This window comes from Urocampus carinirostris, chromosome 10 (assembly GCF_059441175.1).
Source record: "Urocampus carinirostris isolate Australia breed hairy pipefish chromosome 10, RoL_Ucar_1.0, whole genome shotgun sequence".
Classification (NCBI taxonomy): domain Eukaryota; kingdom Metazoa; phylum Chordata; class Actinopteri; order Syngnathiformes; family Syngnathidae; genus Urocampus; species Urocampus carinirostris.
The window spans coordinates 1,101,403-1,245,581 of NC_142358.1; the positions used below are offsets into that span (position 1 = coordinate 1,101,403).

At 41.4% G+C, this 144,179-nt stretch overlaps 2 protein-coding genes and 1 long non-coding RNA gene across 5 annotated transcripts in view; all 3 read right to left on the reverse strand.

Annotated features, from left to right (window-relative positions):
* Positions 1–55,409: 55,409 nt before the first annotated feature.
* Positions 55,410–104,068, reverse strand: akap1b (A-kinase anchoring protein 1b). Of its 3 annotated transcripts, XM_088346263.1 has the most exons (12): positions 103,852–104,068; positions 93,131–94,566; positions 88,447–88,571; positions 82,215–82,338; positions 74,737–74,864; positions 67,362–67,539; positions 65,696–65,846; positions 58,582–58,649; positions 57,690–57,769; positions 57,546–57,611; positions 55,597–55,697; positions 55,410–55,482 (listed from the first exon to the last, which is right to left on the reverse strand). In XM_088346263.1, the coding sequence occupies exons 2-11, from the start codon at positions 94,539–94,541 to the stop codon at positions 55,635–55,637; spliced, it is 2,394 nt and encodes a 797-aa protein (XP_088202389.1). In that variant the 5' UTR covers positions 94,542–94,566; positions 103,852–104,068; the 3' UTR covers positions 55,410–55,482; positions 55,597–55,634. The 3 variants fall into 3 exon arrangements, with proteins under 3 accessions (XP_088202389.1, XP_088202388.1, XP_088202390.1); XM_088346262.1 differs by having other exon boundaries at positions 55,410–55,697; XM_088346264.1 differs by having other exon boundaries at positions 55,410–55,697; positions 57,690–57,763; positions 103,852–104,067.
* A 29,577-nt stretch (positions 104,069–133,645) lies between these two features.
* Positions 133,646–135,094, reverse strand: LOC148357440 (uncharacterized). Its single transcript, XR_015851539.1, has 2 exons — positions 134,854–135,094; positions 133,646–134,111 (listed from the first exon to the last, which is right to left on the reverse strand). It is a non-coding gene; the product is annotated as an uncharacterized LOC148357440 (long non-coding RNA).
* A 1,588-nt stretch (positions 135,095–136,682) lies between these two features.
* Positions 136,683–144,179, reverse strand: part of LOC148357441 (uncharacterized) — a 9,747-nt gene continuing 2,250 nt past the window's right edge. The window contains exons 3-12 of the mRNA XM_088345521.1: positions 144,140–144,170; positions 144,021–144,050; positions 141,538–141,721; positions 141,355–141,467; positions 140,284–140,455; positions 140,095–140,207; positions 138,581–138,752; positions 138,374–138,486; positions 136,933–137,104; positions 136,683–136,840 (exon numbers count right to left, since the gene is read on the reverse strand). Coding sequence (XP_088201647.1) covers positions 136,726–136,840; positions 136,933–137,104; positions 138,374–138,486; positions 138,581–138,752; positions 140,095–140,207; positions 140,284–140,455; positions 141,355–141,467; positions 141,538–141,721; positions 144,021–144,050; positions 144,140–144,170 — 1,215 coding nt within the window. The 3' untranslated portion in view covers positions 136,683–136,725. The remainder of the gene's footprint in view (positions 136,841–136,932; positions 137,105–138,373; positions 138,487–138,580; positions 138,753–140,094; positions 140,208–140,283; positions 140,456–141,354; positions 141,468–141,537; positions 141,722–144,020; positions 144,051–144,139; positions 144,171–144,179) is intronic.

The following is a 144,179-nucleotide window of genomic DNA, read 5'->3' on the forward strand; positions in this document are numbered from 1 at the left end:
AGAACGCTAACGGTGGCGTGTCCCCGCGCAGTTTTTTGCTCTTGTCAAGTCTTATCAGATCAAGTCACCGTTTAAAATACCGACTATCATATAGTTCAGGGGTGTCAAACTCATTTTAGCTGGCCACATACTAGGAGAAAAAAAATCTCACAGGGGCCAGAAAGAAAGAAAAAATGAGAGAGAAAAAGAGAGAGAACAGGAGAGTGAGAGAGAGGCCGAGAAATAGAAAAAAGGGACGGAAAGAGAAGGGTGAGAAAGAAGTAAAAAAAGAGAGAGAATGAAAGAAAGATCATAGGGAGTTAAAGAGAGTGAAAATAAGATAAGAAAAGAAAGAGATTGAGAAGAAACAGAGAGGGTGAATGGGAAAAAGAAGTTACGAAAGAAAAAGAAGAGAGAGAGAGAAATACTACTACAAATGCTTTGTGAGTGGTGCCTGGATGGGATGGCATCAGTAGGGCATGTGTAAAACTGCAGCTCATTTTTTTTTCTTCCGCTTCTCTAAGTGGTTTCTCGCGGGCCGGATTAAAACCCTTGGCGGGCCTGATCCGGCCCACGGGCCGCCTGTTTGATACCTGTGATATAGTTAAATAGAAATTACGAACATAGTATTTACCAAAGGCGTTACCAGGGAAGGCAGGCAGTGGTGGACAGTGCCCAGTGCCACACATGGACATGCTCTGTCCACTTATAGAAAACTGGATGTAGAGATGAGAGTAGTCTGAAAAAATGAAAAACGACAAACTTAAGACCAAAAAAGAGGAGAAAAAAAGAGAAAAAAGTAAAACAATCAAGCAAGAAAAAAAAGTATTTAGCTTGGGAAACAAAATAATAAAAGCAAAAGAAAGAAATAAAAAAGCAAGAAAAAAATAAGAAAAAGCGGAGAACGCAATAATTCCAAAAGCTAGGAAAAAGGATTCAAGAGAAGAAAAAATTAAAACAAATTAAAAAAGGAGAAAAAAAGAAGAAGAAAATTAGTAAGAGTAAGAGCTACAATAAGATCAGGGGGTGGTGTACTTGTAACCTGTGCAATCCTTTGAGACATTTTGTGATTAGTGCGTAACAAATAATTGACTTGACGAAAAAAAAAAACGGAGAAAAAACGAAGACGAAAACAATCAGAGAAAATAAGAAAATATCAAAAAAACAAGAAAATATATTTTAAAAGCTAAGGAAAAAAGAATGAAAAATAAAAGGGAAATCGAGAACAAATAAAAAAAAACAGGAAAAAAGTGGTTTTGGCGGGCCACTGTGTTCAGTATATTACTACTAAGAATGTCTCATCTCATCTCATTAGCTACACCGCTTATCCTCAGTAGGGTCGCGGGAGTGCTGGAGCCCATCCCAGCAATCATCGGGCAGTGGGGAGGGGACACCCTGAATTGGTTGCCAGCCAATCGCAGGGCACACAGGGACAGACAATTCACTCGCTCATTCACACCTAGGGACAATTTGGACCGGCCATTTCACCTGAAATGCATGTTTTTGGAATGTGGGAGGAAACCGGAGTGCCGGGAGGAAATCCACGCAAGCACGGGGAGAACATACAATCTCCGCACAGGAAGTCTGGAGCTGGATTTGAACCCATGTAGGAAGTTCCCAAGACATGAACTGCGCCGCCGTGCTGCCTACAAAGAATGTAATATTCACAAAATAAATTAATACATTTTTAGAAAATCTATGATTCCAATAAATTATAATAACATTCATTTTTTTTACTCTCCTGTGAACTTTTAACTCATTTCAACTTGTTTTTACTAATCGACTTTAAACTTAAATCCCTGCATGACCCCTGCATGACACAACAAAATGTCTATTAACAATATTGACTTTTCAACAACAGATAAACTACAAAATTGTGAAAAAAACAGTGAAAACAGTGTCTGTGCAAAAAAAAAAAAAACATTTGGGGGTGACAATGGTTGTGCCCCCTTTGTGCATTTGATATCGAGGCCCTCCTGAGCCTCATTTCTGGCAACGGCTCTGGTATTTATTAATGCACCGAAAGAAAAGGCGAATGAGAGCTGATTCACAAAAAATGTGGGCACACTGACTCGCATCGTTCGCTAACAAAACAGCTCAATAAGCCGACTGAGAAGTGACGGATGGAACCCCGCTTCCCAACAATCAACAGCTGGTTTCCTCCGAGACGCCTTTTTTCTCTTCTGATTGGGCAATATGCAAATTTGGGTTATTCTATATTGTTGACTTTCAATTTTTTTTTTTGCATAAAAGGGTTAAAAAAGTTTCAGTTTTTTATGTATTTATAGATATTTTAATTTTACTTCCTGTGTTTTTCTGTGTTAATGTGTTTGTATAAGAATGTAAAGTTTATTCTTTTGTCTTGTTTCATCTCTTTTTTCTTTTGTTATTGCATTTTTTCTCCGTTGTCTTTTTTTCTTTATCCTCCCCCTTTTTAAAGTAATTCTGTGCATAATCTTTCATACTAGTTGGTAATGTAGGGATTAAAGTAATAAAAACAACCAAAAGAGCCGTTTGGGTCCCGAAAGAGACGACTCTTTTTGATGAACTGAGCTGAAAAAGCTGGTCGTCTAAAAATAGCCTGAATTCCCATCTCTTGAAGTAATCTTTAAGTCAGGGGTGTCAAATTCATTTTAACTCGGGGGCCACACGATAGAACAAACGTTCTGTCGGGGGCCGGACTATTAGATTAAAGAGAAAGAAAAAGAGATAAAGAAATAAGAGAAAGAGGGAGGGAGAGAGTGTGAGAAACAAAAGATAAAAAGTGGTGAGAGAGGGGGAAAAGAAAGGGAGAGGAAGAAAGAAATCCAAAGAGAAATAGAAAGACAGAAGGAGAGAAAAGAGAAAAGAAAGCGCAAAGGGTATGAAGAGAGAAAGAGAAAAAAAGGAAGTTAGAGCAAAAGAGGTTAAAAGACACAGAGAGAGAAAGAGACAAAGAGCAACAAAGGAAGAGAAAAAGAGACACAGAGAGTGAAAGAAACAGAGAGAGTGGGAGAAAATGGGTGGAAAAGAGAGAGAGAGAGAAATAAATACAAATACAGTGTCTTTGTGAGAGGCACCTGGCTTTGGCAACATCAAGTTGACATATTTCAACCTGCAGCTTGTTTTTCTCTTGCGCTTCTCTGAGTGTTGTCAATCCCTCAGCAAGCCTGATCCGGCCCGCGGGCCGCTTGTTTGAAAGCAGTGCTTTAAGTGAACTCTGGTCAACAACATCGCTACAGTGTTTCTTATTTGCTGAGAAAATTAAAAATTTCTCGACACAAATACCCTGGTAACTAGTTACGTTTACTCTAGAGTACTGTAATTCAGTTACTAACACAGAATTTGTAATAAGCAGTGAGTAACTATAACTAATGGTAAATGGTCTGCATTTATATAGTTGTCAGAACAAGAACAGAAACAGAACCCAATCGCGTGACATTCTCACACAAGCCTTTTATTTTACGGGAAATGGGGAGTCATGCACGTTAGGCAGCCGGTCAGGCGTGGAAAGACAGGACGCCAGAGACCAACGAGACCGATTCCAATTGCCGGAGTTGATAATCAGACAGATTGGGTCGATACCGGACAGGAAAGGACAGACAGGATAGATAACGAATCAGGATATTAAATAAAAATAACAGGGGAAACTAGACGAGAACGAAAACTGGAGAAAATAATGAACAGGACAAAAAAAGACGGAAACAAAACTGAAAACCAAAATTAAACAGGACAAAATAAACTGGAACAATACCAAACAGCAAAATCCAACAGGAAAACAGGACCGAGTCAGAACCCACGTCTTGCGGGGCAGAGGTTCGTTGACGGCTGACAAAGGAAGCAAGAGAGCGCCGAGCTTAATATTCACCTAAGGCCAATTTCTTAACGAGCCGCGGCTGTCGCCACGTGGGCCAATTGGGTACCATCGCAACCCTGACACACACAGGTGGGGCCAATTGGGCGCCATGGCAACCATGACAATAGTTACAAATAACGTGCCCAACACTGCTCATTTGACAAACGATTTTCATGGAAGTAATTTTTTTGTCAACGTCAACTACTGTTATTACAAAAAATTAATTAAAAAAATAGAAAAGGCTTTTTTTGGTTGTGTTTTCAATGAAAAACAAAGAATTTATTGTAACAAAAATTTTTGAACAAAGACACAAGTTCGTAACAACTGCATTAAAATATTAACACTTTATATCAGGGGTGGCGAACAAGTTTGACACAAAGAGCCAAAACTTTTAACTGTAAGAGTCTAGTTCCATTTTAGATAGATAGCTAGATAGATAGATAGATGGATACTTTATTCATCCCCGCAGTGAAATTCACATTTCCAGCAGCATCCCTGAGCTGAGAACAATACAATAATAAAGCAAAGAGAATACAATATTCAAATACCCAATGTGACGTGCAAATGCCCACCGTAGCGTGTTATATAGAATATCTAAATAGTGTTACACAGAATACATATTGCAATAAAAAGAAATAAAACAAAATTTGGTAATATGCAATGTAGGGGTCACATGACTCTCTGATGTAATAATAGTTTTGAATGAAAACATTTAAGGAAGAAGAGTAACTACCACTGTTTAATCAACTTTTTCTTAAATAAATTTATTATGATTTATGAGCATTACACATCCCCCTTTTATGCTTATTTATAGGACGAACCAAAATTTTTTTGTAATTTTCATCACGGTTCATGCATCTCTTAACCGCCTGTGTCATCAGGGCACCAGTGAGGACGCAACTCTGGACAGCCTCTTCCACTGTTGGAGGTGCCTGGCCTGTTCTTGGCTCGTGGCCAGGGTTGTGTAGGGTTACTTTAATTGGATTACTTTCAATTACTTTTGGAATACTCTAATACCAAATATGCTAATAAAAGACAAAAGAAACTAAATATGAATAAAATTACTTAATTTTGTGCAGGCTTGGGGAGTAACGGAATACAAACGGCAAAATGATGTTGGCAAGCTGTTTGGATTTATTTTCATTTTGTTTCTGTCGCATTTTATGTTAGTTTTGCCGGTGATCAAAGAGATGAAAACCAGGAGAGAAAGTTTACCACGTGTTCTGAGTCATAATTTTATTCATATTTAGTTTATTTTGTCTTTAATTAGCGTAGTTGGTATTGGAGTAATCCAAAAGTAATTGAAAGTAATCAAGTTAAAGTAACCCTACCCAACCCTGCTCGTGGCATAGTTGGCACCAATCCATTCCTTAAAGTTGTTCGGCCCAGATCTTTCTTTTTCGGTCTTCCTCTCCTCCTGCCCCTTTGGACTGTGCCCTTGAGAATGATATTGGCCAGTAGCGATGATCTTGTGACGTGAGCATACCACTGAAGTTTCCGTCTGCGCACAGTTGACAACAGTTCTTCGTAGCGTCCAGTGTGCCCTCTGATGGTGTTGCGCACCGTTTCATTTGTAAGATGGGCGCAGTCGCTGATGCCTACAAGTTTTCTGTAGCGTCACATCTCCATATAGTTGAAGGTCGGATGGGAGGCAGACAGAATCGGGTAAGCAGAGTTCTAAACGAACAGGATATCGGGAGAAACACACAGAGTTAAAAGAATGTACGCTCTGAAACTTCTCTCTGGGCGCAGGGCGCTTAAGAGAGGTGTGCCAGCCAATCAGAAGGCGCCCACCCAGGCACCACCTGATTGCTCCAGGTGATCTGAGTTAGTAATCATGATAGATATAAACTCTTTGCTGGCGGAATTATTTAGATAAAAACACTTATTGAGTTTTGACCTCCTTCGCGAATGAAGCGAGCACGGCCCAGTCGCCATCTTGCCCGGGCCGTACTGACTACATCCGTTCAGTAGGCGTGGTTTATTGAGAGGTCACACTTAAACAGGAAATTAAGTCACAGATGAGTGTCATATTACATTAGACTGAAAACGTAGAAATAGACTGATCTTTGAAACGTGACTGTGTGTGTGTGTGTGTGATGATTACTTAGACTGATCTTTGAAACGTGACTGTGTGTGTGTGTGTGATGATTACTTAGACTGATCTTTGAAACGTGACTATGTGTGTGTTTGTGATGATTACTTGTATATCAGGAATATAAAAACAGGCTAATTTCATAGCACGGGAGACTGAAAAATACACAACTAAAAATAGCTAACTTTAAAAAATCACAATGCACGTTTTTTTAATCAATTTTTTTTATGTTTCTTCTCGTTATTATGAATGAAATGTCACAGACCAGAAACGGACTCAGGACTCAATAGCGCTCGTTTTCTCAGTTTATATTTAAAAAGAGAGGGAGGGTAAGGCTTGCTTAATTGATCCGCGGGCTGATGGACAACAGGAGCGAGCGAGGCGGGAGTGACACTTCCGTGTCGGACGAGGAGGAATGGAGACAGGCGGAATGGCAAGTCATTGGCCGGGACTGGAGATTAAAGGCAATATCAAGTTCGTAATCAAGGTCGGTAACACAAATCAGGCAGAAAAAAGGCTTTAGCGAAAACGGGGTCGGACTAGAAGGTTAACGGAGCAGAAGGCAACAGTAGGCAACAATCTGACGGGATTCTCTTGAAAGCCGGGGGTTTAAAATGGGAGTGACCACTGTCGGAGTTTATAAAGATATAAACTCGTTGCTGGCGAAATTATTCAGGTCGAGGCATTTATACAGTTTTAATCTACTTCGCGAATGCAGAGAGCGCGACCCGGTCGCCATCTGCCTGGCTGCCCGGGCCGAACTGACAACATCCGGCCAGTAGGCGTGGTTTATTGAAAAGTCGCACATGTGCAGTGAATGGATGGAAATACAATACAAAAACATAGAAAAACCGTGAATAAAACCGTAGATCTTTGAAATGTGACTGTGTGTGTATGATTACTTGTGTATTAAAAATAGAAAAACAGGTTAAACAAGTTAATTTCATAGCATGGGGGTCTGAAAAATACACAACTAAAAATAGCTACATTTCCCCTCTGTTGTGAATTTCAAAGAATATCAATACAAACAATAACAGCGGTTTCAAATTAAAACATCATAAAGAAAAGAAAACATAAAATTGATCATTTCATGGATAAGCGAAAACTTTCAAAAAGGAAAAAAAATCTCTCCTCCCAGGAATGTCTTTTTCTGGGAAAACAAGGGATAAAACAAAACCCAAAAAAACAAAAAATTGGACAACTGAAATGAACAAAAAACCGCTCATTTCTCAGTATAGTTCATTCTTCTCAAAAATGAAAACAAATCTCTAGTTCAGCAATCATTAACTATAAGGGTCATTGATAGAGACCGCGAGAATTAAAACAAGCAAAATTAAACAAAATGAAAAGAACCCCAAAATCCTTTTCGAAACTGTAGCATCGTGAATTAGGCAACAGATTATCTCAGATAGTTCTATCCATTCAGCCCATGCCTTTCTGGCCTTCTTAAATAAGAAGATTCAATACGTACAGGAAAAAAATTCTAAAGACATTGATTATTTATCAAATTTGCAATAACATCAAATGCCCGCAATAAGTAGCGTCAGATTAGAGTACGATTGCCTGGTGTCAAGTTACCAAAAATGCTATGCATAAACAAACATTCAAAACCATTTTTCATTAAGAACAATATTGAATTTTAAATTCTAGCAAATATGACAACCGGCATCACTAAAATGTGTGGATGTCTTGCTATAGAAATCAAAACAAAATCAAAAGTATTATTAAATATCGCCTGTTACCAAGATTGAGCCTTCATTGAGTTCATGAGAGACCTAATGTCGAAACGCATCAGAAAATTTTCGAGTGATAAAATGTATTTTCTTTTAAATGTAAATACCTTTTCATAATACGTTCCTTACATGATCTGATTAATGTGAAAAGACTGTCAAGAGGACAGGACAAAGCTCCAGGTTTTCCCTGTAAGACCTTTTTTCCTTCTGTTATCTCAACTGTCAAAGTTGTTGACGTAGCATTTGAACCTAGTATTTGTTGAACAGAGAATAAACAAAAAATGTCAATCAAAGAATCAATCAATTAATCAGTGCTATTTTTGATTAGACCAGTAAGTAAGATGTTTATCGTGCATCCCCCTGGTGTAAATATATGAGCTATATTTATTATATGTATTCCCATGGTAGTATTTTCATAGTAGTTCCATAGTAATATTTCCGTAATATATCTGTAATAATATTTTAAAATATTTATGTCATAAAAATTTTATTATCGTAATACTTTGCCATTGGATTTCTTCTTCCTTTGTGGTTAACTGCAAATGAATGGCTGGATTAAACCCGAGAGAATTAACTCGGACCCAAGTGTGGAACAAATTCTTTGATTATTTTGCTTACCACTGTGCTCAGCATCTTTCCTCTATAATAACAGTTGTATATGTATTCTGTGGTATTTCTTTCTTCTTATTCTAAAGCAAAACAATATATTATGTCCACGTTTGTTAGCATTTAATTAGATATTCATCTTTGCAATAATTTTCTTTTATTTTTGGAGCTTTTCTATGAAAGTAATGTTATAAATGGTAAAATGGTCTGTGTTTATACAGTGCTTTTCAAGTCAATGAAGACCTCCAAAAGCACTATATAATGTGTTGTGTTTCATACCAACCCATTCATTTTAAATCAGCTAGATTTAAAATGAAATTATCTGCATTTATATAGCTTTTCAAATCAAAACTTCACCAAAACTCTTTATAGTGTGCTTCACATTTCCCAATAGCAGCCGTGCAACCATGTAAGGCGCTAACCCGCTTATTGGAGGTATTAGGGGTTCAGTGTCTTACCCAATTTTCAATAATTTTTTTTAATTCAATTAACTTTTTCCTTTACATTTCACTTTCTTTCTTGTATGCTCTTTGTCACTCTTTTCCTTAATTTTTACCTTCCTTTCCTTATGCACCCTCTAACACAGGCTCTTTAGTGTCACGAGGCGTGGTGGCGTGGAAGGTGACCGGACCAGAACGGAGGCAGGAGGCATGAAGGGGGAACTCAAATGCGTTGACGATCCATAAGTTTTATTTAATAAAATAAAAGTCGCCCAATACTCCGGGGCAAAACAGAACAATACAGAGTTCCTCCGGCACGAACTCAACAGGACAAGGCATAACAGACTAAGACAGGACAAGCATAACAGACCGGGATTGTGTATAATGGGTAATGAACCAGCAACCGCAGAACCCACAATGCAGCCTTAAATAGCAGACACACAATTAGTGGAACTGCTTCAGCTGTTGCCCAGAGGGCGGGGCAGACTGGTCACCAAGGCGACCGTGACAGAGCCCCCCTCTTAAGGGACAGCTCCCGAGGTCCCAAAAAGAAAAAATTACAACCTCACGCCCCGGAAGGTTGATGCTCGCGATTGGGGCAACCCCGCTCCCTCCTCCGAACACGCAGGAACGGGGAGAGGCAGGCGCCATCTGCGTCGGGCGGATCGGAATCGGCGCTCAACAGGGAGGGGGTCTGGTGGGCAAACTGGACAGGGGATAACAGTCAGGCAGAACCGACGAGAACAGGACAGGCAAAATCAGGGCAGAATCAGAACAGGTAAACAGGACAGGCAAAATCAGAACAGGTAAACAAGACAGGCAAAATCAGAACAGGTAAACAGGACAGGCCTCTACAGAAGAGTCGCACTCAGGACAGGCCTCTACAGAAGAGTCGCACTCAGGTCAGGCCGATGCAGAAGAGTCGCACTCAGGTCAGGCCGATGCAGAAGAGTCGCACTCAGGGGGTTCAGGTTCAGCAGAGTCAGACTCTGGGGGTTCAGGTTCAGAAGAGTCAGACTCAGGGGGTCCGGGTTCAGAAGAGTCAGACTCAGGGGGTCCGGGTTCAGAAGAGTCAGACTCAGGGGGTTCGGGTTCAGAAGAGTCAGACTCAGGGGGTTCGGGTTCAGAAGAGTCAGACTCAGGGGGTTCGGGTTCAGAAGAGTCAGACTCAGGGGGTTCGGGTTCAGAAGAGTCAGACTCAGGGGGTTCGGGTTCAGAAGAGTCAGACTCAGGGGGTTCGGGTTCAGAGTGGCGATTCAGACAGGACAGGCGGAATCAGAACAGGCAAGACATGAGAGGGTCAAAATCAAAACAGACAAGACATGAGAGAGTCAAAATCAGAACAGACAAGACATAAGAGAGTCAAAATCAGAACAGACAAGACATGAGAGAGTCAAAATCAGAACCGGCAAAACAGGAGGAGCGGAGTCGGACTGGCAGGCAGCAGAGTCGGAGTCGGCCCGACGGGCAGCGGAGTCGGAGTCGACCCGACGGGCAGCAGAGTCGGAGTCGGGCTGGCACGCAGGGGAGACGGAATAGCAGGCAATCGGCACGGGAGTCGGGCAGGCAGGCATGAGAGTCGAACAGGCAGGCGTCAATTCTTCCCGGGACCCCATTCGAGGCACAGCAAGGGCCACGACGGGCGGGGCCGTGGTTCGAACGGGCAGGGAAGGCCAACTCAGTAGGCGCCTGCCAAACTGCGCTCTCCAGCTCTCCCCAAGTCGCGCTGGGATCGTTCGCTGAGTTCTATTTGTTGGCTGGTTCATTCTGTCACGAGGCGTGGTGGCGTGGAAGGTGACCGGACCAGAACGGAGGCAGGAGGCATGAAGGGGGAACTCAAATGCGTTGACGATCCATAAGTTTTATTTAATAAAATAAAAGTCGCCCAATACTCCGGGGCAAAACAGAACAATACAGAGTTCCTCCGGCACGAACTCAACAGGACAAGGCATAACAGACTAAGACAGGACAAGCATAACAGACCGGGATTGTGTATAATGGGTAATGAACCAGCAACCGCAGAACCCACAATGCAGCCTTAAATAGCAGACACACAATTAGTGGAACTGCTTCAGCTGTTGCCCAGAGGGCGGGGCAGACTGGTCACCAAGGCGACCGTGACATTTAGCTTACCAGTATAATGCGAAAATGACGTATAATCATCTCACTAAATTTTTATTTTTCCTTCAAATCAATTAAATCTACTATTTTAGATTCACCTGTTGACATATCTTGATCTGCAACAAGTTATCTCACTTATTTGTATTCCAATCGATACATTTTAATTTCATAATTTTTTTAGAAGAAAGTATTTATTAACGATCTTTCTATGTTTTTGTATAAAATGCCTTCATCTCAAATTATAAAATCTATTCCAATTCACTCAATTGGATTTTTCCTCGTCCATCCAGTCTTTAATTTTCCAATTTTAAACTGAAAACAGGAATATTTTATCTTTTTCGGTATTATTTTATCTTTTTCTGTATTATTCTGTATTATTCTAATTCAACACATCTAAAATCACTCACTCAAACTATCCCTAAACTTGTCACTCCTTAATCTATGGATTTTCAATTAAAAAAAAACAAAAAAATGTGGACAGAAAAATAATTTGTGGAACCACATGTGGCCCGCGGTTCCCATGTTGCGCACCGTTCACGTTTAACATTAATTTCTCAAAAAGTCAGTTTTTTCGACTCCTTACACAGTGTCCTATCAATTCCTCTAAACACCTCACTTTTTAAGACAGATCTGCTATTTTAAAAATGATTTCCATCATTTTATAAGCACTTTGGGATGTTTTTTTTTCTCTAAACAAAGGACAAACATAAAACAATGGAAGTAAAAGTTTGATAGGAAAGTTTTGACAACACAATTTACAAGACAGCATTAAGACACACAGGGCCCTGACAAACTAATTTCTAATTAAATTTGTTTAATTTAGAATGCGCACCTTTTCCATGTCTGAAGCCACGTTTTTTTTTATTTGATCGATTTTTTTACACAATTTCCACAGAGGGCGCCGCCATCCACGGACTTTAACTGTTTCGTTCTTCCCCTGATCCGGTGGGCAACCATACAATCGTGTTCTCCCCTCGGAGTGCTCCCTGGGCCACCTCTTCCTGGTACCCGTGCAGGACCAAACCGGTCATCTTAGCAAGTCTGGGATAAAGGACCGCCTTAACTGTTCGGGAATGTGTATTTTTTGGTGGGGTGAGCGGACTCTTTTGCTAAAATCCGTTCAATACTGTCTCAGTCTGATGCGGAAACTATAATTCATGCATTTGTTACCTCCCGTCTCGATTACTGTAATGCACTACTCTCCGGTCTCCCGAAGTCCAGAATCAAGTCTCTTCAGCTAGTACAAAATGCCGCAGCGAGGCTTTTAACTAGGACAAAAAAGTACGATCACATAACACCGATTTTGGCTAACTTGCATTGGCTCCCAGTTAGCCAAAGATGTGACTTCAAGGTTCTCTTAGTATTGTACAAGATCATACATGGACTTGCTCCCTCTTATCTTTCAGATCTGATCTGCCCCTATGTCCCGGTCCGAAGCCTACGATCTGAGAGTGCCGGTCTTCTGGTGATCCCGAGAGCAAAGAAGTGTTCTGCTGGTTCGAGAGCGTTCTCCATCCGGGCACCGGTGCTGTGGAATGCTCTTCCCCCTGAGATCCGATCGGCAACCTCAGTAGAAATGTTTAAATCTAAACTTAAAACTCACTTCTACTCCATTGCATATGAATAACCTACTCTTCTTGTCGGTTGAAAATAGTCTGTGTAATATAGTGTAATAATCTGTGAAGCCCTTTGAGACTCTTCGTGATTTAGGGCTATACAAATAAAAATGACTTGACTTGACTCTTAATTTTCCCGACCCATAACATTTGATCCCATTTTCAACTACTAACATTGTTTAAATATTAAAATATGCTCGAAATTCAATTGGTATTTTCTTGGATGAACGGGTAATATACTATTTTTTAGGGCTCAAATAGCCCTCCTGGCGCCTTTTGTCTCGCTCACGCCAACGTTGTTTAATTTTAAATGGCTTTTCTTCATATTATTAATATTATCCTAATTATATATTAATAAATGCACTTTACCTGAAAACATATGCCAACGTGGTTCGAATAGAAGTTTTCTGGCTGATCTGATGAAGACCATGGAGTGGCTGCTGCTGCACCACCTGAGGCTACAGGTCCGTCACGCCATCGACCCACTGCAATTTGCTTACCAGGAGAAGGTGGGAGTGGAGGATGCTATAGCATACATGTTACACCGATCCCTCTCCCACCTGGATAGGGCGAAGGGGGCTGTGAGGATTACATTTTTGGACTTCTCCAGTGCCTTCAATACCATACAACCTCTGCTACTGAGTAGGAAACTGACAGAGATGGGAGTTAGCTCACACCTTGTAGAATAGATTACTGACTACCTGACAGGCAGACCCCAGTATGTGAAACAGGGGGGCTGTACATCGGACACTGTGGTTAGCAGAACAGGATCTCCGCAGGGGACTGTGCTCTCTCCGTTCCTATTCACTCTATATACATCGGACTTTAAGTACAACTCTGAGTCCTGCTATGTGCAAAGGTTTGCCGACGACACTGCGATTGTGGGATGTATCAGAAATGGGCAGGAGGAGGAGTACAGGAAATTGATTCAGGACTTTGTCCGGTGGAGCGACGCAAACCACCTGCACCTAAACACCACCAAGACCAGAGAGATGTTGGTGGACTTCAGGAGAACCAGAACTCACCTGGTGCCTGTAACCATCAAAGGAGAATGTGTAGAATTTGTCCAGACCTACAAATACCTGGGTGTGCAGCTGGACAACAAACTGGACTGGACTGCCAACACAGAGGCTCTATGTAGGAAAGGGCAAAGCCGACTTTACTTCCTCAGAAGGCTGGCCTCCTTCAAAATCTGCAAAAAACTCCTGAAAATATTCTATGAGACAGTAGTGGCAAGCGCCCTCTTCTATGCGGCAGCGTGTTGGGGAGGCAGCGTCAAGAAGAAGGATGCCTCTCGTCTCAATAAACTGGCTAGGAAAGCGAGCTCCGTTGTGGGCAAAGAGCTAGACAGCCTAACAACAGTAGCTGAGAGACGGGCACTGAAAAAGCTGCGGTCAATCATGGACAATCCATCGCATCCACTACACAGCATTATCTCCAGACAGAAGAGCAGTTTCAGCGACAGACTGCTGTCACTGTCTTGCACTACGGACAGACTGAAGAGATCTTTTCTTCCTCATGCCATGAGACTCTTTAACTCTACCCGGCAGAGTAAAAGCCCACAGTAAACCACACCACCTACATTGCATATTACCGAATTTTAATAACCCGCCGTGCATTTGCATAAGTCGAGCCCCCCAAAGCTATCATTTTCATTATTTTCATTGCTATCTTAGCTGCAGGAGATCTGTGTTTCATACAAAAAAGGTCAAAAGTCTATCTATCTATCTATCTATCTATCTATCTCAACAAAATCTTTCGTTGTTAGCCAGATGTTGCTATGGCCGCCATTTTCCTGGCCACAAAAAGAAACATCTATGCGGGTCATCGGCACCAAAATGTCAGAGTTTATAAAGATATAAACTCGTTGCTGGTGAAATTATTCAGGTCGAGGCATTTATACAGTTTTAATCTACTTCGTGAATGCAGAGAGCACGGCCCGGTCGCCATCTTGCCTGGCTGCCCTGGCCGAACTGACAACATCCGGTCAGTAGGCGTGGTTTTTTGAAAAGTCGCACATGCGCAGTGAATGGATGGAAATACAACACAAAAACATAGAAAAACTGTGAATAAAACCGTAGATCTTTGAAATGTGACTCTGTGTGTGTGAATGATTACTTGTGTATTAAAAATAGAAAAACAGGTTAAACAAGTTAATTTCATAGCATGGGAGTCTGAGAAATGCACAACTAAAAATAGCTAACTTTACACCACCAATCAGCTTGTCCGGGCTGTTGGTGCCAATCAAGCCGCTGCAGGTGTTCTAAATTGGCAATCATGACAGAACCCCTTATAAAGGGATGGCTCCAGAAGTCCACAAAATATATATATATATATATATATATATATATATATATATATATATATATATATATATATATATATATATATATATATTCCACCAGCAGAGAAAGAGAGAAAAAATAATAATCCAACAGGCAAAAGGAAAAAGAGGTAATCCAACAGGCAGAAGGAAAAAGTAATCCAACAAACAGAAACCCAAAATTCAAAACCCCTCGAGCGGACCGAAGCCCCATCGTCAGCATCAAGAGGCGAGGCAGAAGCAGGGCCAGGCAGAGACGGAGCCGACGAGTGGGCGCCCCTAGGTCGACCTCGGCGAGCAGCAGGCTGGTCAGGATGCTGGTGATAGAACTCCGTGATGAGAGAGCGGTCCAGAACATGTCGATGGGGACCCATGACCGCTTCTCCGGACCGTACCCTTCCCAGTCCACCAGGTACTGGAGGCCTCCTACCCTTCGACGAGAGCGGAGTAGGCGTCGCACCGTGTAGATAAGATCACCATCCAGAATGCGCGGGGCTGGAGAAGGAGGTGCTTCAGGCACCAGCGGACTCTGGCAGACAGGCTTCATCCGGGACACGTGAAAGGTTGGCTGGACCCTCATGGTACTAGGTAGGCGAAGTCTGACCGAAGAAGGGCTGATGACCTTGTCCACTGGAAAGGGACCCAGGAATCGCGGAGCTACCTTCTTCGATTCCACCCTAAGCGGAAGGTCCTTGGACGACAGCCACACTTGTTGGCCCACCTGGTACACCAGAGCAGGAGTCCTCCTATGGTTGGCCCCGTTAGCGTAGGTGTCGACCGCCCGCAGAAGAGTAGCGCGTGCCCGGGCCCAGGTGCGGCGACAGCATTAGCAAACGCCGAAGGGCAGGAGACCTCACCCTCCTGGCTGGGGAACAGGGGTGGCTGGTAGTCATAGACACACTGGAAGGGGGACATGCCAGTGGATGAGCTGATCAGTGAGTTGTGGGCGTACTCCACTTACACCAGCAGCTGTCGCACCCAAGAGAGAGGTTCCCGGGAGACCATACAGCGAAGCACCGTTTCCAATTCTTGATTTAGTCGTTCAGACTGACCATTGGACTGCGGGTGAAAATTAGAGAAGAGGCTGACCGAGGCCCCCAGAAGCCGGCAGAACTCCCTCCAGAAGCTAATTGGGGACCTCGGTCGGAAAGGATGTCTTTGAGTATGTCATGGAGCCGGAAGACGTGCAACTGGACCGCCTGCGCTGTTTCCTTGGCGGAAGGGAGCTTGGGGAGCGCCACAAAGTGAACCATCTTGCTGAAGCAACCCACGATCGTCAGAACGGTCGTCATCCCTTCAGAGGAATGCAGTCCAGTTACAAAGTCCAAAGAGATGTGGGACCAGGGGTGAACCGGTAAGGGCTGTAGTTCCAAGCACAGCCCCAACGTACTCCTGAACGTCTCCTGCCAAGGAGGGCCACCAGAAGCGTCGGGACAGGAAGTTGCTTGTGTGGGCCGCTCCCGGGCGGCAGGAAATGCGGGAGTCGTGCCCCCATTGGAGGACCTCGGAACGTAATCCCTCCGGGACAAAAAGATGACCCTCCGGACAGGTACTGGGTCCCACTTGATCCTGAAGCGCCTCTCTGACGCTGTCCCCGATGTCCCAGGTGATTGTGGCCACCACCTGGGAAGCAGGAAGGATGGCCGCCAGACCCTGGAATTGGTCCTCCTCTGTCTGAAACTGGCGAGAGAGGGCTTAATATTAATATTAAGACAGCGGTAGGAGAGGGTGAAGTTAAACCTGGTGAAGAACAGCGACCAGCGGGACTGTCTTGGGTTCAGGCGTTTTGCAGAGCGGATATATTCCAGATTCTCATGGTTGGTCAACACCAGGAACGGAACTGACACAACCTCCAGCCAGTGACGCCATTCCTCTAATTCCAGCTTGATGGCAAGTAGTTTACGATCCCCACATCGTAATTGCGCTCAGCGGGGGATAGACGCCGCGAGAAGAAGGCGCAGGGGTGCATCTTGTGAATTTCGGCCGACCTCTGGGAAAGGACCGCCCCAACTCCTACGTCTGAGGCATCCACATCAACCACCAGCTGACGTTCCGGGTCGGGCACTTGCAGAATAGGAGCTGTCGAGAAGCGGGCCTTGAGAGTGGTAAAGGCATTGTCGGCCGCGGGAGACCATCGGAATGCCCCTTTAGGACTGGGGAACAGGCCAGGAGGTAACCGCCGACACCTTCGCGGGGTCCGTCTGCAGCTTCCCCTCCGCCACGATATACCTGAGAAAGGCCACGGTTTGGGCATGAAATTCGCATTTCTCCGCCTTCACGATGAGGGAGTTCTCCAGTAGACGGCAAAGGACGAGTTGGACGTGCTGTGTGTGGTCCTCCAGGGATTTGGAGAAAATTGATATATCAGCCAGGTGAACAAACACGAATCGGTTGAGTACATCACGCAGCACGTCATTAATGAGGGAAGACAGCGGGGGCGTGGGTTAGTCCGAAGGGCATGACTAGATATTCATAGTGCCCGTGGTTGTATTGAAAGCCGTCTTCCACTCATCCCCTTGCCGGATACGGACCAAGTGATAGGCGTTTCGGATATCCAGCTTTGTGAAGACCGTGGCCCCTTGTAGAAGTTCGAAGGCGGAGGAGAGCAACAGTAAGGGGTACCGATTCTTCCCCCGTATCTCATTGAGTCCCTGGTTGTCGACGCATGGCCGTAAGGAACCGTTCTTCTTCCCCACGAAGAAGAACCTGGCGCATGCCGGCGAGGATGACGGACGTATAATGCCGGACGCCAGCGCATCGCAAAAGTACTCCTCCATGGATTATCTCTCGGGTGCTGAGCGGGAGTAGAGTAGTAGTAGTAGAGCAGGAAGTCAACAGCACAATCGTAAGGGCGATGTGGAGGTAATGAGGTAGCTTTGGCTTTGCTAAATACCTCTCGTAGGTGGTGGTAGCAGGCAGGAAACTTGGACAGCTCCGGAGGAGGCTAAATAGCTAAGGGCCGGTCAGGATGAGATGCAGCGTGCAGGCAGGCTCAGTGGCATTCGACGCCCCATTCCATCACGGCTCCAGAACGCCAATCGAAGTGGGTGTTGTGCCGTACCAGCCAAGGATGACCCAAAATGAGCGGTTGACCAGGTGATGGGAGCAGGTGGAAACGAATCCGCTCTTGATGGTTGCCAGATAATTTCAGTTCCACCGGTTCGGTAACCTGAGTGACAGTACCCAACAGACTACCGTCTAACTCTCGGGCAGTGATCAAGAACGAGAGAGGAACCAATGGTATTCGTAGTTTTCGAACGAGGGTAATGTCAGGAATGTTCGCCTCAGCGCCTTAGTCGACCAACGCGGATAGAGTCTGGGGTAAACCGGAAATCAGGAGACGAGCCTTGAGGACGGTTCTCGGGGTTCTGGAGGTCGGGATAATGGCTTAGCTCAATCGGATCCCTCCGATATCCGACGAGCTCCTCCTTTTAACGGACACGATGAGATCCGGTGTCCCTTGCCGCCACAATACAAGCAAAGCCCCTCGGAAATCCGTCGCCGACGTTCCTCCGCTGATAACGACGCGCGATCCACCTCCATGGCTTCGTGGGGACTTGGACTCATAGGTTGCGTCACCTGGAAACCACCGGGCTCTTTGGGCGAGTTGGTAGTGAGTCGTCCCAGCCGACCCCGCTCCTGTCGTCGTGCCTGGACTCGCCGGTCGATCCGAGCCGTCAGAGCGATAGCTTTGTCGAAGGTAGTTGGCGGAGCGTGGGACACCAACTCGTCCTTTGAATAATTTGCCAAACTATGGAGGTAAGCGTCGACTAGCGCCTCGGCGTTCCAGTGACTCTGGCTGGCCAGGGTTCGGAAATCAATGGAGTAGTCAGCGATTGAGTGTTTACCCTGGCGGATGTTCAGGAGGGACCGGGAGGTATCGGCCACTGAAGATCCTGTGTCAAACACCTTCACGATGTCCTGGGCCGAGATCGAACGAAGAACATGCCACTGAACCACGCTTGAACTCGGCGGTTCCCCAGAGTCGAGCTCTTCCGGTCAGGTGATTGATTGTGAAAGCCACTTTTGCTAGTGAGCGAGACGGTGCGCGCGGAAGGCAAAAGGCCTGGAAATCCTATAAGTAGATATTATCCATTCACCCAAGAAAGTATGAATAAAATAATTTGTGGTACTTTAATTTTTAAACTATGCTAGTAGTTTAAAACGGGAACGGGTGTCCGGGTCGGGTAAGTTAAACGTTTGTAAGTTTGTAATAACTTACACGAAGAGAGTCTCACAGACCCAAAAATACACATTCCTGAACAGTTAAGTGCCGCGGGATGGAGTAGATTCCCTAATTAAAATAAGTTCTACCAAGGGCGACGGAGCTCTCTTAAAAATAACCTAACCATAACCTATATGGGTTTCCCCCCCCAAAAAATTTCCGGTCCCAAATTTTTTTTGTTTTTTTGTCTGTTTTCAATTGGAAAAACGATAAATTAAGGAGTGAGTAGTTTAGGAAAAATATGTGTGATTTTAGATGTGTCAAATCAAGATAATGCTAGAATAATACCCAAAAAGATAAAATAATACCAAAAAAGATAAAATATCCCAGTTTTCAGTTCAAGATTTGAAAATTAAGGACCGTAAAGACGAGGAAAAATCCAATTGAGTGAATTGGAATAAATTAATTTGAGCATTTTTAAACATAAATTTTTGAAAAATCATTAAAAAATACTTCAGTCTAAAAATGATGGAATGAAAAATTTATCGATGGGAATACAAATAGGTAAGATAACTTGTTGCAGATCAAGATACGTCATTTACACATTGAATAGTAGATTTAATTGGTTTGAAGGAAAAATTAAATTTAAGTGGTAAATTAACTCGTGTGAGAGGACGCGTAAGAAAAGGAAGGAGAAATGTAAAGGGGAAAAGTTAATTAAATAAAAGATAATTTGTTGAAAATTGGGTAAGTATGAAACACAACACATTATGTAGTGTTTTTGGAGGTCCTCATGGTCTTGAAAAGCACTGTATAAATGGAGACCATTTATAATAGAATAGAATATACCTTCATTGTCATAGTTACAAAATGAGTTAGCATATTGTGACAACGAAATTGGGCATGACACTCCAGTTTCAAGTGAGGTAAAGGAACAGAGAAGATAAGGTTATAGTTATAATTTATACAATATTTACACAAGAAATATCGACAAGTAGGATGTTACATACAGTTTGGTATCGTAAGGTTTGTGCAATATGCATTTGATGCAAAAATAGTCATCATAGTGCAAAAAATTGGCAACATTGTGCAAGAAACATATAACAGTATTTTTATGTATAAGCTACAAAAATAAAAGAAAACAAAATTGTTACATGGATGAATATCTAATTGAAGGCAGATAAATATGGACATAACATATTGTTTTGCTTTAGAATAAGAAGAAAGACATACAACACAATACATACAAATTATATTATAGAAAAAGATGCTGAGTACAGTAGTAAACAAATTAATCAAACAAATTTTCCACAATTGGGTCAGAGTTAAACCTGTCGGGTTAATCCAGCCATTCATTTGCAGTTAACCACAAAGGGAAAATAAATGCAATGGCAAAGTATAACAATAAAAAATTCTTTTACAAAAATACTATAGAAATACTATACAAACACTACACTATTTCACTGTCACAATAAGAAATTTTATAGACTACAGAAATATTACTATGGAACTATCATGAAAATACTACAATGGGAATAATGTAAAATTGGATTTTACAGTAAAATTGCTGCACTAACGCTGCTTTATAAGTTTTAGAGATCTGATTTATGTCTCATTTGGACTCCAAACAACCCCCCATGGCCCACCAAGGAGGAAACAGGAGATGGAACGATAAAGGTAGCATTAATAACGATGATGAAGATATTACATGGGATGAACAATGGTAAGTAAAATAACAATGTTGATGATATTAAAGGAGTATCCCAACGCTAAGGGCGTTATAGGTGAGAGACCAGAAAATGTTTTCTGTTTATATACGGCCAGTATGAACCATAAACATGATAGATAGGTATATATCTCATCTCAACAGCTGCACCGTTTGTCCTCAGTGGGATAGCGGGTATGCTGGAGCCCATCCCAGCAATCATCGTGTGGTGGGCAGGGGACACCCTGAACTAGTTGCCTTCCAATCGCAGGGCACACAGGGACAGACAATTCACTCGCTCATTCACACTTAGGTACAATTTGGACCAGCCAATCCACCTGAAATGCATGTCTTTGGAATGTGGGAGTAAACCAGAGTGGCCGAATGAAGCCCACGCAAGCACGGGGAGAACATGCAGGCTCCGCACAGGAAGCCTGGTGGCTGGATTTGAACCCACACAGGAGGTTCCCAGGACCTTAGAACTGCGCCGCTGTTCTGCACATATATATATGATAATGTGATAGATGTAAAATAATAGATCAATAGAGATATTGTAGTGTACATAGTTCATTTTGCCCCTCAGGGCTGGGGTGAACTCGCATGCTAGGGCATGTATGGGTCAGGCAAAGATCTATGAGCCCCCAAGATTTAGTTTTATCGAGGTTGAGGTTGTGAATCGGTGACAAATATATAGTAGAGATCTGTGTATTCATTCGGTTTTGATCATCAAATTATTAATTCATTTTCTGCATCTAATTGTTGATGGTAATGGGGAATGGCCACAGGCCTGTCTTTTTGCATTTTCTCCTTCTATGCTTCCTTCTTTCCTCAACTTCTTTGTACAACATAATTTGTAATATCAATCATCAAAGCAAATGAGCAGTTTTAAAGCCGGCTCTCTTTAATGAATTGAGCCATAAAAGCCGTTTCTCTAATAATAAAAAAAAGACTGACTTAACCTTCGCTCGACAACAATTACCACCAACAATGACGTAATCTCAAAGCGACGAAATCTCGTTAGCCAAGATCGGCGTAGAGAAAAGTAAAAACTCAAACCGCGAAACCAAAACAACGATGAAAAGTTTGTAGTCCAGCAAATCTTTGTTAAAGAGTAATTGGATGATAATGACAATTTTGTGGCAAAAAAGTTGCGTCCCCAGCAAAAATTATGTGTCTAGGACACAGGTACGTGGGCAAATGAAAACACTAAGTGTATAATACAAGATAATTATATAGAATAGTTTATAAAGAAAGAATATGTAAATAACAATACTAATCATTTCTCGTTGAATATGTGAATAGTAAATGGGTAAAAACTTTTAAGAGGTGTAGTTTTGTTCCTAATAAAGCAAGGACGAGTAAAGCAAAGAAGATGACTGGAAACCGTCCATAATTTTAGTATCCATTTCCTCGTTCGTTCGTAAATGGACAAATTCAAAAGAGGCGTAATATGTAAATATATTATTTCCTTAGTTTTTCTTATATTCAATAACAGATTACCGTATTTTTCGCACTATAAGGCACACCTTAAAGTCTTTATTTTTTTCAAAAGCTGACCATGCGCCTTATAATACAGTGCGCCTTATATATGGATGAATATTAAGTCGCAAAGTCTTGCAACTAAAGCAAGCAGCCGCCGACTAGATTTTCCCCCAAGGGCGAAGTTGTCTGCGGTGTATGCTGGGATTTATATACCGGCGTTTCATTTCCTAACCAATGTGTCAATCATCATTTGAGTCAGTCACTATTGGCTAAAGTGTTTTGGAGGTAAAGGGGGTGGATCCTTTTTATCATTTACAGGCTCGCATAGGCTAAAGGGGCGAAACAAAGCCCGCAATTGGCTGAAAAAGATGAATGTGAATCACACGTTCAGTTGCACTACGGCATAGAGAAAACAATTTTTACTATTCTGTATTTGTAAATATTTTACCCTACTGGATTTACTACACTCACTGTTGTAAGAAGACCATTTTCCCCCGAGGGTGAAGTAGTCCGCGGTGTATGCTGGGATTTATATACCGGCGTTTCATTTCCTAACCAATGTGTCAATCATCATTTGAATCAGTCACTATTGGCTAAAGTTATTCGGAGGTAAAGGAGGCGGATCCTTTTTATCATTTAAAGGCTTGCATAGGCTAAAGGGGCGAAACAAAGCCTGCAATTGGCCGAAAAAGATGAATGTGAATCACACGCTCGGTTGCACTACGGCATAGAGAAAACAATTTTTACCATTCTGTATTTGTAGATATTTCACCCTCCTGGATTTACTACACTCACGGTTGTAAGAAAACCATGGTTATGTATCATTAATGAACGTGAAGGCTGCAAGAGAATTTAGGTGAGCTATGCGGCTTTATATTTTCCCGGTACCTTGTTTTGGAACAATTTTGGTGTTTCTGTGATGAGTTTATTTTTAAACTAAATTCAATTCAAAGTGTTTATTGTCATATGCACAGTAAAGAACTCCGTTTCCCTGCACAATAAAATTCTTAAAATAAAATGGAAATTAAGAAATGTTTGTTTGGTGACATCGTACGGACACTGCATCCGCACGTGTCTACGACACGTATTTGCTTCTTTGCAAGCTTTCGGAATGTTAAGGAGGTAATAAGTTTGACTGAACTATCTGACCGTTTTGTTGACGTTCCCATTGTAGCGCCTTATAATCCGGTGCGCCTTATGTACGGAAAATAAAGGACCAAAAACTATTTTTGGGGGGTGCGCCCTATAACCCGGTGCGCCCTATAGTGCGGAAAATACGGTACTCTCAATAAAATAATGCACACAAGAGAGCAGGTGATCTGAATCGTTTCAAATAATCAAAATTTTGAAATAAGTTTGAAAATAACGACATATTAACACAGAAAAGAAAAATTGAGACTAGAAATCATTAATAATGTAGCTGAAGCTGTTTCAGTCACTGAATGAAATGTGTTTTCTTTTTTAAAGAGGGAAAGAAAAAAAATAGTATTAATAGTCGGGCCAGATCATATTAATTTGTATAGCCTTAATCACAAATGATATCGAAGGGCTGCATAAAACAAAGATTAATGCATTGAACAAAGACTATTGCACAGAATAAAGATTATGATAATAATGTAATATAAATGCGAGTCAACAAGATAATTCATAAGTGACATGTATGCATTGTTTTATATTGAATCAATAAGAAGATTGATCATGATCATAGAGAGAGGAAAATGCAGTTAAAAAGTTTTGACATTGAGTTCGATTCGGCATTTTTTGAGATTTTTTTGATGTTTAGATAGTGTGAGGGTTTGGAATTTTGATGAGTTTAGTCCAAAGGACTAGATCCTCTGGGAGGACAATTGATTCCACACTGAATTTTTGTTTGAATGAGTGTGTTACGATTGACAAATGATTAATAAATGTGTAACAAATGCTGACTTATGGTTTGGTTAAGTTAAAAGGAAACAGTGTCTATGGAAAAGAGCAGAGACAATGATAAACAGATTGATCAATCCTGGAAAAGATCATAGGAATTTAAAAATGCCGGATTAATTGATTTCGAGACATATCATGATAATTTAAAAATTTAACTGCACGGGAAATAAATGGATAGAAATTGACATTGAATAATCCAGCTAATTTACTAAAACATCCCAGTACGTAAGCACGTTAAAATTAACGAGACTCTCCAGTGGAGACTCTGGAATTCCACTGAATTCCACAAAAGACTTTTTTTTTTAAAACCAATGCAAATTCCAAAGGGCATATCAACCTGTCAAAAAGAGGGCATGGACAAAATGTCATTTGCTGTGATGGGGAACACAGTTGAGAAAAATTAACAAAGACATAATTCATCCATTGTCTGCGCCGCTTATCAACAGCGAGATCATGGGGGTAATGGAGCACACCCTAGCTGCTTTTCAGACAGCTAACAGGAGATACCTGGACTGGTTGTCAGTGGAATTGACAAAAAAGACAATATAGTCATTTCGTTTTTGACATGGACACATTTTGAAAAAGTACTTTTGATGGGCCAAGAGCAACATTCAAATGGTGAATGTACTGTGGAATACGCAAATCAAAGACTGTAACACAACAATATTCAAGAATGCGTTTGCTTGAAGTTATATAGAGTTGTTAATACGAAGTGTATATGTACACGAGGAAAATTGATAAATTTATCTTGCAAAATTATAAATACCATCTTATTTCACTTGTATTCATAAAAAATGAACTGAGTTTTTAACTCAGTAGGGGGAAGTCTTGAGACATTCAGTAAAATAAGAGTTAAAATCTAGTTATGTCCGCGATTGATGAAAAATTGTCTTCTGAATAAGCTCTCCATATAACAGCTTTTTGAAATTCAAAGTTTTGGACGGAAAGAAAAATATTACACAAAAAAATATGCTATAATATAGCACAATTCAAATGTTTGTCGAATTGATTAACAATTAGAATAACCATACACCATTAGAGTATCGCCCACATTGAAAACATTTTTGGATGGTATTTTTCATTTTTGGCAAAGTCATTCACTTTGAGCGTGAATTACCTGCTTTCTTTGCAAAATAATGTTTTTTGGAACAGATGTACTTACTGAAAAGATAATACATCGGTTATGAATTTTATAAAAGGCAAAACAAAGAGTGAATCATAACAGTAAAAGTGTTTTACTTGGCTAAGTTGATGATTTAACAATCTACCCTGGTCATCTGCCTCGGGGGGGGATGGCCAACAGCAAGATAAAACATAAAAAATCAAAACAAAATGGTAAGAAGGAAATAAAATGTACACACACACACACACAGAATTTTTCGACTATGTCCAATCAAAAAAAAAAAAAACCCAGCCTAATCACTCAAATCAGAGTGAATGATTCCGACAAGGATAATGGTCAACGGATTCAGTGACTGGAATTAGTAAAAAAGCAAAATTTGAGATTTAAAACTAACAATTTAAAAAATAAATTGTTTATCTTCGAGTTGGAGTTTTGGGATATAATGCTCAAAATGGATATAGCAACTTATAGTGGGGATTTTGCCTTCACTTATGATAAAAATAAAGCTAATTTTAGAAAATATATGAATCTATATAAATAAATAAATTAGTTGTTTTTCAAGATAAATTGAGCCACAGGAAGTGTCTCAACAGGGGGGAATAAAATATGGTTGGCATAAACTATTAAAAAAAAATTTTTAAATCTATATCTTTCTATATCTTTCTCTTAATCTCCATTTCTCTATTTATCTCTGTTTCTCTCATCCACACAGGAGACAGTGACCCTTGCTGATCAAAAATGCCTGGTCCAGTTCACGCTGGAATAGCCCTTCTGCTCATCGCCCCTACGTTACTACATTGGTATCAGCTCTCACACATCACACAATTTCATTGATAATAGCCGGATATTGCACAAGTCATATACTTACACTAGGGGGATGCACGATAAAACATCATAGTTGGCAGCAGTAGCTCAGGAGGTAGAGCGCTCGTCTTGGGATCAAGGGATCCCAGTTCGAATCCCGGCTCGTCCGTGTTACATGTCAAAGTGTCTTTGGGTAAGACACTGAACCCCTAACACCCCAATAAGCAGGTTAGCGCCTTACATGGCTGCAAGGCCGCTATTGGGAAATGTGGAGCACATTGTAAAGCGCTTTGGGAAGTCATTGACTTGAAAAGCGCTATATAAATGCAGATCATTTCATTTCATAGTTACTGGTCTAATCAAAAATAGCACTGATTAATTGATTGATTCTTTGATTGACATTTTTTGTTTACTCTTTGTTTAACAAACACTAGGTTACAGTTGACATAACAGAAGAGAGAAAAAAAGAGGGTCTTTTCACAACAATCAGATCATGTAACGAACGTATTATATGACAAGGTATTTACATTTAAAAGAAAATACATCTTATCAATCAAAGGTTTTTCTGATGAATTTTGACATTACGTTTCAAACTTAATGAAGGATCAATCTTGGAAACAGGCAATATTTTGATAATGCTTTTGATTTTTTTTATTTCTATAGCAAGACATCTACACATTTTATCGGTGCCAATTGTCATATCTGCTAGAATTTAAAATTCAATATTTTTCTTAATGAAATAGGGTTTTGAAGGTTTGTTTATGCATACAAGTTTTGATGAACTGGCACCAGGCAATCGTATTCTAATCTGTTGCCTAACTAGCGATGCTACAGTTGTGAAAAGGATTTTGGAGTTCTTTTCATTTTGTTTTATTTTGTTTATTTCAATTCTCGTGGTCTCCATCAATGACCTTATAGTTAACGATTGCTTAGCTGGAGATTTGTTTTCACTTTTGAAAAGAATGAACCACACAAAAAAATAAGCCTACTTTTTGTTGTTGTTGTGTTTGTTTTAGTTATCCAATTTTTGTTTGTTTGTTTTTGTCTGTTTTTGTTTTATCCTCTGTTTTTTAAGAAAAAGACATTCCTGTGAGGAGAGGAAGTTTTCTCCTTTTGAAGGTTTTTGCCTCTCCATGAAATCACCAATCTGATGTTCTCTTTTATAATGTTCTTTGAAATTCACAACAGGGGGAAAATGTAAAGTTAACTGTTTTTGGATGTGTATTTCTCAGACTTCCATGCTATGAAATTAACCTGTTTTTATATTCCTAAATATAAAAACCATCATTACACACAAACACATAGTCACGTTTCAAAGATCAGTCTAATTTCATTGTTTGTAAATACATTTTTCAATCTTATTTACTATTATTGTGAAGTCGCGCTTATTTTTTCTTTTTATGTGTCAAGAAAATAAACCACGCCTCCTGACCTATTGGGGGGTTTTCGGCGTGCGGGATTCTGGGAAGATGGCTGCTCGGTCGTGCACGTTCCCTTTGCGAGGGAGGTTAAAACCTAAATAAGTGTTTTAATTTGAATAATTCTGCCAACGGAGAGTTTATACAGTGCATCCGGAAAGTATTCACAGGGCTTTGCTTTTTCCACATTTTGTTATGTTACAGCCTCATTTCAAATTGTATTAATTTAATCTCTTATCTCAAAATTCTACACAAAATACTCCATTATGACAGTGTGAATTTTTTTTTTTACTTTTATTGAATTTATTAAAAATAGAAAACTAAGAAATCACATTTATGTATTCACATCCTTTGCTTGATACTTTGTTGATCCACCTTTTGGCAGCAAATACAGCCTCAAGTCTTTTTGAATATGATCCCACATCTTTAGAACACCTATATTTAGGCAGTTTTGCCCATTCTTCTTTGCAATAAGTCTCAAGCTCAATCAGGTTGGATGGGAGACGTTTGTGAACAGCCATTTTCAGATTTCTCCAGGGATGTTCGATCGGATTCAAGTCTGGACTCTGGCTGGGCCACTTCAGGACATTCGCGGAGTGGTTCTGAAGCCAATCTTTTAAGATCTTGGCTGTGTGCTTTGGGTCGTTGTCCTGCTGAAAAATGAACTTTCGCCCCAGCCTGAGGTCAAGAGCGCTCTGGAGCAGGTTTTCATCCATGATATCTCTGTATATTGCTGCATTCATTTTTCCTTCTATCCTGACTAGTCTGCCAGTTCCTGCTGCTGAAAAACATCCCCACAGCATGATACTGCCACCACCATGCTTCACTGTAGGGATGGTATTGGCCTGGTGATGAGCAGTGCCTGGTTTCCTCCAAACATGGCACCTGGCATTCACACCAAAGAGTTCAATCTTGGTCTCATCAGACCAGAGAATTTTGTTTTTCATGGTCTGAGAGTCATTCAGGTGCTTTTGGGCAAATTCCAGACGGGCTTCCATGTTCCTTTTACTAAGGAATGGCTTTTGTCTGGCCACTCTACCATACAGGCCTGGTTGGTGGATTGCTGCAGAGATGGTTGTCCTTCTGGAAGGCTCTCCTCTCTCCACAGAGGAACGCTGGAGCTCGGACAGAGTGACCATCGGGTTCTTGGTCACCTCCCTGACTAAGGCCCCTCTTCCCCGATCGCTCAGTTTAGAAGCCCGGCCAGCTCTAGGAAGAGTCCTGGTTGTTCCAAATGTCCTCTATTTATGAATAATGGAGGCCACTGTGCTCATTTGGACCTTCAAAGCAGCAGAAATTATTCTGTATCCTTCCCCAGATTGGTGCCTCAAGACAATCCTGTCTCGCAGGTCTACAGACAGTTCTTTTGACTTCATGCTTGGTGTTTGTGCTCTGACATGCACACTCAACTGTGGGACCTTATATAGACAGTTGTGTGCCTTTCCAAATCATGTCCAATCAACTGAATTTACTGCAGGTGGACTCCAATTAAGGTGTAGAAAGATCTCAAGGATGATTAGTGGAAAAAAGATGCACCTGAGCTCAATTTTGAGCTTCACGGCAAAGTCAAGTCAAGTAATTTTTATTTGTATAGCCCTAAATCACGGAGAGTCTCAAAGGCTGTGAATACTTATGTGAATGTGATTTTTTTAGTTTTCTATTTTTAATTAATTAAAAAAAAGTTAAAAAAAAAAAAAATTCACATTGTCATCATGGAGTATTTTGTGTAGAATTTTGAGATAAGAGATTAAATTAATACAATTTGGAATGAGGCTGTAACATAACAAAATGTGGAAAAAGTGAAGCGCTGTGAATACTTTCCGGATGCACTGTATTGTGTATATCTCTCACAACCAGAAATGCACGAACCTTTCCCACAAAAGTTTTCTGGCGCGCCCACTCGCGGTTCTACCTATCCGATGGCGAGAGAGGTAGGAAGCGGTATTACCGGCGTCGGCGATCGTGTGCTCGGGGATGGAATGTGGGAAGGCGGAGCCGATGACGTCAGTTGCCTTGACATCTGTTCTGACAGTCTCGCTACTTGCTGTTGCTGTTGTTGTTGTTGTTGTTCGATCGCTTCAAGTTGTCTAAAGATGATCTTTAGGAACGACATGGAACGCTTCGGTTGTGTTACGAGTTCCGCGAATTCGGATCTAACTGCCCATCGTTGACGGTCAACGATGAAAGCGGGGCAATCGACCCATAGGTGTTCGGCCGATTCCTCGCTCTCCCCACAAAGTCGACAGATGCCGGCGGCTGACTTGCGGAGGAGGAATTGCCAGCGTCGAAGCAGCTGATGGTGGCCGCTCCGAAAGCGGATGAGGTCTGTGCGTTCAGCTTTGGGCAGTTGTACCGAAGCGTTCGTGTAGCGGGTGGGAGACGCATTCGTCGGCCATGTGGCCGTCCACAGGACACCACGTGGAGGTTGCGTTCCTTGTCCTGCTGCTGTTGCTGTTGCAGTAGGAGACGTTGTTGCTGATCCAAAAGTTGTTGTTGCTTCTGGACTTGCTGCAGAAGGGCGGTGACGTTACTCGTGGTTTGTTAGATGGCACCCTCAGCCCACTGTAAGGCGGAAGGAGGCTCCGCGTTACTTCGGCCTCCACTCGGAGAAGCGCGCACTGGGTCCATTTCGTGGTCAGATCATTGTCACGGACCAGAAATGGACACAGGACTCAATAGCGCTCGTCTTCTCAGTTTTTATTTAAAAAGAGAGGGAGAGTAAGGCTAAGAAAAGCTAAAAAAAAAAAGGCTTTAGTGAAAACGGGGTCGGGCTAGAAGGCTAACTGAGCAGAATGCAACAATATGCAACGATCTGACGGGATTCTCTTGAAAGCCGGGGGTTTAAAAAGGGAGTGACCACCAATCAGCTTGTCCGGGCTGTTGGTGCCAATCAAGCCGCTGCAGGTGTTCCAAATTGGCAATCATGACATGAAAACCTTATTTGGAACATTAAAATAAAAATAGAACAAAAACAATAACTCAACAACAAAATAATGTTATATAATATGTTTGAAAAGGGGTAGTAAGGGGCAGATGCTTATATTCCCTACCCCTTCATCTTCCCTATTAAATACACCAATGATAATAACAACAATAGTAATAATATTAATAACAGTTATGACGTAACAATAGCAACAATAATAACAAAGTTAACCATAGTTCTGGACGCACTATTCCCAATCTCTCGTATCTCTCATACCCCATTTTCTTCATCTCTGTATTCAGCCAGTAATGTTTTTTGGTATTTAAATCTGAACACATGAATAGGTGGAAATTGTTTGATCTCGTCTTGCAATGTTCCCTCTAAGCTGCGCACGTGCGCAATCGCTCGCACATTCTCAGCGCACAAGAAAATCTAGCAAGCTCACAAAAATGAGGGCTCACAATTGCTAATTAAGAAGCGAATTAAGTCAAAGTTACAGTGCATGAAGGTAAAAATACACTGGTTGCTCTGACGCTGTGTTCTAAATCCGGTATTTTGAAGTAAATGTCGAAGTACACCGAGGTAAAGTCAGTGTTTTTTTGTCTACTTTTTAAAAAATCCTTTAAAAAAAAAATCTCATCGTGTTTATATTTTCCTAGCTGTTACTTTTTTCTTTTTGTTCTCTATTTTTTTTCCTTTGTTTCTTTCTTTTCTTTTTTTCTGGCTTTTTTCAAATTTTTTCCTTTTTGTTCTCCTCCTTTTGTTTCCTTTTTTCTCAGCTTTTCACTACTTTTCCATTTTGGTATTTTTTTTCTTTTTTGTTCTATTCCTCCTTCCTTTAAGTCATTTTGTGCATAATTTTACACATTATTTGGTCATTCTTCAATATAGTTCGGGACGGGAGACCAATGGGACCAAGCGATGGGGCGGAGGAGATGCTTTGCTGAGCAACTCGGAAGAAGGAGAAGAGTCGGTTTTTGGAAGGAGAAGCGTGCAGAGATGTAGTGATTTGTGTGTAAGAAATAAATCCACCCGTGAGTGAAATGCCGGCTTCTGAGAACTTTTTATGCAGAAAAGAGCGCGCAAATTGTTTGGATGAATGGTGATTGGTAAAGGTCACAAATTGGAGTCAGATGATTAATTTAAATTTGTGTCGATTTAACAAGAAATTCCAACAATTTATAGTGACCCCCAACGTGACTGCAAGAGAGGTAAAAGAAGTCCGGGACTTCAAAACCACAAGAGAGTCTGGGACTCCGGATCTGGGATCCACGTCCAGCCCAGGTGACGACCTGATAAAGGAGCCATGCGTCCGACCGTCTTTCCTCTTGAGCCCCACAGTGAAAACAAGGTAAGCAGAATCCTTTTCAAAATTCTGCACATTGGCGACACTAAATCAAAAGAGGAAAGAGGAGCGGAACGGGGTAAGAGTAATAGTGTGGATGTTAGTAGGGTTTAAAATCTGGGATTTACCTACTAGAATAGTTTGGAAATATCTGGGATTTACGTATCTGTGTGGAAGCTCTGTGAGTGCGAAAAAAAAAAATAGTTCTGCGTAAAAAGTTGTTAAAACACTCACGAGTGGATTGGAGAATGTTGGACGTATGGTCTGAGATTAAAGGTCATTATGCAAAGTTAAAAACACAGCTAATTTGCGGGATCAAGAGTAAGAAAATTAAGAAGGAAAAGGAAAGTAAAATTTTGGCAGATCTCCGGAAATGAAGGAGGATCAGAGTTAAGGCGGATGGCGATAACGTATCAAACTTAAGAAAAAAGTGGAAAAAAATAGACGAGGCATTCACCAGTTGGAGGTCATAGCGACGGCCTTGGCAGTGATTAGAAGGGAGGACAGAGATAAGAAAAAGGGAGTATTTGAAAAGACGGAATGTTTGGGAGGCATTTATCCAAGGTTGCCGGATTCTTGACATTATGTCACTCATGGCTCCGGTAATTACGCTGGGATGAAGAATGGTTTAAGATGTACAGGTAGAAGGGGAGGATTCACACATGACAGCCGAGACCATACAGTTGATCGAACAGGCTGTGAATAATGAGAAGAAAGAAAAAAGAAAGAACATAATTGCTAAGATAATGTCTGCATGGTCATTTAACCTAAAGCAAATATCCCAGTCTGTAAACATGAGGGATTTATCGGGATTCTGATCTGAACTAAAAAGAATAGAAATGCTTTGAAAGTCAAATGGACTGTTGAAAAAAACTGAAAATGGACAATATACTGGTCGCTGTGAGGGGGACACAGCTGAGAAAAAGAACCAAAAAAAACAAAAAAACAAGTCGACAGCAGGGTCGTGGGGACACTGGAGCACATCCAGGCTGTCCTCGAACAGTGAGCAGGGGACACTCTGAACTGATTGCAGCCAGTTTCAAGGAAAAAAAACAAAAAAAAAAAACGACAACGACCAAGGTCAGTGAGGCACATGGACACATTCAAGCAGCGGATTACGAGTGACCGTCACAATGGACTGAGCCAGACGTCCAAGGCCGTCTGCTTTAAGTCTCATTAGGGTCTTTAATTGACAAAGTGTTTACAAATTTGAGGAAGATTGATAAATTTGGATTGTAAATTATTTTATTTTTAACACAGGAATACTGCTAAAATTGTATTTTGAATATGCTCTCCAGGAAACGTTGATATTTCTCTCCAGATGCAGGAGCATCAGGAGGATTTTTAAGGAAAATAGGTAACAGGTAAATACCTTTGATTTTATATCGGTTGACAAAAGCACTGAGCATTTACATCGGTAAAAATTGTGCAATGAAAACTTAGCAATAAGAAATTCAGAATGCTGATATGCTAAACAGGAGATGTGAATAAACATCTACATTGACATTTTTAATGAAAACATGCATGCAACAACATTAGACACAATACGTTAGAGTAAACATGATATTAGGATTTAAAAGGGAATTAAAAAAATACATAAATAAATAAACAAGCAAAGAAGAAAATGTTTACAAAAGTGATGCTTAAAGATTGCCCATTATTTAGAACGTGGATCAATTCAGTGACGGGAACCGTGCAAATCAGCCAAATTTGAGATTTAGAAACCAAAATAGATGAACAATTCTGACGAGGGAATTGATTAGAAAACATTTATTTGATAAAATGTTGTGATAACCTTGTATAAAGATTTGTTTTTGTTTTTTTGGACTGCCCACTGTCAGGGTAGAATGCAGGGGACGTGCAGTGGAGGGTCTCCGCGGTTGCGCTGTTGGGCACTAGGGTGGCGCTGAGGGGTTCTCGTCCGTCCTGCACGGCCATCAATGCTCAACCCACGTTGACATTTTTTATGTATTTTTCATGTATTTTCAAATTTCTACATTTCCATCATGACTCATTGTGATGAGTTTCAAACAGGTGGCATTAGCTCAGGAGGTAGAGCGCCTGTCTTGGGATCAAGTGACCGCAGGTTCGAGTCCCGGCTACTCCGTGTTGTGTGTCAAGGTGTCCATGGGCAAAACACTGAATCCCTAATGCCCCCAATAAGGTCGGCGCCTCCCATGGCGGCATGGCCGCTTCTGGTGTAAGAGTGTGGCGTATGTCTTATTTGTTATGTCTATCGTGTGTGTATCTATCCAATCAGCTTTTTTTCATGTGTTTGTGTTTGTCCTACTCGTCGGAAAAAAGGCAAGGTAATTGCTCACAAAACCTTAATGGAGTGCTTGTATGAAGCAATCAAGGGCCCTCACGAATTGGCAATTGTGAAGGTCCCGGGACACTCGAAAGCCAACACCATGGTGGCGAAATGTAATGAGAGGGCAGACGTCCTTGCGAATGAACTGGCCGGGTACATTCCACAGGGGGAGATGATGTTAGCATCCTCCGCTATGGTTTGGGATGGCGAACCTCCGGATCTCCCAGTGGCCCCCGAGGTGGCACTGGATGAGCTCATGGAGGCACAAGGTAAGTCGTCGCCCGAACAAAAATCAGTGTGTAACGCGTCAAAACCAGTCAGGCAATCGGATGGTCTCTGGGTGGGCCCCAGGGGTCATGACCTCAGTGTTGTCTGAGGCCCATACAGTGGCGCATGTGGGGCCTCAGGCAATGCTTCCCAAACTCCGTCAATGGTGGCATCCAAAGATTCAGAGAGGTGGTCTGGCAGTTCGTGGCGCCCTGTGACCTATGCCAAACTTTTAATGCCAGGCCGACATTGAAACCTAAACCAGGGGCATTCTCTCCTGTGGCCTGGCCTGGAGCTGAAATTGTCATTGACTTTACAGATATGATTGACAGAGTAAATGGTAAGCGTTTCCTTCTGGTCATTGTGGATTCATATTCACGTTGGCCAGAGGCTTATCTGAGTGCCAAGGAAGACACCACGTCAGTGATTAAAGCTCTAGTGAATCATTATATCCTGACACATGGCTTTCCTGCATTGATTAGATCAGACAATGGTACTCATTTCAACAACAAAGCAATGGCCAAGGTTGAGGCCCTTTTGGGGTTGAAACATCGCTTTGGGTGTGATTATCACCCCCAGAGCCAAGGCAAAGTGGAAAGATTCAATAGGACTTTGAAAGAGAAATTGGCGAAAATCATAGCTCGAGTCAAAATGGTTGCAAGCCTTGCCTTCGGCACTCCTAATTGTCCACCAAACTATCCATAAAATGACGGGCTTTGCCCCGTTTGAATTATTGACTGGTCGCCTCATGCCTGGCCCTGCCTCCACTTTGGTGCCACCAGCCGATCTGCTGACGCCGGATTTGTCACACGCAGCATACTGGAAGTATCTTCACTCACTTGTATCCAGTGTGTCTACCCTGGTGGCTGACAAGACAGTTGCGGAGGCATCTTCATAAGTGGTATCATTACTCACACTTGCGGCCGGCACCTGATTTTGTGCGTATTAATGGTGAGCCGACGGGTTGACCGCCGGACGGGCAGGTTAAGAGAGGGAAGGTAGTAAGAATCGGATTAAAAAAAACGTCAAATGGGATCGAACAAACAATATAATTATAAACGCGTAAGTTTAGTCGTTTTTTTCTAGTTGGTTTATGCTTTGTGTGGACAATGTTGACATTTGAATTTACTATACAGGATGAAAGGAGTAATAGAGTGAAGGAGGAACAAGTGATGGTGTACCCTTCCTGTAATGGAACGGTATGGTATGGAGCAGAGCAAGATGGTGGTAAGACGCTGACACAGACACAACAATTAACAACTGATAAATCTGATATGTAAACAACCGAAATGGGTGAACACTTGGGTGACGATTTTTAATTGGACATATCAGTGGAATGATTTGATCGATAAATTGGACAATTATCAGCCCCGGAATCAAGACTGGCCGGTGAGATCCCCATCGATTCAGAGGGTGAAAAGATAAACAGTCAAGTCAAGTCAAGTCATTTTTATTTGTATAGCCCTTAATCACAAATAGTCTCTAAGGGCTTCACAAGTTATTAGATATAAGAAGTTTAGGTTATTCGTATGCTATAGAGTAGAAGTGAGTTTTAAGCTTAGATTTAAACATTTCCACTGAGGTTGCAGATCGGATCTCATTCCACAACACCGGTGCCCGGATGGAGAACGCTCTCGAACCAGCGGAACACCTCTTGGCTCTTGGGATCACCAGGAGACCGGCGCTCTCGGAACGAAGGCTTCGGGCCGGGACATAGGGGGAAATCAGATCTGAAAGATATAAGGGGGAAAGTCCATGTATGATTTTGTATAGTAATAGGAGAACCTTAAAATCGCATCTTAGGCTAACAGGGAGCCAATGCAGGTTAGCCAAAATTGGGGTGATGTGATCGTACTTTTTTGTCCTTGTTAAAAGCCTCGCTGCAGCATTTTCTACCAGCTGAAGAGTCTTGAGTCTGGTCATCCGAAGACCGGAAAGTAGTGCATTACAGTAGTCGAGGCGGGAGGTAACAAACGCGTGAATTATGATTTCCGCATCCGACTGAGAAAGTATAGGACGAATTTTAGCAATGTTACGGAGATGGAAGAAAGCGGTTCTAGTAATTTTCTTCACATGTGTTTGAAAGGACAGATCGGGGTCGAAAATGACACCTACATTTTTATGTGAGTCGCTCTGTGTGATGTGGCAATTGTCTATGTTCACAGCGGTTTTAGAGAATAAGTCACGGGACTTAGATGGACCAATAACTAACATTTCAGTCTTTTCAGAGTTAAGACACAGGAAATTGAGTGACATCCACTCTTTTATCTCAGTGAGGCAGGCCTCCAAATTTCCACAGTTTAGTGTGGCAGATTCCTCCATCGGGAGATATAGTTGAGTGTCATCTGCGTAGCAATGGAAGCTGATATTATACTTGCGAATAATATCACCTAGTGGAAGCAAATAAATGCTGAAGAGAAGGGGGCCAAACACTGAACCCTGCGGAACACCACAAGTAACACTAAATGGCTCAGATGTCAACTCGCCATATATAACGCAGTGTGTCCTATCTGAGAGGTAGGATCTGAACCATAAGAGGACGTTTCCTGAGAGACCAATCCATTTTTCCAACCGTTCTAGCAAGATATTATGGTCCACTGTGTCAAATGCAGCACTAAGGTCCAGCAGCAGCAAAAGTGATGATGCGCCAGAGTCCATTGCCCGTAGGAGATCATTGGTTACCTTAATCAGAGCTGTCTCAGTAGAGTGGTTAGCCCTGAATCCTGATTGCATTGATTCAAAGAGATTGTTCTCGGACATGAAATCATTCAGCTGCTGTGCCACTACTTTTTCAAGTATTTTAGAAACAAACGGTAGGTTTGACACAGGTCTATAACTACATAAGTTTTCTGGATCAAGGTTGGGTCGTTTCAGTGTGGGTTTAATGACGGCAGACTTAAAAGCCGCTGGAACTACACCTGAAGAGAGTGATATGTTTAAAATATTTAGAACTGAAGGTGCAAGAACGCCAAAGAGACCTTTAATAAGTGAACCTGGAAGCGGGTCGAACTGGCAAGTCGTCGGTTTGGCCGTATTCACCATCTGTTTAAGATTATCGAGTGACAGTTCACTAAAACGGGACAAAATTCCTGGACAGCCACCATGTCGTGCATCTATAGATTTGAGTGCTTTAGTATGTGTTGAATTAATACTGTCTTTAGCAATTTCTTCCTGTATGCTTTGGATCTTCTTAGTAAAGAAGACCATTATGTAGTGGGCAGAATAAGTGGAGCTATCTGGGATAGTCTGTTGCCTTGTGAGCGATGCTACAGTGTCGAAAAGGACTTTGGTATTGTTCTTTTGTGACGCAATCATCTTCGAAAGGTAGGCTGATTTTGCAGAGGCCAGGGCCGCTTTATACTTCAACAAACTATCACACCAGATTTGATGGAAAACTTCAAGCTTGGTAGCGCGCCATTTTCTTTCAGATTTCCTGCATTCTCGTTTAAGGGATCTAGTTTCATCATTAAACCAAGGTGTGCGTGTTTTAGGTCGTGATTTAAGCCGGATGGGCGCTACTGAATACAGGGCACTAGCCAGGGTAGCATTGAATTCAATTACGAGTGGTTCGATAGAGCCTATGCAGGAAGGAAAGGACGCAACTGCTCCAGGAAGAATATCGGAGAGCTCAGAAACTGTGCCCGTGCTTATATTGCGTCCAGTGAATCCTTCAGTGTTTTTGGTACTACATTTAGCTAGCACCTCAAATGTAACTAAATAATGATCCGAGATAACTGTAGTACACGATAGCATCGTCATGTTTGAGGTTGAAACTCCTCGAGTCGGAACCAAGTCTAGCGTGTTTCCATCTTTATGGGTTGGCAAATCAACCAGTTGATTAAAACCAAATGCATCAATTAGAGACTGAAACGCAACAGTGAGTGAACTGAGTGGGGAGATCATATGAATGTTAAAGTCGCCCATGATTATAATTTTGTCTGCATAGGTTACTAGTTTAGACAAAAGTTCAGCAAATTCGTCTAAGAAAGTTGTGTATGGTCCTGGTGCGCGATAGATAGTTATCACATGAATTGACAATGGAGAGGACCTCATAACAAGAGCCTCGAGTGACTTGTGATTATTAGAGGTACGAGGAGTAAATTTGAGCGTTTTTTCAGAAATGAGCGCGACACCGCCACCCTTTTTCAACGTGCGTGCTATATGGCTACTCTCGTAGTCTGGGGGAGAAGCATAATTTAGCGCTAAATACTCATCCGGGCGTAACCAAGTTTCACAAAGACCGATACAGTTAAGTTTATAATCGCGAATAATATTATCTACAAGTAAAGCTTCAGGAACAAGCGATCTAACATTCAAAAGACCAAATTTTAGCTTTGAATCATTTAAATTAGCTGTAGTCTTTGTAGGGATCGTCACGAGATGCCGTTCGTGTGCGTTGGGCTTCAGGCGTCGGTTGACTCGCAGAATCGACGAAGAAATGATGGTTGGATTAGACAGATCTTCATGTCGTTGCTCCTTCAACTTCACACGCTTCCCTGCACGACATCCCCGCTTCTGTTTTCTGTCTTTGCGCCGTCTTCGTCTTCGATTTTTCTTTTTCTTCGGTGGAGCGGGAAAGCAGGGCGAACCCGAGTCCCTTTGGAGCTCATTCGGGATGTCATGGGTGGTATAGAAAGTGCCCGAAAAGTCGAAATTTAGACGCCCACCCAGTCGGATGAGCTCCTACCGGCTGTAGGTCTTATTGGCCACGCATGTATCCAAAAAGGAAAGCAGGAAGACAGTGGTAAATAGTAGGATAGCCGGATAGCAACTAGCCGCAACGTAAACACGCGCCGCCATGTTGGAAACCGGAACCGGAAGTTGACAGGACAAGATTACTGGGATCAATATGAGGGATATCAACCTTGGATGGTCAAGTGGGCATATAATAATTCGTTGCAGTTCACAGTGGCTCCAAACACAATCACAAACCTTAGTATCCCAATAAAAGCGTTGAGGGGTTTTCGAGACGACAGTGGATGACTGGTTTATGATTCAAACAGGTATTTCCATGGTTATGAATAATTTGCCACTCATAGCTGAGCAGGCAGCTAATAATACAAACGAGAATTGTTTGGTTTGCTTAGGTCCAAGACCAGTTTTGAAAATCATGGCAGCAAAGGCTATATCCAAAACTTGCCTCTTGGGTTTCCTGTATAATAAGACTCTCCAAGGAAAGTGTAGCCAATCGGACTGACAGGAATGGAAAAGAAAAAGCCTGTTTTTGACACCCAAGTTGCAAAGCAAAATTTCACCTGCTTGAAATTGAATGGGACCTGCCCTGGGGTTGGGAACATCCAGGAGTCATGGTGTAATGAAAATGTGTCTTTGCCAGCAGGAGCCCCTCTTGCTCGTGCGGATGTTTGGCTGTGGTGTGGAGAGAAAGTATTGTATGATAGGCTGCCCACCAATGCCGCAGGTAAGTGTGCCCTCGTTACGCTGATCATGCCAGTTAGTGTGACAGTATTGGACCTGTCCAAAATGAATTGAGGAAACGTTGGACAATGGGGAAAAATTCCCTTCCTCATGAGAAGGAAAAGGGACATTCAGGAATGGTTGAGTGCAGGGGACCCTATATATATTGATGCAATTGGAGTACCAAGAGGGGTCCCAGATGAATACAAATTAGTGGACCAAGTTGCAGCAGGATGGGAGAGCATTTTCATGTATGTGACCGTAAACAAGAATGTGGATAGAATCAATTATGTGCATTACAATGTCCAACGATTGGCTAATTTCACCACCTCGGCACTCCAGGCGGTGCATGAACAATTGGCGGCCACGTCTCTGATGGAATTTCAAAACCGAATGGTATTAGCTGAAACGGGAGGTGTTTGCGGTATTTTTGGAGACCAGTGTTGCACTCTGATCCCCAACAATACATCTCCAGATGGCCGACTTAGCAGGGCATTGGAGGGTCTGCGCACGCTGAGTAACAAAATGAGGGAACATTCAGGTGCGGACACCAGTTGGTATTCTGACTGGTTGAATGTCTTCGGTAAATATAAAGGCTTGATTGCATCAGTACTAACTTCTATTGCTGTGTTTGCCGCTATTATGGTATTATGTGGCTGTTGCTGTAATCCCTGTATTAGATTATTAACTGTAAGAACAATTGAGTGTACGTTGGGGCCACTCCCTCAGGGTGGCCAGTACATGTTGATCCCTCAGAAGGACTCCCAGGAGGCGGAGACAGCGATGGCCCTCAGGGAGTTTGAGGTGTGAGTATGTGAAGGTGGCCTCGGGGACCTGGGGCCATGGAATGAAATTTACTAATGATTTTATAGTGGAATGAAATTTACTAATGATTTTATAGTGGAATGAAATGTACTAATAATTTTACAATGGAATGAAAATTACTAATGATTTTATACTAGAAAGAATTATTTTATTGATTTTTAATTTTCTGCTAATTTTTTAATCATTTGCTGATTTTCGGTGTATGGTTGCAAATGGGTTGTTTGAGTGATGACCTCGGTCGTCTGAGGTCATGAGAGAGAATAAAGGAATTTGGAAGTTTGAATTTGGGTTTGTCTGTTGGACTCTTTGTGTTTTGTGCCAAAGTTTTCTGGAGTAAATTTTGACGTGGGGCAGCTCTCAGGCAGAGGGAGGTGACGAGCTGTCTGGGAGTCGACGCGGAGGAGGCAACGCTCCATTCTCCCTGGAACGGGAGACCAATGAGAGCGGGCTGCGTCGCGACCAGGCGGAGTCGACGCGTCATTCTTCCGGGACGAGAGACCAATAAGAACCAGCGATGGGGCGGAGGAGATGCTTTGCTGAGCAACTCGAAAGAAGAAGAAGAGTCGTTTTTTGGAAGGAGAAGCGTGCAGAGATGTAGTGATTTGTGTGTAAGAAATAAATCCAGCCGTGAGTGAAATGCCGGCTTCTGAGAACATTCTATGCAGAAAAGAGCACGCAAATTGTTTGGATGAATAGTGATTCGGAAAGGTCACAAATTGGAGTCAGATGATCAATTTAAGTTTGTGTTGATTTAATAAGAAATTCCAACAGTCACTTACTTACTTATTGCTCCAGCGAAGGTCGGGGGGTCCCGTCCCTGTGCGTTAAGCCGACCAGATGAACCAGGTTTTTCCAATGCTGGCGGTCTTGTGCCAGCTGTTCTGCATCCTCTACAGCAACTCCGTGTTGTTGGAGGTCGCCCGCAACGACGTCGAGCCATCGAGTGCGGGGTTTCCCTCGTGGTCGTCTCCAGCCTGTGGCCTTTGGGTCAAACTGGAGAATGGCTCGTGTCGGATGGTCTGGTGGTAGACGAAGGACATGGCCAAACCAGCGGGTGCGGCGTTGTGCGACCAAGGAAGATGCTTGGGGCTGGCACGTGCGGGCTCTGAGCTCTTTATTGGAGACTCGCTGGGGCCACCTGATGTTCTCGATGGTTCTGAGAGCCCTGCTATCAAAACCGTCGATTCTTGTGGCCAGGGTGTCGTTCAGGGGCCATGTTTCTGAGCCATAAAGCAGGATAGGGAGTACGGCGAGGTTGTAAATGCGGAGCTTCGTCTTGCGTGCGATGGTCTGGTGCCGCCAGAGTGGTTTCCAGAGAGACTGCAGAGCAGATGCTGCCAGGGCTCTTCTGCGGAGAATCTCTGGTTTTAGGTCCCCATTGTCTGTCACCATGGACCCCAGATATACAAAGCTCTTGACAGGCTCTACGATGTCGCTACCAATTTGGATGGGAGGTGGATCTGGTCCATCACCGACATACATGAACTTGGTTTTTGTCGAACTCACTTGCAGGCCAAGCCGCGCTGCCTCTTCGCTGTAAATGCCCAGAGCGTCTCTCAGCTGGCTGTAGGAAGTGCTGAGAATGATGGTGTCGTCAGCATACTCCAGGTCAGTCAGGTGGTAGTTGCCGAAAGACACTCCGGGGATGCGCTCACTAACCCTGAACATCAGATGGTCGATGATGCAATTAAAAAGGTCGGGAGCAGCCACGCAGCCTTGGCGAACGCCGCTGGAGATAGCAAACCAGTCGGAGTCAATGCCGTTGATACGGACACAGCTCTCTGCGTTGCTGTAGAGTAGCTTGAACAGGGCTATGATCTTGGGTGGTGCTCTGAGAGCTTGGAGGATGTTCCACAGTGAAGAGTGGCAGACGGTGTCAAAGGCGGCCTTCAGATCAATGAATCCGATATATAGATGGCGATCTTTACGGAATTCACGGGTCTTTTCTATCAGCAAACGGACGGCAGAGATGTGGTCCGTTGTGGAGCGGTTGGGCATAAAGCCAGCCTGCTGGGGACGGCGGCAGCTTCTGATTGCTGGAAGGGCACGGCTGAGCAAGATCCTGGTAAAGACCTTGCCCGGGATGGAGAGTAAGGTTATGCCTCTGTGGTTTCCACAGACAAGCCTGTCGCCCTTGCATTTCCAGAAGGGCATGATGACTCCTCTGGTCCAGTCGGTGGGCAGCTACTCCGATTCCCACACCTGGTTGAATAGGCAGGTTGGCCACTCCACCATGCCATCACCGCCGGCCTTGAGCATCTCGCCGGTAATGGCACAGATGCCGGGGGCTTTCTTGGTGTTCAGCTTCTTCAGAGCAGCTCTCACTTCCTCGGGTGTTACAGGGTCTGTGCAGCAGGTGTCGTTAGGAGGTGCTGTGCTCGCAGCCCCTAGGAGGGTGGGATCAGCCGGGATTGTGCTGTGCTGCAAGAGGAGGCTAAAGTGCTCCTTACAGCGCTCGAGGCAGTTGGCTTCTGTCATGATGAGGTTGCCGTCTGAGTCCTTTACCAGGGCTGTCTTTATGTGTGGGCCGCTACGGGCTTGGCGTAGTAGACTGAATACGCGGCTCATGTTGTTGTTGTTGGCCGAGGACTCAAGCTGTTGGGCTTCTGCCTGCCAAAACCTCTCCCTATCTTCAGCAATGGCCACATTGCGCAGGCGATTCAGTCTCCGATACTCCGTGAGGTCGCCTCGGAGTCGGGCCTCACGCCGCTGGTCTATGATGTTTAGTGTCTTCTCTGATATCCAGGGCTTTCTCGGGGAGGATCGCGGGCGTCCGAGGACATTGTGAGCAGACTGGAGGACACTTTCCTTGAAGGACGCCCAGTCTGTCAGCTTGTCAGGAGCCAGGGTATCAAGAGAGCGGCGGATGGAGCAACTGAAGTCTCTGGCGATGTTGGGGTCGCTGAGTCGGGAGGAGTCGGGGCGAAGCAGAGTCTTGTGCTGGTTGGCTCGGAGCTTTAGCTTGAGCTGGGCCACCAGCAGACGATGGTCTGTGTTGCCAAGCTGTGCTCCTCTGAACACCCGGCAGTTGGTTACAAACGACTTCCAGCGTCGTGATATCAGGATGTGGTCCAATGCCTTCCTGGTTCTGCCATCTGGGCTGTACTACGTCCAGTGATGGATGCATATCCGGGGAAACCAGGTGTCAGCAACACAAAGGTTGTTTTGGTGGCAGAGGAGAAGGAGGCGGTTGCCATTGTCGTTTGTTGTGCTGTCAACGAAGGTGGTGCCGACAGGTGAGCCGGGGGACCGATCATTGCTGGATAGAGTGGCGTTGGCATCAGTGAGGATGATGGTGACGTCGTGTGGTGGGGCTTGGTTGACAGCCTGGTGGAGTTGGTCAAAGAACGCGTCCTTCGCATCCTCATCAGCGACATCGGTGGGGGCGTAGGCGACGATCACTGTCATCTTGCCGTGATGGTGGAGGAATCGAGCAGACAGTAGTCTGTCGCTTATTGGTGTCCAGCTGATGAGGGACCTCCGGAGGGCTTTTGGAATGGCAAGAGCCACACCGTAAAGGTCGGTCCGACTCTCGGGGCCACTCCAGATGTAGCAATGGTTGCCAGCTGTTGTTTCACCATTGCCTTGCCATCGTACTTCACAGAGCCCTGCCATGGTGATGTTATAGCGACAGAGCTCTCGGGACAGCAGGGTGGAAGCTCTGGGGCGAAGGAGTGTCTGGACATTCCAAGTGGCGACACGGGTTTTATGACGAAGATCGATCCGTACTCGTTGGTCGGGGGCAGGCTGGGGTCCGTTACCGTGTTGGTCAGTCCGGCTTCTTTCTCTGGTCAGTTTCATAACAAAGTGGGTTTCTCCTGGGTGAGTTGTTAGCCCTCCGCAGGATAGTCGGTTGGTGGGGCTGCCACCTCACAGCGTACCGACACGCTGGGGTCTTTGTTTGTCTGGGAACCTACCCCGGAGACCGGCCCGCCATGGGTGACCCTACCAGGAGCAATCTCCCAACTGTATCGCTCCCCAGGGTCACTGGAACACGCAATCCCCCTCGCCGCATCAAGGCCAGACCCATCCGAGGGGGAGACCCATCCGAGGGGGGAGACCCATCCTAAGTTTGTGTTGATTTAATAAGAAATTCCAACAGTATCAAAAGTATTTCATGAATGAATAAAGCCAAATTCCTTATTAAAAATAATGCATAGTATTTATTATATTGTTCTCTAGTTCTGCCGTACTTAACATGTTGTGCAGAAGTCTGGGGCAATAATTACAAAAGTTCACTACAGCCGCTTTTTATCCTCCAAAAACGTGCAATTAGAACCATAAACAGGATAGGATATTGGGATCAGACTGATATTTTATTCCTGAAGTACAAATTATTAAAATTGAATGATTTAGTACAATTTTTCACTTCACAAGTGCTATTTAAGGTCAACAAAAATACAGTGCCAGAAAACATCCAAAAAGTATTCACTCGGAAAGACGGAAATTATAACTTAAGGGACTGTAGTAAATTCAAAATCCCAAAGGTGAGAACCACCAGGAAAAGTATGTGTGTGTCTGTGTGTGGAGTCAAACTTTGGAACAATTTACAAGACGAGATCAAACAATGTCCAACTATTCACATGTTCAAATATAAACACAAAAAAACATTACTGGCAGAATACAGTGATGAAGAAAATGGCGTATGAGTGATACTAGAGATTGGAAATACTGCGTTTACAACTATAGTTAACCTTGTTGTTATTGTTACTATTATTATATCATAACTTTTATTGCTTTTGCTGTTATTATCATTGGTGTATTTAGTGACTAGTAGCATTTTAACGTTAATAGATGGGTACTACGATGATTAGTGTATAAAATATGTGACTATTGTTATCATTATAATTACTGATATCTGACCTATGTATATCTGTGATTTTTTTTAAATTTTAGACACAAGAGGAGCTATCTGTAAAATGTAATTAATGGGGAAGATAGAGAAATTATTGTACGTTATTTTTGTTGTTGAGTCATTGTTTTTGTCCTGTTTTTATTTTATATTGTTCGAAATAAAGTTTTCATTCATTCATACATTCATTCACTCCTAGGCAAAGCACTGGTCTCTGCAACCTGTTTATAGACATTAAAATTTCATTTTCAGTGTGCATCAGTATGAAGAACTCCAAATGTTCCCGAGACAGTGAGCTTAATCTGCTTTTCAACATTTTGAAGCAGGGAAACTCCTCACTTGCAACCTGACTACAGGAAAAGCTCAACAGGAACTTTCATGCCATCCCAATGACATGGTAAGCATCTGTGAGAAAGTTTCTATTGTGAAAGAACCTGCTTCTTTTTAATTCATTTTTCCCCAAGCTTATTTATTCTTCTTTTTTAGCATTTTTCCTCTTGCTTATTTTTCTGCTTTTCTTTTTATCAATTTTTCTTGTATTCTTTCCAGTCTTTTAGCCTTTTACTTCTTTTTTTCCCTTTATTATTGTTTATTTTTTGTCTCCTTTTTGTCTTTATTGTATTTTTTCTTCGCTTGTTTCTCTTTTTATTGTTGCCTTTTTTCTTCTTTAGCTTTATTTTGTCCCCAAAAGTAATTTTGTCCATATATTTAATTAATAATGTTTTAATACACTATATGGATAAAGGCAACAAAAAACTTTTTAGGAGCTGAAAGAGTCGGCTCTCGAAAAAGAGATCAAACATTCCCATCACTATGAGCTTATTTGAATGTGAGGAGCTACCCGGTGAAGGCATTTACCTGCTAAATTTTGCAAACACTTAGTACAGCACACATCCGGGGACACACACATGATAGGCTTAAAACTGCAATATGAGTGAAATGAATGACAAAAGCCCTTCTTTTGACGCATCTCTTTTTCTTCTCCTTGCTTTTTCATCTCCACCTAGTACCTACAGCTGTATGTGCCCTCCATCATACCTGGCTCATAAAATTTGTGCTGTTCTGTGGTTCTTTTGCCGCTGCAAAAGAGTGGCGGCGGGCCAAACCAAATTAAAATTTGGCAGGGGAGAATTCCTCCTGATGGTAAAACTCACTTCATATGTTGCGCTGAATGAGGCCAAATAGCTGATTAGAGAATGAATGCACGAGTAGGTATAGATAGTGGAAGTGGCAGATACATGTTCAAATTATTTTTCTCACTTAGCTAAACTCCACCGACACATGCTCCGGCCCTTCATGAAATTTCCCGTTCTGCCCGATAGCCACTCCGGCATTGGTTACAGTACTTGTATTCCAAGATGGCGGCGCGCGTGAGTGCAGCGGCTTTAGGCTCTCCAGTTAGTCTTTTTGTTTTTAGTCTTTTTTTTATCTCTCCTATTTTCCCTGAAAAATACATGCTTGGCAAAAAAATACCCTCAGTCGCCATGAATTTAAAAACCTGGGACTAAGACTGGACTTCGACTCCTTTCTCGACTACAATAACACCCACAACATCCCGAGGGATATACAGAGACCACCGGGATCTCCCTGGGTGACCTGCCTGCCCAACAAACGACGGAGACGGCGAAGGGAGTGAAAGCAGAAGCGAAGCTGCCGGTCGGGCCTAACTGCTAGGCTAAGAAGGCTACCAAACAGACCAGCGCTTCTGAGCATGTTCCCGACCAATGCCAGATGCATCGTTCACAAAATTAGTGAATTGGAGCTGCGGATCGCTACCAACAGCTTCGCCCGAAATTGCAGTATATTTGTTATTGTTACCCCAGGTGGCTCCACTTGGGTAATCATGACACTCTCTGTCTTTCTCTCTCTCTTTTTATTCTTAATTTTTATCTTTCAGTCTTTCTTTCTCCCTTACTCTTTTGCTCCAATTCTATTTTTTCCCTTTCTTCCTCTTTCCCTGTCTTAATCTTTTCTCTCTTTATCTCTTACCCTTTGTTCTTCTCCCTTTCTTTTTCTCACTTTTCTTTCTTTCTCGCTTTCTTTTTAGATATTTATATTTGTCTCATTCTATCTCTCTGACTTTCTTTCTTTTGCTTACTTCATTTCTTTTCCCCCTTTCTTTCCCTCCCTGTTTCTTTTTTTCTTTATATCTCTCTCCCCTTTCTTTATTTCTTGCTATCTACTATGACTCTCTTTCCTTCTCCCCTTTTTTTCTACTTTTCTTTCTCTCTTTTTGTGTCTATCTCTCTCTTTCTCCATTTTTTTCTCGCTTTCTTTTATGATTTGTTACTTTGTCTCCTTCTTTCTCTTACTTTTTTCACTTTCTATCGCTCCTTTCTTTTTCTTCTCTTTTCTCTAACCTTTCCTTCTCTATCTCTCTTTTTACCTTTCTTTTTCTCTCTTTCTCCCTTTTCTTACTTTATCTCCCTCTCTCTTTTTCAATATTTATCTTGATCACATTAATTCTCTTTGCGGAGTTTGTATGTCCTCCCTGTGCTTGTGTGGGTTTCCTCCCAATTTCCAAAGACATGCATTTCAGGTGAATTGGCCGGTCCAAATTGTCCCTAGGTGTGAATGAGCGAGTGAGTTGTCTGTCCCTGTCTGCCCTGATTGGCTGGCAACCAGTTCAGGGTGTCCCCTGCCCACTGCCCGATGATTGCAGGGATGGGCTCCAGCACCACCGTGACCCTACTGAGGATAAGTGGTGCAGTTAATGAGATGAGATCTAACTGCGTACTCTTTGCGCTAGTAAGTAGAAAAAAAGTAGCTCTTGGCTTAAAAAAGGTTAGACGCCTGACTTAGATTTTGTCACAAAAAGACAGGCTTTAAGTGTCCCATAGGGGTTTTCGCATCCCTCAATCCCGCTCTCCAAGTAGTCCATTTTGCCGGCTCCCCAAGCGGTATCGTCTGGCACCATCGGAGCTCAGAGAATCGGGCATTCGGTGACCTCACAAATAGGAAATTTCACTTATAATAGGCAGCTCATAGACCCAGTTCGTTGGCGAAGGACACTTCGCTTATCTAGACTGGAGCTGGGACCCAAGTGGAAATTACACAGCATGCCACACTGTCTACATTCAGCCTTGTTTATCCAGGACAACGGAGACCATAGACGCTGGGGCCCCATTTTGCACTCAACTGCTTTGCAGCTTCTCCAGCATTTTATTGACTGAGTTGGCGACACATTTATCTTTTATGATACACATTTACATGTTTAAGAGGTCACGTCTGACCTTCTGGATGTTTAGTGGGAAGCACTGTTTTTTTTATATCATAACAAGCACATTGTTTAAACTACATGTGTCAACCATGCGGCGCGCGGGCCAAACCAGGCCCACTTAGGGTTTTATTTCAACCCGCCAGAGAAGCACAAAAGAAAATTCAGCTGCGGTTTGATTTATGTCCACTGGATGTCAAAGCCAGGCGCGACTCACAAAGCAACCAGAGCTGTATTACTTTCGTATCTAATGAAAAAGGCCCCCAAGAGAGTTTTTTTCCTCTACCATGTGGCCACTCGAGCTTAAATAAGTCTGACGGCCCTGGTTTAAACTGTTGTTAAACAATTAAGAAACCACATGCATACTAACCTCTCTTCCTGCATATTAACCTGTTGCCCACCCCTGGACACACTCTGCCCACCCAAAGAAAACTGGATGTAGTGGTGAAGGCAGTCTGAAAAAAATTAAATAAGACAAAAGAAAAAAACAGTAAAATATAAAAGGAAAAAAGGAGAGGGAAAAATTTAAAAAATAAGGCAAGAAAAAAAAGACATAAAAAGGTGGGGAAAAATAAAAACACAAGAATAAAAGAGAAATGATAAAAAAGGAGGAGGAAATAAGAGGAATAACAAGAAAAAAGGACTTGGAAAAAAAGAAAAGGAGAAAACAAACAATTACGTAAACAAAAAAGGTGTGGAAAAAAAGAGAAAAGAAAGAGCAAAAGAGAAAAAAAAGATGAAATAAATAAGCAGGACCATACTGTATCAGCAAAAAGCTAGGGGGGAATATATATATATATATTTTTTTTTTAAAGAAAAAAAAACGAGGAAAAAAAAAGACGGGAAAACTGATTTTTGTTGTATCATAACAAGCACATTGTTTAAACTACAGGTGTCAACCATGCGGCGCGCGGGCCAGACCAGGCTCACTTAGGGTTTTATTTCAACCCGGCAGAGAAGCACAAAAGAAAATTTAGCTGCGGTTTGAAATATGTCCACTGGATGTCAAAGCCAGGCGCGACTCACAAAGCAACCTGAGCTGTATTACTTTATTCAGTATATTACTACAATCCCTCCATCAATTATCAACACCACTCATCAGTAGAGTCGCAGGGGTGCTTGTGCCCCTTCAAGCTGTCTTCTGGCAGAGGACAGTGGAAACCCTGAACTGCGGACTAGGAAGACAGCAGCCAACGGTCTTCTGGGCTCTATTGATTACTCTCTGTATGCTTTATTCTGTCTGCTACCATGCTCCCAGCATACCACACAGTGACACACTTTATTATCTAATTTCTACCCACACAGAAGACAGACACAAACATGTCACTAGCTCATTTACACCTAGGACCAATGCAGCCAATCAACCTCAGATGTTTTTGGAACGTGGGAGGAAACCAAGGTGCCGAGCGGAAACCCACATAAGCAAGGGGATGACATCCAAACTCCACACAGGGAGGCTGTGGTAGCTGAATTGAACCTTGAACTTCAGTGCTGTGGGGATGTGCACTAACCACCCAGTCGCCGTGCCACCATATTGCTAACAATAATGTAATATTCTGCAAAAAATTAATTAAGTAAAATAAACAACAATGTTGAATAAATGCAAAACATTTTGGGGCTAATATTGGTTTACCTCCCCATGTATTTGATAAGCTATGCCTTAAAATCATGTCTGACAAAGTCCCTGATTATATCGATGAAAATAAAATTTGACAAAAAACACCCACACCATTTCTAATTGCCTTTACTGATTTTTATCCTCTATAGATTTGTACAGTAAAAATGAGGATGGGAACACAGAAAACATCAGTACATTTTAATCCTTTGGGTAACGTTCAAATATCCCAGTAATGCAACGTCTAGAGATTAAAAAAAACAGACAATATGGAAGAATGAAATGTTGAGGCAACATGCATCAGAACACAAGAATAATAAAATACCCATCATTCCCTTTGAGTACCTCTTTTTATACAAAATGCACTTTTTTAACAAACCAAAATAGCCGTTCTTGTGTGGTAATTTGTGTTACAAGATACACATCTATACAATTTGTTACAGATATAGAACTCAAGGATTTTTTTTTTTTTTTAACTGAGCACCTCAAGATACACCCCTAGCTGCCTGCAAGTACATAACATACATATTCACCACCTTAACTTCGCGGTTGGTCCTCTGGTGAGGTACCCTCTCCCCATGGGAGACGTGAAAATTCTCCCACCACAGTCCACTGCGCGTCGTATGAGGCGATTAAAGTGGAGGGAGCGAGGGGGCTAGAGATCCTCCCCTCTCTATTTCTACTCCCCAAAAGACAGCAAGGCAAAGAAAAGGGAGCGGGAGACCGAAAGGTATCACAAACCCTAGATATAGGGTCAATAAATGAGAGAGGATGTGGAAGTAAAGCAACTGAGTGTAAGAAAGAAGCGATTGTAAGGATGATGACTAAAAGGAAGGTTGATGTGTTAACCTTGAGTAAAACAAAGATGAAAAGAAAGGGTCAATTACAGCTTGGAGGTATGTGTGGTAGAAAGTCTAGAGTTACTGGTGGACATGCTAGAGAAGGAGTGGCTGTCCTTGTGAGTGAGAAAGCAAAGGAAAAACTGGTGGAGTGGAAAGAAATATCTTCCAGATAGAAGTGGGTGAGGTTAAAGTGGGGTGTAGAAGTATGGATGTTTATAAGTGCATATGGACCTGGTTCAGAAAGAAGTGCTGAGGAAGAGAGGAGTTCTGGAAGGATTTGTCCGAATGTGTGGCAAGTGCCGAAGAAGGGGGGGAAGTGGTAAAACTAGGTGACCTGAATGCTAGAGTGGGTGATGAAAATTGTGTTTGGTAGATATGGAGTACAAGGAATAAATTAAAGTGGGGAGAAATTGATTGAGTTATGTGTGGAAAATGAGTTGATTGCAAATACATTGTTTAAAGAGAAGGACGTAAATAAGTATAGATGGTGGCCAGAGCACTGATGGATTATGTAGTGGTTAGGAAAGGGATGATAAGTAGATTGTTGGATATGCATGTTTACAGAGGTGAAATGAGTGGTATGTCTGATCATTTTTATGTGGAAGGAAAACTGAGAATAGATGGATCGTGGAGGGCTAGTTATAAGAAGAATGTGAGGGAAGAGGTGAAAATGTCAGATTTGAATAAGGCAGAAAAGTAAAGAGTTTAATGAGAGGATAGGGGAAGAGAATGAACGGATTAGTAGAAGAGAAACGGAGAGTGTGGAAATGGAAGGAAAGTGGTTTAAAGAGGCAGTGTTGAGTGCGAAAGAAGTGTGTGAAATGAGAAAAGATGGTTGAGGCATTTAGAAAGGAAGTGAATGGTGGAATTATGAGGTCTCAGAGGCTGTGACAAAGAAGAGACATGCCTTTGAGGAGTGGCTGCAAGATAAGAGTGGTGATGCATATGAAAGGTATAAAATGAAGAAAAGGTTGGTAAAAGCGATAGTGGAAGCAGCGTAAAGGAAAGCAAATGATGGTGTCGAAAGTTAGGAGTGAACTTTTGTGGAAAGGAGAAAATTGCTCCAGAAAGAAATGAAAAAAAGGAAAGAAAAGAGTAAAGAGTGAGTCTGGAAAGGAAGAGAAAGTGAAAGATAAGGACGGTAGATTGCTGGTTAGCCGGTATAGTGCAGTCAGGACGAGATGGGCAGAGTATTTTGAGGAGTTGTTAAATGCGGAGGATGGGAGAGAAGTTAGTCGAGGCGATCTGTGGTAGGGGGAGAATGCCCGTGTTGGGTAATTTAAATGTTGACCTCTTGACCTCCGAATAACTTTAGCCAATAGTGATCGATTAAAATGATGATTGACACATTGGTTAGCCAATGAAACGCCGGTAAATAAATCCCAGCATCCACCGCGTACTACTTGGCGTTCGGGGGAAAATCTAGTCGGCGGCTGCAAGTTAGTTGGAAAACTTTGCAACTTTAAAATGGATCCATAAATAAGGCGCATGGTCAGCTTTTGAAAAAAAAAAAATAAAGGCTTTTAGGTGCGCCCTATAGTGCGGAAAATACGTTAGAATAAGAAATAAAATTGTGAGACAGAACTGGAGTAGTCGTAGAACTGAACAAGCGTGTGGATAAGAGAATACTCAGTTGGTTTGGACACATGGCAAGGATGGATGAGGAGTGAATGTTGAAGATCTACAGAGCAGAAGTAAATTGAAGGAGACCAAGAGGAAGGCCGCGATTGACGTGGATGGATGGTGTTATGAATGCACTGCAGGAAAGAGGTCTTAATCTAGTGGAAGCTCGAGCTCTTGTTGGTAATAGGAATGAGTGGAGGTGTTGTAAAAGGATAATGGGATGTTTAGACGTGTTCTAAGGGATTGGCAGGGCACATGTATGATGCGGCAGGGGTAAACCAGTGAAAGCTGTTGGGCCCTGCTGTTGAACAGAAGAGTGTGTTGTGTCACCCTAACCCGAGTGACATGGGCACTTTCCTGTGTCCCATTTCATCTGGAGGGACGAAAGCATGACCAACTTGGGTGCCGAGGTGTATAACTTGTTTGGGCATTTGGGTTGGCCATGGTCCCCCAAAAAATGAATGTATTTTGATACTTTTTCCCTTTCTTAATTTCCTTTTTTTGTGTACGAGTTTGTCTTGCTGTCAATCACCCCTCTCGAGAGATATGACCAAGGTAAATACAGTATTGCAGGTACATTATAGGCAATCGGGCTCTCACCTTCACATTTCAATTACAGTATGAGGCTAAACAAGAGAGGGGATTTCATCTCTGTTACCCCAAAATGAATAAAACAAAGGCTGTAGTCGGTTTGAGAAAAAAGAAAAAAAACAGAATCTTGCATGTTTTTGAAGGGCAATATGCAGCATTTAACGGAGCGTTTGATAAAACAAGTTGTAATTTTCACCAAGAGACAACCTGATTATAGAAGAGGGTCCATTTTACAAGGAAACAGAAAATCCTATTTTCATTCGTTTAACACCAAATCATAGAAAAATATGTGTAATCCTGCATTAGGGTAATTCAGATTGCTGAAAGTTGTAGTTGTGAGAAGTCCGTCCAATAAAAACTGTCTCTTAATTATATTTGCATCCTGGACTTTTTAACAAAGACCACATAAAGCAGGGGTGTCAAAATAATTTTAGTTGGGAGCCACAGGCTAGAAAAATGAAAATCTCACGGGGGCTGGACCAGTAGGTTTAAGATAGAGCAGGAGAGAAATAGAAAGATAAAACAAGTGAGACAGAGTAAGCAGTAAGGAAAGACAAAAAAAGGGAGAAATAGAAAGAGCGCAATAGAGAAAGAGAAAAAATAAAGACAGTAAGTGCGAGAAATACAAAAAAAATAGGAGAAAAAGGGAAGGTATAAAACATAAAAAGGACGAAGGGAATTAGAGAGAGTGCAATAGAGAAGGAGAAAAAGACGAAGAGACGGTAACAAAAGAGAAAGGAAAAGTGAGCAAAAAAGAATAAGAGCAAAAACAGTGAGAGCGAGCAAACAAAGGGAATGAGAAAGAGAAAAAAACAAAAAAAGAGGAGCAGAAAGACAGAGAAAAGAGAAATAGATAGTGAGAAAGAAAGACAGGGAGAAAGAGTGGAGAGAAAGGGAGAGAAAATAAATCGGGAGCGGGAGAGAGACAGAGAAAGAAATACAACTAGTTGCTTTGCAAGTGGTGCCTGGCTTGGGTGACATCACATCGCCACATTTAAAATTGAAGCTTATTTTTCTCCTGTGCTTCTCTCAGTGTTGTCTTGTGAGCCAGATTAAAACCATTGGTGGGCTTGATCCACCCCGAGGGCCGCCTGTTTCACACCAGTGCCATAAAAACTTACAATGCCTTGCACAAGTATTATAGTAGTATTCTTTTGCTAGGCACTGAATTACACATATACAACATAGCATTACTTCTCATGTACCATGATTAGGTTTGCTAATGTGCAGAAACTTTCAATTTCATTGGTAACATGATTGAACCATAGAAGTAATGCAAGTCCAATATATTGTTTTTTTTGGGGGGGAAACCATGTCTGCCATCTTGATACTTATCACCAAAATACATTTTGAGTTTTTTTTTGTATTGCTACTGATAGCAACAATTGGAGAAAAATAAAAAAAGAATAGATTTTGATTAGTTATCAAGCTTGAGGCCAGGAGGACAGGTCAGGCCTGCCAAGGGTTTTAATTCGGTCGGCGAGACAACACCCAGAGTAGCACAAGAGACAAATTAGACAGATTGCCGTTTGAAATATGTCCACTTGATGCCAGGGGCCACTTGCAAAGCAACTGGAGCTGTGTTATTTTCTCTCTCTTAGTCTTTTTCATTCCGTGTCCCTTTCATTCCCTCCTTTTGCTCCCCTTCGCGTTTGCTCTATTTGTCTTGTTCTTTATATCCCTCTCTTTTTCTCCATCTCTATTTCTATCTATTTCTATCACGCTCGCTCTTTCCATCTCTTGTTCTTGCTGGTTCTTTCTCTTTAGCTTTCCAATTCTCCTGTTTTTTTTGTTTTCGTTTTCTCTTGCCCTCTTAAATCCACTATTCCAGCCCCTGAGTTTTTCCTCTACCACATGTCCCCCCGAGCTCAAATGAGTTCGACACCCCCGTCTTAAAAGTAACATTTTATAGATTAGTGCATTACGTGATCATGACGTAAATGCAGAATTTTCAGCAAAGCAGATTGTGCTTACACAATCTTTCCAAAGGTAGTTTACATGCTTTGACTGCTTTCCATCAACTTTCATTACTGTTTTCAGAGTTAAAGCAGACAAAAATGCGAACAACTATGACATCAACAGACCAAATGCTATAGTTGAGGTGATATTTAAGGTTTCCCAGCATCTATATAGTCTGACAATTATTTCATCACACAACATGACAACTGAAAGACAATGTCCCAAAGGTCAGTGCAAAAGGCAAGGGAAGAAAAACTAACCGTTGAATCTTTATTTAAATCACAATATAGACGCCTTTTTGCATGTACAAGGTTCCTCTTCTTTCCACGCTTGAACAAAGAAAAAGTTGTTATTTTATAGCAGTGTCATTCTCAAAGACTGCTTGAAAAAATGTTTTTTCTTTTGAAAGAAAATAAAGGAAAAAAATGAAAACCAAAACAAACCAAAAACAGTTGTGAGTCTTCCTTCCACTGATGATTGCTCAAAATCCATCCACCCATACACCTAAACCCCTCTCTGCAAGCCTGCGGTTTATTGAAATTACCTGAAAAAGGAGGGAAAACAACTTTATTTAGACATATAAGCTGAAAAGCAAGCGAGTAGTTTTTATGCTTATTTGAAATTATCTAGGGCATGATAACGCAGAGGTATTATTCAATTTAGAGCTCAGACACTGATTTCCGAGGAGCATTTAGCAGCCAACTCAACCACAGGTGACTTTAATTACCAAAATAAGTTTCAAGTTTATCAGCAACCCAAAACAAAGATATCGAAGGATTTTGAGCTTGTAAGGAAAACTTGGAGCCCAAACCTTCGATAATATCTTATTTTATTTTTTAAATTTCCTAGATTACAAAAGCAGATCTGTCCTAAAGGGTTACAATATTGAAGAACAGCCACACAATTGGCCAGAAGTGATGTTAACAGTTCATAATAGTCTAAACAATGAACAACAATGTGCAATATCACTAAAAATAACCATTTGGCATCCTATAAAACAGTGATCTTGAAAGGTTTTTAGAGTCTCCACTGCTATCAAAATCACATAGGATTGGCCTAGTTAAAATAGGGTTAAGTATTTAGGTTGTACAGTATTCCATCATGCCCGAAAATGGAAACAGACCACCTTCTGATAACTGATGCAATTTGAAATCAGAGTTGGGAATTATGCTGTTATAAATTACGTTAGATTTTTTCAGGAATGGGGTAATCTTCTACGTACCAGTGGTGTGCGTGTCCACGCACGTTTTTGTGCATGTTTATATGTACATGCTAATTTGATTTTTTTTAATTCGATTTTTTTACTTTGGTTGAACTTAAAATGTACAAAAAAATCTGTTGCTGGTGAGGGGCAATGAATAGTCACATTCAAGTCAAGTCACATTTATTTATATAGCTCTTTATCACAAAAATGTCTCAAAGGACTGCACAGGATTGCAATTACATCATTACCTGATCTTATGAATATTACAAGGTTCTATAACACAACTACTTATGTGTTTATTATTCAAATTTAATACTGCTCAAAAATTTTTAAATTATTTGACAACTTTTTTTAAACATAACACAAATTGTTACTTTCCCTAGTAACTAGTTATTTACTAGATTAATTCAGTTACTTTTTGGAAGTAGTAACTATAATAACTTTTAAATTAACATGCCTAGCACGGTTTATAATTTTATATATATATATATATATATATATATATATATATTACACCTCAGCCATATCCCCCTAGTGGGAGGTGGCTAGAGTCATTTCTGACTCTTTTTGGGAGGGGATTCCCAGCCCCCTCGCTCAACCCAACTGAGGTGTTGAGAGTCATTAGGTGACCAAACCCCCCAATTCCAACCCCTAAAGCTGAACGCCAAGCAGGGAGGCAACAGGTACCAATGTTCAAGTCAGTTATGACTCGGCCGAGGCTTGAACCACAACCTCCCAGTCTCCGGGCGGGCGCCATACTCCCAAGGCCACCGAGCTGGTCACGGTTTATAATTAAAACAAAATATTGTGAACACGTGGTTGTGTATTACTAAAAGCTATCAATGTTCTTCTGCCTTCTAAATGAGGTTCCATAAATCATGAGACAACTTGACAAAAACGCTATTAGGTTGCAACTCAAGCACATTAATCTCACCCAATAGTACAACTGAAAATATAAATTAAATGATTGTGATGAGAGGTGATAATTAACCACTTGTGTTCCTCTCAAAATTCCTCAAATCCTAACTTCAGCGTTTTAGAAATAAATATCTAATTTTCTGGGTAATTCATGGCAAAAGTAGTCTGTTTAAAACAAAAAAAAATGTTAACAGTTTTTGCAAAGCCGATCAACTTACGAAATCCCATCAACCCTGCAATTCAAATATGCTCATTATTTTGGCGTCGTACCTCCTCTCCCACCACGTTCCACAGATGAACCAGTGGAAGGCCGGTATTGTTATCGTAGTTTGAGACCTTAAAAAATACATGACAAACACATTGCAAATTAATGACATTTTGCCGACAATTTGGGGGAATCTACTGAAAGTTTACTTGGGCAAGCAATGCAGCTCCACTTGTCATCTCTTCAAATGCTGTTGTGGCCTCTGATGAAAAACCTTCCTCTCCTGGCACTCATTTAGTGTGTTGACATTAGAAAAATATTTCATAATACCGTGGTACCTCTACTTAAAAATGTTTCTACATCCAAAAGTTTCATGTTACAAAGCACCTGAACAGGAAAATATTACCTCTACTGTAGTGACAAAGGCGTTTCAGGATATAAAGTCAAAAATACAGTGCGCACAGCCTTTCGCCGCTCCCAGAGTTCTACCTGGCAAATAGGTGCGTATGCGCGAATCCCGGCATTCTCTTGTTGTCCCCTTCCCGCTCTGTCAACAGTCTATTATACGGTATGGCTGCAAAGAGCCATCATTCACAATGCAGCCCATAAAAGACATTCAGAAAAGTGGACCAGGAGAAAAAAGAAGAAGAGACTTTCTGGCCATCGAAACAAAGCAAGAGATAATAGAAAGATTTAAAAAAGCGAAGCGTTTGTGTGATTTCGCAAATCGCCATGATAATTAAAAATTAGCGGTGTTATTTAGTCAGTTTTTCAAGAAGCTTGAGGCAAAAAACACTGTTGAGGGCGAGTTAACAAATAAGCCAGTTTAAAGGTTTTTTTCCCCCTTCATTCTTTGTTTTTTCACAATATGTGCCTCTCGTTTTAGGTTTACATGCATTTGTTACATGTTCTTTTATGATTTATTCAAAAATTTATACATACACGGGGCTTGGAACGGATTGGCGCACTTACATTCAAAGTGTCTCCACTTATAAGGCTACTCCCAGAACGAATTAAATTCATAAGTAGAGGTACCACTATAAAAACAAGTTTTCCATCAGTTATGTGTTTTGCAAAAAGGTTAGTGTCAACACAGCATACCTGGCAGGGGGGTGATGTTGTCAAGTAAAACTTCAGCCCCTTGAAATGGTAAGGTTACAAAATCTGACCTAGGAGAAAGGGAAATCATGTTGAATAGTGAGTGCCATGTTTAAGGTCTTCTATATATGATGGCAAAAAAACACATTTCTGCAATGTTGCATTCCTTGATGTAATATTCTTTAAAGCTGCAGAAAAGTACATTATCCGACAAGTCATTTAATTGAAAAGCTTAAATGTTTTTATTCATTTATCATTACATCGGGTATGGTTGCATTTACCTAAACTGAAAATGTATTTTAAGATACATGGTTCTGTGCCTTTTCATGAGCAAATTCCAGCACTTTTTTGAAGACTTTAAACCCAATTTTATCATTTTTCCAGTACCATTAAAAGAAAAAATCCAGTGACAATCACAAGAACAGGAGCCTAAACCATAGTTTCAATCCCTAACTCAATCTCCATACTCCAGTTTTGGATCCCAAAAAGCTGTTTGAAACCCTAACCTACAGGACAAACCCTAGCCCCTAACCCTTGCCCAAACCCTATTTAAAACTAACCTAGAGCTGCACGATCAACCCAAATAGAATCGACATCACGATGTGATGTACAGGGATCAGAATGGAGATTTTCATTTTCAGCTGAAATAGCCAGGGTCCAGGGCGGTGCCCGGTGGGGGGCTCAGGGGGGCCAACAGCATTTATCTTATTTGCTATGTGAAAATTGCACTAGAATGAATTAAATCCAACAAAACAGAAACCATGTATTTTATATATATATATATATATATATATATATATATATATATATATATATATATATATATATAAATAAATTAAAAAAATAAAATATTGACATTAAAAGCATTTGTAATATTGAACATGATCATGATGATACAAAATAATTTATTTTAATCATGTTTATAACAAATTTTAAATTTTGTTTATCCTGTTCTAAATATTGTATAAACACAAAAGATGAAATCATTTCATAAATAAATAGATTTATAAATACCTCAGATTGGGATTTTCTGTCACACAGCTGCTAGTATTTGAAGTGGAAGGATTTGGAACGGCCAATAATGTTGAACCGGTGGTGTTACTGTTAGTTTCACTGCATTTTAAATGCGGATCCGAGTGCATAATTTGATCACCGGCAAGCTATTTTTGCTTTGTGCTTGTTCATTTTAGCATGATCGATCAGTGGCACACAACCTCGCATACCATAATTGATCAGATCGACACAGTATAGACACTTTGCTTTCCCTGGAACATCACACTTTGCGATGAATTGGCTCAAAGTTTCTGTAACTTCCTCGAGCTTTGCGCCGATTTTAACATTTACTGTGACAGTCTTCTCCAGCCATGATCACTTAAATTTATTCTCGATTCCTTTATCAATCTTGGAGACAAAAGCCTCGTCTTCTTTTCTTAGTATTTTCATATTTACTTTTTCAAACACTCATTTCACCGTTTGAAAAAAACGGAAGGAGCGTCATGTTTGAGAAAGCCAATGCTCTGAACAAAAGCTCCGCTGATTGGTTATCAGCGAACCCATCGACCAATGGTAGGAGTCGATCTATTTGTTAGCTAAACCACGTTGTGTGATGAAACAGTCACGTATCATACCTCACCCCCCCAAAATATTTTCTCATCGAATTTAGACGATTTACGGAAATGACCTTTGGGGTTCAAAAACAGCGGAAATCCGCGGATAATTCTGATCCCTGGGTGTAGTGAAACGCAAAGCACCGTTTTTTTTTCTCAAAGATTTGTAGTGAGTGAGTTTTGGGCAACCACAATTGTTACTGTTCGAGTTATAAAAGCGCTGGCATATCAGAGGGAAGTTTTAATAATAGCGCTAGCCAATTTAGTTTGCAAGAATCACACTATGCCACACCCACCGTGTGAGCTCATTGAGTCGTCATGGCGGAATCCGTAACCATAGTCCCAGAGTCAACAAACGAGAAAGAAACTAAGCTTGCACCGAAAAAGGGCAGTACATCACTTGTTTGGACCTATTTCGGTTTTGACAAAGGGACGTGGAACCGAAGAAAAACATTAGTTGCAGAATTTGGTTTTGCGCAGTCGCTAGGTCCAGAGGAAACAATTTGTACCAGCACCTTAGAAATAATCACATATTACAATACACGGCATTTCAAAAAGGGTTAAAAGTAAAAGACAAAGAAGGTGCATCTACAAGTGGACTGGAAGGTAAACAAACCTCCACCAAAGCAGCATTTGCACGCTGTACGAAAATAGTTCGCAAAGGCACGAAGAAATAACCAATGCTGTGACCTGCTATATCATCAAAGAAATGCTTCCGCTTAACAGTTTCGGGGAAAGGCTTTCGTAATCTTTTGCACACAATGGATACAAAATATGCCCTTCCCTCAAAGACTTTTTACTCAAGTGGCCATTCCTGAAATGTACGCCGAATGCAGGGCTAAAATGGAAGCTGAACTGCGCAAGAGCAGCATGGAGAAAACAAATATCGCAAATACTCTTGAAGACACCCCGATTTCCTGGATCTTGGATGAAACCAAACAAATGTACATCACTACATACAATGCTGCAAATATAAATAAAGCTGTGGATCTAAATGACTGGAGAAGACTGCAATGTTTGGCAATTGTTTTAATTTTTACCATAATATTTAGTGTGCATTTGTATAGACGTGTCAACTTCACTATATTTCTAAATTACTATTATTTTTCAGAGAATACTGTGAAAAAAGGAACCGCAAGTGACTATTTTCGTACAGCGTGCAAATGCTGCTTTGATGGAGGTTTGTTTACCTCCCAGTCCACTTGTAGATGCACCTTCTTTGTCTCTTACTTTTAACCCTTTTTGAAATGCCGTGTATTGTAATATGTGATTATTTTTAAGGAAATGGAACTGTTTGATCCTTTTTCCCATAGCTGGAAAAAGGTCAAAATGACTTGTTATTTTGGTCTCGTGGTTCGAGTGTTGGTCCGCACGCCGATCTCGAGATTACGCCATTGTTTTGGTGTTTGTCTTCGAGTGAAGGTGAAAATCAACACAAAATTGGAAATTTCTTCAGTGTCAGCAATAAGTCGAAACATAAGGCAGAAAGTGATAACTGCAACAATTCCGGTACAAAAAAAAAACGACTGAGAAATTCTTCAGCAGATCGCGGAGGCTAGGAAAACACGTGTTGAAGAAAATAAAAGAATACTCTTAGCAAAAAAATTACTTTTCAGAGGTAAAATGGACACAGTTTATCTACTAAAAAATACAACTCTAGCTGAAAAAGAAGATTGAATCGAGTTGACAAAAGAAATCAAGTTCAAAGTATTCAGTTACTTGGAGAAACCCTGTAATGACCAAGCCACACAGGACCTTCTGGACATTGCTTCGCTACGAGAAGCAAGATTCATAGGTGATATCAGTCAAGAGAATATTGACAGAATTGGGAACAGTGAAACAAGAAATGGAGGAGACAGTAACCTTTTTTCTCTTAGGGGCCGATCACACAGACATTTGCGGCTGAATCACGGCCAAAATTTTGCGATTTTTTTTCGCCCGTGGTTGCCCACGATGGAAAATGCGCAAAATTGGCCAACCCGTTGTTCATCGGTGGTATGGCCGCAAAAAAGACGCCAGCGACTGTTCCGCTTCCTCATCGCATCATTTCTGCGTCATTTTCTCGTGTGGACCACGGGTATAAAAGCTTCCGAGCCGGTGTTGTGCCCAAATCCAACTCCTACGCAACAACCTAACCCCCCCACCCCCTCGCGTGAACGCACATTCTGCTGCGATCGCTTTTGTTGTCATCCGCGTTAACAAACGCATTTTGTAGAATACGATTGCACTTTATTATTTAAATAAACGTGTTATATAGACTAGGATCTCCCAATTGTTATAATTAGCTCACTTTATTGTTTTAATATGCGTTTTATATAGAATACGATAACTTTTGTTGGAAGCGCAGCAGAATGCGCGTTCACGCGAGGGGGGGGATTTACCGTTCGATTACGTTCAAATATGTGTGTGTGCCAGCAACATGCTCCCCCTTCTCAGCACCTTTTCAGTGCAATTGGGAACATCACAACATGTGACAGTGGTTTTCTCAAACCTGCAATGGTGGACAAGTTGTTCTTTCTAGCTAAAATGTCTAATAGTGTTCAATCCCAAAACTGCATTATTGATTAGAGGTAACACTTTTTATTTCATGCAAGTTAATAAGTGAAATTCTATAATAAGAGTAAAAAATAGTAGCAGTAGAGTTAATAAGTTAGCACGAATGGTGGGTTGGAATTAATACTAAAATGTTTTTGCACTGATGAACACGCTGCAGTAGCACATATAAAATGTTAATTACACTAATTGCAGACATGTCACGTATACAGCCTTAAAAGTGTGTTTTTTGTGTGTGCAATGTTTACCTTTTATAGTGTGCATATTTCCTTACATTTCTTAGAGTTCCTATTTTTTTTTTTTTTTTTTAATATTTATGTTCGCTGTTTTGCTGTCTCAAATGTAGAAATGTTTCAAAATGTCTACACTACTATTTTAACGAGCTTGAAGTGCATTTCATAGGTGGGTAGATACCTATATCAATTGAGGAATTGACTTGATTAACAAAGCTTGCCAGAAGATTGTGCAGTTTTTTCTAGGTTTAACATTTCAATATGGTTGAGTATTAACAAAAAACAAACTAGCACTAAAGCAGTGTTTGAAACTCATCACAAAAAGTTAGCGGAAACCAGGTCAGACAACTCTGAAAAGTTGCCTGCCCAGCCATCAAGTTGCCTGTTGTTATTGTATGTGTTTGTCTTGCTGTCAGTCACCCCTCTTGAGGGATATGACCATGGTAGATAGATAGAATGTTAGAAAAGTTGCCTGCCCATTTTTCACAACTTGAAATGCAATAAGACGACTAATAGCAAAAAAACCGTTGTTGGAAAGTATTAAGGATTGATAATCAGAATATATAACAGAACAACATTTTAAATTTAAGTTTATTATAAATCTATTTATAACATTCGTTGCATGTATATGACATCTGTTTTCCATCTGCCATCAGTGTGTACCTGTATTTACTCATCTTCATTCATGCAATGTTTGCAAAGCCACGTGAACTATTTCCACGATGGTTTTAATGTACGTTTACGTTTTGTAGAGTAATAAATTTAGTTAGCTTCTTTCGAATTTTTCTTCTGGGTCTGAGGTTTTGGCTCGATTCCTAACAAGTTATCCATTTTTCATGCGTTCTCTGTGCGTCTACTTTGGAAAATGATATGCAAATGCACGACCTTATAATGCTCGGGTAAGTGCAGAAGCACGAAGTTATTTGATGCAGGCTTCTGATAGGCAATTTTCAAACTCAGCAGCCAAACGAACCGAAATTCCTAAATTTCCAAACCGAACGAAGATTTCCAAATCTGAATAAAGCAAACGTTTGATTTGAAAATAAATTTAAAAAAATAAAAATAAAAAATGAAAGTTTTTTTCCCCCGCCCTTAAAAAAGTGGTCGGCCACCCGGGCAGAGACGTTGTGTAACTTGTACGCCCGACGTAAAAGATGCACGCACTGGTCGTCCGGGCAGACGTTATTTCAGACACTGACTAAAAAAAACATCAAAAATGGCATTGAAATCGCAATACTGGTCTGAAAAATCGCAATTAAGTTATTTAAAAAAAAAAAAAAAAAAAAAAAAAAAAAAAAAATTCTAAATCTTGCAGCCCAACTGTAACCTTAGCGCTAATAGTTCTTTGGAACCCTGCATTCAGTTTAGAAGCCTAATATGAAACTAATTGTAGTTACTAACCCTAAAGTTCAGTTTAATACCCTAGTAAGTAGCCTAAACCTGAGCTTCAAACTTTTTTTTCGGAACCATAAAATAAGGTAAAAACCCTTATGTTAACACCTAATCTAAGAAACATGGCAATAATGACACACATTTACAGGCAATCCATCTAAATTTCAATCACTTTTCAAAAATTCAAAACACAAAAATCAAATTCAAACATTTGCAAGGATTTTAAGCACCTGTCAACCCCCATTTACCAGACAGTTGTAGGGCACACAGAGAGACAACCATCCACATGCTAACATATACGACTAGACAATTTGGAGTCACAATTAAACTGCCATGCATATTTTTGGAATGTGGACGGAATTCCCCAAGAAAACCCATGCAGACATGGGAAGAACATGCAAACTCTACACAGGAGGCTGGTAGGTTGATTCGAACCCATGACTTCAGAACTGTGCAATGGACGCGCTAACCAAACAGCCACTGAGCCGCCTGCTTTTCTATTCCTGTCAATAGAGTTTCATACTTCTAGAACGGTTTTGTAATTCATTTGGTAGATTTGCCACGTTCTTACATGACATTTTTTTAGTACTTTCTTTACTTGAAGATATTTAATTAGTTAAAGCTTGTCAGAGTTCCTTGCATAGGATTTATCGTTTTTTCTCCCCCTGACTGGAATTAAACTGCCAGTGTGTTATCTCACATTTTGGCAGGAGAACAAAGATTAGTCGAGCATTAAAGTGTGTATGGTTTGACCACCAGATGTTGCTGTATTGTTAGTGTAACAAAAAGCACAAGGAAGAATCAAAATTACGGAGACTCAAACGGCCAAACGCTATTTTTCCATTTTTTGAAAAAAAAAAAAGGAAAAAAAAAACTGAAAAAGAAAAGAGAAAACCCAAGAAAAAAATGGAACAAAAAGAAACCTATTTGGAAAATGAAAAAAAAGTTTTAAAACAGGCAAAAGACAAAGAATACATCTAAAAACAAGAAAAGGAATAAAGAAAAACTCAAAATATATATAAAAAAGGCAGAAAAGCCAATCAGAAAGAGACCAAAGAAATTAAGAAAAAATAAAGAATACAAAAGCTAAGGAGTTAGAGTGCTGTCACAGTGCTGTGCAAGACACTATACCTCTACTGTAATGTCCCTGATAACCAGGTAGGCGCAGTGCATGGCTGACGCCGCTCTTTGTGTGTGTGTGTGTGTGTGTGTGTGTGTGTGCGCGTGTGTGCGTGTAGCACATTGTAAAGTGCTTTGGTAAGTCAGACCATTTAATAAATGTTTCATATTTGGGACTTCTAGTTGAAAAGTTATTCTTCTATTTACTCATACCTTATTTGCCGTAATGAGTCCGTCTTTACTCTGTCATAGCCTCCATAATCAACGTATCTTATTTCAACTTCACTTGAATCTTTATAGAAGCTGATGACCTGAGCTCTCCACCAGGCTCCTTCCACTGCCGGAGCAGCACATATCACTCCCACTAGATAAAGACAGAGACAGTTTATATGCACAATCTGGTAAGCACAAGTGATGTTGGGGGAGGGCGTCGGGGGTTGGGGGAGGGGTGGTCGGGGGCGTGTATTTATTCCTTTATAACGCCCATTTTTGTGTAGCGTAAAATGAACTATGGGAGCAATATACATGACTATATTATCATATTAGCGCAAAGATTGGTCAGTCGGAAATATCACTGTCCAATCAAAGCGCAGGGTGGTTGGCGTCAGAGACAGAGGCAAGAGAGGAAAAAATATTTGTGTTGTGCTTAATATCGGCTTCATAATATTTGTCAAATTCCCAAATATCGGTGTCAATAATCAGCCTGTCTTTAACATTGACGAGTTTAATCTCAATCACTGAAGCTAAAGATGTACCCTTTATTAACAGTTTCACTCTTATTTATGAAATGAAATTTGAGACATTAAAGAAGCAAGTGCTCTTGTTCGCTGGCTAATGAAGAGTTTGGCTTGCCGTTTATCCGTGTTAAACAGTTAAAGTAAACAAGTAGCAGAAATAGTACAGATACTCCCCTACTTACAAGTATTCGACTTACGTAAAATGGTAGATACGAACCTTTTTTTCGGGAAGACGAAAAATATCCGGACATTGCTGGAAGTTCGATTTTGTATTGTATGCACCTCTATTTTGCGTGTTTTATTGCATCTGTTTTTATGAAGACAGAAGACTGATGTCTAAAATAAAATAGAAATAAGAATCACAATTTCTTCATGGATAATCAGTTTTGAAAACATTGAGCCCTGCTACCTGTAACCAATTGTTTATTCTCAAGCAGTTTTAGTCACAATTTAAATACTGTGCTTTGGCAAATCAAATATATCTAAAGGAATTTCGGTTTGTTTTTTTTAACTCTACAAATTGACGTTTTAGAAACCTGCAGTAATTTCTGCAACAACCGAGAATGAATCACTCTAAAATGCAAACATACTCGTCAAAATAGACCATTAATAGTCACTGGACAGGTTGAAAAACATTAAAAACATAATACAATCTCAGGAACACTGAAGATGTTGCTTTTCTTCATAAATAAATTCTGCCTTTACAAAAGTAATCTATACCACTGGTAGTCCAGTACTGCCAAATAAGCTGATATTGGAATCGTTAAAACAAAGTTAATGTTGCATTGGCTTTTTGCTGTGTAGAACCCACAGAATGGTATTTGGCTATTATTTATTTCATAAATTCTATAATTTATTTTCTGTGACAAATACAGAGTTCTTTTGTTAGTTTACGTTTCAGTTATGGTGTAATGGATTAGCGGACTTTTGTTCTGTGAAGCATTCAGAAGGGTCATTTGATTGTGGCTTTATGGAGAACTATTAACTTTCAAATATAGGCGCCCTGCAATCGTCACTTTTTTGTTGTGCGTAGACCTCAGCCCCCCCCTCTCAGACAAGGAGAACCTTATGTGGGCTCCTTTCAGGAAAAAGTTAGAAGCCCCCGCCAACAGCCTTTTTTTTTCTTTACTGAGTCTTTTTACCTTCAGCTGGTGAAGGAAGGGTCGGTGTGCCTGGCTGGGAGTAGCACAAAAACATCTGGTGGTCAAGGCTTCTAAGAGCATGGTAGGTGGGATGAGTGTGCTGCTGGACAAAGACGTGTCCGGCTGATACAATATTCACCACTATCACTTCAATGGGTACGCCACTGGGCAAGAGAAGCTAGATGACAAAAAGACAATATTCACATGAAAAACGGAAATTAGAGCAATCAAACTATTGCAGACTTAACAAGGATGAATTTCATGTATTTATTTGTATACAGCTATTGATTTTAAAGTAGTGTGAATTATTTAGTGTTATCAAGTGGCGAGTTAAAAGAATGCAGTTATTTTGAAGCATGTGCCTTAGAAAGCCTGCATACACGTTTAAACGGTGGCACTAAATCAGGGATGTCCAAGTCATTTAAGCTGAGGGCCACATGCAAGAAAAGAAATCTCACGGGACTAGAACTAGCATGTTTGAGAGCGAGAGAAAAATAGAGAAAGCGAGAAAGAAAAAGAAAAGGGGTTAGAAAAAGAAAAAGGAAAGCGCAAAAAAGAAAAAATGAGAAAAGAGAAAGAGAAAAAGTGAGAGAAAGTTAGAGGGTGAGAAAGAGAAAAAGAGGGAGAGAAAAGTAGAGAAAGAGAAGAGGGAGAGGAAGAAAAAAACTACTGCAGTTGCTTTGCGAGTGGTGCCTGGCTTGCGTGACATTAAGTGGACATATAAAGAGATGCTGGCGAAACTATTTGGCCCCCTTGAACTTTGTGACCTTTTGCCACATTTCAGACTTCAAACATCAAGATATAAAACTAATTTCTTGTGACGCATCAACAATAAGTGGGACACAATCATTAAGTTGAACACATCTTATTGGATACTTTAAACTTTTTTCTAACAAATAAAAACGAAAAAGTTGGTGTGCAAAATTATTCAGCCCCTTTACCTTCAGTGCAGCAAACTGTCCAGAAGTTCAGTGAGGATCTCTGAATGATTCAATGTTGATCTAAATGACTGACGAGGATAAATGGAATCCACCTGTGTGTAATCAAGTGTATAAATGCACCTGCACTGTGATAGTCTAAGACACATGTGTCAAACTCCCGGCCCGCCGTTTAATCATACCCGGCCCGCAAGACCATTTTACATTATTGTTATTAATGGCCCGTCAATATGAACGCCGTCTTATGGTAAATGCGAACTCACGACCAAATAAGATCATCGAGTGCGGGTGGAAAACATCGAAGCGCACAGGGAACGCAGTTGCTGTGTTTTGCGGAAACGTGGCTCACGTTTATCATTCCGGACGTTAACGTGTAGCCACCCGGAGCTACCTGGAGAAATCAGGCTTCAACGTCGCTAAACAGAGACACGAAAGCCGGGGGGAATCGGAGAGGAGGCGGACTTGCTAACACGAGGTCGTGTATCCCTGGATTTTCACAAAGAAAAGATTTCCATCTGCCGCAGGAATGTCGAACTTTTGGACTGGCGTGACGTCATCCGCTCCGCTACAAGCACCCTAGGGCATCATGTTAATCTGTTAATAAACAACGGGGTAGACTGCTGGAAGTGTGAATTTCCCTACGGGGATGAATAAAGTATCTATCTATCTATCTATCTATCTATCCCTGGACATCATATTCTGACATTTAGTCACTGTACCCATTCCTTCATATATGACGTATACTTATACTATATACCAGGGGTCAGGAACCTATGTCTCGCGAGCCAGATATGGCTCTTTCTATGAGTACCTATGTCTCAGAGACAAATTTAATTGCATGCAAATTTTTTCCATCTCGTTCAAAACTTGAGCCAATGATCCTGTTCAGATACACGCAAAGCCCAACCAAATCTGAATTACAAAGCAGTACTTTTCACGTTTTCACTACAATTTACAGTCAAGGTGTCACACAAAAAAAAAAACTCGTTTTGGCTGTACAACGCTAAAGAATCCTTTATATAAAAGCTCACAATATTATCTGTGTTCAGTGTTCAGATACTTTTTTAAGAATCCACGGAACAAATTGTAAATACGCCAAAACACCGGAAGAGAACTTAAGTTATTTGATTGGATGAGTGGAAGGAATGGGTGGAGCTATGCAAAAAGTGCAAGCACTCCCTCCCATCTCGCCCTACTCCGTCTGCACCAAAGGTAAGCACACAGGCTCCCTGTTCTCAGAATGTTGTGACGTTTTTACAAAATAATTTGTGTAGCATTTTCATATTTCTACTTTTGACAGGAGATATATTAAGGAGATCTAAATCTTTTGGGATATTTAAGTTTTTTAAAAAAAAAATACATTGACATAGAAGCTAAATAATTTGAATGGTATTTTAATGTTAAGTAGTTTAAGTTAAGTTCTAAGTTGTATAATTTAACAGGATATCTTTATTTACAGCAAAATAATAAATACTGTATGAGTGATTTAAGGTTTAAATTTATTATTCCTGTCTGTTTTTATTCATATTTATGTTCCAAAAACATTATGTTTAAGTGTGTTCAATAAATGTTTATCCTGGTTGGCCCGCGACCTTAAGTGTGTTTTGAATTTTGGCCCCTTGTGCAATTGAGTTTGACATCCCTGGTCTAAGAGGTCTGTTTAAAGTGCAGAGAGCATCATGAAGAACGGGGAACCAACCAGGCAGGTCCGAGATATTGTTGTGGAGAAATTTAAGGCTGGATTTGGATACAAAAAGATTTCCCAAGCTCTAGACAGCCCAAGGAGCACTGTGCAGCAATAATATTGAAATCGAAGGAGTATCAGACCACTGTAAATCTACCAAGATCGGGCCGTCCCCCTAAACTTTCAGCTCATACAAGGAGAAATCTGATCAGAGATGGAGCCAAGAGGCCCATGATCACTTTGGATGAGCTGCAGAGGTGGGAGAATCTATCCATAGGACAACAATCGGTCGTATACTGCATAAATCTGGCCTTTATGGAAGAGTGGCAAGAAGGAATCCATTTCTTAAAGATATCCATAAAAAGTGTTGTTTAAAGTTTTCCACAAGGCACCTGGGAGACACACCAAACATCTGGAAGAAGGTGCTCTGGTCAGATGAGACCAAAATCGAACTTTTTGGCAACGATGAGAAGTTATGTTTGTTGTAAAAGGAGCACAGCTCCTCACCCTCAACACACCATCCTCACAGTCAAACATGGTGGTGCCAGCATTATGGTTTGGGCCTGCTTTTCTTCAGCAGGGACAGGCAAGATGGTTAAAATTGATGGGAAGATGGATGGAGCCAAATACATGACCATTCTGGAAGAAAACCTGATGTGTCCGCAAAAGACCTGAGACTGGGATGGAGATTTGTCTACCAACAAGACAAAGATCCAAAACAAAGCAAACAATGGAATGGTTCACCTAAAAACATATAAAGGTGTTAGAATGGCCAAGTCAAAGTCCAGATCTCAATCCAAGTGATATTCTGCGGAAAGAACTGAAAACTGCTGTTCACAAACACTTTCCATCCAACCTCACTTAGCTTGAGCTGTTTTGCAAGGAGGAATGGACAAAAATATCAGTTTTGCACATTGCAAAAATCGACATACCTCAAGCGACTTGCAGCTGTAATCGCAGCAAAAGGTGGGGCTACAAAGTATTAACTCAATGGGGTTGAATAATTTTAAAATTTCCAATTAAGTGTGTCCCACTTATTGTTGATCCTTCACAAGAAATTAGTTTTATATCTTTATGTTTGAAGTCTGAATGTGGCAGAAGGTCAAAGTTGAAGGGGGCCAAATAGTTTCGCAAACTACTGTAAAACTGCAGTGTGTTTCTCTCTTGTGCTTCTATCAGTGTTTTATGTGCCGGATTAAAACCCTTGGTGGGCTTGATCTGTCCCGATGCCCGCGTGTTTGAGACCTGTGCACTAAATGATGCTAATACTGTAACCCGCGTTGTACTTTACCCATCGTAGCGTCTAGGGCTACTAGATGAACTAAAATTGAATCCATATCACGATGTGACGTAGTGCGATAGCGTAACCGCAAACTACCGTTTTTTTTTTCAAGGATTCATAGTTCCACTGTGTTATTTACTTGACGGAGTATTTGGCCAACAAGAATTGTCACATATCGGGGTTTAACATCGCCGGCCATTCACGTGGTGTAAGTTGCCAGTAGGCAGTACACAAATGTCCACCAAAACAAACGGCACAGCTCGTGGCTTAACCAGCTCGTTACATTGAAAATAAATTAATTAAACAGACTGAGGCAAGTCTGAAAAGCGCAAGGCAAAGCTGATCACCAGCGGGTGCTCCCTGGATTATTATTATTGTGTTCGGTAATTGACTGAGGCAGCGTCGGATGGCTAAGCTGACAACTCTTAAGCCACCACTGCCGAACGTGGCTCGTCACAAACGCCAAATCCATTACCAATAAAGCGGACAACTTTGAGCTACCACTAGTCGAAAACGGCTATATTTGTGACTCTTGTATTTTAATCATCAGAACTCGCGGGGACCCAAATAGCACGTAGCTTGCCAGTCTCTTAATCGTTTTCTTACACCGAAAGGTATAGCCCCCCCTATTTTGTTGTCCTTTTGTATAATGATAAGAAAGACCATATATTCAACTGCAATTCGTTTTTATTTGAACATCTATAGTTGATATTTTATAACAGTCGTATATTCTGTCTCTTAGTATGTTATCTCAAGTTATGTGTGCATGTTACTTTATGTTCTCCCCGAGGAAAAAAAAAAAAAAAGTACAGATAATGCACTTTTTTTTAATCGAAAACCGCATCGAAATTGCAATTTAGGCCTGGGGAGAAGGAGAAAAAAAAAAAAAAATCGCAATTAGGTTTTTTTCCTTAATTGTGCAGCCCTAGTAGCATCAGTGCATAACTGCACAATTTGTAAACTATATTTGTTCAAAATTTATTGTATTACGCCGAGCTATTGTTTTATTTAAACACTAGCGTTTTTTTATTCAAGTCATCTGTAGTTATTGGTAGGCTTATTTTTACGTATGGTAAACTTTGTTTGGTTATTCAATTTTTTGTAGTAGTGAAGTAGTATTCCATCTAGCTTGTTTATTTAGATATTATGTTAAATTACTCTTTACAGCAGGACTGTTCTTAGTAAGTGGGACTTTTTTTTTACTTCTAAAAACTTATTCCAGTTCCTATTTATTTTGTTTGATGCTCTTTAAAAAGTGTTTTTTGTGTGTTTGAATGGAAAAAAATTAAACAAGCAATGATGTTGTTTATTAACTAGTTTGTGCTTCTGCTCGATCATTAGTTGTGCAGGCTTAAACAGCACAACCAATAGCCACCAATGCTGTAAGCACAGTGGCAATGGTTTGTGAAGCCAGCACAGCCCATTTTCCTCAGTTTTATTAAATTTATCTTCCCATCTTCTGACAAAAGGTTTCGCTCGCTTTTCCTCCCAGAGCTTTGAGAGTAGCCCAACGATTTATATACCAAGTGCTATGTATTTTGTTAGCGACAGCGGTTACCGCAACAACGCAGTGCTCCAAAATCCACGATTTTTTGGCCCTTAGACATGAATGGGGTTTAAGATAAAAATTACAGATACATCTCAGGGAGTTTAAAATCTTTATGCTAACAGTTACATGCACATAACCAGTTATATACTGGTAACATCTTGCAGATCCAGCACAACTCACACAATTGCCTCAGGAATTGCCTAGTTTACTTTTATTTTCAATTTTTAGACTATAGAAACTTCATATATCTTCTCATTTATTAGAGTTGCATTAATCAATTTGAAGACTAACAGGCTCCAGTATTTCTCCACATTATTTCTAGGCAAGTGCGCATCAAGAGCTCTTTCACTTTCGTTGTCTGGCCTCCTGTTCTATGTCCGAGCGATATTTCGTTGCTGAAATGCATTTATCTTGTTCCTGAAAATATTTGGATCATCTTGACCTAAAGAAACGTTACGTTTTTTTTCCCTGCCCAGAATACAAGGGGATGAAGTGAAACTTGAAAACTGAAAGCTATTAAAATTTTCATAAAGAGAAGTGTTGAAACTTGTACATCTCGAGTCCTCACAAATAAAATGAATTTTTTTTCTCTGGCTTATCACCCCCTGCAAAATCAAGCTTATTGGTCTGGCAGCAGCCTGACAAAATTATAAAATTTTGTGTTTGCTTCGGGCGCGTTCCTGTCAATCAAGTTAGTTTGTCCGAGTCAAGTCAGGTTTCAATACATGCAAGATTGAAACCTCACTGTTTTTTTTTTTTTTAAGACTCGATCTTACCTCTAATACGCTAGGGACGATTTGGATGCGCCAATTGGCCATGCACTTTTTTAGAATGTGGGAGGAAACCGGGATGCCCGTTAGAAACCCACGCAACATAGGGAGAACATGCAAACTCCACACAGGGAGGTGGGCAGCAAGATTTGAACCCTAGTTCTCTGAACAGTGGGGCTGACGTGCTAACCACTTATCCACTGTTCCGCCCTGAAACATACATTAAAGAGTAATTAATTCCCCTTTCAAGTGCCTCTCTCATGCTTTACCTCTCGCGCTCGCCCTTTTTGTGTTCTACCTTTCTCGCTCACCCTCTTTGTGCTTTACCTCTCCAATCTGTACCTTGCTTCCCCCCCTTCGATGTTCACCTCTCTTCCCCCTTCAATCTTTATCTCTCTCTACCCCTCACTGCCCTACCCTTTATTGAACAACGTCTAAGGAATACCACGCTACAATTTAATGTTATCAGAGCTCCTAATTGTATATTGTTTTTTTAAGGTGCTGTAGTTACAAACACGCAAGTTTACATCTACGATATATAACGCTTCCAGGACTTGTTAACATTTTGTCAAAAAATTCGCCAAAGTAAAATACACAAATGCAAAGTTTTTAGGGCTGTGAACTGATCGTTTTCAAATGTTCACCTAAAATTTGTAGAATACAATATTTAGTTTTTCAACTTTAGATCAAATTTTACAAGATACAAGGTAAGGCTGCAAGCTATTTATTGCCTTAACTATTTTCCAGCTAAGGTGCCCATGCTACATTCATTTGCAGACATAAAAAAAAAAAAGAATCCAGGAAAGAATGAGGACTTTCTATTTCTGTGTGACCAAACTCAGATTACTCAATGTTAGTAGCACTTGCAATTATTATTTTAGTTGGGTAGAAATGGTCAACAAGTTATCTATCAAGAAAGACCAAAACCATCCATATTCTCCACACGGTTCAAGAGCAGCATTCAATTTACCTTTCCTTCTTAGATTTTAGGCAAATTTTACAGGAACGAAAAGGTGTTGAACAACTGCTCACCCAGTTTGAGATAGTTTGATAAATTACTTTGAAACTTAACATTATATTTCCCTTGAGAAGAAAGAATTTTACCATACCGTTAAAGTCAAGAAGAGTAATCAAAGACAAAGGCAGCCTTACCCATGAAGTCATAGGGAGTGATGGCAGCGTTAGTGGAGGTTGCGGGGGAGCGTACAAGTTCGTCATATCCATATTTCTAAACTTCTTACCAATCAGAGACAGGGCTTTGTCAACTTGCTGTTGCATACCTGGGGAGAAAAATCCAATATGAAATTAATGAGGAATTCATTTCAATCCCTCCCGATATCTAGAATCAAAAGTTTCCAGTTGGTTCACTGGTGGACTTTTGACTACGACAAAAAAAGTTGAGCATTCTACTTCTATATTAGCTAACTTGCACTAGCTCCCAGTTTGCTTAAAATGTGACTTTGAGGTTCTCTTACTAACATACAAATGTTTACATGGACTTGCACCCTCTTATCTCTCTGATTTGATTCCCCCTATGTTCCTAAACTGAGCCTCCGCTCAGAAATGCTGTTCTACTTGTGACTCCAAGAGTCAAGAAGAAGTCTCCAGGCTTGAGAGTGTTTTCCATCGGGGCAGCGAGGCTGTGGAATGCTCTGCTCTCAGCGATAAGATCTGCAACTTAAGTGGAAGTTTTTAAATCTAGACTTAAGACCCACTTCTTTTCAATAGCTTATGATCAATGCCCACCTCATACTTTACTTTTCCTGTCTTTTTCCAACTGCCTGGTTGGTGTGATACGAATGAGAAGGACGATACGAGAAGTCAGCGGACCAGCATCTGGACCTGAAGCATGTCAACAACTGCATCGACCAGCCGGCAGAGATGGGAAGCTGCGTCGTGGCTGTCATGGACTTTTTGGGCTATTTTACAGGCTTAAGGCGTCGTGTTGCTGTCATGCACTTTCTGGACACATTAACATATTACCTATTGTTTTTTTTTTAAGTGATGTTCACTATGTTTGGTGTACTGTTACCCAATGCTAAATCTATTGCACCCTGATTATCCTGGAAAGGGATTACCACATTTGATGCCCTTTCTCAACATTTATTTTCCTCTTCCTGATAGTTTTTTCTTGCCCACATGTTGGTTTAAGATCAGGGGATGGTAACTTGTGCAGTCTTAGAGGGCTATACAAATAAATGTGACTTGACATGACCCCGGTCTTAAATTTGGTGCTCATTAAGAACAGTTGACATGCCAGCAGACTTGTTCTGAAAATAGCTCACCAGTGCTGGGTCATTGTGATATTCTGGTAAAATGTTTTATACGTTGACTGAGTCCATTTAACCCCATTTTTAATAAATAACCTAGTAACAAAGTAATAACATAACTGTTATTTTAAAAATTCAAATAATTAAGTATTGATAAATCTTTTAAAGCAATTTTAGAGCGTAGAATGGATCAATTTGTTTATTTAACAAATTCATTTCTTCCTATTCATTATATTACGAAATTGTAAGGGACGTTATTTAAGGTATAAGTGTGCTTTAAACTATATTCTATATTTTAAACCCAATATATACTTTATACTACATATCTTTACACGTTTGTATATTTCCATATAGTACTCAAAACCAGTTAAGTACCTTCAAGGTCAGGACAATAAGGTTCCCAAGCCAAAATAATGTATCTCTAATTAAAAGCTATAATTCAGAAACTCACTGTTCGACTCATATCTGTTATCAAACAGGTGCAGGGAACTTCTTTTGCCAACCCATCTACAACGTGAAGGCCACTGGCAATTTTCTCAAGACTCCTATCTATTCTCTAACGAACTGCTGTAGTGTATAACATGAATCATTCAAGGGAATTTGTTAGAAAAAGGTACAGACTTCAAGTACATTGTCACGTTAGCTTGCCCTCCAGTGGAAGAGTGTACTAAATTATTTCCATGTTTATAGTTAGGTTGGAGTGCTTTTTAGTGGCCAGCAGTGTATGTCACACCATGTAACCAAATAAATTGTCCAATCAGAATCCTTTTACGAGCACGTGGTTATTCTATCCTTCAATCAGAATCCACGAGACCGCATAAAAGGAGGCTCACACTTCAGTCTGCGGAAGTACTTCAGTTCAATTCTAGAATGCAATTTTGCCTTGTTTCAATGTGCTTTCTTTTTTGTACTAAACGAGTTTATTGTAACTTAAAAGTCTCTTATTTCATCCGGAAATTGTTTTTAACCTGACAAAAAACTAAATGCCAATTTATGGGTCTAATGAAGTGAATGAGCAAAAAATGTGCATTTTTTTTAAGCTCACCACCTGGCTTTTAAGCAATCTTCATACCTTTATAGCCATCTACTATATTCTTCTTCTATCGAGCTAGCTTTTTGCACTTTTGCGTGGTGTTTAGCTAACATTTTACATTTTTTGGTAGTTATCAAGCTAAACTTTTTTTTAGCTTTCTATCTGGCTATTTACTCTTTTAGCAAGCTATTTAGCTCCCTTTTAATTTTTTTACCGTATTTTCCGCACTATAAGGCGCACATAAAATCAGATTTAAAAAAAAAAAAAGCTGACTATGCGCCTTATAATCCCGTGCGCCTTACATATGGATCAATATTGAATTACAAGGTCTCGCAACTAAGAGAAGCGGCCACCGACTCAATTTTTCGCGTAGAAGTGCGCTGTGCATACTGGGAAATATTAAACAACGATTCTCTTTTATTTGTGCGTTTGTATAAAGACCCTGAAATGGCTCCTATTAAGAGACACGCTTACAACGCAGAGTTTAAACTCAAGGCGATCAGTCACGCAGTAGAACACGGCAATAGAGCAGGAGGGAGAGAGTTCAACATTAATGAATCGAACACAAGAGTGGCTCGAGCCGGCAGAATTAAGAGTCCCCCTAGGAACTCGCTAACTGAACAATGGTTCCATGGGTGAATTATGTAAAACCCACTACAACGTTTTACATTTTACAGTTATTATGTTATTGCTTTACTGTTAATGATTTGCACATTACGAGTGTCACTATATTGTGATTGCACTAACGTTTTTATTTACCATAACAGTATCAGACGTTTTTTTGCGTGTTGACTAAATGGAGGAAAAGTAAAATGTTATGCCTTGCTGTTGTTCAAAGATGTTAAAGATGTGTCACGAAAATGCTTTACCTCAGAGAAAAAAATAAAACAGCTGTATTTATTTTGGGAGTGAATGGAGTTGTGGAAAGCTCGTTTGTTATCAATTAACTTTGACTGACCTATCTGACTGTTTTGTTGACATTCTCTTTGGCGCGGCACCATCTAGAGGTAACATAACGTAACTACAACCTCTACTGTAGTCAAGTCAAGTCACATTTATTTACCGTAAATAGCCCTTAATCACGAAAATGTCTCTTGAAGGACTGCACAGGATTACAATTACAAAATTGCACAATTACCGGATCTTAAACCAGCATCACTTATAGCGCCTTATAATTTTAAAATATATCATTCATTGAAGGTGCATCTTATAACACTGTGTGCCTTATAGTGCAGAAAATACGGTAGTTTATTCTTTTATCAAGCTATTTAGCGTCCTTTTAGTTTATTTTACCTGTTTACCTTTCTAGCAAACTATCAAGTGACTTTATTTTTAGCTATTCAGCAAGCCATCTAGCCTAGTTGCTATCTTAGAAATGCTTAGCAAACTGGTTGCCCTTTGCGCTAATTAGAAACGTAAAGTATCTAGCTTGGAAAAAGGTTGGAAGACCCTCTATCAAAGTAATCTCGGAAGCATGTCAACGCCTGCATTTACCAGCTGGCAGAGAAGAGAAGCTGCGTCGTGGCCGTCAGACTTTCTGGACTAGTTTACAGGCTGGGGGTGTCGTTGCTGTCATGCACTTTCCAGACAAATTTTCAACATGTTACCTAGTGTTAACTATGTTTGTGTTCTGTAATGCTAAATCTAATTCACCCTGGTCATCCTGAAAGGGGGATTACCACTTGTGAGGTCCCCTCTCAAGGTTTGTCTTTTTCCTCAGGCTGAGGTTTTGAGGTTGTTCCTTGCCTACATGTTGGTTTAAGATCAGAGACTTGTAATCCTGTGCAGTCCTTTAAGACATTTTTGTGATTAAGGGCTATATAAATAAATGTGACTTGACTATTGTGGGTTACTCTTTGCGGTTTCAGTACTTAGCGGATTGTCATTGAGCATTTGATCTGAACTACACAACACACGGTCATTGCGGAAGAGGGCTGGGTGTGTTCGGTGGGTGGAACTCTTAGTGACCGTCATAGGCTGGTGTATGCTGTAAACAAGCGGGGGTCGGTGGGCGCACAAGTCAATGTGTATACTCCTCAAAAAAAAAAAAAAAAAAAAAAAAAAAAAAAAAAAAATCAAGCACTTTTCAAACCCTGAAAGCACAATTAAAATTCAAGCATTTTCATGGATTTCAAGCACTTGTACAAACCCTGTTATTTGTAAGTTTTTGGTCATTTTGTATAATTCAATGTTTCTATTTTGTAGGGTTTTGACTATCAAGGGACTTTTTTGGAATGCAACCCCCGCGAAAAACAAGGGTTTACTGTGTAGCAGCGGTGAGCAGTTATTTCGAGTTGGGACAAGTTGGGTTAAAAAATATGGCCAAGAAAAAAAAAGTCAAGATGGGTGTGCATCTAGTGAATCTTTTTTTTTTCATATTCCTCTCTGCTTGTCAAATGTTAATTTAACGTCCACTAAGGTTATTTTCTGTTGTAACAGACACAGAGCTGGGTTTTATTGATTAAATTGAATTAGTATGGGTTGACATAAACGTTTGAAATAATTTATTGGAACATACTTTTTATGAAGACCAAGAGTGTAAAATGACAGAATTTTTTAAAATTTTAAAGTACAAAACTATAACTTTAAACATTGGAAACAAAAACAAAGACAAATAAAAATAAAACATCTTAATACGTGCATGGCTTTCGCCACTATCGGAGTGAGTGAGTAGCACATTGTAAAAGCTCTTTGGGAGGTCTTCAGTGACTTGAGAAAGCGCTGTAATAAATGCAGACCATTTACAATCTATCCGATATTTTTTCATTTACGTATATATGCAAACATCTACATGTTGTATTTCTTTAAATTTTGTAGTTTTATTAAATTCATTTTGAAACGCTCACAATCAAAGCAAAATAATATATATGTCACTGTTTTAAGCACTTATATTGTATTTAGTTCGTAATATGACCGTAGTTGCACTTTTTAGTCTAATTTATGCAATTAGATTTTTCTAGTTCATCTGAGGTAGATCGGTAACATAGATAGATAGATAGATATATACTTTATTCATCCCCGTAGGGAAATTCACACTTCCAGCAGTCTACCCCGTTGTTTATTAACAGATTAACATGATGCCCTAGGGTGCTTGTAGCGGAGCGGATGACGTCACGCCAGTCCAAAAGTTCGACATCCCTGCAGCAGATGGAAATCTTTTCTTTGTAAAAATCCAGGGATACACAACCTCGTGTTAGCAAGTCCGCCTCTTCTCCGATTCCCCCCGGCTTTCGTGTTTCTATAGTATTATTTTATTTACAGTAGTATGCAAAAGTGTGGGCACCCCTGATCATTTAAGAATTTTTTTTTTCTTTATAAATCATTGGTTGTTCGGGTTAGCAATTTCAGTTAAATATATCATATAGCAGACAAACACAGTGATATCTGAGAAGTCAAATTAAGGATTTACAGAAAGTGTGCAATAATTACTTGAACAAAAGTAGGCAGGTGCATACATTAGGGCACCCTTGTAGTTTTATTGACTTGAATGCCTTTAGCACTAATAATTGGAACACAAATTTTGTTTGTTAGGATCATTGACCCTTGACCTACACATACACAGGTGAAGCCAATCATGAGTAAGGGTATATAAAGCGGTCAGTTGCAAGTTGTTCTTTTGACATCTTCTCTGAAGAGTGGCAACATAGGAGCCTCAGAACAACTGTTAAATGACATGAAAACAAAGATTGTTCAACATCATGGTTTAGGGTAAGGAAACAAAAAGCTAGCTCAGAGATTTTAGCTGTCAGTTTCCACTGTGAGGACCATAGTGGGGAAATGGAAGCACACAGGCACAGTTCTAGTTAAGGCCCGAAGTGGCAGGCCAAGAAAATCTCAATAAGCAGAGGCGAAGGATGGTGAGAACAGTCAAACTCAACCCACAGACCAGCTCCAAAGACCTACAACATGATCTTGCTGCAGACTGTGTCACTGCGCATCGTTCAACTATTCAGCGCACTTTGCACAAGGAGATGCTCTATGGGAGAGTAATGCGGCAGAAGCCTTTTCAGCGCACATGCCACAGAGTCGCTTGAGGTATGCTAAAGCAGATTTGGACAAGATGCTGTGGACTGATGAAACGAAAATTGAGTTATTTGGACACAACAAAGGGAGGTATGCATGGCAAAAGAACACAGTATTCCAAGACAAACATTTGCTACCCACAGTAAAGTTTTGTGGCGTTTCCATCATGCTATGGGCCTGTGTAGGTACTGGTAATTTGTTAGAGTTGAAGGTCGCATGGATTCCAGTTAGTATCAGCAGATTCTTGCGAACAATGTTCTAGAATCAGTGACAAAGCTGAAGTTGCGCTGGGAGTGGATATTTCAACAAGACAACGACCCCAAACCCTGCTCAAATTCTACTAAGACATTCAGGCAGAGGAACTAGTACAATGTTCTGGAATGGTTCTCAGTCCCGGGACCTGAATACTATTCAAAATCTGTGGTGTGATTTAAAGCGGGCAGTCCATGCTCAGAAACCATCAAACCTGACTGAAGTGGAGATGTTTTGTAAAGAAGAATGGTCAAAAACATTTTCAATCAGAATCCAGACCCTCATTGGAAGCTATAGGAAGCGTTTGGAGGCTGTCATTTCTGCAAAAGGATGATCTACTAAATATTGACGTAATTTTTTGTTTGGGTGCCCAAATTCATGCACCTGCCTACTTTTGTTTAAGTAATTATTGCACACTTTCTGTAAATACTATAAACCTTATTTCACTCATCAGATATCACTGTCTGCTATATTTTACTGAAATTGCTGATCCGAACAACCAATGATTTATAAAGGAAAATGATCAGGGGTACACACACGCTGGAGCACGCACGCACACCCACCGTCTGTGCAGCCCTTTGGGATTCATTGTGATTAAGGGCTATACAAATAAACATGACTTGGCTATTAGTCTAATGTTATTTTTGTAGTATTTCTATGTAGGTATTTTTGAAGCATTATCTTTGTATATCTGTAATATTCCGTCATAGTATTTTTGTATTATTTCAGGTGTAATATTTCTGTAGTAGTTCTTGTATTACAGTAGTATTTTTGTGGTATTTCTCAAGTATTTTTTTCTTTTCGGGATGAAAACAAACTAATATAATAGGTCCTTCATTTGGAGCTCTAAATATGATGTTTAGTTTTGTAGTATTTCTAATGTAGTTTTGTTATGGACACACAAATGGACAAAGTTGCCACCAAAACCATTTTTTTAAATTAACAGTATTAAAGTTATTTTTTGTTAACAGTAGTTGCCTAGCGCTGCAGTATATAATTTTTTCTTCTTTAAATCAATGTTCTGTGGAAATGAAAAAGGAAGGAGAACTTACCCTCTATGTGACAGATTTGGAACTGTGTGTGTGGCAAAGTTGAGACGTATATCTTTGCACCAGATGTCTGCTTCAAAAAACTCACATATCGTCCTTGCTTCCCAATTAATCGCCCAACTAGAAGCTGAAACACAGAGATACACAATGCATCCAATTTACATTTAACATGAACATTTAGATTTTATTAATATAGCAACTTCAGAAGAAGAAGTTCACAAGAAAATTCGAGTTGTAAACTAAAAGAAAAACTACAATAAAATTAATTTAATTGTTAATACAGAAAACATTGGTTAATCAGGATTCGGTTTATTTTATCTTGGCGAAATCCGGATAAAAAGTTTGGTCCGGATGGTCTCTAATGTATTTCTTATTTCATTAAAATCTATGCATATTCCGCATTTTATAATCCGAATCTTTGGCTATCCCGGATCAAAAGCCTGATCATTTTTGATCCAGTCTTATGGATTTGGGCATGTCTATTCTGGATCAATCTATCCACATTAGCCTATCACAATCTTTGACGCTACATTCCCGAAATGTTCAAGTAAACATCTTTTCGGAAAGTTCTCAACCAGAGGCTGGATGACGCAACTTTCCCGGAAAGTGTCTGCCATCCTTGTCCATAGACAAAAGAATTTCTGTATGAGTTTGTCTTTGCGAGTTTCCCGATTGCCACTGACCGACAATCTCATTGTGCTTCGATAAAAGTTGTGATGTAGCATTGCAAAACGACGCCGAGTGTCACTTGATGGCGTCATTGAAGAGGAGGCGAGGGGACCAGACATTGGAAGAGAAATTATAGCTCATACAATACTGTAATTACACTGGCAGGAAGAAGAAAGATATTGCGGCTTATTTTCACATGAAACCTCAAACATTGTCACATCTTCTGAAAAAAGCGAATAAGTTGATGAGTCAGCACTCAGGTGGTGACATTTTGAAGGGATCTAAACGCCAATGCATCTGTTTGCACCCAGAAGTAGAGCAGACTATAAACCCGTGAATTCATGTCCGTCAAAACCAGATGAGTTATTCATGTATTTTCTACTAAACATCGTTTTGAGGTCAGGGGGTCGGAGAACACCAGACATCGGATGATCTGGACAATTTTCCCGGTCAATTTGAATCTGGATTAACAGAGTTTTTACTGTACAAGTTACTTAGTGTACATTGTGAAACAAATACACTAATGTATGAATGAGTATAAACATTGTGCACAATCAAGAGCAGCCAGTCAATCACAAATGTAGTGCTGTTCGATCACAGTTGAGCACTATTTTATCAGTTAAGCGAATGCCGTTTTAAACCTTAAAACAACTTACCACACTATACACAAACCCAACACTTTAATAGCCGGAGAGAGCATTCACGGACGCTGCCCAACCTACGAACGAGTTGGATTCCGGACGATCATTCGTAAGTTGGTTCAGGGCTATATATTGTATGTATAAGTATCTCTAAGGCTTGTATAGGTAACCTGTATTTTTTTGTACTCAGAAATAATCATTTAATAAAATAATATGCTCTATAAAAAAGGTAAATAAAGTGGTTTTACCTGCACTTCAAGAGGTCCTCCTCCTTGGTAAAAAGTGGTTGAAAAAGCCTTCTGACCATTTTCTCAAACGCATCAAGCTTTCTTATTTAACTTTTGTTTCAAAAGAAACGGCTCGACTCTTTTACACCAACCATCTTGAATGGATGCACAAGATAACAATAAATAACTTCCAAGTTCTTAGTGCGTTAGCGATACAGTACACGTTGTTATGATTACACACAAACCAGGAAGACAGATTTCTTCTTCGGTGTGGATGCTGGGTGACCTCTCACAGCGCCACACGGCGGGCAGAAGCACTACAGTACTGTCCTCCACTCGGAAAAAGGTGCACACTAAACAAAATCTAATTTACAGCAATGTCTGGATATATTTCGACATCCCGGAAAAAAAAAATGATCGTATCTGCCGGAATCCGTAATTCGAATGTTCGAAAGTCGGGAGGCCTCTGTAGTTAGCTTTTCTTTGACAGTCAGATTTATGGCAGGCTGGATTAAATCATCCAGCGAATGAGATCCGTCCGACGGGCCATATGATAAGATATTCCTGGTATATTACAATTACGTAAATATAAAATGTTTACTTAGGACAAAAATAATTTGATGATAAACTGTTCCAAATATGTTATTTCCAGTAAAAGTATGACTGAGTTGCAGTGATAAAAATAAATTAAATTGGTTGATAAAATTACTATTCGATAGGGATTCACATAATTTTAAGCACGAAAAATGTCAGCCATTAAAGACCAAATTGCATTTTTGGTTGTGGACGGGGAAAAAAAATGACCAAGAATGGATGTTGAGATCACGTCATGACAAAAACTAGCCTCGCGTAGCTGGCTTTCACCCAAGGGAGGTTTGTTAATTGTTTTAGGCTTTGTACACCCTTTTCATAGCCAAATTCAAGCACTTTCAAAGCCAATTTTGAGTATCTTCAAAGTAAGAAATCCAGCGCCGATCAAAAGAACTTATTTTCGTTGTTGTCAACTTTGACGACTAAAATAAAGTCCATCTTGCTGCTAGCACATACTTTGAGCTATTTTGAACAATACCTATAAATTATCTACTATCTCTTTGTGTCAATAGGCTGCTATAAAGTGACATAAATTCTGCCACTCTGCTTCAACAATGCACATACAGCTTGACTGAGTCACTCGTATAAAAACACGCAAAAGGCTTTATAGGTGTTGGGTAATAATGGAGTTTCAACTGAACCTTTTTTCACGTTTGATGTTGACTTTGAGGACTAAAATAAAGTCAATATTTTGCTGCCAGAATATACTTTGTACCATATTAAACTGTTTCCATCAATGACCTATGATCTTTTGGCGTCAATCGGCTAAATTAAAAATGACAAGAATTCTGCCGTTTACCTCAACAATGTGCTTGGCTACAATACATTTGTTAAAAAACACAGAAAGTGGTGGGTAATAATTGAGTTCAATATGGAATACAAAAAAAGAAATCAATTTATATTATATGTATGTATAGTGTATAAAAAAAAAACAGAAAAATAGAAAAATTTGGACATATTTTATTGATATTGAGTAAATTCAATCTTTCAATCTTAGAGACAGCTGATCTTTTACTTCTTTTAATAATTTTTTTTTGTGCATGTTTTTCCAGAGGATCTGTGCCTAGAATGGCACAGTGGCGACACTTTCCCTGACTTTTTTCCCCCATTTTTCTTCATTTATTGCCTGGTCTATATACAGACAACTCCCCTACTTACGAACATTCGAGTTACGAACAACTGTACATAAAGAACATTTTTTCGGGAAGTCGAAAAATATCCAGACATTGTATTGTGTGCACCATTTTCTGAGTTGTGAACAGCGCTGTAGTTGTTCTTTCCACCGCGTGGCGCTGTGATAGGTCATCCAGCATCCACCCCGAAGACCAAATACGGCTTCTACTTCCTAGTTCGTGTGTAATGTAAACACACTGCACACTATCTCTAGCACACTAAGAACATTGACATTTTTATTGTTTAATATCTCATGCATCCATTCAATATGGTTGGTATGAAACTTAAGGAGGCGAGCCGTTTCGTTGGAAATGGAAGTGGAATGAGCTTGATGCCAATGAGAAAATGGTTGTTTTGTTTCCATTCACTTTTTCCCACGAAGGTGGACGCCACCTAACTTCAAAAGGAAGTTAAACTTAACTTTATTTTTCAATTCATGTTTATTTGTGACGCCCTTAATCACAAGGAGTATCAAAGGGCTTCACAGACCAACGCCTAATGGGTAGTTTTGTTTTTCAATGCAGTACTATGCTTCATCTTTCAGCCTGCTATGAAACGTTATAGAGCAGGGGTGGCTAACCCGGTCCTGGAGAGCCGCACATCATGCATGTTTTGGAGGTTTCTCTGCTCCAATGCAGGCGATTCCTATCAACTGGATCGTTATCAAGGTCTCACAAAGCCTGCTAACAAACTGAAATAGGTATCACCCGTATTGGAGCAGAGAAACCTCCAAAACATGCAGGAGGTGCGGCTTCTTCAGGACCGGGTTAGCCACCCGTTATAGAGCATACTATTTTATTAAACGTTTATTCTTTTTATTTTTATTTTCTATTTTTATTTATTTTTAGAAAATGGCCAAGTAGGTGTGGTGACTCAAATTTACTGCGTTTTTGCACAGTGAGCGTTTGCCTTGCTGAAACTGGGTTCATACAGGAAAATCTGCCTTATGGCACCTTCCAACAATTTTGGGAGACGCCAAATTTAATTAGATAATCCTGACTAGTTACTGGGCGGCAGTAACTTAGGGGGTAGAGCGGTTCAATTCCCGGCTCCCCGAGTTAGATTTCCAAGTGTCCCTGGGCAAGACACTGAACCCCTAATGCCCCGAATAAGCAGGTAGTTACCTTGCATGGCTATCTCCGCTATCGATGTGTCTGTGAGAAACGGTAAGTGTGAGGCACATTGCAAAACGCTTTGGGAGGTCTTAACTCACTTGAAAAGCACTATATAAATGCAATCCATTTCCCATTTAACGTCAACATTTACATAGCTTACATTGTACAGTTGAAACATGCCAATCCTTCGACACTCATGACACTAGTCCGTTTGTCTATAAAGTCATTTGAAGGAATCTAATAGAGAACAGCAACAGTTCAGTGGTGATCTACCGCATTTTCATGACCATTAGGCATACATGCGGCGCGTCCCATCGTGAGGTGCACATCATTTGTTGACTATTCACAGGTGCATCAATTATCAAAATAAATGCTTTGCAACTATGAATTTGGAATCACTTTTTATTTTGTATTTTGTAAGTCCTGAACATTGAGCGTCGCAGTTCCAGGTAGCTAGCTTGATTTGTCCCCTTATGAGTCCTCAAACACTTTTCTTAAACAAGTTATGCAATTAATTTTTTTGAGTGCCATTGGGGGTACCGTATTTTCCGACTATAAGTGGCACCTAAAAGCCTTTATGTTTTTCAAAAGCTGACCATGCGCCTTATAATACAGTGCGCCCTATTTATGGATCAACATTAAGTCGCAAAGTCTTCGAAATAACTTGCAGCCGCCGACTAGATTTCCCCCCCGAACGCCAAGTAGTCCGCGGTGTAAGCTGGGATTTATTTACCGGCGTTTCATTGGCTAACCAATGTGTCAATCATCATTTGAATCTATCACTATTGGCTAAAGTTATTCGGAGGTCAAGGGGCGGATCCTTTTTATCATTTACAGGCTGGAATTGGCTTAAACGGCTAAACAAAGCCTGCAATTGGCCGAAAAAGATGAATGTGTATAGCACGTGGTTGACGGCATACAGAAAGCATTTACTATACTGTATTTGTAAATATTTTATTCTCCTGGATTTACTACACTCACGGATATAAGAGGACATTGGCTGCATATGATTATGAACATAAAGACTTCGGTGACCAACCCCAGCTATATATTATCCATGCATCTTGTTTCAGACTGAACTCGATGTTTCTTTGATAAGCGGTGCAGATAATGGTTGGAATGAAGTGTCCATTTTTAAATTAAACTCAATTCCAAGTGTTAATTGTCATATGCACAGTAAAGTTGCGAGCGAAAAAGAAAAAAGAAACTAAGGAATGGTTGGCATTTCTTGAATCCCAAGACTTTAACCTTCCGATGATGGAACGATGCATTTGAGTGACATCGTACGGACACCGCATCCGCACGTGTTCTCGACACGTATTTGCGTCTTTGCAAGCTTTGGGAATGTTAAGGGGGTAATAAGTTTGACTGAACTATCTGACTGTTTTGTCGACGTTCCCATTGTAGCGCCTTATAATCCGGTACGCCTTATGTATGTCAAAAATAGGACCAAAAACTATTTTTCCGGGGTGCGCCCTATAACCCGGTGCGCCTTATAGTGCGGAAAATACGGTACATTGAACCGAAGTGTTGCGTGTCATGGTCAGCCTTGTGCCGTCAAGTACCTTTTAAATAGAAAAAGGCAAAGCAATGCATTGGCAAGATTTGCTTTGAAAGTCAATCCATTTTGTGACTGTGCAGACCAACAGTGACCAGTAGTTATGCCTTTTTCTGAGAAAATTGACCCAATAGTGGAAGTTGAACTTAAATAATTTATTATTTCTTAGAGAGTTAAATGATCTGCTGGTCTCAAATCTGAGGAATTATGTTGTTCTGGAGGGGACATTTAAAAGAATTTGCGGGATAAGGCTTGCCTCACCTTTGGCACTTCAATCTCCCAGATGACTAGCTCAGAGCTTGAAGAGGAAACATGGTTACTAGGGCTTTCTCTAGTGCCCATAGTGCACCCACTGTCCACAGAGTCCATACTGTTTACATCAGAGCCTAGACAAAAAAACATTAACATTGAAATGCTTAACAAGACCATATAATAAAAAATGTATTCCATACCATTGTAAAACTCTGGTGGGCCGCTGGGTCTAATTGGTCCCGGCCAGAGTTTTGAAGTTAATCAAAATAACTTTAAAGATATCTCATGATATGAAAGATTGCAAACCCATTGCGTGTGTGCTAGCTTGCACACATTTGTCCTCTCACTCGCTTTTAGTTATTTAGGTTAATATGAATGTGATCGGATCTGTCCGCTTCGCTAATTTGTTTGCAGAGAACAGGGGAGAGGGGCAGCAGCACAGAACAAGTCAGGGAAGGAACTGGTCAAAGAGAAGAGAGTGCAAAAAAGGAAAGGAAATGAAGAATTGAGTCGAAGTAGGAAAATTATCCAAATATTAACTCATTTTATTAAATTAATAGCTCCAAAGCTGAGAGAATTGTCCATCTCTGACAGAATAACCATAATCACTCCCTTTGCTTTTCTCAATGCCAAAATTCAGTCAAGTCAAGAGATTTTTTCTTTTGTTTTACACATTTTAACTATTTGCGCGCTTTTGGATGTTTTGTGTTTGTGTTAATAATAATAATAATAATTTCCTTGTATTGTCATTCTGTGTAACAATGTACACAGAACGAAATGTCGATTGCACCTGACCCGTTGTAGCGAGCCGATGCAGCCGCAGCCAACAGAGGGCGCCGCCGACCACTTTTTAAGTCTTAGGAATGACTCGGCCGGGGCGCGAACGCGCCGCGGAAGAGTGACAGGGGCCGGGGGCCCGCCACCCCCGCTTAATTCAGTCTACATTGGTTAAAATTTGATTGGTAAATAGTTAAGTTTTTGTATTTGATCATTTTTATAGCACTTAAGAGAATTTGTATTTTGTTGTAGTTATATACACATATATACATCTGTTAAAGCAACAACAAAATCTGACCCAAAAGCGCTGGCCAGCTCTTTGTAGTGAGCTGCGGTGAAAGAGCCATCCGATTGCCAAAAAATAGTCAGAATTTCCATCTTGATCATTACAAATTGTGTACACCGTGTAACAATTTTTGTAAAGGATGAAAAAATAACTAATTTTTTTTTTTGTTAGACCCATTTTGTCTTTAATCTGGGCCATCTAGGTTACTGTTAGCAGACAATGACATCATTGCAGATTGCTAATATTGCCGCGGAATACTAGCAAACGTCCTCGAAGCATTTATTTTTCAAGTGTATTGTGTACACCAATTTGTTTTTAATCTAGTGTCTTGCTGCAAGTAAACAGGGCACCTGTTTTTTCCACATTAAACTCCTGTCTCATCTTACTAGATCTAGCTTCTTTATTTTGCTCTAAAAATGCACCAGATTCTGTTTTAAATTGTACAAAATTTACTTATGAGGGTATGCATCATAGACTGTCCACCCACTGGCGTTACACATAATATTATGGGAAACACTGTGAAACATCTGAAGCTATACAAAATGTTCCAAGAATAAGCTTAAAAACTTTCCACCATTTTATGTTGTACATTGAGACTACAACGCCACCAATCCTCATACTACGATACTATACAGGTAGTATTACTATTGATACGCTATCCCGGGGTGTCTTAACATTGAAAAAGTTACCATACATTAATTTTAAACAATTGCATAAAGGCCCATCTTAATGTCATTTTATTGAAAGCAAATGTTTTGGTTTTCAAGTAAATAAGTGGTAATAACATTAAAAGGCTGTATAATCATGTAAATTATTTTGAATTTGAAAGTTTTGTTATTTATTTATTTTAAGGCGTAATGAAACACGACAAGGTGGCAAGTCACATAGCTCAAAAGAGTACCATAAATTCCGGACTATAAGCCGCTACTTTTTTCCTAAACTTTCAACCCTGCGGCTTATTCAGTGATGCGGCCAATTTATGTAACTTTTCTAACGCGCCAGCGGCGCTTGTGTACAAAAGGTAAGATTTAGACCGGTGGAATATATGTGCCGAGGAAGACTGCAACTTCTTAGCTTGTGCACAAATTAAATTAGCGTCGACATATCCTAATCATGCAAATTGCAAAAAGAAAGGCACATGACGTAGCTTTCAAGCTAAAAGCAAACGAGGAGTCTGATAAAGAAGGAAATAGAGCTACTGCACGTAAACTTCACTTTACGAGAGTGTTGCTAGCATATTTTTGAATAAGGGAGCGTGGGACGACGTCTATATGACAAAGTCTCTTTCCCATACTGGGGAAGACGAGTTTAATGATGCCAGTTATGAGGAAGAAGATAAGGACGGTTTACCGTGGTTTCTGTAAGTACGGTACGTTTTTTTGACAGACCTGTTAACTGTGTCGCGAGCGTGTTGCTAGTAGCGTTTTGCTACCCTTCACAGGCACGGTTTGGGATGAAAGTTATAAAATAATAATTAAAGCTTTGAAAACTCTCTCGGTGTACCGTCTTTCTGTGTAAATATGTGTAACCGATGTATAATATGTATGCAAACGCGGGCTGACGGGAAGTGGGGTAAAGGTGAGTGAGACCTGTTGTCGCGGTGGACAATAGTGGATATACATTTTTCCCACCCCTACGTTTGGAAATATGGACTTTTTTTCCTTGGATTAGTTTTAACGCGTACCCAGACTCTGCAGGTCTGCAACAAACTTTAAGTACCGGTATCATTTTCTGTTCATTTTACCGGCTGTGGTATTTAGGAATTTGTGTCTTATATTCGGTTACAATCAAGGGACTCAAAGCCGGGTTTGGGCTAATTTTGTGGTTGTGTTATACGTTTTAATGTAGGCGCTTATATACAGGTACGGCTTGTGTAAGTACAAACTCTGTTTTCCTCTTAAAATGTGGTGGGTGCGGCTTATAATCAGGTGCGCTCTATAGTCCGGAATTCACGGTACGTTTGTCACACATAAATACATAACTGCTGCTATTTGAATGTGAATATTGTGTCAAAACTCGCATGAGGACTAATGACAAGAGATAGTTAATAAGTCATATTTGGACTGCGATTTTTAAAAACAAACTTACCTAAATGAACCACAGAGGAGACTTAAGCACGGGCTTGTTTCGACAGCATCTGGCATGTGCGCGTAGAGTTAAAGCGAAAAATTGAGATTTTATCACACATTACATGCACAAATATACTGTACATTATTAGGAAAAGGGTGGGCAATGAGGATATTATCAAAATCGTGAAGAAGATTGTCATCAAAAAATATACATAATTAAAGGGTGCATTAATGAATCCAGTTCTGATCAAAAGAAGTTTTTGTTGTCGACTTTGAAGACTAAAATAAAGTCAATATCTTGCTGCTAGCCCATACGTTGTGCCATTTTGAGCTATTCCCATCAATTATCTACGAGATTTGTGTCAATGGGCTGCTATAAGCTTACATAAATACTGCCACTCAGCTTCAACAGTGCAAATGCAGCTCGACTAAGCGACACATGTTTAAAAACATGGAAATCACATTATAGGGGTTGGCTAATAATGGAGTTCCAAAGGAATGTCTTAAGAAGATGAATACACATGTCGCCTTGCGGGCTACAGTTAGGACTTTGTTAAATCAGCTCGTTGTGACTTTTGCATTCCAATGCAATAAAGAATGACTGATTTGACAACGAGCTTGTTTTTAGTGGTGAGACTAAAGTAAATGGCAAAGTTAAACAAAGATCCATGAAATTAATTGCCTACGCTTTTAATCATCAACTTCAATTCATTTTATCCAGTCGCTGCTGTTGCCCTACTTGGGAAGCGTGTAACAATTATTTGAATGCAATTGTGTTTAAGACCTCAATCTTATTGTGGTCCAGAAACATGAATTTTAACCAAGAATTGCCTGAATGGCAATCGTTTTTCTGTTATAAACGCAAATCTGCGCCAGTAGAACACATCACCTCTGTGGGTTCATTCTTATAAATGTCATTGGCAAAGAAACACACAAAGAAAACTTAAGATGTTCTCTTTCCCAGCCTTAAAAGCAAAAATGCGTATAGTGCTCTGGGCAATAGTGGAAGAAATTTGACAATGTGCGACCAGCAAGAATGTGTTAATGTGAGAACAAAATTGTCAGACATTAGCATGAAATTCAAAAACATTATTTTTGAAAATTGTTATAAAATGTAGATCCTTACATACATACATACATACACATATATATATATACATACATACATATATATACATACATACATATATATACATACATACATATATATACATACATATATATACATACATATATATACATACATATATATACATACATATATATACATACATATATATACATACATATATATACATACATATATATACATACATATATATACATACATATATATACATACATATATATACATACATATATATACATACATATATATACATACATATATATACATACATATATATACATACATATATATACATACATATATATACATACATATATATACATACATATATATACATACATATATATATATATATATATATATATATACATATATATACATATATATACATATATATATATATATATAAAATTCGGCATACATGTAATTTACCTCCAGACAGGTCTGTTTCTACTTCACATCCCTGTGGTCCATTCCTGTGGTCCATTCCATCAAGTGTTCTTACTCCACACACTAGGTCCTCTGTAGGTGTCTCGATAAGTGAATGGGGTTGTTTTACTACTTTTCCCCCCAACTCTGTAATCTGGAAGAGATTTGTTTCGTTGCTAATGCCATCCTCAGAGTGGAAGGTGCTACAAGCAGATTCCTCAGTACTTGTAGCCGATTCATCAAATTTGTGTGCGTTTAGTCCAGGTTCAAAAACTGCCATTTGATCAGATTGTTTAGATACTGGGTCTTTTTGAGTATTGTTTGTCTGCACTGATTTATCAACTTCCATAGATTCCCATGCATGGACATTAAAAGACCCATTAGACATCACTTGCTTTTGGGTTTCACCAGAGCTTGTTTTATGGTAAGTTGACAATTGAAGGTGTTGACAATGATACCTTTCACCTTCTATGATGTCAGGAATTGAGGAGCTGTAGAATTGCTGGGTGGCTGCAGAGATGACCTCAGTTATGAGTCCAGCTGCCAGAACTTCCAGATCTTGCTCCTTTTCATAACTAGTGTGAACACAAATTTCTTTTGGTGTCAACGGTGCAGTGTGGACTTCTGAATTTTCAACCAGAGAAATGGGTGTGCTGGTTATCATGTGTTGATTAAAATCTTGTAGTGAATCAGGTATCTCTTGATACTCCAAATGTGAGGATCCCGCTTGCTGTGCTTTAATGGGTGCAATTGGACAACCATCTTCATATGCTACCATTAATCCGTGGTTATCTGCAACTTCCCCTTCTGGCTCAGGCCGCTTTGCATCAGAAAGGCACTCTAACGAAGTCGATGAGTGGTGGGGCAAGAAAATGTGTTCAGCAGCCATTTCTGAAGCAGATGACTCTCTATTCGGATCAATGTATGCCTCTGGGGAACAGGAGGAAAGTGTTTGTTTTTTTGACTCTCTGCAATCTTTAGGTGACACTTTTAGAATCTCATCTTGCAGATTTGATGACAAATGAGCGATGGTGAGTTTATCAATAACTTTCATTTCTTTTTCACATGTCTCATCAGAGTCTTCAATCATCTGTCCGATTATGGATGCTGTGTCTGAATTGTCGGCTTGTTCCTGTGAGATAATTTCCTGCTCCTCATCTTTATGAGTAAATTTTGAATGTCTGCAGGAAACATGATGTTCTGTGTTATTTGTAGTACATACAGGGTCTTTCTCAACGACACCATTGTGATCCGTTGGTCCAGACAATCTCAGGGCTGCATTGGCTTGACCTCCATCTGGCTCGTCATGGCTGATGAGGCGCTCTTTTTTACGCAAGGTGTACCACCACCAGCCGATCAGTGCTAGGACTCCAGGCAGTGAGTAGGGCACAACCGAGCGAAACCTTAGAGGCATCTCCTAAGGGAACTAGCAACTACACCTGGAAGGGGAAGCAGAAACAATTTTATCTATTTGTTGCGATATGTATGCCTGTATTTAACATAAACAAAACTATTCGAAATATTGCTCAATCAACTCATTACCAGGGTTCATATTCCCTTTATATGTTCTAAATTCAAGAACCTTTCAAGCACTTTCATTGCCAGATTTTAATTGGTCCGGTACCTTCAAAGGAAGAAATTCAGCGCCGATCAAAAGAACATTTTTCTTTTTTGATGGCTAAAATAAAGTCACCATCTTTTTAACACACAGATGGGAACAGTTCAAAATAGCAAAAACTATGATCGACAATCTTTTTGTGTCAATGGGCTGCTATAAACAGACATTAATTTGGCCATTCTGCTTCAACGATGCACCTTAAGCTGGGCTATATCGCACTTGTTTACAAATACGGAAGGGCTTTATAGGAGTTGGGTAATAATTAATTCTAATACAGAAAAAAATTAGAAGAAAAGTACTGTCAATATGAAAAGCATAAAAATGAGCCAAACTGACTCATTTAATGATATCGATTGCTTCGAAGCAGAGTGCATTCAATATTTTAAACTTAGAGACTGTTGAGAGCTTCTGCGTTTTTGACTTATTGTAATTGATCATTTTTGAATGTTTTTCAGGGGATTGGTGTCCATATTGGTTAAAAAAGGATTGTAAATTTGCATTTTATCACTTATTTGCAGCACGGAAGAGTTAATATTTTTAATGCATATTTTAGCGTTTTGCATTTTCAGGGATTTTGTGCTCTTTACATTTGTTCAGTTTGTAAAATTGTATTTAACAAAAAATGTAACCATCTTAATTTATATTTCATGTGTTTTCTGGAATCCCCGGAATCAAAACATAGAAAAGTACTGTATGTGTAAAACGCAGAAAAACGAGTTTTTACTCATTTTAATGAGTGATTGCTTTGAAGCGGAGTGCATTCAATTTTTAAATCTTGGAGACTCCTGATCAAAACTTGAAACACACACACACCTTTAATGTATTCGCCATCAGTAAATGGTTTTCCGTGCTTTGCCATGCAGTGAGCAATGTCATGGCTTGCTTCAGTGGTGGCGTTTGTAGCAGTGACAAATGTTTTCAGGGTCTGTGTTAGTTTGCCGTATCTGGACACAACGCGTTTTAATGTCTCTGCCATGTCAGACTCATCATTGAATTAATGTTAGTTTCATCTTGTCATGACGTGTAACACTTGATGTGCGGGGTACAACACTCTCAAGGCATAATGCCTCAAACAGCGCGATCATTTTTTGCACAAAGCCTCAGTCATCTGTCCACGCTGTCTGAAAAGAACAATTTTTTTGCTGGGTGAGCTGTTGTGATTCGTTCATTTCTCGTGCACCGTTGTTCCTGTGGGTGCGTTAAAACATGGATCCTCCCTCTGCGAGACGCGGCGCAGACCTGCACTCAGGAAGTAGAGGAGGCGGAGCGTAACCGTAAAGCCTCTAAATAACAAAGGGCGCAACTGAAAATGTCTAAATTTCACCTAAAAATGCGCCTGGGAGAAAAAAAAAAGAAAAAAAAAGGAAAAAAAAATGTTTTTACAATGTGCTCAAACGTGCCACCTAGCACTGTATATTATTAATTCTGCAGCATTATTTTGGTAGTATTTCTAGAGGGTTTTTTTTTTTTGGTAATATATCTGCAGTATTACTGTAGTTGTATTTTTGTAAGTCATTTTTGTAGTATTGCTGTAGTTGCAGTTGTGTTTTCGTGTTATTTCCATGGTAGAATATCTGTAGTATTACTTTAGTTGTATGTTTTTTGGTAATTTTGTAGTATACCTGCAGTAAGATTTTGTCGTAATTTTATAGTATTACTATTGTGAGGTATTTTATAGTACTTCCATAAATGTATGTAGTATTTCCATAATAAAATATTTGTAGTATATCTGTCATAATATTTATGTAGCAGTATTTTTGTTTTTGTAACATTTCTGTTTAAGTGATTTTGTAGTATGTCCAGAGTAATCATTTTTTTAGTATATATATGTGTTATATATATTGTAGTATCTTATAGACACTTTGATATTTAGTTTGTAGTATATGTGTACTATTTTTGTAGCATTACTACAGTAGTGTGTTTGTAGTTTTTCTGTAGTAGTATTTTTGTAAAATAGTATTACTGCTGTAGTATTTTTGTAGTATCTCTGAAATAGTAACTTTAGATTGTTTAAGTAGATTCGCTTCATCAAAATGGTTTAAAACACTCAATTACAGCAAAAAATACGTCCATATTATAGGCACTGCATTTGATTTTTCGTTTTGTAGTATAAATGCATTTGTATTTAAGTATCTTTGTAGCATTCATGCAGTCTGGTTTTATAGTATTTTTGTTGTAATACTGTGGTTTATTTTTTTGGGCTATTCTTGTAGAATTTCTGCAGTTATTTTTTAGACTCAAACATGGCGGCGCGTCTATACGCAGCGGCTTCACGTATCTCTCAAGTCAATCTCTTTACTTTAAGTGTTCTTTTATCTCTCATCTTTTCTTTGATAAATACCTGCTCGGCAACTATTACCTTAAGTCGCCAGGAACTTATTAACCTGGGTCTAAGATTAGATTTAAACTCATTTCACGATTACAACACCAACAACGACATCCCAAAGGACATACGAAGACCACCGGGATCTCCCTGGGTGACCTGCCCGCCCAACAAGCGACGGAGACTGAGGAGGGAACGTAAACAAAAACGAGGCTGTCTGGGAGGCTTAGCGGAGAAGCTAAAAAGGCGACCACACCGACAAGCGCTTCAGAGTATTTTCCTAACCAACGCCAGATCCATCGTACACAAAATCAGTGAGCTTGAGCTGCGAATAGCTACCAACAGCTTCGTACGGAATAGCAATATTTTTGTGTTCACGGAGTCATGGCTTGACCCGCGGATCCCCGAAGCTGCAGTCCAGCTAGCAGGACGCACGCTACACCGATACGACCGCAACGAAGACTCCGGCAAAAAAAAGAGGTGGGGGACTATGCATTTACGTACATAATGCATGGTGCAATAACAGCAGAATTATTGATACACACTGCTCGCCCGATATAGAGTTTCTGGCGGTAACGTGCAGACCATTCTATATACCGCGAGAGCCAACTGTGCTCATTGTGATAGCTGTTTACATTCCTCCGGATGCTAACGCTAGCACAGCGCTAAACCTCCTGCTCGCTGGCATCAACAAACAACAGCTTTCACACCCCGACGGAGCTTTCATTATCGCTGGCAACTTTAATAAGGCATGTTTAAGGACTGTTCTTCCAAAATTCTTTCAACATGTAAACTGTGCAACAAGGGGTGAAAAAACCTTGGACCGCGTTTACAGCAACATCAAAAACGCATACAAAGCTCCCCCCCCCGCACCTAGTAAATTCCGATCACCTATGCTATCCCTTAGCCCCTCATACACCCCCATCCGAAGGAAAACAAAACCTGTAACGAGGACAATACAAACGTGGCCTGAGGGAGCCCTCTCCAAGCTGCAGGACTGTTTTGATCAAACTTGCTGGGAGGTATTTGAACACCATGACCTCCAGAAATTCACGGACACTGTTTTATCCTACATCCGATACTGCACGGATGAAGTCACAGTATATTAAAAAAAGTCAAAATCTATCCAAATCAAAAACCCTGGGTGTCCAGCGAGGTGCTCACCCTCCTAAAACACCGCAACAACGCCTTCAGGTCTGGAGACAAGGCTCTTTACGGGGTGGCCAGGGCTGACCTGAAGAGAGGCATCAAGAAAGCAAAAGCAGCCTACACAAGGAGGATCGAGCACTTCTTCGCTGGAAATGACCCGAGGAGGATGTGGCAGGGCCTTCAACACATCACCAACTTCTAAGGCCACAATCTGGCAACTGTTGAGGCTGAGGCTTCACTAGCTGCGGACCTTAATCAGTTCTTCGCTCGCTTTGAAGCTGGAAGGCCACAAACAGCCACATCACACCCACCAACAACCAGCAGCAACTCCCTCACATTTCAGGAGCATGAAGTTAGGCGTGCGCTGAAAACCATAAACCCCAGGAAGGCAACTGGCCCGGATGGAGTACCAGGGAGGGTACTCAGGGACTGTTCTGATCCGCTGGCTGGGGTCTTCACCACCATCTTCAACTGGTCCCTGTCACAGGCCACCGTCCCACCTTGCCTCAAAACCTCCACCATCATTCCCATCCCCAAAAAGTCAGCAGCGAAAAGCCTCAACGACTACAGGCCTGTCGCTCTTACGCCTGTTGTCATGAAGTGCTTCGAGAGGTTCGTGTCAAAAACTCCCTGCCACTCACACTGGACCCCCACCAGTTTGCCTACAGGGCAAACCGCTCCACTGACGACGCCATAAACACAGCACTTCACACCGTGCTGAAACACCTGGACCACCGGGGGAGCTACGTTAGAATGCTCTTTCTGGACTTCAGCTCAGCCTTCAACACTATTATCCCGGAGATACTGGTGGAGAAACTTGTACACCTAGGACTCTCTCCCTCCATCTGCCACTGGATAATGGACTTCCTCTCCAACCGCCCACAGTCGGTGAAACTCGGTACCCACGTCTCTCCCACCCTAACACTGAACACTGGCTCCCCCCAAGGTTGTCCACTGAACCCCCTTCTTTTCACCCTCTACAGCTCCGACTGCTCACCGACCCACCCCACAAACACTATAATTAAGTTCGCTGACGATATCTTGATCGGCCTCATCTCTGAAGGGGACGAGGCGGCATACAGGGATGAGGTGGAGTCACTTTCAACGTGGTGTTCGGAAAACCACCTCATACTGAACACCACAAAGACAAAAGAACTGATTCTGGATTTCAGAAGGAATAGCAGGAATCCAGCACCACTCACCATAAAAGGAGACTGTGTAGAGTCCACGCTTTCAAATTTCTGGGTGTGCACATCTCCGACGACCTCTGCTGGTCTGCAAACACCAGAGCGGTGGTAAGGAAGGCCCAGCAGTGACTGCACTTCCTGAGATTGCTCAGGAAAAATAATCTACAACAGCAGCTGCGGGTGTCCTTTTACAAAGCCACAGTGGAGAGCATCCTAACATACTGCATTACGGTGTGGTATGCTGGGTGCACAGCGGCAGACAGGAAAAAGCTCCGGAGGATCATCAAACCAGCCCAGAGAATCGTCGGTTGCTCTCTGCCCAGTCTGGAGGGCATTGCCTGCTCTTGCTACCTCAGCAGAGCAGAAAACATCATCAAGGACTTTTCTCACCCCGGCCACCACCTCTTCGACCTGCTACCTTACAGCAAGCGCTACAGGTCACACAAAGCAAAAACAAACAGACTCAGAGACAGTTTCTTCCCCACAGCCATTACCACCCTAAACAGACACCGCACAAAAAACTGAAAACTCTTGAGAAAAACTACCTCACACGAATGTAAAATGGTACTCAAGTACATGCTGACTGCACTATGTTTGTTCACTGCTCAAAACAGACACCGCACAAAAAAACTGAAAACTCGTGCCAACACTACTCATACAATATAATGGTAATCATGTCTATGTTCTTGCACATGTCGATTGCACTACGTTTACTGCTCACCTTGCACAATGTCTGACCATTTCTTTTTTTCTGCACTATGATGTCTATGTTTGCACCAATGCATATGCTGACTATGTTTTTTGCACTATGATGACTTTTGCACCAAATGCAATATTGCACAACCCTTACGATACCAAGGATATTACGATAACACTGTATGTAACATCCCACATGCCGACATTTCTTGTGTAAATACCATGTAAATTATAACTATAGCCTTATCCCCCTTGTTTCATAACCTTATCTTCTCTGTTCCTTTATCTTCTTGGTTCGTACCTCAATGTGAATGTGTAAAACTGGAGTGTCATGCCCAATTTCGTTGTCACAATATGTTAACCCATTTTGTAACAATGACAATAAAGGTATATTCTATTCTATTCTAGCGTATTTCCATAGAAGTATTTCTGTAACATCTTTAGTATTTCCATTATATAATTTTGTAATATGCGTGTAGTATAACTGTGGTTGTACCTCTGTAGTTTTTGAGGCATTTTTGTCGTAATATTTACATAGTAGTATTTATGTATTATATTATTACTGTTGCGGGTAACACGGTGGAGGAGTGGTTAGCGAGTCTGCAGCACAGTTCTGAGGTCATGGGATCAAATCCAGCTACCAGCCTTCCTGTGCAGAGTTTGCATGTTCTACTTGTGCAAGTTTCCACACGGCACTCTGGTTTCCTCCCACATTCCAAAAACTTTCATATCATGTTGATTGACAGGTCCAAATTGTCCCTAGGTGTAGATCTCCGGCAAAACTAACATAAAATGCGACAGAAAAAAAATGAAAATAAATCCAAACAACTTTCCAACATCATTTTTGCCGTTCCATGTATTCCGTTACTCCCCAAGCCTGCACAAAATTTGGTAGTTTTGTTCATGTTTGGTTAAAATATGAAGTATAAAATATCTTTTAATAACCTATTTTCCTTCAATCACAGCATATCGTTTAGCTCCTCAGTGGCTTTGCTTTGCCATTGCATTTTTGCTTGCATTAGTTTGGTCTAGATCAGGGGATGGTGTCATAAGAGACGGCTCAGCTAAAAAGTCTCTGTAGTGCGAAGTGGAAGGAGAAGAGGACGACGAGGTGAGCGGAGAAGATGAGGTAAAATTTTGGACTATTTGATAAAGTTTCAGGAGCGAGCAGAGAGAGTGGGAAAGGTGAGATGGCACAACATTCATTTGGACAGGTAACTTAAAATTAGTTTTACCTGGTTATATCAGTATCAGAAATTATTTTCCCCCCATTTTATTAACACTCCACTTATTGAAACATAAATATTTTGTTTGTTTGTTGTACATGATTCAATTGTTTGTTTGTTTGTACATGATTCAGATTGAATCGTTTCTTGTACATGATTCAATTGTTTGTTTGTTTGTACATGATTCAAATTGAATCGTTTCTCCGGCGCCGTCACGAATGGCAGCCACTCCAGCAGCTCCCGTGTTATTTTCGATTGTTCTCAGTTATTTTCGATTGTTCTCAGCTTAGGGATGCTGCTGGAAAAGTGAATTTCCCTTCGGGGATGAATAAAGTATCTATCTATCTATCTATCTATCTATGAGGGAGTGAGTAGTTAGTCTCTGTGTGCCCTGCAACTGGATGGCAGCCAGATGGGCTCCAGCGCCCCTGAAACCCTACTGAGGATAATAAGGGGTGCAGATATTGGATGGATAGTATGACTTTAGTGGTATTTTTGAAGTATTTATGTAGAAGTATTTAAGAATTTCCATACTAGTATCTTAGCAGTATAGCAGTATTTAAAAAAAATCTGTAGTTGTATTATTGTAGTATTTCTGCCTTAACGTTTCTGTAATTGTATTTTGGTATCAGGGTATTATTGTAGTAGTTTTTGTAGTAATTCTGGACCATTTTTTTCTCAAGTCAAGTCATGTTAATTTGTATAGCCCTTAATCTCAAAAGGCTGCACAGATCAAAGGCCATTGCAAACTACAGACTATTATGGCACCATCCCTTGATCTAAAACCTACTTAAGGGCAAATAATACAAAGATATTGTCAACATAACATATGTTATTCATATGCTATAGAATAGAAGTGTGTTTTAAGCTTAGATTTAAACATTTCCACTGAGGTTGCAGGTCAAAACTCAGGGGAAAGAGCATTCCACAGGACCGGGGCCCGAATGGAGAACGCTCTCGAACCTGCGGATCTCTTCTTGACTCTTGGGATCAATAGTAGACCAGCATTTTCAGAGCGAAGGCTCCGGACTGGAACAAAGGGGGAGATGATATCTTACCAAAATAAAGATAATATTTTGACGGTTTTTTGTTTGGTAGGCTGGCTGAAGTAGCATAACGGGCCGCATGTGGCCCGCAGACCATAGTTCTACCCTGAATTGTATGCTCAGCAGCCCCAGAGCTATGAACCCAAAATCGCTCAAGATAACCCTACTCATATTAACTAAATGCTAATCATGTTTCTTGACCCCCTAAGTCTACATTTCAGTCCAGCTTGGCGACATATCCAAATAGAAAAGAAAACATGTATTCAGAGACAGCGACGCGTTTTATCTGACGAATAGTTCCATCTGGTCCCTCACGGTTTCGTTTCCTTTCACCATTGATTTTAAGACACGGTAAAAAGTTAGCTAGCCCTCATATTAGCATTGACGACCTGCAGCGTGTTATGGAATCACATCCGGGTGTGTTTCCCCTTGCGACATTATACGAAAGAGCAAATAACATTTCATATATTGAAGTTTAGCATACATCCTCAAATGTTGCAAAGCTGAGGAATACTCCACAACAACCCCAAATAAGAAAAACTGCAGCTGAAAACACTGAAATAAATATAACGTTGGGTGACAACAGTAATGACTTATGACGATATAGCCATACGCCATAATACTCGATGAACGTTGTCGTTCACGACATTAACATACAGTTTATTTGCGTGTTTATGGTGGCACTATTGCAGTTCTGTTAAAATGAAGTGTTGACCGGGGTTCAAGAACAAACAGTCACCGACAGAAGTGACCTAATGCTAAATGACACTGCTGGCTGCTCGGGGTGGCCACTGTGTTTGACGTAAACAGGCCACCAATCAAAATTCATAAAGCCATATTTATATGTAAAGTTATATCAGTTTCACTGTAACATCGCATCAGTTAAACATTTTGAACTACTAACACTTTACAGGACAACGCTGTAAGTTATACATCATGCTGACCCACACAAAACCTTAATATCCTCTTTTCAAGCTAACAATGCGTGTAAAAAAATAAATAAAAGGAAAACGCATGACATCGCCTGCCTACGTAAAGGCCATTTAAATAAGAAGCCCTCAACTGAACGGGCCTCAGACCTTGACATTACAATGCTAGCTAGCCAGCCGAAATCAAATCAGTTTTTACATGTGCAGCTTGGTGCACGCATCATCTCGCGTTGCAATGGCGTAAAATGTGAGGAAAAAGTGAGGATTTATCCAAGTTAGATTAATATCTCGAGGTGATAAAAGCAAACTTAACGACTAAAGTTTCGGATGGAAGTCAATCAACGAGGCAGACGAACAAACGACAGAGGGTTTTAAGGATCTAGGAGAATGCACAAAAGACACACGATTGTTGACAACGTCAAGAGGTTTTAAAAAGAGATAACTTTGCGTTGCATCGCCGTCAGTAGAGATGACCTAGCCATGCGGACAGCACACGCAGTTAACTACAGGCTGACTGTGTGGGACAGTTGCAAGTAAACATGTCTCTTACCGTCTTTAAGTTCCTTGATTTCGCTGAGAGAAACGTAGTGGACGACGGTTTAAGGGCGAAACAAACGTTACAATATTGAGTCAAAATCTCACCCCACGTGTGGTCAGTGAGTACCAGACCAAAAAGACACACTGACATAAATAGGACATCTACTGAAATCTCGCAATGTCTCTCTCTTATTGGAGAGTCGCTGTTGGTCCCATGTAGTCTCGCGATATGTCAGGGGTTGGCTATATTATAGCTGCGTTGGGTTTATAAATTGGCCAAGGGACTGATGCTGGAGACCTATCAATTGTTTTCATTTGATATTTAGTTTGAGGTATGTCTGTGCTATTTTTGTACTATTGTAACGGGACACAGGTGGATGGTCTAGCTCCAGCTGTATATATATATATATATATATATAAGTCTACAACTTGGTGCCCACAAGAACCAGGGATTTTTTGGTCAAATGATTTTTTTTCGTGGTCGACTCAGTCAAATTAACCCTACATCCTACTCTTTCTTTCTTTCTTTCTTTCCTTCTTTCTCTGTGATAGTATTACTGTAGTACTATTTATGTAGTATTTAGAAAGTTGCATTTTTGTAGTATTCCCTCAACAATTGGTCCTTTTTTTAGTAGTATTTTCTGTGGTATTTCAATCGTAGTATTTTTGTAGAATTTTGTAGTAATACTGTTTGTGGCATTGTTGCAGTATATTTGTAGTATTTCTGCAGTGTCCATCTGTCGTGATTACCTAACTGGAGCCACCTGAGGTAATCAGCTGGTGTGCTGGAACGCGATTTCCTGATTGGTGGAAGCTTTCTACATAAGCTGTCAGCGTCCAGAGATGGACGTTCGAGTGTACTCCTCGTTTCCCTGAGTGAGCCTCCAACATTCAAGGTACCACGATCCCTTTGTGTATTCCAAGTCTGATTCTCGTTGCCTGACCCTTGTCTGTTAAAAGTTTACGATCTACTCTTCCGTCCCGGCCACCGACTTACCTGCTACGTTACTCGTCACGCGTTTCACCACGGAGTTGCCATATCGTCCAAAGAGGCTTTCTGCTACCAAGAGCCGACGTCCCAAGCCTGCTCCACCGAACCTTGTCCAAATAAATCCTTTAACTGACGCTATTGGATCCGAGTGCTTGTTCTGGTCCATGACACCATCCATTATCTGCAACGCTTATCCTCAGTAGGGTCACGGGGGCGCTGGACCCCATCACAGCTATCTTCGGGCAGTGGACACCCTGAACTGGTTGCCAGCAAATCGCAGGGCACACAGGGACAGACAATTCGCTCGCTCATTCACACCTAGGGACAATTTGAACGGGCCAATTAACCGTATATGCATGTTTTTGGAATGTGGGAGGAAACCGCAGTGCCCGGAGGAAATCCACACAAGCATGGGGAGAACATGCAAACTCCACACAGGAGGTTTAATCTCAAGACCTCAGAACTGTGCCGCACACCTGCTAACCACTGCGCGGCCGTGCTGCCCGCCTTATTTACTATTACAAATATATTGTCATTTTACCAGTTTAATTTGGCGGGCCGGGTGAAAAAGCCCAATAGGCCGCATGTGGTCTGCAGGCCATAGTTTGCCCATCCTTGCTCTTGAATTTTAGGAAACAGTTGTAATAAATGTGTTGCGTATATGCGGCTGCATTAGGTTCTGAGGGCCGCCCAACTCTGCTGTTTTTTTCTCTCTCAAATTGTTATCTCTTTACCTCCATCTCTTTCTCTCCTTTTTACCAGTTCTCTCTCCCTTTTGTACTTTCTCTTTCCCCTTTTCTCTCACTCTCTTTCTCTTTTCATCTCTCTCTTTCTTTCTTTCGTTATCTGTCTCCCTTTGTCTCTTTCGTTCTCACTTTCTCTCTCTTTATTACTTTCTCCCTCTTTTTCTGTCTCTATCTCTTCTCTCTTACTTGCTTACTCCTATTTTCTCCGTTTCGCTCTATTGTGTTCTCTCTATTTCGCTCTCTCTTCTATCTTTTTATCCCTTTCTTTTCTTTTTAATTCCCCCCTCTTTCTTTCTTTCCCTTTTTCTCTTTAATCTACAAATCTGGGCCCCTGTGAGATTTTCTTTCTAGTTTTTGGCCCCCAGATAAAATGAGTTTGACACCCCCGGAGATTCGGAGATAGCGTTAAAAGTGTAACTAACTTTTTTTTAGAGAGGCACGTTCAGGTTATTATTATATTAACTCTTATCATATCATTAGTTTGTCAATCAAGCGTGTCTGTTTGTGATTGAGTGACAGCAGAAAAAGCACGCTACAGTGGAAACCTGAGTGATTTGCTGTTACTATAACATTAGTCTGTTAATCTGGCTTTAAAACAGGAATGCCCACACTTTTCAATTTGCAAGCCCTGATGAAAACTCAATGCACTTTTTGTTCAGTGTCAGCATTTTCATTTAACCAACAAGCTGATTATTAAGTCTCAGATGCAGCAGAGAATCTCTCTCCGTTGATCCTACTCCTCCCCTCTTTGTTTCTCTTTGCTATTCTCCCAGTGCATTTCGATTGGATAAGCGACCGGGGGCCGAGCCTTGAAGCAGGAACAATAACGTTAGAGCGGCAACTTAGCTAACTCGTCCCTAAATGCCTGTGTCTGTGATAGAAAAGTGTGTTCGCGATTAAGAGATAGCGTAAAAAGTGTAGAAAACTTGTTTTAGGGAAGCATGTTCAGGGTGGAAACTGATATATCAGGTCTTATCATAACAATAATTTTGTTTTTGTGATCAATAGAGAGCATAAAAAGCATGCTAAAATGGAAACCTGAGTGATTAGCCATAGTTCATCAGTCTGGCTCTCACACGTTTAAACTTGCTCGCTTCGTTGAAATTTCTATGCACTTTTTGTTTTAAAGTAATTTAAGTCATGTTGGTTGTAGTGTCAGGGAACAGAACAAGCACTCGGATCCAATAGTGTCAGTTTTATAATTTATTTGGACAAGGGTCGGTGGAGCAGGCTTGGGACGTCGGCTCTTGGTGGCAGAAAGTCTCTTTGGACGGAATGGCAGCTCCGTGGTGAAACGCGTGACGAGTAACGTAGCAGGTAAGTCGGTGGCCGGGGCAGGAGAGTAGGTCGTAAACTTGAATGTTGGAGGCTCACTCATGGAAACGAGGAGTACACTCGAACGTCCATCTCTGGACGCTGACAGCTTAAGTAGAAAGCTTCCACCAATCAGGAAAGCGCGTTCCAGCACGCCAGCTGATTACCTCAGGTGGCTCCAGTTAGGTAATCACGACAGAACCCCCCCCCCTCAAGGGACGGCTCCAGAAGTCCCCCAGGGAAAAAAAAAAAAAAGATCCAAAACACGTCACATGGGAACACCGGTAATCCAAGGGAACAAAAAGTCACAGGCCAGTTACAAATAATCCCCCAAAACCCAAAATACATCACCAATAATCCAAAATAGAGGGTCCAGTGGTCGTCCGACGCACCCCAGAAGGTCCACAAACATCACACCTCAGAATTCTTCTGAATGGACACCCCTTCGTCCGCATCTGAAGGGGCGGTAGCGGGTGGGTCCGCAGGTGGAGGGTAGCAGCGCCGGACCCACAAGGACGACCACGGTGCGGCGCTGGTTGGTCTGGATGTAGTCGATGGAACTCCGCCACAAGAGATCGGTCCAGGATCTGCCTGCCGGGAACCCATGATTTCTCCTCTGGACCATATCCCTCCCAATCGACCAAGTACTGGAAGCCCCGACCTCTGCGTCGGGAGCGGAGCAGGCGGCGCACTGTATAGATAGGCTCCCCGTCCAAGGAGCGTGGAGCCGGGGGAGGAGGTGGAATGGGTGCCAACGGGCTCTGGCTGACGGGCTTGATCCGGGAGACATGAAATGTGGGGTGCACTCTCATAGATCTTGGTAGACGGAGACGGACTGCTGAGGAGTTGATCATTCTTACAATAGGAAACGGGCCAAGATACCGAGGAGCCAGTTTCCTCGACTCAACCTTCAGCGGTAGATCAGCGGATGCTAGCCACACCTTCTGGCCCACCTGGTAATTCGGAGCAGGACTCCTCCGTCGATTAGCCCCGACTGAATGAGCCTTGCCTGCCCGAAGGAGTGTGGCCCGAGCACGAGCCCATGTTCGCCGACAGCGGCGTGCGTTCGCCGTAGCTGACGGGCAGTTAACTTCCTCTTCTTGACTAGGGAACATAGGAGGTTGGTAGCCATATACGCACTGGAAAGGGGACATTCCCGTGGAGGAGCTAACCAAAGAATTGTGAGCATACTCCACCCATGCCAATTGCCGAGCCCAAGACAACGGTTCACTAGAGACCATACAGCGAAGTGCTGTTTCCAGATCTTGATTCACTCGTTAAGACTGACCGTTGGATTGAGGGTGAAACCCCGATGAGAGGCTGACTGACGCACCCAACAGACGACAGAACTCCTTCTAAAACGAGGACGAGAATTGGGGACCCCGGTCAGAAACAATGTCCAGAGGGATGCCATGGAGGCCGAACACGTGTTGCTGGACTATCAACGCAGTTTCCTTGGCAGAGGGGAGCTTCGGTAGTGCCACGAAATGGACCATTTTACTGAACCGGTCCACGATAGTGAGTACAGTCGTCATCCCCTCGGATACTGGCAGCCCCGTAACAAAGTCCAAGGCGATGTGGGACCATGGCCGGCGGGGAACCGGGAGTGGATGTAATAGACCAGCCGGACGTTGGTGGGACGCTTTGTTCTGGGCGCACACTTGACAGGCGGAGACATATTCCCGAACGTCCTTGGCCATGGAAGGCCACCAGAAGCGTCGGGACAAGAAACTGTGAGTCCGAGCCGACCCCGGATGGCAAGAAAAGTGAGAATTGTGCCCCCATTGGAGGACCTCGGACCGTAAGGTTTCGGCGACGAATAGTCGACCCTCGGGACAGGAGCTGGGACCCGCCTGATCGGGTAATGCCTCTCTGACTCGGGACTCGATATCCCAGGAAACCGCCGCCACCATACGGGAAGCCGGAAGGACCGTTGCAGGACCCTGAGGTATTTAATTGGAATTCTGGAATTGCCGGGAGAGCGCGTCGGGCTTCACATTACGAGATCCGGGTCTGTAGGACAGAGTAAAGTTAAAGCGGGTGAAAAACAGGGCCCAACGTGACTGGCGAGGGTTGAGCCGCTTGGCCGATCTAATATATTCTAAATTCTTGTGGTCAGTCCAAACTATGAACGGCACCGTTACCCCTTCCAACCAATGTCGCCATTCCTCCAGAGCTAGCTTGAAGGCCAACAACTCACGATCCCCCACGTCGTAGTTGCGTTCGGCCGGTGACAACCGTCGGGAAAAGAAGGCGCACGGGTGCATTTTCTGGTCCTTGTCAGACCGCTGGGACAAGACAGCACCCACTCCCACATCTGAGGCGTCCACCTCCACTACCAGTTGGCATGCAGGGTCAGGTACCTGGAGTATGGGGGCCGTAGAGAAATGATTCTTTAAACAGTTAAAAGCTGCATTAGCCTCGGGGGACCACCGGAATGGCTCTTTGGGACTGGTGAGGAACGTGAGGGGAGCTGCCACCGAACTGTAGTTCCTGATGAACCTCCGGTAGAAGTTGGCAAAACCAAGGAACTGTTGGAGTTTTTTGCGAGACTCAGGGATAGGCCAAGAGGTGACAGCTGATACCTTGGCAGGATCCATCTGAAGGGTCCCCTCCGCCACGATGTAGCCCAGGAATGAAACTGTCTTGGCATGAAACTCGCACTTCTCTGCTTTAACAAATAAAGAGTTCTTTAGGAGAGGACGGAGAACAAGCTTGACATGTTTTCGGTGTTCCTCGAGGAACTTTGAGAAAATTAAGATATCGTCCAGATACACAAAAACAAAACGATTAAGCACATCCCGTAATATGTCATTGATAAAAGATTGGAAAACGGCTGGAGCGTTGGTTAACCCTAACGGCATTACCAGGTACTCGTAGTGACCGGTGGGTGTGTTGAATGCCGTCTTCCACTCATCTCCCTCCCGGATACGGACTAAGTGGTAGGCGTTGCACAGGTCAAGCTTAGTGAAGATCGTGGCCCCCTGTAGAAGTTCAAATGCAGAGGCAAGCAGAGGCAAGGGATAGCGATTTTTAACAGTGATTTCATTAAGACCCTGATAATCTATACAGGGCCGGAGTGACCCGTCCTTCTTTCCTACAAAGAAGAACCTCGCCCCCGCTGGAGAAGAGGAGGGTCGAATGATACCAGCCGCCAAGGCATCGGAAATGTACTCCTCCATGGCCTTCCTCTCGGGAATGGACAGGGAGTAGAGGCGGCCCCGGGGAGGAACGGACCCTGGCAGAAGATCAATCGCACAGTCATAAGGTCTATGAGGGGGCAGGGAAGAGGCCTTGGCTTTACTGAAAACCTCCCGTAGGTGGTGGTAACAGGCTGGGACCTTGGACAGATTGGGTGGGGCCCTCGTGGAAACAGGATGATCCGGGTAAGGAGCGGCTCGCAGACAGGTTTGGTGACAGTCCATGCCCCATTCTAGTATCGACCCAGTGCGCCAGTCGAAATGGGGGTTGTGTTGCACCAATCAAGGATGACCCAGAACAAGGGGTTGGCTAGGGGAGTGAAGTAGATGGAATCGGATCTTCTCTCTGTGATTTCCAGACAACTGTAGTTCTATGGGTTCAGTTATTTGGGATACGGTGCCCAACAGGTGACCATCCAAAGCCCGAGCTGATACCGGATTAGGAAGGGTTTTAACAGGTATCCCCATCTTGTGTGCGAGTGACAAATCCAGGATATTTGCTTCGGCGCCAGAATCGATCAGGGCATGTAAGGGCTGAGATGAACCGGAAAGAATGAGATTTGCCCGGAGAAGAGGTCTATCAGTTTTGGGGAACGAGACTAAAGCCGAGCTCAATCGGACGTCCCCTATGTCCGACGAGCGTTGGCTTTTAACGGGCAATTGACCACCCTATGTCCCTGGCCGCCGCAGTAAAAACATAGCCGTTCGGAACGCCTTCGCTGGCGCTCTTCGACGGAGAGAGAGGTGCGGTCCACCTCCATCATCTCATGAGGAGTGGTAGAAGTGGTTGGGTTGTTCAGTACCTTACTAACGTCTTGACTTTGCCTGGTGATGAATTGGCTGGGATCTTCTCTCTCTCGGCGTCTTGCCTGGACCCTACGGTCGATCCGGGCGGTTAATTCGATAGCGTCGTCAAGTGTTACCGGAGGAGCGTGGGATACCAATTCATCCTTGAGATAACCGGACAAGCTATGGAGGTAGGCGTCGACCAGCGCCTCTTTGTTCCAGTGACTCTGGGCTGCTAGTGTGCGGAGGTCAATGGCATAGTCAGCAATGGAACGTCTCCCCTGGCGGATGTTCAAAATTGAACGGGCAGCATCGACCGATGAGGAACCAGAATCAAATACTTTAATCATTTCCTGGCTTAGCAAACTAAAAGAGGTGCATGCTGTCGCCCCCCGTTCGTATTCTGCCGTTCCCCAAAGGCGGGCTCTTCCAGTCAAATGATTTATCACATAAGCCACCTTCGTCTTTTCGTTCACAAAGGTGCGCGGCTGTAGATCAAAAATTAGTCGGCAATTTGTGAGGAAGGGGCGGATCTGGGCGGGCTCTCCACTGAATTTCTCTGGCGAACCTACTCGTGGTTCAACACTGCCGGTGCCGGCCTGATCGGAAAGAGGCGGAGCCGGATCTTGTGGTCAGGCTGCCAGGGAAGTGTCGCACTGTTGCTCGAAAAATTGTTGGTGACGTTGTACTTGCCGGACCAGTGTGGATACGTCATGGGCCATCTGTTGTATCGCGCCTTCGGTGTGCAGTAAGCGCTGTAACGCGGATTGCTGCTCGGAATTTCCGCATTCCTCGGAGGTGTGAAAAAACGTCGCTGGATCCATTTTTTGGTTCGAGTGTTCTGTCAGGGAACAGAACAAGCACTCGGATCCAATAGCGTCAGTTTTATAATTTATTTGGACAAGGGTCGGTGGAGCAGGCTTGGGACGTCGGCTCTTGGTGGCAGAAAGTCTCTTTGGACGGAATGGCAGCTCCGTGGTGAAACGCGTGACGAGTAACGTAGCAGGTAAGTCGGTGGCCGGGACAGGAGAGTAGGTCGTAAACTTGAATGTTGGAGGCTCACTCATGGAAACGAGGAGTACACTCGAACGTCCATCTCTGGACGCTGACAGCTTAAGTAGAAAGCTTCCACCAATCAGGAAAGCGCGTTCCAGCACGCCAGCTGATTACCTCAGGTGGCTCCAGTTAGGTAATCACGACATGTAGTGACATTTTCATTTTTTTTTTCACAAAAAAAAAGTCCAGGGAACTATTTACCTTTTTACAAGTTGCTGCTAAGCCTAAATTTATTTCCTGCACTGAAAAACTAATGCAATACTGATAACCAGGGTTGGGTAGTGTTACTTTAACTGGATTACTTTCAATTACTTTTGGATTACTCCAATACCAAATATGCTAATAAAAGACAAAAGAAACTAAATATGAATAAAATTATGATTCACAACACGTGGTAAGCTTTTTCTCCTGGCTTTGATCTCTTTGATCTCCGGCAAAACTAACATAAAATGCGACAGAAACAAAATGAAAATAAATCCAAACAGTTTGCCAACATGGGCAGCGCGGCGGAGCAGTAGTTAGCGCATGTGCGGCACAGTTCATGTCTTGGGAACCTCCTGCGTGGGTTCAAATCCAGCTCCAGATTTCCTGTGCGGAGTTTGTATCTTCTCCCAGTGCTTGCGTGGGTTTCCTCCGGGCACTCCGGTATCCTCCCACATTCCAAAAACATGCATCTCAGGTGAATTGGCCGGTCCAAATTGTCCCCAGGTGTGAATGAGCGAGTGAGTTGTCTGTCCCTGTGTGCCCTGCGATTGGCTGGCAACCAGTTCAGGGTGTCCCCTGCCCACTGCCCGATGATTGCTGGGATGGGCTCCAGCACCCCCGCGACCCTACTGAGGATAAGCGGTGTAGCAAATGAGATGAGATGAGTTTGCCAACATAATTTTTGCCGTTCCATGTATTCCGTTACTCCCCAAGCCTGCACAAAATTTAGTAATTTTATTCATATTTTGTTTCTTTTGTCTTTTATTAGCATATTTGGTATTGGAGTAATCCAAAATCAATTGAAAGTAATCCAGTTAGAGTAACCCTACCCAACCCTGCTGATAACATATTCAGTGACACGTTTTGATAATCTAACAGTACCAACAAAGCAATGGGAAGGTGGAATCGGAGTATACAACGCCATGCACTTTGTACTGAAGACTGCAGCAGCAAGAGAGGATCCCGATTCCCTACTAATTTTTCTGGATCATAGGAACTACAACTACCCAGGGGCTCAACGCAGGCCCAGCACAGAGACTGCTGAGGACTGAGAGTGTCTGGCTGGTAAAAAAATAAAAACCTTTTTTTTCTCACTTAAAATGATAAAACATGTCAAATTCAACTATGATAACACTTGGATTAAAAAATTTTTGCTAAAGGCTCCATATTTTGAAGGCAGTTTCTTATAAATCAATTAAATGTTCATTCAAAGGCTGTTTTTATTAATTGAATGTTTGTTTTAAGGCCGTTTTTATTAAGTGAATGTTCCCTTTTTTATTTGAATTATGCCACACGTGGGCTGACATAACAATATACTTTCACCATAATACACCAAGGCCTCCAAAGACTCACCCGCTATGCCGCAAGTGACACTAGCCAAGAGAGAGGAGCGAGAGTGGTGTTCGGAATAAAATGGACAGAACCATTTTTAAGGCATTGTATGCTGTGTTGTTCAAATTTTTGTTTCGTTTCCTTTTTTTTCTTTTTTCATGTTTAAGCCTGTCCTGTCCTTTATTAAGAAAAGGATTGTTATATTTGGGTGTGCTTGGCTTCAATAAAATTAAGAAAATACTAAACAAAATAAACTAGAGTAATACTTCAAACATTAGACTATGGAAACCTGACAACAATAAACTAAAGTAATACTGTAATACAAAAATAATAAGTCAAGTCAAGTCAAGTCATTTTTATTTGTATAGCCCTTAATATTATTATTATTAAAGAGTCTCAAAGGGCGTCACAGGTTATTACACAGACTATTTTTTCAGACTATTATTACACCATCCCCTGATCTGGAACCAACATGAGGGCAAGGAAAAACTCAAAAAACCTCAACAACAGGAAAATGAAGAAACCTTGAGAAGGGACCGCACAAGTGGTATCCCCCTTCCAGGATTACCAGGCAGCAAACGATGTTGCAATCGCAAATAATACAGAGATATTGTCCACGAAAAGTATAGGTTATTCATATACTATAGCGTAGAAGTGAGTCTTAAGCTTAGATTTAAACATTTCCACTGAGGTTGCAGATCGGATCTCAGGAGGAAGAGCCTTCCACAGCACCGGTGCCCGGATGGAGAACGCTCTCGAACCAGTGGAACACTTCTTGGCTCTTGGAATCACCAGAAGACCGGCGCTCTCAGAACGAAGGCTTCGGACCGGAACATAGGGGAAAATTTGATCTGAAAGATATGAGGGAGCAAGTCCATGTATGATTTTGTATAATACTAAGAGAACCTTGAAATCAAATCTTAGGCTAACAGGGAGCCCCGCGTGATGTGATCGGACCTTTTTGTCCTAGTTAAAAGCCTCGCTACGGCATTTTGTACCAGCTGAAGACTCTTGATTCTGTACTTCGGGAGACCGGAGAGTAGTGTATTACAGTAATCGAGACGAGAGGCAACAAACGCGTGAATTATAATATCCGCATCCGACTGAGACAATATAGGACGAATTTTAGCAATGTTACGAAGATGGAAGAAAGTTGTCAGTGGGACGGAAGGAAAACTGAAATCACTTGCACTCGTTTCTTGGTTTTTATTGGAAGGAAGGAATGACAAGGCGTGATTCTTCGATCCGTTGTTTGACGGATTGTCGAGGCTTGACAGGCGGGTGAAGGCTTGGCGGGAATGGTCGTGGACAGGCGTAATCGTCATGTTGTTGGTCGGGGCTGGAGAAGAAGGACGTCGTCGTGTTCGGAAGAGTGATCAGGAGTCAGACGGGCAGGGCAGGTCGTAGGCAAATTCGGAAACGGGGCGGCAACGGAGATCAAGCAGAAGAATACAGGAGGCAGGCAAAGAGTCGGAGGTACGGGCTTTCTGAGCAGATGGCAACAGGTAGCATAGTACAACCAGACAAGTTTTTTTCCGGAAGCTGAGGATTTAAATGGACAGGGTGCGCCAATCAGCTGTCCTGGCTGTTGGCGCCAAATCCTGAGCACAGGTGTTCCTGATCCGGGTGATTGTGACAGAACCCCCCCCTTAAGGGACAGCTCCAGAAGTCCCCAAAGAAAAAAAATTAATCCGACAGGAAAGTGCATAATCCGACAGGCAAGTGTATAATCTGACAGGCAAGTGAATAATCCGACAGGCAGGTACATAATCCAACAGGACGGCAGGATAGAACTCCTCTGAGCGGACCGTCTTCAGGCGGCGCAGTCGAAGACGGGCCCGGCGGAGATGTAGTAGTCAGCCGGACACCCCTAGGATGACCTCGGCGTAGAGCAGGTTGATCCGGATGCTGGCGGTGAAATTAGATAAGCGAGTGATCCAGGATCTGCCGGGTGGGGATCCAGGATCGTTCTTCCGGGTCGTATCCCTCCCAGTCCACGAGATATTGAAGACCGCGTCCTCTACGACGAGAGCGGAGCAGACATCGCACGGTGTAGATAGGGTCACCATCCAAGAAGCGTGGGGCTGGGTGTGGGGGACTTCAGGTACCAGAGGGCTCTGGCGGACAGGCTTAATGCGAGAGACGTGAAACGTCGGGTGAACCCTCATGGTGCTGGGCAGGTGCAGGCGGACTGCCGATGGACTAATAACCTTGTCCACCGGAAAAGGTCCCAGGAATCGGGGAGCCAACTTCTTCGACTCCACCCGGAGTGGAAGGTCCTTGGTGAACAACCAGACTTGCTGGCCCACCTGGTACGTCGGGCCCGGAATTATTCTTCGGTTAGCCCCCTTCGAATAACATTGGATGGCCCGAAGAAGAGCAGCACGTGCCTGAGCCCAAGGCATTTGCAAGGGCCGACGGACAGGATACCTCTCCCTCTTGGTTAGTGAACACTGGTGGCTGGTAGCCATAGACGCACTGGAAGGGAAACATGCCAGTGAAAGAGCAGACAAGGGAGTTGTGGGCGTATTCCACCCATACCAGCTGTTGCGTCCAGGAAAGAGGTTCACGGGAAACCAGGCAGCGGAGAGCCGTCTCCAGTTCTTGATTGAGACGTTCAGATTGTACATTAGATTGCGGATGGAACCCGGACGAGAGACTGACCAAGGCCCCCAGTATACGGCAGAACTCTTTCCAAAATCCCAAGGCAAATTGGGGACCTCGGTCTGAAACAATGTCTTTTGGGATTCCATGGAGGCGGAAGACATGCAGCGGGACCACCTGCGCCGTCTCCTTGGCGGACAGAAGTTTGGGCAAGGCCCAGTAACGAAGTTCAAGGAGATGTGGGACCAAGGACGGCTGGGGACTGGTAATGGTTGAAGCAATCCGGCAGGGGGCCGATTCGAAGCCTTCTGCCGGGCACAGGTTTGGCAAGCCCCGACGTACTCCTGGATGTCCTTTGCCAATGAGGGCCACCAGAAACGTCGGGCCAGGAAGTTGCTGGTGCGGGTAGCACCCGGGTGACAGGAGAGACGAGAGTCGTGCCCCCATTGAAGGACCTCTGACCGTAGAGCTTCCGGGACAAATAACCGCCCCAAGTACTGGGGCCTGCTTGGTCTTGGAGGGCCTCCCTGACGCGGTCCTCGATGACCCATGTGAGTGTGGCCAGTACCCGGGAATCAGGAAGGATGGCTGTCGGACCCTGGGAATGATCATCCTCCTTTTGGAACTGGCGAGAGAGGGCATCTGGCTTGACATTACGGGACCGGGGCTTTAGGAAAGGGTGAAGTTGAAACGGGTGAAGAAGAGTGACAGGCGGGATTGTCTCGGGTTCAAACGTTTAGCAGATCGGACATATTCAAGATTTTTGTGATCAGTCCAAACAAGGAACGGAACTGGCACCCCTTCCAGCCAGTGGCGCCATTCCACAAGTGCCAAATTTATGGCTAGCAGCTCACGATCCCCCACGTCATAATTGCATTCGGCGGGGTATAAGCATCGTGAAAAGAATGCACAAGGGTGCATCTTTTGATCCTCGGCCGACCTTTGAGAGAGGACAGCCCCAACTCCTACGTCCGAGCCATCCACTTCAACGACTAGCTCACGCCCCGGGTCAGGTACTTGGAGGATGGGCGCCGTCAAAAATCGAGCCTTGAGGGTGGTGAATGCTTTGTCAGCCGTAGGAGACCATCTGAATGTTTCCTTGGGGCTAGTGAGAGCCGTCACGGGGCCCGCTACCGTGTTATAGTTCTGAATAAATCCTCAATAAAAATTGGCGAAACCCAAGAACTGCTGGAGCTTCTTGCGATCCGTGGGGACAGGCCAGGAGGTGACTGCCGACACCTTTGCAGGATCCATCTGTAACCTCCCCTCCGCGATGATATACCCCAGGAATGACACGGTTTGGGCGTGGAACTCACACTTCTCAGCCTTAACGAAGAGGGAGTTTTTCTAGGAGTCGGACAAGTTGGACATGCTGCGTGTGTTCCTCCTGGGATTTAGAGAAAATCAGAATGTCATCCAAGTAGACAAACACAAACTTGTTGAATACATCACGCAGCACGTTGTTGATAAGGGATTGAAGCAATCGTTAGACCAAAAGGCATGACTATATATTCGTAGTGCCCCGTGGGAGTGTTAAAGGCCGTTTTCCATTCGTCTCCCTCCCGGATACGGACCAGATGATAAGCGTTTCTGAGGTCCAATTTAGTGAACACCGTGGCCCTTTGCAGCAGTTCAAAGGCGGAGGCGAGCAGTGGTAAAGGGTAGCGATTCTTAACAGTTATTTCATCAAGGCCCCGGTAGACAATGCACGGTCGTGAGGAACTGTCTTTCTTGCCGACAAAAAAACCCCCCAGCTCCAGCCGGGGAAGAGGACGGCCGTATTATTCCGGCTCCCAAGGCCTCCGAGGTATATTCTTCCATGGACTGTCTTTCGGGTGCAGAAAGGGAATAAAGAAGACCCAGCGGGGGAGTAGAGCCAGGCAGAAGGTCGATAGCACAGTCACAGGGGCGATATGGAGGAAGGGAAGTGGCCTTGGCTTTGCTGAAGACCTCCCGTAGGTGGTGATAGCAGGCAGGGACCTTGGACAGGTCAGGAGGAGACTTGGAAGCCACGGGTCGGTCGGGGTGAGATGCAGAACGTAGACAAGATTGATGGCACTCGACGCCCCATTCTATCACGTTTTCCGAACGCCAATCAAAGTGAGGGTTGTGCCGTACCATCCATAGATGGCCCAAGACGAGTGGCTGACTGGGGGATGGGAGCAGGTGGAACCGGATTTGCTCCCTATGATTGCCAGAAAGTCTCATCTTCATTGGTTCAGTAACCTGGGTAACTGTGCCCAGAAGACGGCCATCTAGTGCTCTGGCGATGATAGGAGTAGCAAGGGGATTCAATGGAATTTTGAGTTTGCGGGCGAGGGAGATGTCCAAAATTTTAGCTTCGGCCCCGGAATCCACTAGCGCGGAAAGTCTCTGCGGAGAACCAGCAATCAATAGATACACCTCGAGGAACGGTCGAGAGGTTTTGGAGGACGGGATAAGGGCTGAACTCAATCGGACGCCTCCGTTGTCCGACAAGCTCCCCCTTTTAACGGACACGTTGAAATTTGATGCCCCTTACCACCGAGTCCCTCAGAAACCCGCCGCCGACGCTCTTCGGCCGATAACGCTGCCCAATTAACCTCCATTGCTTCGTGGGGAACTGTCATCGGGGATCGGGGCGTTTGGAACCCACTTGGCTCTTTGGGCGAGTTCGTCGGGATTCGTATTGTTCTCACCCTTTCCTGTCGTCGTGCTTGGACCCGACGGTCAATTCAAGCCGTCAGTGCTATGGCTTTGTCGAGGGTAGAAGGCGGAGTATGGGACACCAACTCGTCCTTTAAATATTCGGATAAACTGTGGACATAAGCGTCCACTAACACTTCCTCATTCCAACTACTCTGGCTAGCGAGTGTTCTGAAATCTATGGAGTAATCGGCGACCGAACGTTCTTCTTGGCGTATGTTCAGAAGGGAGCTGGATGCGTCAGACGAGGCTGACCCTGTGTCAAATACTTACAGAATTTCCTGGGAGAATAGGGCGAACGAGGAACATTCCACCGATCCTCGCTCAAACTCAGCAGTTCCCCAAAGCCGGGCTCTCCCAGTCATGTGGTTAATGACGAACGAACGCTACCTTGGCTGCTTCGGACATGAAGTTTCGGGGTTGCAGGTCGAAAATAAGTCGACAGTTGCTCTGACTCGCTACTTGCTTTTGGTTTTGTAGTAAGAGATGTTGTTGCTGTTGGACTTGTTGTAGTAGTGTGGTGACGTCACTTGCGGATTTTTGTACGGCGCTCTCGGTCCATTGTAGCCGCTGCAGAGCGGAAGGAGACTCCGAGTTGCTTGATTCTTCCTTCGGAGGAATGCGTGCTGAACTCATGATTTGGTCTGATTATTCTGTCAGACAGGACGGAAGGAAAACTGAGATCACTTGCACTCGTTTCTTGAAGGAAGGAAGGAATGACAAGGCGTGATTCTTCGAGCCGTTGTTTGACGGATTGTCGAGGCTTGACAGGTGGGTGAAGGCTTGGCAGGAATGGTCGTGGACAGGCATAATCGTTGTGATGTTGGTCGGGGCTGGAGAAGAAGGACGTCGTCGTGTTCGGAAGAGTGATCAGGAGTCAGACGGGCAGGTCGTAGGCAAATTCGGAAACAGGGCGGCAACGGAGATCAAGCAGAAGAATACAGGAGGCAGGCAAAGAGTCGGAGGTACGGGCTTTCTGAGCAAATGGCAACAGGTAGCATAGTACAATCAGACAAGTTGTTTCCGGAAGCTGAGGATTTAAATGGACAGGGTGCGCCAATCAGCTGTCCTGGCTGTTGGCGCCACATCCTGAGCACAGGTGTTCCCGATCCGGGTGATTGTGACAAAAGCGGTTTTAGTAATTTCCCTCACATGTGTTTGAAAGGACATATCGGGGTCAAACATGACACCTACATTTTTAACTGAGTCACTCTGTGTGATGTGACATTTGTCAATGTTCACAGCAGTTTTTGAGAATAAGTCACGGCATTTAGATGGACCAATAACTAACATTTCGGTCTTTTCAGAGTTAAGACGCAAGAAATTCGGCGGAGCTCACTCCCGGGCCGCGCGACGGAGCGAGACGCGGCGTCACCCTAATAAGGATAAGTGGTGCAGATAATGAGATGAGATGAGATTGTTTTTTTTTTTGAAGGGGCGTCGTTACTTCACAGATTTTCACTTTTAGCGGGTGGTTTTGGTCCCCATTAACCGGGTCTAAAAAGTAATAATAAAAATAAATAAATAAATTATCTCATCTCATCTCATCTCATCAGCCGTACCGCTTATCCTCATTAGGGTCGCGGGGGGGGGCTGGAGCCCATCCCAGCCATCTTCTGGCAGTGGGCAGGGGACACCCTGAACTGGTTGCCAGCCAATCGCAGGGCACACGGGGACAGACAACTCATTCGCTCATTCACACCTAGGGACAATTCGGACCGGCCAATTCACCTGAAATGCATGTTTTTGGAATGTGGGAGGAAACCGGAGTGCCCGGAGGAAATCCACGCAAGCACGGGAAGAACATAACAAACTCCGCACAGAAAGTCTGGAGCTGGATTTGAACCCACGACAGGTTCCCATGACATGAACTGTGCCGCACAAGCCGCCGTGCTGCCCTTAAATAAATTATTATTATTATTATTATTAGTTTTATTTTTGAAGGGTCGTCGCTACTTCGCAGATTTTTACTTTTTGCGGGTAATTTTGTTCCCCATTAACCGGGTCTAAAAAATAATAATTTTTAAAAAAAAATTGAAAAAATATATATATATTTTTTGGAAGGTGCGCCGCTACTTTGCGGATTTTCACTTATCGCGGGTAGTTTTGGTCCCCATTAACCGTGATAACCGAGGTCTTACTGTACTCTACTACATATATACAACAAAAATTCTACTATGGAAATACAACAACATACAATAATACTACAAAAATACTAAGAAAAATACTTTAGTAACACTATAAACTACTGAAATCATAGAACTACTGTATACAAAGATGCTACAGATAAAGAACAGAAATTCAACTATCATAATAAAAGAAAATATTACTGAAACACTAAGGAAATACTGCAAAAAATACTGCAGCAATCCTACCAAATACATCAAAAATAAAACGACGGTAATACTACAAAAAACTAAAAAAACTCCAGAAATAGTAAAAATACTACAGAAATACTATAATAAAGAAATGTTTCTATGAAAATACTTTTACATAATGACTACAAAAATACTACGAAAATACTGCAAAAATGTAGCAGCTGCAATTCTACCTTAAAATTATCTCAAAAATATACAATACAAAAACACTAGAAAAATAATAAAACGTCAAAAAACTAAAAATCAAATTACCGTAAATTCCGGTCTATAAGCCGCTACTTTTTCCCCAATCTTTCAACCCTGCGGCTTATTCAGTGATGCGGCCAATTTATGTAATTTTTCTAACGTCCGCCAGCGGTGCTCGAGGAAAAAAGGTAAGATTTAGACCAGTGGAATATATGCGCCGAGGAAGACTGCATATTCACTAAAACTGTCCACATGCGAAAGGCAACTTTTTGGCTAGTCTGCCAGTGGATCCTGACAGCGTGGGGCAGCATCAAAAAATCCACCATAACCAACGGGTTCCGAAAAGCCGGTCTGCTGTGTGCCGGAGAGGAGGGCACAGAATCAGGAGTGGATGAAAGTTCCAGCGACACTGAGAGTGCGGAAACGTGGGACGACGTCTATATTTACTACTATACTATATACTGTTTCTTTCCGACACTGAGGAAGACGACTTTGATGGCTTCAGTTCTAAGGAGGAAGATGAGGACGGTTTACCGTGATTTTTACAAGTACGGTATGTTTTTTTAACAGACCCGTTTACTGTGTTGCGAGCGTGTTGCTAGCGTGTTGCTACCATTAACTGCCCTGTCAGGCACCGTTTGGGATGAAAGTTATATTATTAAAGCTTTGAAAACTCTCTCGGTGAATCGTCATTCTTTGTAAATATGTTTAACCATGTATAATATGTATTTGCAACTGTACATTTTTATAATGTATTTATTTGTATTTATTTTGGACACTTATTCTGATAAGTCTTGCACGGGCCAATTAAAAAGAAGGGGCGTAACAAACGCAGGGGATGACGGGAAGTGGGGACCGGTAAAGGTGAGTGTTTGTGGACACGGCGGACAATAGTGGATATATATTTTTCCCACCTTTACCTTTGGAAATATACATTTTTTTCCTTGGATTACTTTTAACAGGACCCAGACTCTGCAGGTCTGCATCAAACCTTAAGTACCGGTATCATTTTCCGTTCATTCTGCCGGCTGTGATTTTCGGACTGTGTACTTTAATGAAGGCCGTTCTCATCCCTCACCTTCATAGCCTGGCCTTTTATCGAGCAGTATCTACTCAACCAATAACAGATGTCATCAGCATTCACCACTTCATTAAACATTCTGACAATGACTATCTTGCTAGCATTATCAGTCAGCTTCTCCACTGTAAATCCAGAAAACTGGGGCCTCACCCCCTCAAAGCGATCCAAAAACTCTTGCAAAAGAGCCGCCGTTACAAAACTTACATCATCAAAGCCCTTGCCAAAAGGCAAGTTCATAATGCAATTTATCTCCTCCGGTTTAAACTTCAGATACTTTCTAACAAACTTGTTTGAAAAACCCAGCCTTGACATTCTTTCCAAATCAGCTCCCACATCTTTGAAATGAAATGAAATGAAATGATCTGCATTTATATAGCACTTTTCAAGTCAATGACTTCCCAAAGCGCTTTACAATGTGCTCCACATTTCCCAATAGCGGCCTTGCAGCCATGTAAGGTGCTAGCCTGCTTATTGGGGGTATTAGGGGTTCAGTGTCTCACCCAAGGACACTTCGACATGTAACACGGACAAGCCGGGATTCGAACTGGGATCCCTTAATCTTAAAACGATCGCTCTACCTCCTGAGCTACTGCCGGCAAAATTGGGGGTGGTGAAAACACCGGAAACAAAAGATAAGAGATTTAGAGGAAAGACGATTGCCGATGAAAACGCCCACAAGGGAACTGTATGAAGTTGAGCCGGAGGAAGTCGGGGAGGGAAAAAAATCGGATCCCTTGTGGGCAGGGAAGTAAGAGACCCCCAGATAGATCTTCTGGCCCACCCCCTAACCCAGAAAAAAGGGGAAGACCTGGAACCACAGACAGAGAGTCAGAGGATTCCAGAATTTTCCCCGGTGAGTCTCCAAATGAGGTACCGTTCTTAAGTGGTGCTTAGTGCCCCAATCAGGAGTCCGACACAGGTGACACTCTCAATGATCACCAGAGAATGGACTCGGATCCCCCGGTTTGGTCTAAGTAGTTTACCGTATTTTCCGCACTATAAGGCGCACCTAAAAGTCGTATTTTTTTTCAAAAGCTTACCATGCGCCTTATAATACAGTGCGCCTTATATATGGCTCAACATTAAATCACAAGGTCTTGCAACTTACGCAACAGCCGGCAATTTGACGGGGAAATGCGAAGACGATCGGTGCCGTCTCTGCGGTGAGGACGGAGAATCGGCCGAGCATCTCTGGCTGCGGTACCCTGCACTCCTGTCTGCCCGATACCACCGCCAGCTGGGATTCTCCTTCGGAGAACTACGGAGCCTCCCACAAGCGAGTCTAGCGCTACTGAGGATTATCCTTAGTCAAGTCAAGTCAAGTCATTTATTTTTGTATAGCCCTAAATCACGAAGAGTCTCAAAGGGCTTCACAGATTGTTACACTATATTACACAGACTATTGTCAACCGACAAGAGGAGTAGGTTATTCGTATGCAATAGAGTAGAGGTGAGTTTTAAGTTTAGATTTAAACATTTCCACTGAGGTTGCAGATCGGATCTCAGGGGGAAGAGCATTCCACAGCACCGGTGCCCGGATGGAGAACGCTCTCGAACCAGCAGAAGACTTCTTTGCTCTCGGGATCACCAGAAGACCGGCACTCTCAGATCGCAGGCTTCGGACCGGGACATAGCGGCAGATCAGATCTGAAAGATAAGAGGGAGCAAGTCCATGTATGATTTTGTACAGTACTAAGAGAACTTTGAAGTCACATCTTTGGCTAACTGGGAGCCAATGCAGGTTAGCCAAAATCGGTGTTATGTGATCGTACTTTTTTGTCCTAGTTAAAAGCCTCGCTGCGGCATTTTGTACTAGCTGAAGAGACTTGATTCTGGACTTCGGGAGACCGGAAAGTAGTGCATTACAGGCGCCTTGAGTGACTTAACAACAACAACAACAGCAACAGCCGCCGACTCGATTTTCCCCCGAACGTGGAGTAGTCCGCGGTGTATGCTGGGATTTATTAGTAGTATAGTATTGCCCTTTACACATTGGTTAACTGCTGTTGAAGGTTTCGATGGGGGGTTGTTCAAGCCTCATGTTGTTAAAATCTGATATGGTAAAGTTGTGAATGTGTTTAATTGCTGTTAAAAGTGTCGATAAAAACTCTTATTGTTGGGATATGATATAATTCAATTGTGTGTTTAATTGCTGTTAAAAATGTCGGAAAAATTCTTAAAACGTCACAAAATTGTGGATATGCTTAATTGCTGTTGAGATTGTCGAGAAAAATTGTTCAAACCTCATATTGTTTATTTGCTAAAAACCCAAAAAAACAAACCAAGAAGTATTTAATTGCTGTTAAAAGTGTCAATAAAAACTCATATTGTTGTGATATGATATAATGAAATTGTGTGTTTAATTGCTGTTAAAAATGTCGAAGAAATTGTTAAAACGTCATATTGTCAGATATAACGAAATTGTGAATAACAAAATTGTGAATATGCTTAATTGCTGTTAAGATTGTTGAGAAAAAAATTCAAACCTCACATTGTTTATTTGCTGTGAATAGTGTCAATAAAATTGTTCAAACCAAATTTGGTTTCAATCGCGGGACTTACAGTCCGGTCTGGGTTAATTTTGTGTTTGTGATACATTCTTTTAATATGGCCGCATGTAGCTTATATACAGGTGCGGCCAGTGTAAGTACAAAATCGGTTTTCTTCTGAAAATGTGGTGGGTACGGCTTATAACCAGGTGCGCTCTGTAGTCCGGAATTTACAGTAATTGTTCAAAACAGGGAGTTAATATATCATTTCGAAAAAAGAAGAGAAAGAAAGATATAGAAAGAAAGAAAGAAAGAAACAGACAGCAGGGGAGCATGAGAAAGAGAAATATAGTAAAAAGAGAGAAACAGAGGGGGGAGAAAAAGAGAGGAAATAGAGGGGAGGGAAAAACAGAAAAGAGAGAGAGAGAGAGTGAGAGAGAGAATGAGGGAAAGAGAGAGAAATACAGCTTCAGTTGTCTTGTGAGTGTAGCCTGACCTAGGAACCATCAAGTGGCCATATTCAAAACTGTAACTCTGCCAAGCTTGAGGTTTTCCATCAAACATATCGTGACAGCTTGTTAAATTACAGTGGCTTGCAAAACTATTTGGCCCCCTTGAACTTTGTGACTTTTTGCCACATTTCAGACTTTAAACCTAAAGCTATAAAACTGTAATTTCTTGTGATGCATCAACAATAAGTTGGACAAAATCATGAAGTGAAACACACATTATTGGATATTTTAAACTTTTTTAACATATAAAAACAAGAAAGTGGGTGTGCAAAATTATTCAGCCCCATTCAGCTGCAAGTCGCTTGAAGTATGACTCTATCAGTTTTGCACATTGAGAATCTGATATTTTTGCCCATTCCTCCTTGCAAAACAACTCCATCTCAGTGAGGTTGGATGGAAAGCGTTTGTGAACAGCAGTTTTCAGTTCTTTCCGCTATTCTAACAACTTGATAGGTTTTTTGGTGAACCATTCCATTATAGCTTTTGCTTTGTTTTAGATCATTGTCTTGTTGGAAGACAAATCTCTGTCCCAGTCTAAGGCCTTTTGCAAACTCCATCAGGTTTTCTTCCAGGTTTTTTATATGTTAAAAAGGTTTGAAATATGCAATAAAGTGTGTTCCACTTTATGATTGTGTCCCACTTATTGTTGATGCTTCACAATAAATTAGTTTTATATCTTGATGTTTGAAGTCTGAAATGTGGCAAAAGGTCACAAAGTTCGATCGAGTCTCAGACTAAGTGAAAAAAAAGAAAAAAAAAAAAGAAAAAAAATAAAGTGAAAAAAAACATTAAATAAAAATAAGAGTGATCAAAATAAACCAAGCTGCATATACAGAAGGGAAATTGAGCCAGGGTACACGTTTCAATTCAAACACAAATTTAAAAATTCAAAAGAAACCTAAATCACCAAATTTTGTGAAATTACTTACAAGTTTGTTTGTCTAGGCCCTGTGTATCTTTTATTTGTTATGTTTATCATATGTAAAACTATCCTGTAAGCTTTTTTTCACATGTTTGTGTTTGAGACTTTCGAGCATGCGCATGTGTGTGTCCTACACGTCAAAAAGAAAGAAAAAAAAACGGCTCAGAAAATTGTGTTTTTAAACGCCAAAAAGATCACTTTCAAAAGAGCTAAGATTGATTAAAAAGCGATATTTAAGAAGAATTGATAGAACATATGGTAAGGAGTCGGAAAAAAATTGATTTTGGGTTTCAACATAGGCGTGTTCAATATAGGGAGCGCGGGTCAGAAGTGATCCCAAAGAATTTTTTTGCGGTCCTAATTTTTTTTAGTTTTTTTTAGTTGAAAATCGACAAATTAAGGAGTGAGAAGTTTAGGAAAAATATGATTGAGTGATTTTGGATGCGTTAATTTAAGATAATGCCAGATTAATACCAAAGAAGATCAAATATTTCTGTTTTTACTTCAGAATTGGTAAATTAAGGTCTGGGAAGAGTAGGAAAAATCTAATTGAGTGAATTGGAATATATAATTTTAAGATAACAGCATTTTTATACAAAAAATATTGAAAAAGCAGTAATAAATACTTTCTTTTCAATGAATATGGAAGAAAATTATATTGATGGGAATACAAATGAGTAAGATAACTCGTTGCGGATCAATATACGTCATTTTCACATTAAAAAGGTGAAGCTAAAGTAGTAGATTTAATTCGCTTTAAGGAAACTTAAAGTTAAGTGAGTTCAACTTTAATAGCGTTGATTGGGATAAATAATTGCAATTTTCAACATTGAACTGTGTTAAATCTATATGAATAAAATGAACGGTGAGTTTGATGAGAATCTCAGAAGGCTAGGGGTTAATAGTTAATAGTAGTTGAATAAAGATCCAGTGTAAGAGCGCACGGGAGGAAGGAATGTTATGTTGAGAGCGGATTGTTGGCAGAGAAGGTACAAATATAGAAAGTAAGAGAAAAATGAAGAAAGAAGGTAGAAAGAGAGCGAAAAAGAAAGCCTCTGTGACCCCTGGGTATACACGCTATGTATCCCAGGCAGTCTTTTTACCCGGACAACAGAATGAAGATGTTGTGTCACAGCTGGTGAAATAATGAAATGCCAAAAGTGTTAAACCACTTTGTGAATGGCTGTATTAGAGAAATTGATACCAGTTCCAAAGGCAATCCACATTTCTTCAAGAATGACTTTCTGAAAGACATTAATCACTGAGATGACCACAAAAGAGTAAACGGGTCACAAGATCACCTTCTGGGCTCCCTTGTGGGCTGCATTTGCCAATTGGAGAAACAGGTGAGTGTCTGCTTCCTTGTGAGTGCATGGAACCAGGAAACTGATGTCACATTCCTAAGAAAACAGAGGACCGTGTTGCCTTTTGTGGCATAGACTGCTTTCTCAGGATTTATTGTATGTTTTCAGTGAAATTTAAATAAGTCACTTGAAAAAAAGGCTACAATCACTACTCAAAGAAGCAAGTTGGACCTTGTGCTACGATCGTATCATCACAGGTGGAGATTCAAACAAAGGCAGCTTGTTCTTGGAAATTGTGTCTGTAATAGGAATAGTGTGTTTAATCAGGCGTTCATCCATTAATTTCCTTACTGTTCCTGGCCTAAGGCTTCAGCCATCTTGACAGTCTTTGTAACAGTGGGGTCTGATATAACTCGAGTATCCAGGACCAGTAGATCTTTCCCTGTCTCCAGAAATGGGCTCCCGCTTGCTTTAATTACTTGTGTCAGACAATGAAGATTCTCAACAAAGGCATCTTGAACACTTGGGAATTGATCATTATGCTTTGGTATTCCAGTGTAGCACTGTTTCCTGAGCTCTGAATTTTCAAAATCAGAAATCAACCTTGCTAACTCAGGAGCAGCAACCGTCCATCTCCACAATACAGCAGGGTTTTGAGTCAATCCAATGGCTCCTCCAGAACTTTTATTGTACAGTGGTCAATTGCAATGGCAGACAAATGGTTGCTGCTCTTCTGAACAACAAACCGTCCAGGCATGAGCTCAGAATATGTTCTAGGATGATTCTTCGACAGTAGGATCATGTCTTTTACATGGGCTGTGAGCCACCTGGCATAATGGGTTTGGTCAATAGTAAACATCCAAGGGAGAAATACTGTCAACATTTGTACATACAGTGTAAAGTCAGCCTGCCCAAATGACCTAACAAACTGCAGCATATGGTTCTCCAATGTCAGTGATTTCAGCCAGTAGGCGAAGTGGAGATTTTTCTCAGCTTGTTTTATACACCATTCCTCAAATGGCACTGTAACTTCCAGTGTGCTCTGTTGATAGGCCTGTTGGAGCAGATCCCACAGACAGGCAGCTGTCACCCGGTGAACATGGTGAGTCTTAGTGATTTGGCTTGCCTTGATGAAATCATCTGCGGTCCCAGATCTCGCTTGAATAAATGCTATTATCCAACCACTTTAATCCAAACACTCTCTAAGAATTTTCCGAATTGCCATCTCGATATGGAGACCTCCAAACATGGAGACAAACTTTGATTATCGATGACTTTTAGGCCATGTCCACTGAATTTGTTTGGCTATAGCATAATGTGATTGATCCACAGCCACAACAGGTACCTCTTGCAGCTTGAGATGTTGCAAAGCTGCCTTTATGAAATCTATTGTATGACGGATCCTGGCAACAGATTGTGTGTTTTCCATAAACAGTGACATGAGGGAAATGATGGCTGAAGGAGGAATCATATGCCTCTGTTTTTCAGCATGATAAGCTGACCAAGAAACCCACTCTCCAGTGTCCAGATTCTGCTTTTTTACTGCTGCAATAATAGTGTTGAGCCATTCATATTTTTCCTTTTTGGCTGCTACAACTGAATGGTTGAACAATTCTATTGGCCCACATGGTCTAGGTACTGCGAATTGTTTTGCTATAGTACAAGCTCAAGTAATACGAGTTTACTGAAAAGGCAATGGTGCTATTGATCTCAGTAAAGTGTCTGAATTAAGCACTCCTGCACGATCTATGCCTTGGAAAACATGTGAAGGATGCTGTATGCAGGAGATGGCTGTGCCATGTAAATAATCCTTCTCTGTGGCTGAGCTAGGACTGTGGTCTATGTTGTCCACAGCTGCCATTGTGAACAGATTTTGGCGCAATTTACAAGGGCATACTACATCCTCAATATGAAATTGGTGACAAACACCATTGAACATGTCAGTTGAAACTTGCAGTAAGCAGTAAAAAAGACACTCGTGACAAGATTGTACAGTATATCAATGAGACCTCTGTTACGGGTTACACCATGAATATTCAGTGCAATGTACATAGGAAGTGAACTTTCTTGTCCGCGGCTATGACGCACCATTTGTATTGATCTATTTGTCCTTGCATTTTTCACACCGTTGAAGACAATTATCGGTGAAATTGACGATGCTGGAACTGAATGTTGCATCTGGGTTTGCTGTTTTATACAGGGTCTTTCCAGTACCATATTGATGAAAGTCAGAAGTGAAGGCGGCACACTTTTTGGCAAACAAATCCCTTCGGATAAGCCATGAAGCTCTGACTATTTTGATGCTTTCAGGAGAGCATGCCCTACATCCTGTTTAAATGTAAGCGGAGTGTCCCTTCCCTGATAGTTTGCCTGTAGATCAGGCAGGACTGTGAGTAGTCTGTTCTTTAATCTGGTGGTGTGACCACGGCTATTCACACATACACCTAGTTGCTCTAATCGTTTTCTGTACATTTTACCCAAGTCAGCTAATTTGAATTTTGGAGCATATTTACTATTACATACATCACCAATGGAAGCAACCAGTTCAGCAAAGTCAAGACTATGATGGGGACCTTCATCATAATTACTAATGTACATCGTTTGCCTTACTCAGTTTTGTAGTTTTGTTAGGCAAGTAAGATGGTATTTTTCTTCAAATACAATTATATCTCCAGGAGATATCCTGAAAACTGTATAAAATCTCATCTCATCTCATTAGCTGCACCGCTTATCCTCAGTAGGGTCGCAGGGGTGCTGGAGCCCATCCCAGCAATCATCGGGCAGTGGGCAGGGGACACCCTGAACTGTTTGCCAGCCAATCGCAGGGCACACGGGGACAGACAACTCACTCGCTCATTCACACCTAGGGACAATTTGGACCGGCCAATTCACCTGAAATGCATGTTTTTGGAATGTCTGAGGAAACCGGAGTGCCCGGAGGAAACCCACGCAAGCTCGGGGAGAACATACAAACTCCGTACAGGAAGTCTGGAGCTAGATTTGAACCCACGCAGGAGGTTCCCATGACATGAACTGTGCCGCACATGCGCTAACCACTGCTCCGCCGTCCTGCCTAACTGTATAAAATATTTGCAAAAATTTGCATCCATCTGTTTTGTTGCTACTTCATGCAGTTTTTCTGACACAATTTCATTGCAAAAGAAACAAACTGGATGGTCATTTTTCACAGGTTTGCTGTCAGTCGAACAAGTGTGATGTTTTGTAGTACATGGATGTATCTTGTTCTGCATAGCTCCTTTATATTTTATTTTAGTCGCTAAGACTTGTGCCACTTTGCAGTGTTAGCCAACAGTGAACCCTCTAAACTTGTGCCTTCATCTGGTCTAGTAATATCAATACCCACATGGGAAAAACAGCAAATTGTTTGAACTCCAAAAGATCAATTAGATAATGACACGTAACCAACACCAGCAGGTTTCTTGGTAGATTTTTCAGGACATCGCAATGCATCACTAGTGTGCAACTGGCACAGAGCACACAAATCCCAATTAGTTTGTGATTTGGGTTGTATTTGTGAGTGACATTTGGTTAAGTCAACCAGCATATGGCGTTTTGTCATTGTGTATCAACGGGTTCGCACACAGCTAGTGTGCCACAAGACCATTATTCTCTTTGCAAAAGAAAACTGGAGTTAACAATACGCGACTAAAAATGTTAATTTTCTAAACGGTTTGAAATAAAATGTACTGCTATTTTGTTGTTCAAAAGAAAGGAGCTAAAACACACAAGTGTGTATACTGTTTTATTATCCATGCAGCTGGACAGTATTGAGAGACACAGAAGAGAGCAGAACACAAGCGTGGGAAAACCACACCTAAACAAGGAAAATGAAAATCCAGCAAAATCTGTACCACTGCTTTGAGATCATATAGTCATTAAATATGATGTTGTCATGCCCTGGTATATGGAAAACAACACTTAATTTACATTTCTACCACCTTTTGGTGTTAATATACAGACATTTCTTGTTTAAGGCTTATGAATGTCATATTATGGAGGTCATGACCTCTATCTGACCCCAGAGGTCAAACTGAGAATGGCTCCACGTTTCAAATTCAAGGTTATGCCTTCAAGAAAAAACCCTGAAAGTTACATGCTGTATTTTGTGCACAATTGTTATGCTTATCAGTCCTAATAATTGGGCAGTACCCAGAAATGGGGAATGAGATTCGATTGGTTTAAAGCCCAGGGACAAAATAGATATGGAGTGTCTCGATTAAGTCTCTGTTTGCAACGTCAAGATGGCACAAGTCAAGAAATAAGGGTACATCCGTGGTTCTCAAATAGTAGGATAGGCCCCCATGGGACACGAGTCTCTGTCAAGGGGGGTGCGAGTACATTTAAATCAGGGAACTTTTTTTTTAACTTTCCTAGAATAAAATGCAATCATACTAGGATACAGTGGTGTTCTCATTGTATGTGTTTACTTTACATTCAGCCTCCACACATAGCATTGAGCCCAGAGTCCAAGCATTGTGTATGTAGTGTAGACTCGAAGTGTCTAGGCCCTCAAGTGACCCCATGGAAAAAATATATATCACAGATGAAGTGACAAGCAAAGAGACTAAAGTTAAGAGACAAAACCCTCTCATAAAAGATTGAACGAGGAAGTTTGTCGAAGCGTACATAGCACTTCACTGCAACCACGGAGAAAAACCAGCAAAGACCGGAGTGATTGCTATGTTAAAAAAGGTTGGCAGTGGGCAGCAGGAAGCCATCTAAATTAAGCTGTCACTTAGGCCCAATCCCATTTCTCTCACTCGGCCCTGAAAACCCTCCAGTGAGGTCCCTCGATAGAGGAGTGCCCTCCGCGAGTGGAGTGCAAAGTAGAGATGGTTTGGACAAGACTTGCAAGGTTCCACCCCTGTCCAGGAGATGGCGGTAATATTAATTGGCTGTAGACCTCAGTGACGTATTGGTGTACGTCACATGTAAACAACTCGAGTCTCAACCTGTAGTGTGTCAGTTGGAGAGTTCGTGCAACGTTAAAAATGCCCGCTACTGCTGTGTTATTACCGATTGCCTGAAAGCTCATCATCGTTTCCGTGTCTCCAATCAACGGAGGAGAAATGTGCTATACTGAAGACAGCTTCGGCGCTATGTAGTGCTGATTCATCTTTACAAGGTACGTACACTCATTAAAAAAAATGACCCGTTCGGTCAAATACAGTAAAGTTAACATACAATGCACGTTCACATAATACCCTATGTTTGTGTAGACATAAATGGCAATCTACTTATTAGTATCTTAATGCCATTTTATGACATATAGTAGGGGTCTTGAATCTGTGACATGACGAAACGTAAACAAACACAAGAACAGTCCACCTGACCCTTTAGCTGACATAATATCGTCACCAAACTTCCCTGTACGACCCAAAAACCTTAGTTCATAATTTAATTCAAAAGAGTTGTCATTGAATATAAAAAGGTCATTTCAACATTTTTTCATGATGCTTACATCACAGTTAAAGCGGTCTTTTTCTTTTCTATGCCCACATTTATGTCTAAATTGTTTGTGATCTATTGTGTTCCAGAGTGGCTGTCCCATAAGCGTGGACAGGTTGGACAGGAATGTTCCCATCCTGTGCTTATGGTTGGATGTGGAGTCAGAACTCATTCAGGACTTAAGGTTGAGCAAGAAGGTTATGTGGGCCCTGCAGGAGCTGCTAAAGAGGGAACAGGGCCGTGGCTGGAGGTCCTGATCTACGTGTACTGGCTGGTCCACGCTCTGTCCTACCGTGTGGTGTCACGGGTCTTCAGGGTTCCCAGGTCCACCGTACAAATAATTGTCCACAGTTAATATGGAATAAATTGCCCAAAAGCCATATTTTAGGCTCTGGAAGTCAGACCCACATTTGCATTATGTGCTTTTCTGCATTACTATTCAATAAACATCTTCATTTTGAGTAACACCTTGGTGGTTTATTTCATAACGATGTGAGATACTGTGTGTGAACTATGTGACTGTTGGACAGAAAACAACTACAAATCACTCCAGCTTAAATAATAGTTTACTTTCAGAAAAACAAACTCACATTGGGCCAAAATACATAATAGTAAATAAATAATGTGTCACAAATTTTAACAAAAATATACCAATACTTCCATAAAGCTGGAAACACAAACTGGAACTTCATTGAGTTCTTAATAAAAAAAAAAAAATTCCTTTTATAAAACAAAGGGAAACATTGCAGAGATGTCACTGTTCTGGAAATTTGTCCACGAGCTTCCCAAAAAGGACGGGAACCGCTCGGTTTTGGCCACAGTTTCTTCGAGCCTTTTCCTCGCTCCGGCAGACTCCGCTTTCAAAAAGTCAAGGAGTGTATCGTGCTTCCTTTTTTTTCTGGGTGATTTGGGGTTTGGCGCCGGATTAGAAGGTGCCAACGACGTGCCCGGTGGTGTGGATGGCGTGGTAGCTGTGATGGTGACCAGCTCTTCCACGGGACGTTCTACAGTGGCCTTTAGGTTGGGTGGAAAAAACAAGAATTACTTAATGCTGATGTATTGTACAAAACAACTGTGTATAGGATGCTCAACAAGTTGATATGAGACAGGAAATTATAGAATGTGTTCTGGATAACTATTTGATAGTGAATAGATACAAAAAAATGACATGTTATTCTTATGGCTGTAAGAGCCTTCTATTGGCCAGCATCACATATGCTTTAGAATTGTCTCCACATTTGGACAACATTTTGAGAAGGTAATTAGTTTACTTAATATGTGTTTACAGAGAAGGCAGTGAACTATGTGATAGTAATTTGTTTCAACTGTATTTCCACGTGAAATTCGGAGACATTACTCATAATGCATGATGAAAACTAATGCATTCTGATCTCACATGAAAGAATCATATTGTAAATAAAACACGACACCCGAAATTGTGTGCAGTAAACAAGGGCTTATGTCCAGAACGGTATTCTGACTATGCTCCATGTAGATGTAAAAGCACGACTCGTTTAAGATAAAAACAGGGATGGGCTGAACCGTGATTTTCTGCACAGTTATCCTACTTTACAGTTTGTAGCGTGAAGATTTTTTTGCCAGCTCCCTTGGTAGATTAGTGCACTTCGTAAAGTAGCGATTTTGCAATGTTCGTGTTTTAACGCGAAAATACGATTTTCTATTGCATTTACGTCTAACTAAGATATCTCAATACATTTTGTTGCAAATACATGCGTGGTTGTGGAAAACTACTTACATTTGTGCGGTTCCTTTTCAGGCATGTTTGTTGATATTGAGAATTCGCAAAGCCTTCTGGGTAGTCACTTCGCTGCCAAGTGAGGTCGAGAGCCCCCTCGGTCTTGAAGTGGTTACGACATGGTTTGAGGGCACTTCTGCCTCGGTCTTGAGAGTATCGGGACACACCCCATTTTCACGTGAACGCGCAAACCGAGTGACTAGGGCACATAGCGAGTGAAAGTGCGAAGAATGGGACGCAGCCTTAGACATTGCAATTCAATCACGCTGATAAGACTCTAGAGCAGGGGTGGAGAACACTTGGCTCTAGAGCCGCTTGCGGCTCTTGGCCAATAAGAATGCGGCTCTTTGCCTCATCATATTTAGTTTTTTTTTGTGTGTGTGTATTGAGGGTGGACACTTTCCTTAAAATCAACACAAGAACAATACTTGTTGTATTAAAAGGAGAGGAGTGTGTCATGTTGAATAATATGTTTTTAATAGTGTGTGTTTGTGTGTGTCTGTCTGTCATGGCAGGTCAGCGCTTGGTGTGGCTCTTTGACTCTCACATTTAAAAATTTCGGCTCTTTGTGTCAAACTTGTTCCCCACCCATGCTCTAGAGCTTTTGGTCAAGGGAAAATGTGCCAAAATGCATAGATTTGGTATGGACCGAAGTCACATGTTACCACCAATATCAAGCAATCGTTTTAACCACTGAAAAAAAAAGAGGATCGGTTTGGGAGGCATGAAAGGATTTCTTCTTCAGAGGGGGGTATAACAAAATAATTGAGAGGAAAAAGTGTACATGTTCTTTCATTTCTTATGTTGCTATTTAAGCATCATAGGGATTAGACTCTTTGCTAGCATATTGTATGTTAATTTGTTACTAGATAGTTACTCTGAGAGTGACACGCTTGTGTCCGGATTGATTTATACTATATTTTAAATCAAAGAAACTAACTGAATTAGTATTTCTGTAACACATTTTTTAATTGTAGTGTAGTTAGCAATCAATGGTTTCTTTTATAATTTTCCATGTTAGTTTTTTTGTCTTACATAACCCGGTCATATTGGGGCTTATTTTAAGGCCCGGTCACACAGCCTTTCACGGGCATATCGAGGCTGAATCACGGCCAGAAATTTCTGCCCGTGAAGCAGACGCTGTTGGACGCTTTGAGATCGCGATACAGACGAGATACAGCAGTGCTTTACACGCGGTAAGAAATTCCACGCGAAAAAGTTTTGCGCTGCTCAAAACTTTAGACCACGGGTAACCGCGGGCGGCACACGTGGTACACACGAGGTAAAGACGCGGTACGAACGTGCTAGGGCGTGCTACGGCCGCGGCCAAAACGTGGTTACACGCGGGTAGGACGTGAAATTTTAGCGGGTAATCGCTGGTGGAGCACGGTCATAGCACGTTTGTTCTGCGCCTGTCTTGCGGTATTATCACGTGCATTAACGTGTGTACCGCGTGTAAGCACGGTCAAACGCGATGCAGCCGCGGTTACCTGCAATAAGGACGCGGAACAGTCGCCGGTGTCTGTTTCGCAGGCATACCACGGGTAAACAGCGGGTATAGCCAATTTTGCACCGCGTCTGCTTCACGGGCAGAAACTTCTGGCCGTGTTTCAGCTGCAATACGCCCGTAAAAGGCTGTGTGACCATGCTTTTAAGATGCAAATTTGCATTCATTTAATTGTGTGAAAAAAAAAGTTTTAAGTCTACCAACGTTTCTAGGCAAAAAAAAAAGACTTTACTGGTTTTGAAAAATGTATGACATTACATCTTGCATAAAATCCAGGATCCAGCTGCAAAATCAAATGGTAAAAAACTTGAATACAATGAAACAATGTTCACATCAAAAGTTTATTTGAGGTTTGCTTCACATGATTACCCACGTCTGAAGCAGAAAGCAAGGGGGCATACAAAACGAACTTTATAGTCCGAGCAGTATCCTCTATCTTGGTCAGCATTTCTACAGATGAACCCAGTCGTTGTGTCATACCTGCAGTGATAAAACAATCACAGAATCGAAATGAACAGATACTAAAGAATAACATTTTTGTTTTCATACAGTTATATTTTGGTCTTACTTACGTTGATATGACATCGCCAGTTGATGAGACCGGGTTTCCAGCAAGAGTTTGAGCCTCGATTTCCAGTGGATTTTTGCAGATTTCTCTTGGGTATTCTATGTACAATCTCTGTAGTACCTCGTAGTCTCCAGTCCCACGAGGGTTGTCTCGGTTGAACCATTTGGTTTTGCACTCTAAAATGAAATAAAAGAACAGTTTATAGGAAAAATATGGGAGCAAGAATACAAATCTCCCCTTCCAGTTGGATTGTCTTAGTCAAACCAGCATTCTTCAACAGGTAAATACACAAGTTGTGAGGAGATGCAATGATGTCATGCACCATTTGACACGTTAAGGTGTTCAACAAACATCGCTTCTTTCAATCAACTCATCTTTGCATGTTAGCAATGCAGTTTTGAGTAATTGTATAGAGCTCTTAAAGGGACATCAATATTTGACCACTGTCGCTGTAATGCGTAGTGCAAAAGAAAACAAGTTTAACAAAGCAGGAGGAAGAATACTAATACTCAAATTGAGCAGACCGCACTTTTTTTCCCTTTTTCGGGTACGAGTAACAGCAAGTATTCTACAGGCCGCCTGGAATTTTTTGTGTCATTTTGGCCATGTAGTTTTTTTTTATTTTGTCCATCATGTTATCAGTGATTACTTTGATTTTTTCAGAATAACCAAACATTTCAATATTTATACAATTTTAAATCCCAGCTCAAACTAAGCTTTGAAATGGTTAAATATTACATTTGAACACAACATCAACATAAACTTGACAATGAATTCATTTCATGTCCTTCAAAGTACGCTTCATTAGATAAAAAGTTACTTGCCTTAATTTACATCTTTCAAGACAACTTAGTTCTCCATTCCCTAACATAAGTCTCTGGTACCATGAATAAAACTGGTGGAGATATGAGAAAATCAAATTTGCTTTACACACAAGTACAGTACTCCTGCCTGCACGAAATACAATCGATCTTTAATTCAAACGCCCAATATACTCTGGCAAATCTCACAATATCCCCTATCCCCACATTTTCTCCTCAGATCTATAATATTCACGTAGGTCACCTTTTGACTTCAGAACTGAAATCCTCCTTAATGGTGGGGTTCAACATTTGAGTACTTAAGGCTGCAATCATGACTTAAAGCCAGAAGAATGCAGCAGAGTAACACATATTTTGCATCTTAGACACACTTGATATTTTTTCATCATCTTTTTATCTTTTGACGGTGCTGTTCCGCCCCAACCAGACCTGGTTAAAGTAAAATGAAAGCAGATAAGCACAATGGAAGATGAAGCATAAGGGCTCTTTGACCTCAGTTGGGCATTGTCAACACATACTTAATAGAGGAAAATATTTAACTTTCTACTTTTTTAATAAATTAACTTGAATCATGTCCACTTTGTGGCATTTATTAAAAAACAAATAATAAAGGTTTAATATTACCTTTTGGTTTGCAGAATTCAAGGGGACACCCGAAGCGGACTTTATAATCAGTACAACGGCCATTGAGCAACTGGTCACGGTTTAGACATACAAATCCTTCGTGAGTATCAGACCTGTAGCGAAAAGAGTCAAATCGGCCAGTCTTCACTCTAGTACCCCTGGGATATTTGTTTAAATGATGATTAGTCATTTTTATTTACTCCTTACACATGAATGATATCGCCTGTTGAAGCAACACTGGCTCCAGATGTGGTTTGGACGTCAATCTTCAAAGGATGCTGGCAGATTTTTCCCGGGTTCTCATTGCGAAGCAGGGGGAGAGTTTCATGGTCACCCGTACCAGAGGGATTGTCTCGGTCAAACCAGGGTGTAAAGCATTCTGAAACAATTGGCAATTGCTTAGGTCAGGCATGTCAAACTCAATAAAAAAACTCCACACCAAATACAATGGTACCTATGCTTACAAGTGTCTACATAAAAAAGGTTACCAAGTACCTAAACGGAAAGATATTGATTCTAGTTTCAGGATACTAAGTAAAAAATGCAGTGCAGCACGCGCTGCCATTCGCCACTCCTGGCCACAGGCGCGTGAATCCTGGCATGCTCTTCATGTCCCCTTCCTGCTCTGTAAACAATCTACTGGTAACGCTATGGATAGCTATCACTTACAATGGACCCCACAAAAGACCGCAGAAAAGTGGACGAGGGGAAAAGCGGGATGGACCTTTTCTGGAGGGTTGGGTAGGGTTACTTTAACTGGATTACTTTCAGTTACTTTTGGATTACTCCAATACCAAATATGCTAATAAAAGACAGAATAAACTAGATATGAATAAAATTACTAAATATTGTGCAGGCTTAGGGAGTAACGGAATACATGGAACGGCAAAAATGATGTTGGCAAGCTATTTGGATTTATTTTCATTTTGTTTCTGTCGAATTTTATGTTAGTTTTGCCGGAGATCAAAGAGATCAAAGCAAGGAGAGAAAGCTTACCACGTGTTGTGAGTCTTAATTTTATTCATATTTAGTTTATTTTGTCTTTTATTAGCATATTTGGTATTGGAGTAATCCAAAAGTAATTGAAAGTAATCCAGTTAAAGTAACCCTACCCATCCCTGCTTTTCTGGTTATCATAACAAAGTAAGAGATAATAGAAAGGTATGTAAACACACATCACTGTGAGTGTGGAGATGACAAGGAAGAGAATGCAGCTCAAATCAGCTAAATTAAAGACATTTTGGCAAAATTTCATGAAGTCTCAGAATTTTTGGAAAGGAATCACCAAGAAAAAGTGTTGACAGGTTGGGCTATTGCTCATTATGATGACAACAATTTTTCAAGAAACACCAGGAGTGAAGGTAAAAAAATATTTTCATTATTTGTTTTACATTATGTGGCTCTCGTTTTATGTTTATTGTGCGGTAATGTTATTTTAACATGCATTTGTTTCATGTTCTGATGCTGTTTTAGGATTTATTAAAAATGTATCATACTTTTGCAGGGCTTGGAACAGATGAGCGCATTCACATTCAAAACACATCCAGTCAAGTCAGATCATGTTTATTTGTACAGCCCTTAATAACAAGGAGTCTCAGGGGTGCACAGACCACAGATTATTGCAAAATAAATACTAGTTACAAGCTGATCAGAGCTGCCATCAATGGTGCTTTTTATACTACAAACCGCAGACCTCATTACCAAAAAAGGTGGAAACTTACCTTCTGGTTTGCAGAACTCCAAGGGGCACATGAAGCGAACTTTATAATCATCACAATAGTGATTATATGTCTGGTCACGATTAAGACAAACAAATCCCCGGTTCGGGTTGTTGCTGTGAGAGAAACATACAAAAAAGTTAGATTATAAATCTCGATGCAATTACATTGAACAAAGGTTTCCCTGCTTACACACGAATTACATCGCCAGTTGAACCAACACTGTCTCCAGATGTAGTTTGGACGTCAATTTTCAAAGGACGCTGGCAGATTTTGCCTGGGTTCTCATTGCGCAGGAGGGAGAGAGTTTCATGGTCCCCCGTACCAGAGGCATCGTCTCGGTCAAACCAGGGAGTCCAGCATACTGGAACAATTGAGAACAACTTAGGTCACTTACACTTTAAGATTTGAATCATTTCATACATTGTACAATTAAACCCATCGTCGTATCTTTATCCATATTTGAAGTAGACATGGTGATTTTGAAAATGTAGTCCAATTTGTCAACTGTTTTAAATCAGTGACACCTTTAAAAGTTAAGTCCTGTAAAAGTCTATGCCACAAGAATTGCTGACGTAACACACAATAATCTCCAAGGACTAAATACATGCAAACGATCCATTTAGAAAAGTTGCATAATATGGGAAAATGAAAGCGTTGTGCATCAATTTTCGAACCTCTAAAATGGACATCTATTAAAAGTAGCAGTTATACCTGCCCCCCCCCCAAAAAAATCACTCAAGTGTCAGGTCTGCATTTATCCATCCATCCATTATCATCACTTTTTATCCTTCAGTAGGGTCGCGGGTGTGCTGGAGCCCTCATGCAGTGGGCAGGGGACACCCTGAACTGGTTGCCAGCCAGACGCAGGGCACACCGAGACAGACAACTCACTCCCTCATTCACACCTAGGGACAATTTGGACAATTAACCTGACATGCATGTTTTGGGAATGTGGGAGGAAACTGGAGTGCCGAGAGGAAACCCACGCAAGAACAGGGAAGAACATGCAAACTCCGCACAGTATGGTTCAATCTCATGACCTCACAACTGTGCCGCACACGCGCTAACCACTGCATCACCGTGCTGCCTAGGCCTGCTATTAACAAATCAAAAAATGCATACAAGTTACAAACTGCTGTCAAAGGTGTTAACAGGTTCTCCTCCACAAGATAGCATGTCAAGGTGCTATCAATAATCCATGATCAGCTACAAACCACTAACTGGCAAAACCCTTCATTAACTAAAAAGGTGGAAACTTACCTTCAGGGTTGCAGAAGTCCAAGGGGCACAAGAAGCGAACTTTATAATCTGCACAATAGCCACCGAATCGTTGGTCACGGTTAAGGCAAATAAATCCAGTGAGTGGATGGTTGCTGAGTTGCGACAAAAATTCACATTATGAACCTTGGTGCAAATGCATTTAATGGACGTTTTACTACTTACACTCGAATTATATTCCCTGTTGAAGCAACACTGGCTCCAGCTGTAGTTTGGACTTCGATCTTAAAAGGAAGCTTGCAGATTTTGCCTGGGTTCTCATTGCGCAAAAGGGAGAGAGTTTCATGGTCTCCCGTAACAGAGGGGTTGTCGCGATCAAACCAGGGAGTCCAGCAGCCTAGAACTTTAACTAAGGATTTCAAGTTTTGAGAAGATCATAATCAGACAATCAAAATGTAAAAATAATTTGTATTTTTGTTCTGCATTTTACAGTTATCAAAAGAATGTTCGAGTCCAATGAAGTAAAAATGACATACAAACTTGCTGTTCATTTAGGGAACAAACTAAAGTCATAAATTATCATTCTAATTGTAGCACGTACTAAACTATTTTTGCCAAATATGTCATATATGGGATTCTTAAAACTCTAGACCAGGTGTGTCAAACTCCTTTTAGCTGGGGGGCACAGGGTAGAAAATAATTTCATTGGGGCCAGTCTAGTCGATTGAAGGGAAAGAGAGGGCGTGAGAAAAGAAGAGAGAACAAGAGAGGAAAAAGGAGAGGAAGCCAGAGACAGAAAAAAAGAGACAGGGACAAAAAAGAAGAGGGACTGAGACTGAAATAAGGTAGATAGAGACAGAAAGAAGAGAGCAAGAGGAAAAAGAGCAACCGAAGAGGGATAGAGAGAGAAAAGAGTAATATAAAAGAGTAGAGAGAAAAAAGGAGAGAGAGAAAGAGAGAGAGCAAGAGAGAGCAAGAGAGAGCAAGAGAGAGAAAGCGAAAGCAAGATAGTTCCAGTTGCTTTGCGAGTGGCACCTGGCTTTGGTGACATAAAGTGCACATATTTGAACCTGCATCTCATTTTCTCTCTTCCACTTCTCTCAGCAATGTCTCGTAGGCCCGCGAGCCGCATGTTCAACAAATCAAACTAGTTTTGTGATTCTCAAATAGTGTGGCGGGTGCATTTAACATCAGGAACTTTTTTTCCTCTTTACTGTTCTAGAAAAAAGCGCAATCGCACACCCACTTTATCAGGTGCCAGCGGCACCCTCTTTGGCAGTGTGTGTACTAGGTGGTAAAGCATCCAGACTTCGCACATGCATAGCCAAAGAGAATGAGTATAAAGAGAAGACACCAAATATTGCAAACCATGGCCGATTTTAGGTTGAGAGTTTTGGGGGTGCTGAGCACCCAGAGCAGGGGTGGGAAAAATAAGGCCTGCCAAACAAAAATGGTCTAAATATGTTGAAGATATAAATATACAGACCTTATTTATAACCTACGAACGAGTTCGTTCCGGACGATCGTTCGTAAGTTGAATTTGTAAGTTGCTTTAGTGCTATATTTTGTATGTTTATGGATTATATAAGTATGTTTAAGGCTTGTATAAGTAACCTATATTGTTTTGTACTAAAAAAATAAAAAAATAATAAAATAATCTGCTCTATAAAGATAAATAAAGTGAGGTTTTACTTACTTTTTACTAGCACTTCAAGAGGGTCTAACATATTAATTTGATTAGAAAAAAACTACAAGTACAGTAAACACTATGATATGAAAATATTATCAAAGAAATATTATTAAAATATAAATACACTATTATTAAAAAATACTTAATGAATACTTCAGAAATTCTAGTGTGGAAATACTTCAAAATACCACTAAAGTAACACTATAATACAAAAATACTGCTACATAAATATTATTACAAAATATATACTTTGGAAATACTAAAAGATAAAAGTATAGTAATGCTGCGAAAATACTACAGAAATATGACTGTAGAAATACAACACAAATGCATATTAAACATTACTATAAAACAATTCTATGATGGAATTACTACAAAAATAAAACTAATGTTATCCTACAGCAAACTAAAACATTATGAATACAGAAATATTGCAAAAATACAACTACAATGATACGACAAATACACAACATACAAAATACTATAGAAAATACTACTGCAGAAATACTACGACAAAGTGCCAAGGGTGAAATGGACTGAACCATTTCAAGGCAGTAAAAGTATTTTTGACACTACGTTGTTCACATTTTTGTTTTGTTTTCCTTTTCTCCTTTTTATTTTAGCCAGTGTTTTTAATCGTACTTAAACATATCCTGTCTATATTCAGGAAAAGAGTTTAAAATTCGCTATAATTTTTGGGGTGCTTGGGTTGAATTTGAGCACCCCCAAAAACAGGCCTGTTAATCCCGTATTGCAACCCCCCAGTGACCCCTTGAAAATATATTTAATGGGGATGAGAAAACAGGTGGATACAGATGGAGACAAAGACGAAAATGAAAGAGTCCTGAGATGTATTAGTAAATTGTTTATTTTAGTGTTTGACTGAGTCTTTTTAGAAATGAATATCAAACTAAGTGCCTGATTAGTAACACACAGTAGCTCCCTGCTTAAAGAAGGTTGGCGGACAATGAAGTCGACTAACTACTGTATATTGAGAGAAAAATAGAGGCCCACTTACGACCAATGTTGCTGTTTTCCATACAATTTGCTGGAAGGAAAAAACAAAAGTGTTCACGTCGTACGAGTCGGTGAACAATAATTTATTTATGGTAGCATTTCTTATTTTAAGGGTCTTACCAGCATGCAGGAGCACAAGTGTAATGGCCAGCTGTTGGTG

Coding starts and splice junctions, on each gene's coding strand:
- akap1b (XM_088346263.1), bottom strand. CDS start 94,541: ATGCCTCTAAGGTTTCGCTCGGTTGTGCCCTACTCACTGCCTGGAGTC. Junction 82,339..88,446: donor GGGAGATTGAAGTGCCAAAG/GTGAGGCAAGCC, acceptor TCTGTGTTTCAG/CTTCTAGTTGGGCGATTAAT. Junction 57,612..57,689: donor GAGCTGCATTGCTTGCCCAA/GTAAACTTTCAG, acceptor GTATTTTTTAAG/GTCTCAAACTACGATAACAA.